The sequence below is a fragment of the Castor canadensis genome, chromosome 1 (genome assembly GCF_047511655.1).
Source record: "Castor canadensis chromosome 1, mCasCan1.hap1v2, whole genome shotgun sequence".
Lineage (NCBI taxonomy): Eukaryota > Metazoa > Chordata > Mammalia > Rodentia > Castoridae > Castor > Castor canadensis.
The window spans coordinates 139,027,810-139,170,074 of NC_133386.1; the positions used below are offsets into that span (position 1 = coordinate 139,027,810).

Here is a 142,265-nt window from a genome sequence, read left to right on the forward strand (position 1 = left end):
CCAATCCCCTGCCCACAGCTAGCTGTCTGGAAAAAGCATGGGTGTGGATGTATACACTCGTTTACAAGCTGTGTGGCATTGGTGGAGGCACTTAGGTCTCTGATTCTCAGTGTTTGCATGTGTACTTTGGAGATATTAATAGTAGCTGCCTGCTGTTGGGTTCTTGGAGGATTAAATGAGCTGGTGAATGTGAAGCACCTAGCACAGTACCTTGCTACATGTGTCTGAGGAAACATAATGCATTCCGAGTCCTTTCCAGGCCCAATATATTTTCATTCAACAAGCACTTATTGAACACCTACTGTGTGCAGAGGTGAACACATTGTGGGTGGGGACAGATGAGTAAGTGGTGTGAGGCAGGGCTGTTAGAGTGACTGAAGCATCAAAAGTGCCTACCTAGCAAGCATGAGACCCTGAGCTCAAACCCCAGTGCTGCAAAAAATAAACAAACAAAAAAAGTGGTGTGAGGGAAGGAGAGAGCCCTTCTGGAGATACTGGTCAGGAAGATTCCAGAAGACAGGCAGTAGGGGAAACTGAGGGAGAGGGACACAGGCAAAGCCATGTGACCTGCAGTGAGGGCCTGTTGTGACTGAAGCCTAGCACCTCTGGATGAGTTATGGCCATGTCCCTGTCAAATGGTCCTCTTGGGATCCTCCTCTACCAGAAGAAGGCACAATTCCTCCCTCTTAGCCACTTAATGACTTAAGTGACCCAGGCCCTGCTCTGGGACCGCCTCTCATTCACATAAGCACAGCCAGTGCAGACCTCTCAGTCACTCCTCCAGGAAGGAGCAATTATGTGCATGTGCTGTGCACATTAGGTGTGTGTGTGTGTCTGTGCACATGCATGCTCATGTGCAAGGGTCATGTCTACGCCTGCACCCAGCCAGCCAACTAGGGACTGGCCCAGGGAAGAGCATGGTCATCCCAGGCTGGCCTTGCCCTGGATGTCCCCTCTCCCACACCACTTTCAGCTTGTGGAAATTTCCACACTTTGCTCTGCCCTGGTTACAGCTCCTACTGCTGTATTTATCACCCTGGAGACACAGTGACAGGCGCACACATGCCACACACACGCCACACACACTCATGCTCAGCACACACGTGCCTGCACTTCCAGTTCTGCAAGTGCAACGTGCACACACACACACACACACACACACACACACACACAGCACATGGAGCAACACCCACACACAAAGAGCTCTCTAGGAAAATTGCTCCTCCTCCCTCTTGCTGCTGTTCCTCCGCCTCCTCCCACTACCCCTCCTCTTCCTCCCAACACTGCTCTGTCCGCCCACCACCACCCACCTCAAAACACTGAGACCAAAGAGATGGGCTGGCCAGTGCCACCTGCCTCTTGTCAGCTGAGAGGCACTTCCCCCTTGGTGACTATAGTGTGACCCCCCTTTTCCCTGTACTCTTTCCCTTCCCCCTTTCTGCCACTTTTCTGCACTCCTGTCTTCTCTCCACATAAGTCACTCTGAGTCCCCTCTTTGTTACTCTTTTGACTCTGAAGTGGAAATTGCTCTTCCTGCCTGCCCTCTCTCCTGAGACTTAGGCCAAGGGACAGCTGGGGTGTAGGGGGAACTGGAGGCCTGAATCTCCTCAGCTTCCATCACCTCAGTCCCCCCTCCAGGATGAGGGGAGGGTTGTGTGTCTGGCTCCATGGAGACCAGTGTCATAGCAACGAGTCCTGGTGGGCACAGACTTCTTCCTCCTCCAGGGTTGGGGGGCCCATAGGAGGAGCTGCCAGCACGCCTGGAGTTGGTGGGCCTTGTGCTGATGTCCAACACTGGCTACTACGTCCACTTCTGGCCCATGCCACTCCAGGATGCCTCACCTCGACCAACTCTGCACTACAGACTCCACTGTTACAAGGCACTCGTCCTAGGTGTGGAGGGCAGGGGCTTACTCGGGTGTGCAGCAACTCTGGCCAAGCTCCTGACTCAGACCTCACTTCTCTCTTCAGGTTTCCCACCTTCCACCCAGCAGTCACAGGGTCAGAGAGATCAGTCCAGTGGTCCTGCAAAGTCTCCGGCCAGGCCTTAGTATTGGCAATGGTAATGATGATGCACGTGACAATGCTGATAAACCATGAGAGAGCACCACCACCCACTGTGCTAAGGCTTTGCAGGTGTCATCTCACTTATGAGCAAGATGACCAGCAAGTGATCTAGCCAGGGCAGGCCGGGCCCTTCCCAGTTAGAATAGGCAGACCTAGGCTTGGAGTATGGTGCCTGCCCCAGTAGGTGCTCCTTTCTGAATAGAGGGCAAAATGTCTTCAATTCTTTCTGCTAGGGAGAGTTCATGAGAAGGATATGGTGTTAATCTGGGTTTGGCCTTAGGGTTTCTAGAAACCAGTGTTGGATTTCAAAGAAGCTAGAGATGGGGAAGACATTTGCAGCCCAGCAATGCAGAGGTGGCTTCCATTCCCCAGGTTCTTTTAGAATCATGTCTACTGCCCAGGCAGGGGCCTAGGGACAAGGAGAGGAGACTCCTGCCTCCCAGCCCAGCCTCCATTTGTCTCCCCACTTTGATGCAATCACGTTGCTGCTGCCTTCCTCCTGCCTTATGTAATCATTCAAATATAGCAGCTGCCTTCATCCCACTGAGTCACACCCCCTCTATTCCCCCTCAGGTGTGGGGAGTTAAGGGCGAAGAGGTAGCACAGGGCTGAGTAGGAGTCTCGCGGCCTCCTGGCAAGGAGGATCCTGGTGTGCAGGATGGAAGGTGGTGGTGAGGGAGCTAGAGCCCCACAGAGAGCGAAACCTCCAGAACATGAAGCCACTGACCCTGCTGAAACTCCACTTTCCTGAGGGTCCTTCCTTCCACAGCCTTCTCTTCTGGACCCCTGTCCCAGTTAGGGGAGATGAGAGAGGAAGGGGAGGAGTTGTTGAGGGTGAAGTGGCCAAGAGTCCCTGGTCCTAGGCCCAGCTCTGCCCGTTGTGTTATTTGAGACTTGGATACCCTTACCTGGGCTTCACAGTGAGGGATTTCACTCTCTTGGCTTTAGCCTCTTATGCTGCCTGGTTCATATCCCTGGAGATGATCAACCTTAGGCAGGAGGCACCCAAGTGTCGGGGCCAACAACATTCCAGGCTGACTTCCCTCTCCTTCCTTTCTCTGCCTGTCTGAATCTCCCATTCTCCCTGGGCCATGTCAACACGTCCCCATCTGTGAGGCAGGGTAGGGAAGAGGGGCCGTTGAATTCTGGGCTAGGGACGGAGCAGCCCTTTGCTGCCTCTCTCCTTACTTGACATCTGCTCCACTGCCCAGCAATAATGGCGGGGGAGTGGGGGGACTCACTGTCCCTATATGGGATCATCCTATCCCTCATAGCTCTCACTGATTTGGAACCTGAACCCTAGGTTCTGGGTCCCCCAAACCACCTTCTCGGAAGGTCCTGAAGAAGCCGCTCTACCTTCAATCTACTGTAGAGGCTGTGGTGGCATCTCATTTCTGTGTCAGCAAAGGCTTTGTCACCTGTGGTTTGATTGTGTCCATGCTTTGTGTAGGATTGCAGGGGACTGTGCCAAGCCCTTCTCAAAGACATGTTTTCCAGTCCTTGTCATCAGAGCCACAGGTGTCAGTTTCCTGGCTGAGAAGGCGGAGAAGCTCTGTGAGGTGACTGCCCCCACTCCTTCCTCCCCCTCCTCGGTTGCTGTGACCAAGACCCAGGTGTGGGCCCACCCTAACCCCAGTCAGAGGAAGTCATCCAGAGTGTTCAGGCCAGTCCTCCGTGAAATCCATGTTCCACCAATTATGAGCCTTTCCCTAGAGAGCTAAGGGCGCTTCACACTCTGCAGCTTCAGCCTGCCCCTGGGGGTGGGGAAACAGCTGCTACCACCTGTGTCCCCTATGTACACCTGCAGCCTCTTATTGAGGCTTGCTCCTATGTGACCCTGGGCTGAACGCTGATGTGCACCATCGTGTTTCCACCTTCATCTTCCTTCTGGCTCCTTCACCAGCATTTCTCCCTTGTACCTGTTAGCTGGGGCTGAGCTAAATAGGACTTTGACCTATCACTGAGGAAAGCAGGATCCAGTAGACAAAATGAGATGAACCTGAGTGGAGGTGATGGGACAGGCAGCAAGTCTGGGATAGGAGAGGTAGCCAAAGGCTGCTCAGCCCCTCAGCCCAGAGTCCTGTGGGTGATGGTTAGAATGTGTGCTGAGCTGGCCCAGGAAGCGGAGGGCAAGTCGGCCTGGGAGGATAACAGGCTGCACAAAGCCCATGGTTAGCATGTCCTTGGGGACCAGAGAATGCTCTTCCTGACGCAGAGAATGAAGAAACGCGTCAGGGACAGATCATGAGAGGTCTTAGATCCCAGGTGAGGAGCTTGACTTTGACCCTGAGGGCAGAGGGGAATTATAGGACCACATAGGTGTCTTAGGAAGCTGCCATCAGTCAGGTATAGGATGGATGTGGAAAAGAGGAGTTTAACTGAAGTAGAGGCTGGGCAACACCTAGGGGAAGGGGAGGAAGAAGAAGCTTGGGGGACAGAGAGAATGGATGGGTGTGAGAGAATCCATAGGCCTCCAGGGGTCGACTTGACACAGAAGGTAGAGGCAAGGGAAGAGACCCAGCGACTGTGCAGCTTACAGCCGAGGGATTAGAAATCTGGCCCAGGCAAAAGTCGTGTTGGATTCTGAACATCTGAGTGTCAGGGACCAGTGGCAGGTTGCCAGAGAAGGAGGCGTACTGGACTGGACTGGCACTCCAGAGGGTGCTGGGAAACAGCGGTATTGGTGTGTTGGTGGAAGGCTCCCTGCCCAGTGGGGTGAGGTGGAAAACGAGGGGAGGCAGGGCCTTGGCTACCGTGAGGAGCATCTGTATTGAGGGGCCGAAGATAGATGCACCACAATGGGAGATAGAGGGGGGCCCATCTGGAAGGTGGGAGGGAAGCAGTCTCCCGTGGGGGACAGGGGCGGGCACTGAGAAGTCACCTTCTGCAAAGAGGAGGTAGCTAGAGCCTATGGAGGCTGCAGTCCTCTCAAGACGATGGGGCAGCATGGAGACTGGTTACAGAACTGCACCCTCATCAGTTTGGGCAGCCGCCGTGCTTCCCCTTGAGAGTCCTGCCTCCTCCCATTCCCTTTTACAGCACCCCAGCTGTTCAAAAACGGTGGGCCGGGGCCTGAGAACACATGGCCCTATGGTTCAGCACCCCGGAGAGCGACTGGTGGAGGGAGTGGTGGAGGAGCTGTGGACTATCTCCAGCTTTCTCCCCTTTCTGCACCACCCCAGCACTTGGGAATGGTACTTCCTTGGCCCTGTCAGTTTGGCTTCTTCCATGGGGGTGAGGGGCAACTATTTACCGTGAATTCCAAACCTTACAACACTTGTGACCACGTAGTTCAGGTGGAAAAGCTGAGCTGGAGTTCAGACAGGTGACGTAACTTACCTAGACACATGGCAGAGCTGGGATTGGAATCCCTGTCTGGCTGTAAGTCCTGAAGTTGCTGTTAAATCTTTTAAGTCCTGGACCTTGGTCTTCTTCCTGTAGCCCCTACACTGGGAAACTGGATTTGGTGTGGCATTGGGATGGGGAGGAGATCCTCTCTACCACCATATTCCCAGGAAGTTTCTGAAGAGGAAATCATCACTGTGGCTTCCAGGGTGGGAGGGAAGAGAGGGGATTTAGGGCCAGGTGAGGCCTCATGCACCTGCGCCCACCCACACTCCTCCTTTGAACTCTCCTGAGGCAGCTTCTAACTGCCAGGCTCCTTAGCTCCTGAGCAGGTTTTTGGGCTTTAGGAGCTGTGAAAGACCAAGACCGGCCATGGCTCAGAACCTCAGAGAACACCTTTCCAGCTGGCAAGATGGAGCAGCAGGGTCCCAGGAATAGGTGAGGCTGAGAAGCAAGATAAGAGTTCTGGTCTGCCTCTGCTGGTTTAAGACCAGTCTGGTCATGTTCCTTCAAGTGAGAACGCAGTTTGCCAGAGCTTTCAGAGATCTACAAGTCTATCTTTGGGGTCCCCAAAGGAAGCAAATGCTCCCTCATATCTTCTCCCCTGATACTTCCTAGGCTACAAGACAACTGCTTTCTGTAGCACTCTGCCTGTACCAGCTGGGTCACTCCTGTCCAGCCTCCCCCCACCCCCAAACACACACCATGCCCTTCAGCTTGGGTCAGGTTTCCGTTCAGTCTCGGGCATCTCTGCCTGGAGGCTAGCAGAGGGTAGCAGTCTCCCCACAACTCAGGGAGGTCACTGGTGAGGGTCACTGTAGCTCCTCCTCCCTGAAATATAACCCCTTACAGATACAGCTCAAATCCTCTTTTCCAGAAATCTTGCCAACCTTCTGATTGGGTTAGAAGACCCCAACTGTGCTTCACAGAATGTGTGCATCCCCCTGCCATTGTCCACAAGTCTGCCCTCCTCTGCCCCAGCCTGGGTGCTTCTCTAAGGGAAGGGACAGTCTGTTGGAGTTGACCAGTGGTGGGTGCTTGTAAATGAATGACTAAACTCATGGCAGAGTCAGGACTCCACCTCCATGTCCTTCCTTAAGGTGTGAAGCCTTTTCTCCTACATATAACAGGAACTCTGCTGAGACAACTCCCTACTTGTCCCATTACCTAAAAGGCTCCTATTCCATGGGGTTCAAGCTTGGTCCTGAGGAGTCTTCTCTGGGGCACAGGACAGAGGTGCAGTAGGCCTCTAGCATGTATATAGCCTGTGGCCAGTGAAGACCATTTGGGACAGTCTGTGGACTGTCCTACAACACACTAGGAGTCCTACAACTCCTAGTGGAAGTTCATGTTCAAGCATCAGCTCCTACAGTGTCCCAGGTAAGCAGAGCCACCAAGAGGTGGGCTTTGGGACAAGGTTCTGAGTCCAAAGGCCATCAGCAAAAGCCTCCTGAGTCTGCTGTGTCCAATCTCTGTGCTGACATGCTCCCTAGAATGTGGCACAGACCAGTGAGGAAGCCCAGGGGAATGGCAGATAGTTCTGCATGAGGAGGACACAGTGTGTCTCCCACCGTAAGGACCCTGTGAGGGGGCAGCAGAGGGCCTGGGCTTTGTTCACCTATCCTTTGACAACCCCATCCCTGCCCATGAGGATCGCAAGTCCTCCATTCTCATTTCTCTCTCTCTCTCTCTCTCTCTCTCTCTCTCTCTCTCTCTGTCTTTCAGTTTCACCTCTGATTGTTTTCTAGCTTTGTTTCTCTCTCTGTTTTCCCCTAAGCCTCTCTGATCTCTGTCTTTCCATCTTGATCTCTCAGAGGCTCTGATCCTTCTCTCCTCTCCATCTTCATGTGTTTCTCTCCTTTCCTGTCTCTGTTTATCTCTCAGTCTCTCCCTCTGTGTGTCTTTTTTTCCCTCCCTCCTTGTCACAGTCTCTCTACCCCTCCCTCCCTTCCTCCCTCCTCCTCTCCCTCTCTGTCTGGGCCTCTCTCTGTTCCTCCTCCCTCCTCCCTCCCCCTTCTGCATTATCAGACCTGCTCCAACCTCCTCCCAGAGCTAGCCAAGCAGCAGAGGCAGTGGCAGCAGGAGAGGCAAGAGGCGGAGCAGCCGGGGCAGCAGAGCCGGATTGGGGTGTTGTGTCCAGGCTGAGTGGGGGCAGGCTGTTGGTCTTAGTACCTGTGCCTGCTGGGAGTGCCCTGTCCAGAACTCCAGGCAGTGTGTGTGGTGGGGACAGGGCAAGGTACCACCTTAGTCTGGCTGGGGAGGCGGACGATGAGGAGTGATGGGGCAGGCATGCGGCCACTCCATCCTCTGCAGGAGCCAGCAGTACCCGGCAGCGCGACCGGCTGAGCCGTGAGTACTAGCAAGGGGCTGGGGTCTGGGTGAGCAGCCACTAGAGGCACCACAGACGGGGTCCTGGGAGTCCCTCCAAGGAGCTGGGGTTGGCATGGAGCTGAGCCACGTGGGAAGATCAATCCTGCTCCTGGGGATCTGGCTGCGGGACAGCAGCCTAGTGGGGTCCTCTGTGCAGGGTGGGGATGCCTGCATCCACCTAGAAAGTGATGAAGCTGGGGTCCCAGAGAATAGCTGCTGGCTGGGGGAGGGGTTGGTGATGAACCTGAACAATTCCTTCGGGGGCCGGGGGTGGGGGAGGAATTCTGCTGAGGAGTTCCAAGGAACTCTGGGGGCTGAGATGGTTCAGGACCCTGGAGAGGGACAGAGTCTCTGCTCATGAGGGGCGTGAGAGAGAAGAGAGAGAGGGAGGGAGGTGGAAGAAAGAGAGACTATGAATATGAATGAGTAAGAGTGGTCCTGGAGCAAGAGAGAGTCTGGGTAATCTTCCTCCATGGAATTGGGAATTAGGGTGCAGGGCTATTGCTTTGTTCAACTTTCCCCCAAATCATCTGTCCCAGGATAGGGTAGAGAGAGCCATGGTTGGAACGAAGCTCCTATGCTCCAGCCTCGTGTTTGCCCACATGAAGGGGCAGGGGTGCATGTGTAAGTATAGGGGGAGCTCAGTGGAGGAGCCCCTCTAAGGGCTGCTGAGGTGGCAGGCAGGTGATTGCGAGTGTATGTGTGTGCGTATGCATATGCTCCCGAGTCAGAAGAGGTGCAGGTCTATGCCAGGCTATGGGAGGGTGTGTGTATGAATGTGGGGAATAAGGTACATTTTGGGTATAGAAGGGCCTTTAGGATTCTGGGGTCCTTGGTTGTATGTGAAGCAGCCTTTCTGGGTTTGTGAACACCAGTGTGTGACTGTGGGAGTTTCTCTGCACATGTGTGAATGTGAGTGCAGGTTAGTGTGTGTGTGTGTGTGTGTGTGTGTGTGTGTGTGTGTTTGGTTGAGTTTGCATGCTAGCATGCATGTTAATGTGTGCGTTGTGTCTGTAAAATCGTGGCTCAGTATGTATGAGTTTTGATTCCATGTGCATTCATGTTTGCATGATATTTGTCAGTGTGTGAATAACAGTGTTGCTGAGGGTGTGTATGTGTGTAGGTGGATGTGTGTTAGCATAATTGTTCTGGTGTGGGTGTGTGATCATGGTGCTGCAGTGTGTACCTTGGTCTTTGTGTGGCTTGTGTGCATATGTGTATGGGTCTGTATGTATGTGTTCATCTGAGTGTGGGTGTTTCTTTCCCTTGGTGGTTAAGGACACAGCTGGGCCACTGTGGCCCATCAAGGCAGGGAGGGGGTGGCTGAATGACCACCTCTGTGAGCCCAGGACAATTCATTCTATACCCTGTGGAGAGATGCAGAAAAGAAATAGGCAATAATGGCTCTGCCCTCTGGGGCCTCCTAAGCTTTGTAGACACAAAATGGCTTGAGAATAATTAAGCAGTAAAGCTCAACATCAAGCTAACAGGTGGAGTGGGTGTGGGAACAGAATAAGCAAAGGCCCTGGGTTATGATTGGGCATGTGTCTGGAGCAGTGAGAGTGGTAGAAGTGGTCACAGGAGAAGGTAGAAGCTACATCTCTCAAGAGTTTGAGATCCAGGTCTCTTGGGTTTTGTCCAGAGGGCCTCAGGGAGCCTGGGAAGGTGTAATGCAGGGGAAGGACGTGATCTGATTTGGGGTTTAGAAATCTGGCTCATTGGCATTGTTGAGGTTGATCTGGAATAAAGAACTGGAGCCAGGAGTCCCGGTTGGAGTCCAGGTCAATGCAGAGAGCAGTGAATTCTGGGGCCAAGTGGGCCAAAGGGCAGATGAGGCCAGAATTTTCTGAGTGGAATCTTTGAGGACTCAGAAAGGCTGGATAGAAGAGGATGGAGAAGGGAATGTCACAGTAGCTCAGGTGTGGACTGGAGTGGGGATATGGTGGAGGGAGCTCTTAAGAATCCAGATGTCAGGACACATAAAACTCTTGGCAGGCTCAGGCAAGCTTGGTGTGGGCTCAGGAGGGACAGCCCCTGTGGACTTTCTAGCTAGGATGCACAGGGTCAGAGATGACAAAGTCCCTCTTGCTAGGCAAGGAAACAGGCAGGCTGTGGCTTGCCAGGCTCCCCTAGTTGAAGGCTGGGGCTGCACCTCTTCACTGACCCTCAGTGACCTTCTCTTTTGGGCCCTTCTCAGAAACCCTTGGTTGGCTGAGCTGGAATGGCTCACTGAGGGTTAATTGCCTTTACACTCTCTGCACCCCCTGAGCTCCCCTTGTCCACCAAGCAGCTCCTGCCACTCTTCCTGCTTCCCACTCAAGCCTCCTGTCCCCAGGGACTGCTGATGGCTTGGCTGGGATCTAGCCAAATGGTGGTGGTGGGGGGGAGTACTCCCCGCAGTCTCCCCCTCCAGTCTTAATGGACTGGGAGTCTCACCCTCAGCCATGCTGCTGTCAGGCCAGGCCTGTACTCCCCAGGCTTCTGCTGCTTAGTCCTATTGAATCTACCCACTCAGCATGCTCTGTTTGTGCATTCACTCACTCACTCACTCACTCATTTACTCAATAGGGACTCCCTGGTGTCTGCTTGGTGTTCCTGGGCTAGTCACTGGAAACACAGAGGACACTGATTGAGTCCCTGCTCTTGGACAGTGCCCAGCGTGATGAGGGAGGCAGAGGGGAACCTGATGGCCCACAGTGAACAGTGCTATGTAGAGGGAAGCTCCGGGAACCATGGGGCCCGCAATAAGCCAGGGCTTCCAAGGAAGAGGCACTTGACTGGTCCCTGAAGGACAGGTAGCAATTGCTCAAGTGGAGGAGCAGAGGGAATAGCTTGGAAAGGTAGAGTGATATGAACGAGTGCTGCATGTGTAAGGGACAGGAAGAGTTGAGTGGCAGGAGCCAACAGGAAGAGAAGACAGAAGGGGCCAGCTTTTACGGTATCCCCAATGTCAAGCTGAGGGGCTCGAACTTTTCCTCAGGAAATAATTGCTGTGGGAAGACTTTTACCTAGGATGCCTACCCTAGGAAGTCTTCCTTGGTTGCTCCCTCCCTCTGACCCCATGACCTTCCCTGAAGTCTCTGTCCTTGAGGGTCAAGAATCAAGAGCATGGCTCAAACTTGGCTTCCCCCTGCAATGTTTCCTGTATGTAAATCCCTTACCCAGCCAGCTAAGGAGGTCCTCATAGGCAGGAGCTGCCTTGTCTCTTGCTTCCTACTCTGCTCACAGAACAGGGCTGGGCCCCAGGGGCAGTGCAGCCTCCCAGTGGGAGAAGACATTAAAAACATCTGGATCACCTTCTAGCAGTTGCTTCCTCCTCTCTGCAGTGTGTCTTGGCTCTGTCCATCCCCCTCCTGTACACCCCTGGGGATGGGATGCTCAGCCCTTTTTTTCCTGGGCAGCCTGTCCCTTGTGGTGACTGTCTTTACCTTGAGCCTTCTCTGTAGGGCCTGGGTACTTCAGGCTACCTGACTTGGCTTTATGTCCTGTCTCCATCCTGGTTATAGCCTTCTCCTAGGCAGGGTCAGGCAGGTACATAATTATGATACAACACATCCTAGCCAGAGAGTGGGAGAAATGAGCAGCCTCTATTGCAACTACACATCATGAAGCTGAATGTGGGGGCAGGTCCTGACTTCTGCCCCCAAATAATAATAAAGAAGTAGGCAGGGCCCGAAAAGGAAGTGAAGTAGACAACAGGAAGAACTTCCTCCTAGTGCAGAAGGGTTGTGGAATCTCCTGGCTGCATGAGAGTGGACTGTGATGATGTCCTAGGACAGAGCGGGAATTGGAGGCAAAGATATCACCCATCCCTGACTGTCCTGTAGGTGAGTGAAAGTCAGCCAGGAGAGGGAGTTGGGGGAAGGGGGAGGGGTGAGAGAGGTGGCAGGTGTGACTGGCACTCATTCATTCATTCATGCACTCTTTCATTCAGCAGTGGGTGACTGAACTGCTGCCCAACCAAACATGGCAGCCTGGGAGGAGACAGACAGAGCCAATGACCATGTGTGGGGAAGCTGCCTTCCTTAACCTGTGCCAGCGTTGGGGGATGGCATTTAGAAGGAAGGACCAGTGGGGCTGGTGTTAGAAGGAAGAGTCACTTCAGGCCAAATTGAAGGACAGCTCTGGAAAGAGGGAGCACCAAGTGCAAAGGCCTGGAGGCAGAGCTACCATGGTTTTGCTTATGCCAGGGCTGGGAGAGTTCAGAGTGGCCTAAGTATGAAGCAGGAGGCTGGAGGGAAGCACTGAGATGGATCAGAAAGGAGCAGGGAGTTGAGGTTAGACTCTAGGCAGTACTTTCTGCCATGAAAATTTCCCTGGTAGCCTTGACATGTAGATATGCTTGTAAATTTGCAACATCTTGGTGTCTTTCAGTGCCCCTGACCTGGGCCTACCAAGGGGCTCCACTATGCTTGAGAATGAAGTGTTTAGTGAATAAGCAGAGATCCTAGAAATAAGGGAGAGGAAGCATTAGAAGAATGTGGGCCTTTTCCAAAAAGTGGCGTGCAAATGAATGCAAAGTAATATGCAAATAAGTCAGCTTGGGCTTAGCAGCTCTGGCTGGGAGAATGAGACATCACCCCCTTCCATGCTGGCCACCCACCTCCTCTGCCCCAGTCTGAGGGAGAGCTGGACTGACTTTGCTGCTGTGAGTACCCAGCTTGTGTGAGCTACAAGACTATGGCCTCTGGGATGGGAGCCATGGACTCTCTGTCAGCACCCCTGTCCTCTTGGGACATTGATATTTAGTAACAGGGATCTTTTCACACATTTATCTCCCATTGATCAGCTGCCCACTCCCTGGGAAAGGTCAGGTCTCCAGTGATGATCCACTTCTTGAAGTCCCTGAAGTCACCCTCTCACTGCTGTCCAAAAACAGGAAGCAACTGGGGCTTGGTACAACAAAGGGGATTTAAGTCAGATATCTGACAGGCCTTCCCATCTGGGGTTTCTGGGCTGTCATTCTTTGGATGGCTACTCTGGGTTCAGTAGAGGCTTTGAAGATAGAGTGACAGACAGGCATAGGTTATTCCATAGCTGTGCTGCCCCAGGCAAGTTGCTTGACTTCGCTTTGAACCTCATGCAAATAGTGCAGTGGAGATAATCATACTCCACTCACAATTGTCCTCACAGGATGGCTGTGAAGAATTTGAAGGTGTAGAATTTAGCACCCGGCATACAGCAGGTGCTAATAAAGGTTATCTCCTGCCATTATGAACCACCCACACCCATTTACACTTTTAGAAAGATTTGGTGGGGGCATGGATGGGAGAGACCATGGCTAGAAGCCCAAAGGCTGTCATCGTGTGGGAGAGATAGGAGGTCTGAAATGGAGTAGTAGTGATGGCGAGAGGCACAGATGCTCCGTGGGAGGGGCTGAGGTGTCTTGGGACATATGACCACCTTGCTAGGCTTCTCCTGTCTGGTCTGAGACCAATTCTCATACAGTATGATGGAAGAAAGAACTTGATGAGGAAGGGGTTAAACTGTGGCCATGGCCATGGCAGCCCGTGAGTCATTCTGGAAGTTGTAGTCTGGTGTGAAGATACTTTGCAGATATTTTGTCCTTTCAGATCCAGACCCTGCTGCTGAGGCTGGCTGGCAGCAGGCCCTGGTGGGGCCCAAAGGTGAAGCAGCCTAGACTCTTCTCCTCCCACCTCCCACCAGCTTGCTTTGTGTTGGGAGATATAGGTGAAGGCAGGGATAAAAGGATTAAGCTATAATTATGGCTCCTTGCACATCCACACAGAAGTTTACAGCTGCCTGAGCTGTGTTTTCACATCTATGATCTTGCTTAATCCTTACCAAAAACCCAAGAGGCTGCTGTTTTCTGGATGAAGGAACAGAGAAACTGAGAAGGGAATGACTTACCCATAGGAGTTCATCCTGGGATTGGTGGGGCCAGGCCTAGAACACAGGTCCCTCTGTCTCCAAAGCTCCTGCTCTTTCCATGGTTTATTGTTCCAGATGGCATACCTTGAAGACCAGGCAAGGTATGGACAGTTCAAGTTGTGGGCAAGGCCTCTCAGCAGAGGAACAGCAGAGCAAAGAACTTCTTGGGGGCCAGAAGGCAAGGGCTGGGCTGTGTGGGACATGAGCCTAAGAGGTGGACTAGCCAGGCCCAGAGACCCGAGTGTGGACTAGGTGCTTTGGCCCACCAGAATTCACCAAAATGTTTTGAGCAAGGGTTGGACCTGATCAATGTTGGGCTTTGGGAGGGTTGATCTTGCAGCTTGCGCTGAATGGATTGAAGTGGAGAAACCAAAGGCAGCCTGAAGCTTCTGAACTCCATCTTGGAGCACCTAATTTTGCTTCTCTTCCTCCTTTTCTCTTCATCTTCCTCCTTTCCGGAGGAAGAGCCTGAGTCTCTCCTCCTCAGGCTGGGGAGTAATGTTGGTGTACAGCAGAGCTGTGCTGTAAATGCCATATGTCGCCAGCAGGGGTTGCTGCATGGCGTCCACTCCTCCCTACATATTCCTTATGCCTGAAGGACCAGTAGGAAAGAAGTCTGCATGGAGAGCAGAGATGAAGGATAAGAGAGGGCCGTCCCATGCTCCCTACCTTCCTGGAGCCCGGGATTACAGAGCCCAACTGCACTTGGCATGGCAGGGAATGAAGGCTGAGGACAGGCTGGGCCCCACACAGCAAGGACAGATACACTAGAGGGATTAAGCCAAAGGACGAGAAATTTTCACTTCACATTTCTGGGACAGGCTACAATCTGGAAATAGATTTAGAATGACATTATATATATTAGGTCTAGGTTTCTATTAGGTCATGACCTTATTTGTTTGAGATTTGCTTAATACCTAGATGTGGGTGAGATGGATTGGTTTATTTGTGTCGTGTGTTGTATGTGTGTGTGTAGCTGAGTGTGAGCTTCCAGTTGTGTATGTGTGTATGCTAGTCTGAGAGGATGAGAATGCGTCTACTTTTGTATAAAAGTGTGGACATATGCAGATGTGTGAACATGTGTGTTCTTTTTCTTTTCCGTTTTTTTTTTAGGGGGCAGTACTGGGGTTTGAGCTCAGGGCTTTGTGCTTGCTAAGCAGGCACTCTACCACTTGAGCCACTCCACCAGCCTGTGGGTCCATTTTTACTCCTCATTATGGTAAATGGTTGTGTGTGTGGGAGTGTGGCTTGTGTGTGTGTTCCCATCTGTGTAGAGTGTTACATACATACATTCTCATAAAAGCACGTAGGTGTGTCTGCACACGGTGCTTGTGTTTGTGAGTGCATGCGTGAGAAGGTATAGAAAGGCTCACCTACCTGCTGCTGACCAGCGAGCCCACCCCAGTGCCTGGTCAATCATTTTCAATCCTGAGTCCCACCTGCCTAATGGTGGAGATGAGATGTGTGTGAACTTGGCCTGAAGAGGCTGTCATGCCCCTCATTCACAAGTGCGACTGAGCTTCTCTCTGGACTCTGGGACCCCTGCCAGTCAGTGAGGGCTCTGACTGGGGTGTCTTTGTGTTCAGGCTGAGGGTGGGCAGCCAAGGATGTAGGCAATTGGGTTGAGGAGTTGGACAAGGCTGAAAAGCATAGGTTCCATTCTCCCCAGAAACTCTTAATGGTCACACCTGCACCCTACTAAAAGAGTTTAGGGGACTCCCAGCCCAATCCTCTTATTGTATAGAAGCAACTACTGAAGCCCAGAGAGGGGTAATGATTAACCCAAAGTCACACAGCAAGATGGAGGTGTGAGGAGAGGCAGGGCTTGTGCAGAGAGAGGTGTGACTGGCCTGGGAGGCTTCCTTCCCTCAGCCTCTGGAGCAGCTGTGGTGCGCTGAGTAGATCTGTGCCACTGCTGCACCTGTGTGTCTCTACCCTTTCAGGCCTCAAGTGCTGCCTTTGAAACTTCTATCAGAGCTTCTCTGTGTCGACACTCCTCCGGGGGGCCTGTGAAGTCTGTCATCCCATAAACGTGGGGACTCCTTGAGCAGAGCCTTCTGGTGGGAGGGGCAAGGGTGAGGCTTCCTCTGGAAGCCTCAATTGCCTCATCTTTGAGCTGGTGCTTTTATTTTAGGTTTCTGTTGTTCTAACATTCAGGGCTTTCCCTACGAGCTCTCCTGGGGCTCTTGGTATTGAGACAGTGCTGGGGTTGCACGGGAGTCCTGGAGACCAGTTTGGCTCAGAGTGAGGAGGCTGGTTAGGAAGAAGAGGCTGGGCAGGCAGAGGAAGCCGGGCAGTATCAAGCACAGGGGGCCCCCTTGGGAAAGAGGGCAGAGCCTCCTGTTGGGGAGGGGGTGGGCAGTGTGAGCAGGTGTGGTCCTGCTTGCTTCAGGAGGCTATGAGCGAGGATCCACCCTGCTAGAGAGCTGGCTGCAAACTCTCTGAAGTAATCTTTAAGTCATGGCTGCTGTGGAGGGAGCATTGGCTCCTTGCTGGGGAGATTTGGGTCCCTGTATACTCCTGTGCTTGCCCTGGTAACCCAGCCAGTGGGAGGGTGGGAGGTTAGATTGCTTACCTGGAAGCAGGGAGATCCCCTTTCCTGGGGAACGGGATTGGAGGTAGGGATGTGCAGCGCCTTTCTGGATACCAGGATACTCATAATGGAGTTGGGGCAGGACAGGAAGGTACTGGGCCATTCTGAGGTGGCTTTCCCTGTGCACTGACAGAGAAGGAACAGAGTCAGACACGTATGTCCTGAGTCATGGGAAGCCGGAGGGTAGCAGGCCCAGTGTTTGGGGACTCAGACATGGGCTCTGGTTGGGACAGAGGGGAGGTTTCCTGGTGTCAGGGATGGGCAGGAATTGGGGTAGGAGAAGAGAAAAACAGAAGGACAGCACCATGCCAGAGAATTAGGAATTATCTTGAAGCTCCAAATGGGGTGGGATTGGGGGCCAGATGGAAGAAGTAACGTTCACAGAATGCCCTTTATGCTTTTAAATTACCTTGTTTAATTGCCTCAACAAGCTTTAAAGAGCTAGTCCCATTTTGTAGAGGGGAAACAAAACAAATGACACTCAATGGTTTAATTGAGGGCAGTTTGATGACTGAAGTGTTCATTACAGAGGTGGGGAAGGATTAGGGAACCCATAGCATCCAAGAGGCCTGAGGGGCAAGAAGAATGCCACTGATGAGAGCCAGGGCCCTGCAGAAGGGGCTGCCTTGCCAGAGTTGTAGCCACAGCTGCTGATTGTCAAATGGGGTGGGACAGTGATGCATAAATATCCTGAACTCTCTCACTTCTCGCTCTCTGTTAGCACTTTGGTCTTCATTAGCAGAACCCATTCAGGGGCAAGGGAACCCTGATGAAGCAGCCCCTGGAGGTCTGCCTCCAGGGCAAAAAACCCAGCAAGAAAGGGTGGAGATTGGATCTGGAAAAACAAATAAATAATGGAAAAATGAAGCCCAGAGAGGGTACAGAGGGTCTCCAAGGTCACACAGCTGTTTGGTTCCAGAATTAGTACCAAAGCCAGACCCTGCTTTTGATACTTACTGGGGCAACTGAATAATGTCTTTCTCTTTCTCAGGATTCAGTCAGTAGTGCCAAACCCCACCAGGCCACCTGCTCACTCATCTCAGCCATCTATGTTGATTGATACCCTGGTGTCCTCTGCCTTGTGCTTGTTGCTCTGGCCATGGGGGATGGAGCAGACAGTCCTTATACTCCTCTTTGTTAGAGACAGGCACACCCACAAGGGTGACTTGGACAGCTCACAAGGATGCTTCCTGAGAATGCTGGATCTTAGCCCTCCAGAAGGAAGGGGAGCTTTCAGAGGAGGAGAGGAAGGGTGTTCAGAGGAAAATCCAGGTAGAGTAGAGGAGTGGAGAACAGCCAGAAAGTGGAAGGTGGCAGGTTCAGGGCTCCTGGAGAAAGGCAATAGGGTCCGGCTCACATGGGAAAGCAGAGGAGGGACTCAGCAGGGTCAGGCTGAGGTTAGATTTAGGTTTAGGTGATTTAGGGACCAATGAGGATGTAGTGTGGAGACCCAAGAAAGCCATATGGAGTGGCTGAGAACATGCGAGTTGCATAGACAAGTCAGAGGGGCAGTGCTGGCTGGCCTCTGGTTTGCATGCCTGAGCTATGGCCCTCATTCTTCTGTCTGTCCACCAATTCAGGGGTGTGTGGCAGCTCTAGACGCTTCTCCAGGGACAGGCCCCTGCCTTATGTTGCCTGTAGTACACACTTTAGGAAGTACCTATAGTCACCCTCTCAGACCCTGACCTCAAGAGCAAAGCAAAGCTGGGCCACTACTGCTTTTGTTTTGCAGTACTGGGGATTGAACTCAGAGCCTTGAAGCTCTAGCACTTGAACCATACACCTAGTCCTTTTGCTTATAGTTTGTTTTTCTGATAGGGTCTCTCACTAACTTTGTTGGGGCCGGTCTCTAACTGCAATCTTCCTCTATCTACCTCCAGAGAAGATGGTATTGCAGGCATGAGCCACTGTACTCGGCTTCTGCCTCATTTCTTAATCCCACTATGACCTCTGCACTTCCAGATCCAGTACAAGTCCTCTCTGGAAGACTTTCCTCATGGCCTGTGGCCTCCATCCTTCTTGCTGTCCAGAAACCCAGCTTCTGGTCTTCCTGGGAGATAAGTCAGTGAGGCGGTTCCCTTGGGGTGCTGAGGGGGTTAGGGACTTTGACCCAGTCAGCTCATCCATGTGCCATATGATGGTGGGGACACTTGCAGCTTCCTCTGGGCCTTGAGCTCTGACTCATTATCAGTGATAATTAGCATCCCTGAGGAATCTTCCACCCCACTAAGCGCTTGCCCATTAGTAGGTGCTATTGTGGGCAGCTAGACCCCAGCTCCAGCACCCCCTGCTCAGCCTGCTTTGCCGCCCCAGCTGAGTCAAGGGCCTAAGTGTCCTGGCCACAAGCATGCAATACACCGAGACTCAGATGCTCTCCTGGCGTGGGGATGTGAATACCGGCACAGATATTCAGAGATAAACAAACTCCATGTGTGCAGAACTCCCTCCACAGCAAGTGGACGTGGACAGTGCGGTGTGCTCTGAGCAACAGAGAGGGGATGCATCTAAAAATTGACCTGGAACAAGAGAAACAGGACGACCTAAAACACCCATGCATGCAACACAGGTATACATCCCAGGTTTACATCCCAGGTATGATTCTGCGTATGTACAGTGTACCCCATTAAAGCACTTCACCTTGGTATAGACATACCAGCAACAACACAGCCAGGCTGAGCCACCTCTTCCAGGGACAATTCCTTAGGCATTGGTAGGAGCGTTTCCATACTCTCCAACCTTGGCACTCTTTCCTGCACCATGTTATCATTTGCTGTTTTCTAACCAGTCTTTGTCAAGCATGAAGATGAAGGATTTTTTTCCCTGCCTGCATATAGTGACATGGTGACTGTGGGTGTGAGTGGGCCATTGAGGCCAAGAAACTGGACAGAGACTTAATTTGGGGGAAGTGAGTCAAGAACAGCAGTGAGGAGTCCCAGCTGCTCAGGGCCTGAGAAAGCATTTTGGCACAGCCATACACCCTCTGCCTTGTTTTTTTGTATGTTTCATCCAGGCTTGCTGCCTGACCCAGTTCCCTCCTTCCCAAAGCTGGCCTTGCCTCTTGCCACCTCTCTGGGCTTACACACAATGCTCACTTCCCTTCCCCTCCATTTGGGTGTGCCCTGTTCCCCTTTCCTTCCTTTCCTTTTTCCTTTCCTCTTTCCTCTCCCCTCCCCTCCCCTCCCTTCCCCTTTCCTCCCCTCCCCTCCCCTCCCTCCTCCTCTCCTTCCTTCCTTCCCCTCTCTCTCTCTCTCTTCCTTTTTTAGACAGGGTCTGACTATGTAGCCCAGGCTAGCCTTGAACTCCCAATTCTCTTGCCTCCACCTTCCAAGACTATAGGTGTGTGCCACCATTCCCAGCTTCTACACCTATTTCTAAGCCCAATGAAATCATCATCAGTCAAGACCCGTGACCAGAGACCATGTCCTCCATATGTGGCTTCCTAACTTGTGCCATTTAGTATCTTCAAGGGAGGTGGTGGGGGGCAATTATGAACACAAACCTCGGCGATTGTCTCTTGGTTCCAGTCCTGGCTCCTTCATGTCTTAGCTGCAGGACTCATGTGTGTTCTGTATCTTTGTTCCCTTGCCTGTAAAGGGTGGATGAACATAGAGCCCGCCTCATTAGGGCTGCTACAAGAACTAAGTGAGACAAAGTGTGTAAGGTGCTTAGTGTGCCGTGGGCTCCATCTCCAGAGCCCCCTGGGGAAGGCTAATGAGATCAAGGAGGTGCAGGTGCATGCAGGAAATGTTGCGTGACACCTTGCTAATTGGCACCAGGTAAAACAAACATCTGCGTGTGAGCACCTACTGTGTGTACTCTTTACTTGCAACTCCCCTCCTCTGTCTCTGTGTGGCAGAGCTACACAGTCTACAGTCTACAGCTTTTTTGCAATGGGGGCCCAGAAGGTAGGGGTGTGGCTTCTTTTAAAAAATTTTTTATTTGTTTTATCGAAGTATGACTTACATATAACATCACCAATTTAGAGATGGGTTTTAATTTTTTTTTGTGGTACCAGAGATTGAACTCAGGCCCTTGCACTTGCTAGGCAGGTGGTCTACCACTCAAGCCACACCTCTAGCCCTAATGTGAGTTTTAATAGTCATGTAACCAACAGTACAATCAAGTAAAGAATTTTTATTCTCTTCCAAAATTCCTTGTGCCTTTGCAGTGACTTCCCTCTATGTGTGTGGGTAGGGGTGACTTTCTATAAGGCTGCCAGGGGTGCTGGCCTGGGCATATAGAGTGGGTGCCTCAGACATGCTAGCAGATACCGAGGAACTTCTCATCCTCTGTGGCTCTTGGGTCCTGTAGTCTGGCCAAGGCAATGAGGCGAGGCCAGGTCAGGGAAGGGATGCTCAGGTCTGGACTTAGGTGGCAAGCACTGGACATGAGGGCTGAACCAGTTGGAAGTGGTCTAGAGTGGTCCAGAAACCTAGATTGGGTGACAGGGAGGAGAGAATTGGCACTTCCACAGACCTGTCCCTCCTTGGACCAAGTGTGCCTGTGGCTTTGGTAGAAATGGACATATGTCAGTCCAGATGAGAGCAGGGGACTAACCAAGATGACTCTAATCCTCTCCCATCTTCCCCCCACCCAGGGGTCATAAGCCCCTCTCTGTGGATTAATAATTCCCTGAAAAGAAGAGGGGTACTTTTGTTCCCCTGTTCTAGAACCAAATATTAAAGCAATTATGTAACTAACAATAAATTACTTAAAGTAGTGACTCACTCAGCTTAATTAGAGCGCAAGCATGGAGGGCTTAAGGTATTTTTAGAGCATACACCTCGCTCCCTCCTGCCTGTGGGGCCTCTGTGCGAGGTGGGGGTGGAGAAAGGGCTGGAGCTCATGGAAGCACCCCAGGTGTCTGCAAGGAGATGAAAGCTGATCCTCCGCCCCACTGAGGCCTTAACAAAGAGAGGCCAAATCAGAACCAGCAGCAGGAGGGATCAGATCAGACTCAAGGACCACCTTCCAGTGGGCTTATTGAGAAATGGTGGGGACACTATATTACACTCTTGGAGGCAGAGGCTAGATCTGTGATTCCCTCCCCACCCAGGGACAGACTAAGAATGAGACTCAGCACGCAGGCGCCCCTGCGTTTGAGTGGTACCTTTGTTGGTCACTGGTTGTGTGGCCTTGGACAGGCCCCTTTATCACCTCAGGATGGGCGTAATTAAACCCACCTGCATACATAGGCTAGGGAATGAGTGGCTTAGTGTGTGAGAAGCAGACCCCAGTGCTAACTCTGCTAGACCCAGCCCCGTGAGGGGTTGTTACTACTGCATCCTCAGCTTCATTCATAGGACTGTGCATACGAGGTGACAGCAAATGCCTTGTTTCGTGACTGCACGCCAGTTTTGTTCCCATCCTTTTGCTCCAAGTAGGTTCCTTTTCCTGAGGTTTTGTAGGTATGTGTGTGTGTGTGTGTGTGTGTATGTGTGTGTTGGGGAGGAGGGTGCTTTATGGGTGAGAGCCTGGCCTCTCTTCTCTAGGGTAAACTGGTGAATTCTAGCAGGAAAAGGCCACTTTTAGGCACAGGCCAGGCTGGCAGTGTTCAGGACCATGGACAGCTCCTGCATGCAGGGATTGGAGTGGCTTTCTGGTCACCAGGATGGGAAGATCTGCCTGTTATGATCTCCACAATCTAGGGTGGGAAAAAGAGGACCGAACAGCCCAATGTGACAGGGGAGAACTGGAACGTCACCCACCATCTCCTGGAGTTCAGAGGATGTGGGGATAAGAGTGAGCAAGGCATCCTGAAGAGCTTCCTGGAGGAGGGGACAAGATTGGCTGGGAGGATTCAGACATCTGTAAAATAGAGTAATTCTGACCCTGCAGGTTTTCAGGAGAGATTAAATGAATGTTTTAGAGATGCCTGGCATATGTCTGCATAAGGAGCACAACATCTGGACTTACTTCCTCCCTCTTCCTTCTTCCCCTTCTCAGCGCCTGTGACATAAGGAGAGGCATCTCCCTGCACTGTTGAAGGGTTCTGGACCTGGGCACTCACTCACAGAGGCTGGGTAGGGGACTTCCCATCACTGCCTTCACTGACCTCTGTAGTTGGCCAGAGCTAGACAAACAGTAGATGCCCATGCAGACTGGGTCTGTGTGCCCCCTTATGGGAGAGCCTGAGAGGAGGACACAGCTAGACTAGAATAAAACTAGAGTTTTATTCCTGACCCTTTCTGAAGCCCCAAGACTTCTGTCCCCAGAAGCTGCTCTGATCAGCTCTGAGCAGCTTGCCTCACACCTCGCTGGCCTCCCAGGGCTCAAGCAATGAATTAGTGATGACAGCATCCAGCATCACTATGACGACCTGCGACCTGCGTGATGTTCTTAGCCTGTGTTGGTGCGGAGGCAGAGGCCAGAGACCCCTCTGACTCTGGGCCTTTGTACTGCTGTATGTGATGGGCTGGGGCCAGAGGAGGAACGGGGTAAGGGGGATTAAGCAGGAGCCAGGGCATGGGGCTCCATCTCTAGTGGAACAGAGTTGATGCAGATTGTGAGAGCCAAAGGGACCTTGGGGACAGTTGTCTCTTTTCTTCCCTCCTCTTTTCCCTCCCCTCTCTCCCTTCTTCTGCTTTCTCTGTGATATATTCCTATTTGAGGCCCAACTGGCCCTCACTGTAAGGAGCTATGTGAGGAAGGGTACAGTCACGTCCTGGTGTAGGCCTCAGAGAAGCTGTGTGGGAACCACTGAGGGCCTGCAGGAGGGCTAGGCTTAGCTCTGCCAGGGGCTGTGCAAGTGGCTTTTCAGAGGAGGTGGTTTTCTCGTGGAAAAATGAGGTCCAGAGGTGAAACAGCCTGGTTGGTGTGGGAGAGCAGCCTGACTTTAGGACATGTACCAGATAACATAAGGGGAGTTGAGGCTGGTAGAGGACAGTGAGGAGCCTGCAGTTTGGCCCACAGGCAAAAAGGAACTCTAAAGAGTTTTGTTGTTTGTTTGATTTTTAAGCAGAAGGGTTCATTTTTAGAGATGAGAAAACTGAGGCCCAAGGAGGGAAGAGCCAGCTCAAACTGGCTTCAGTTATTAGAGACAGAGACAGTAGACTCTGTTCAGGTCCTGTTAGGCCCCATCTAGGAGCTCTTGCCCCAGAGGTGCTGGCCAGGATTTTCCTATGTAACCACTACCTTCACACAGTGGGAAGGGCCCATGGGGACTGTGCTCCCAGTTTGCATGAAATTTGCATAGGCCAGAGCTGTGCTGAGGGCCTTTCCTCAGCACACTGTTCTTGGGTAGGGGTGGGAGAAGGGTCTGGATGTCAGGGGCTTGGCTAAGATCAGGAAGGGATTAGGATCAGAAATTGTCTCAAATTGGGTCTTCAGGCTTCCAACCCAGATCCTATGCTACATCTCCTTCTCCCCACAGCCCCAGGGTCTTTAGGCTGAGTTGGTCACTTGTAAGAGGTGAGGGTGTCTCTGAGGCCCTTCTGCTCTTCTCACTCTCTTTAGAGCTCTTCTTGTCCCAGGAACCTGATATTGGGCCTGCTGTGCTGAAATCTATCAGCAGAAAGAGTCCTTTAGCCCCATTGTTTTGAGGAAGAAACTGAGGTCCCAAGGTTAAAGTGACTCATTCAGGGTTACAACAGGTCAGTGGCTGGGCTGGGCATGGCTGCAGGGCCCTTGGCTTGTCGACACTTCTCCCATCTTGTGGCTTTTCCCCTGTCTCTTGCCCATCCGCTGTGCAGCATTGCTGGGCCTGCCAGCCTTGATGGATGGCCCTGCAGCTCAGCTCCCTCCCTTTCCTCTCCGGATGTTGGGCTGTTAGCCTCCTAATCACCAGTCCTGCCTGGTGGCCGCCAAGCCATTCATCTCACCACTACAGCCTTGCTCAGCACAGGTGGGTTTTTTTTTTTTGTTTGTTTGTTTTGTTTTGTTTTTGGGGGGGGGGAGGGAGGACACAGCAAGTCCTCTTCCTCTGAAGCTGAACTAAGAGTCCAGCTGCAGTCCCCACTTTAGGGAGTCTGGTGGTTAGGGAACAACCTGCACCCCCTTCCTAGAGTGTCAGAGATTCCTCCTGGACTTCCCGAGGGCACCTATTCATGAGCACACCCCCCCACACTCACGTAAAAACTTTTTTATATTCAAAAAATATTGTATGCCTAGCATTGTGCCAGGGTTCTGTGTGTATAAGCTCACTCATCTTATTATTTGGGAACTATTGTTAACCCCAGTGTACAGATAAGAAAACCAAGACCTTGCTGGGTGCCAGTGGCTCACGCCTGTAAACCTAGCTACTCAGGAGGCAGAGATCAGGAGGATCACAGTTCAAAGCCAGCCCAGGCAAATAGTTCCTGACACCCTATCTTGAAAAAGCCTATCACACATAAAAGGGCTGGTGGAGTGGCTTGAGGTGTAGGCCCTGAGTTCAAGCCCCAGTACTGCAAAAACAAAATAAAATAAAACAAAAACAAAAATCCGGAGGTTGAGTGATTTGCCCATCATACATTTCTAGGAAATGTAGGAGCTGGAGCTTGAATCCTGTCTGGCTCCCATCTTGTGTTCAGAACTCTTGCTCTACTGACTTGCCTGTATATGTCTACCATACAGCCCTTGCACCATTCATCCACCTGGATCAGGTTCCTGAGGAGTAAGGAGACTGCTGGGCTGTGGAGGGGATGAGGATCACTGCTCATTGTCTCACCACTGTCCTCAGACTCACTCTGCCTGTGACATTGGCTGGCTGGGGGGCTGCATGGAAGAGGTAGCCTCTAGGCAGTGGGAAGGGGAGGTTAGGAGGCAGATCAATATTCTCTTCAGCATCTCCTTCCAGGAACTGGGACCCAGGGGAGTGCTGTGCCATAGGTCGATTTTTTGGGCTGTGGTCCAGGCCCAGCTTACGGCATGTGGGGTGAAGCTGGTGTGCAGCAGCCTGCCTTCCCCTGCCCCCACTCCTGCCAGCCTCACATCTTCCCCCTGCTCCCTCCCCCCACCATGGACACTACAGATGCAGACACTCAAATTCCCATTTGTCCAGGCACCATTGGCACCTACTGCTGCCCAGCCCAGAGGCAGATTTCAGGTGGGTGCCATGGGAACCACCCTATGCTGGGGATGGTAGGGGTAGGGAGAGAAACCAGGGCCAGCAACATTGAGGAAGTAGGTCTAGCCAGAGAGCCCTCCATAGAGAATGTAATGAGATTCTGAATGTAAAGTGCTCCAGGCTGCAGAGCATATAGTAGGCGCTTACTTAGTCTTCATTTTCTTTGCCCAGGAATCTGGTGAGACAGAGGATGTGGGGACATGTGGGAACCTCTGAGGGTACTGAGCTTCCAAAGCTGCTGCTGGTGCCCTGGGCAGTGCTAATCCCAGGAACCATTAGCACAGGTGGGGGTGGAGAATAGCATCTGACAGTCTAGTCAAATGCTGTCACCAATCCTGACATGGGGAGATGGGATGTCTCATGCTAGGAGTAGTGGTGGGACCATGGCTGGAGACTTTCCCTAGATTACAACCATGACCTTCTTGGGAGGGGCCCTGAGCAGACCTGGGTCACCGCCTTCCTGGCTGCTTTCACCACGGCGTCTACCAGCCCCCTGTGCTTTCACCAGCCTCAAGAGACCTGGCTGCTGATAGTGGTTAAGGCAAATCACTTCCTTCTGGGGTTTCAGTCTTCTCATCCATACCCAAGGTATGGTGAGGATTAAATGAGATGTCACCTGCCACCACCCTATTATTTCCCTGACCCAGAGGGGCCAGGTTACCCTGCTTTCTCAGAGCCTGCCTTCCCTAGTCACAGCCCTGAGATAAAAAGCTGTGGTCATCTGTCCACCAGGCTGCCTGCTTCATCCTTGGTCCCTAGGACACAGGCCCTGCTGTTGAGGAAGAAGGAAGTAAACATCCAGGGATAGAGCTCTGCCCTTCATCAGGGGGTCCCATCTTAGGCTTGTTATCTTCATTCTGGGGACTCTAGAGCAGGACACATATCACTCTGTACTCAGGAGCCTCCATAAATAAGGAGCAGGCTGAGTCAGGTGGGGCTGGGGAGGAGCGTCCAGTGGGCTTCTCGAAGCCTGGCTTCTTGCTGTATCAAACACTACCACTCCATATGAATTTGGGCAAGTCCTGTCCTGTTGGGGATAAGAGGGACATGGGACCCCTGGCCAGTCTCTTGTTGAGTCTGTGTTCTGGGTGAGAGGCTAGAGTGGCGGGGTGGTGGTACAAGGCTGGTGATGCCCATGCTACTGATAGCCAGATAGAGGAGGAAGAGCCCAGGACTGGGGCCAGCTTAGGACTCTGGTGGCCTCAGTGCCTTTGTCCTTGTACTTCTGCTGTCATGCCCCCACTGCTGTCTGTTCTGCGTTCCAGTCCACGTTGGCCTTTCTGTGCCTAGTTTGCTCTTCCTTTATTACTGCTTCTATATTGCCTCACGTCTTAGCTTATCTCCTTCTGTCATGCATCCATCCATCTCTGTCATTCCCCTGTGATTCTCCCCCACTCTTTGGCATCCTCTCCATCCTGTTGTTGGGAGTGGGGCCTCTCTGGGAGTTGGTGCTTCAGGCACGTGTTTCTGGCTGTGTCTGTCTAGGTCTTGTCAGCTTCCACTTCCTGCACCTCTCTCTCCGATGGTGTCTCTGCCTTTTATCATGTCTGGACTTCATTTGTTTGTCACTGCATGTTTCTCTCTGCCCTTATCTCTGGGTCTCCTCTCTCAGGTCCCACCTGGTCTTCACCCCTTTGCCTCCCTCCTATCCTAGCAAGCCTCGCTGGGGCAACAGGTCCAGCTCTCCAGCCCAAGAGTTGATGTAGTCCACCCTCCCTCTCTCTTGCTGCCTGCCTCAAAAGCCCCTGACGATGCCCTCCGCCCCACACATGCCTTGTTGCTAGGCCTTGGGCTGGCAGCACCTGGCTTCCATAGCGACGGGTGCTTAGAAACAGAACACCACATTTCCCAGTCCCACTACAGGAGCCTTTACTGATCGAATGGCTTTGGATCAATCAGGAAGCGTGGCTAGGCTCCAGGCTGCCTCCAACTTGGGAGGCAAGAGGAGAGGGGACTGATACGTGCCTTGTAAAGCTTGAGGACCCCTGGGTGAGAGGGTGTGCTCCTCCTAAAACCCAGGAGAGAGCTGGGAGGGAGGCCCCCAGGCTCTTTTCCCAGGAGTTAGCAGAGGGGCCAGGTTCAGATTACTGTCCTATCATGTCTAGCCATGTGACTAGATAAATGACCTCAGTCCCAGGAGCTCAGTTTCATCAGCTGTAAAATGAGATGCATATCCTGAAGATGAAGGAACAGATCAGGTGGGCCTGAACTTAGAAGGTGGTCACCGATGACTGTTCCCCTCCCTCCCCCTCAATTGGTAGAGAGGAAGAGAAGGTTACCCAGGTGTGGCAAGTGGTGTAAGGAAATAGGGGATGCTGGATGCACCTCAACATGTAGGGTGTTGGGGAGGACCAGGGGCCATATCTGGAAGTGGTTCTGCCAGAGCAGCCCAGCTGAAGGCTCACGGAGGAGGGACTTCCTGGGCCAGGGGGTGGGGGGGTGGGATATTTCCAGGTGCAAATGGATTGGCTTGATTAATTCTTCAGAATTTGGAGCTCCTGGATGGGGAGACACATTCTCATACTCTCCCAGCATCCACCCTATGACTGGGCCCCAGGAGTGTGGCTGCTACTAGTTCTTCTTTCCTTCCAGGCTTTCCTACAGAAGCCACCCATGTCTTCATCCTGCATTCTGGGCCATCCTGGGTCCAGCAAAGGACTCATGCTGTCATGGAACGGATGAGAAAACAGAGAGTAGAGGCTCCCCTCTTGTCAGGCCTGTCAGGACTTCAGGGCACTAGGGATATCTGCATGGACTTTGGGGAAGCATGGGGGCCAGCAGGACCATGTCACTTGTGTAGCTAGGATGGGGTTAAACATCCCAGTGTCTAAACCATAAGCACTGGCCCTATCAGGGGACTCAGAGGCCTGCTGAGGAAAGAGGACAGCAAGCACTGCCCTTTTCTGAGCTGTCCTGTGTGCCTAGCTCTGTGCTAATCTTCACGGCCCTCATCTGTTTTTCACAATCTGTTCTTCTGAGGAAGGCCAGCTGAATCCCAGTTCAGAAGGAGGAAACAGGGTGGTGGGGGCTGGCACTTGTCTAATGTTACACAGCTGCAAAGTGTTGAGGTTGTACTGAGTCACCCACACTGGCCTGGCCCCTTTTCCTGCCATCCCTCGCACTTAGTTTCCTCTCTACCAATTAAAGGGGAAAGGAAGGGAATAGCCATTGGTGACCACCTTCTAGGTACAGGCCCATTTGGTCTATTCCTTCATCTTCACCACACCACTTGAGAAGGGTTATTCATTTTCATGGGCTTTTCCAACCCCTGACCTCAGCAGCCCCCACTTCAGGCATAGGCAAGGGCTTGCAGGGACCTTCCCCTTTCCTGGTATTCACAGAGACTCAGCCCACAAACCATCAGACTCTGAGGGGCACAGAGTCATGCATCCCAGGCAGTTAGGATGATAAAACATTAGGATCTTGGGTTTCCACATTCTGAAGACTCCGGACTCTCGAATTCATAGAATGAGAGAAGCACAGATTCTTTGAATAAAAAGGTGTAATAGAAGCTCTGGTTTTCCAACACGAGACTCTAGGAGTTCTTGGAGCTTTGAAACCACAGACCTCCCTGAATGATGGTTTCTGAGTTAGCAGGAGATTTTTCCATGTGTGGGGCCTTGCGTCCTTGTTTAGATTTCTTGTCTTCCTGTCTCTGATGGGCTCAGCTCTGAATAGCCCTGGGGTGTATGTGTATTGAGGGGGGATTAGGTTGGTGACTGCTTGCAGCCTGAGGCATTCCTGGAGCAGGGCCAGCCCAGGAATAGCTGGCGTGTGTGGAGGGAGCGGGGCTGGAGCTGTGCAGCCTGGTGGACTTCAGCTGTCTTGAAAGGTGCTGAGCAGAGCTCTGGGCAGCCGTCCTTGGCTGAGGACCAGCCTGTCCTGTTTATGGGCATCTCCATGTGCCACCCCTAGGGCAGGAGTCTGAGCTGCCCTGCCTGGTACTGCACACTGGAGAACAGGAGGTACCAGGGAGGGTAGAACCTGGGGATTGAAAAGGAAATAGGCCTTTATCTGGATTGGGCAAGAACATGGGGATAAGAGTGCCATGGAGCTCAAAGAGGGGTGAGGATCAGCAAAGGGGATGAGGAGACAAAGGCTCTGTGGAGACTTCCATGAAGGGCCTAGGGCCCTGTGAAGAGGAGTGGCTCAGTGGAGAATGCCCAAGGGATTCTCTGGGGGTGTCTGAACTGTGTCAGGCCCCTGACATTGTCATTGAGGTCAGGGCTTGTGAGCACATTGAACCCACTTGCTGACCTGGGGTAGTGAGAGCTGAGAGCTCTTCTTTCCATGTCTGCCCAAGACTCCAAAGGTTACTGGGATAGTTCTCGATGCTGAGATCTGCCCTACTCCTTCTCCTCGGCCCCCTTCTCTCTTCCCAGACAGGATGACGCTATGGGAGGAGTCTGTGTCAGGCAGGGCCATCCCACTTGGGAAGGAGCTGGCCAGGAAGAAGGTGAGCTCCCTGTGTCTGTGCAAGCAGGGGCTAGATGGACAGAGTGACTTCAGAAAGGGCTTCAGAATAGGGAGAGAAGGCAGTCTGGAGGCCTCTTTTCTGGGACATTCAGGCTTTGTGTGCTTGATCCAAGTGGCCCCACCTTCCAGACATCCATGGGCCTCAGAGAGGGGTCATTACACCCTGGGTTTTGCCATACCCTAGGCTCTGCTCTCTGTGCCCAGTCCCAGCTAGGCATGGACCATGAAGCTGCCTCAGACCCAGTCTCTAGGTCTAGTGGAGCTCTAGCAGAGCCAGTCTGATGGGAGACAAACGTAGCTGGGTAAGTCCCACAAAGGGAGGCTGACCAGCCTGGGAGGAAGGTTCTACCACTGATTCCCAAGGATGTTTTTGATTTTTGTGTTTTTTTTTTTTTCTTTTAGTGGCACTGGGGTTTGGACTCACTCAGTGTCTCATGTTTGCTAGGCAGGCACTCTACCACTTTAGCCACTCTCCCAGCCCAAGGGTGTTTTTGAGCAAGTCTAGGTGCAGCTTGGGCACAGGAGTGTGCAAAACAAAAACAAGTCCTGTCCCCTGGAAGTGATAACATAGTGGGGAGGCTGAGCACTTCCAGACTGCTGTGAATTGCTGGAGGTGTGGGGAGCATGGCTAGAAGGCAGCATGGGTACCATGGAGGGCAGCTTTGCCCAGGCTGAAGGCCTGGAGGAGTTTCAGGCCAGAAGCAGGTTGCCCACTCTGTCCTGTGGGCAGCAAGGTACTATGTGGGTACCTTGCCTATACCTAGGCAGAGCTAGATATAGGAGAGATGACTCCAGCAGGGGGGGCATCAGGAAGAACGAGGCACCAAACAGGTGTGCTCACCTGTGCTTGGGGTGTGTGCTGTGTAGAGGAGTGTGTGTGTGTGTGTGTGTGTGTGCAATTGTGTGAGACCTAGGGCAGTCTTGTGTGGAGGAATGGCCATAGGGTTTATGGGTGATGGGAAGCAGACAGTACAGCTTCAGGTATCCCAGTGACCTCAGCCCTGATGTGAGCTGGCAGGCTCTGGACTGGAATCTCATGGGTTCCCTTCCTCCCAGAAGGGTCGTGGAAGTGGCCATCTTCAAGTCAAATGTGTTTATGAATGACACAGGAATGGGTGAGACTCATGACTGACCTATCCATGTGCCCTCATTCCTGGGCTTCAGTTCACTCAGCTGTGCCCTTCCTGGTTCAGAGTTACTCTCTGCTCACCAGAGCCAAAATCCACACTGGTCGCAGCGTGTGTCCTTGGTCAGACCCTCTCTCCAGATCTGACCGGATCTGACTGGATCTGTTCACAGCTCGTGGACACACAGACTTGGGTTTACACTAGTAGCCATGGGCAGCACCTCTGTCCGGTGTGAACTTGAACAAATATACTTGCACAAACATTTACACATAAATGCATACACAAACCACACCTGGACACTTGTGCATACACACAACTGCGTAAGGCAGTATACACATACCTGTGTGTACACACACACACACACACACACACACACATACACACACACACACGCTCATTGCCTTCAGGTAGTGTGCTCTGCCCACATCCACTCCAGGCCTGAAGTGTGGAGCACAGTGTCCAGAGGGAGGAGCTCCTAGGACTGTTCCCATACAGAACCCTTAAAGATGATGCTGGGATATCTTTTAGTCCATGGCCTCCACCCTAGGCCACAGACAGACCAAGACATTCTCTCTCCTGAGGAGCCTCCCATGGTGGAATCTGGTCCTGGCTCTCAGTCTGTGATCTGGCATGCCTGGGCAGGCCGCCTGTACAGGAGGACTGCCTTCTTCCCAGGTGAGCCTGCCTGAGTCCTGCCTCCCTCTACCTGGGCTGCCTGAGCCCTCAAGAGAACTGGGTCAACCTTGTTGCTTTTGAGAAGTTTGAGGCTGGACAGGGTCAGAGCCTTGCCTTAAATCACCCGTGGAAGTGGTTGAACCTGGTCTTCTGCTGGATAGATGTAGGTGAAGCACAAGACAGGCTGACAGAAGCAGGACACAACACATGGTCACAGGGGAGGGGAGCAGATGTGGGCTCTATTGAGGGTCTGCCAGCACCAATCATAGGAGATGTCAAAATGGAAACCATTGTTTGACTTAGCCTCCCCTAGGCACCACAGCCTGGGCTGGCCCGTGGGGACATGGGGAAGGATCAGATGGTCCCTGGCTTCATGGACTGGGGATATGTGAGGAAGGGAGAAGGCAGTGTCCATAGAGGAGAGAACAACCTGGGTCCACGTTCTGGACTTGATCAGCAGGTGGTCTGCAACATCTGTCCCTCTCAGAGACTTTTTTTCTTTCTTTCTTTCTTTCTTTCTTTCTTTCTTTCTTTCTTTCTTTCTTTCTTTCTTTCTTTCTTTCTTTCTTTCTTTCCTTTCTTTCTTTCTTTCTTTCTTTCTTTTTCTTTCTTTCTTCTTTCTTTCCTTTCTTTCTTTCTTTCTTTCTTTCCTTCTCTCTCTCTTTCCTCTCTCCCTTCCTTCCTTCCTTCCTTCCTTCCTTCTTTTTCTTTCTCTCCCTTCCCCTCTCCTCCCTCCCTTCCTCCCCCTTCCCCTCTCTTTCCCCCTCCCTCCCTGCTTCTTCCCTCCCTCTCTCCCCCTCCCTTCTCCTCCCCTCCCTCCCTACCCCCACTTGGTTTTATGCTTGCAAAGCAGGTGCTCTACTGCTTGAGCACCTCCAGTCCATTTTGTTCTGGTTATTTTGGAGATAGGGTCTTGTGAACTATTTGCCTTGAACTACAGTCCTCCCAATCTCAGCCTCCCAAGTACTAGGATTATAGGTGTGAGCCTCCAGTGCCTGACAGAGCATCATTTTCTTATAACACAAGGCTGAATCAGGGACTCCCAGGAAGTGCTTGGTAAGCAGTGTGTCATTATTGTTAGAAAAAGGCAGGGCCAGTCCTTGGAGGGACCTGAGGTCAGGTGGGTCCAGTCTTGAGGCTGGTAAGTTCTCAGCTGAGCCACCCTTTCCTGAAATACCCAGGCTGGGGCAGGGGCCACTATAAGGGCCAAGTGCCCCTAAGGTAGGAAGACAGAAAGAGGTGACCAGAGGAGCTGGGTTTGGCATTCCTGAGCTGGACCTGGGAAGGACAACTGGGGTTGGACTTCCTGGTGTCAGAGGTAGGCAGAGGGTGTAGGAATGGTGGGCATAGGACCCTCAACAATTGTGTTATTAGGGACAAAATAGCTGAGAAAGTCCACTTTTCTTACCTGCCTTTCATCAAGCAGCAGGACATGAATTTAAGGCACAGATAGTAGCCAGACGGCTGGGGTCAGAATTTTGGTTCCACTGTTTACTAGCTGTGTGACTATGGGTAAGTTACTTAGTCTCTCTGTGCATCAGTATTCCTCATGTACAAAATGTGACTAATTATAGATCCTATCATTGCTGAAAAAATAAAATATGTGACATATAATAAGTGCTCAATAAATGTTAAAGCATCCCAGCCCCATATGGATACACTTGACCATCAGCGGCCAGACCTGACCCTTGCCTCTGTGGGATGGAGGTCAGCCAGGAATGAGAGGCATCTTGCCAGGGCTCTCATACTAGGCAGTAAATTAGAATTACCTGGGAACATTAAAAAGCTATCTGTGATGGGAATTCCAGGCATTAGCATTTTTAGATGCTTCCAGGTGATTCCAACATGAGCCAGGGTGAGAGAGCAGCACAGGACCACAGAATGTAGCGGTGGAGTTCGGGTAGGATCTGTCAGAATTGGAGGAGTCCTAGCCTTGGATAGGGCCCCTTTCTACCTGTGAAAACTTGGCAAGGCCCTTCACCCTGGAGGAGCCTTGCTTGCCCCTACTGGGAAGGGGCTGCTTGGGGGAATTTCAAGAGAAGATGTTTATGAACTGGCTCTGTCTCCTACTAAACACTAAAATAAATACATTTGCTTATTTATTGACTCTAGAGTGCTAACCTTTTACAAGTGGGGAAATTGAGGCCCAGAGAGATACATTGTCTGCTCAGAATCACATAGCAAGTCTATGATACAGTTAGGACTCAAACCCTCTGAGGAATGCTTGAATCTGAAAAATTGACCCAGAAAGAATCTCTGTTGAGGGAGACAGAACACGCGCATAGGACTCCAAGTAAGATTTAAGAAATAACTTCTCAAGAGGTGGGTGCTATGGAGGCCCTGCCTAGAGTTAGGAGCCCAAGAGATGGTGGCTGTGCCAGGCTGGGGCGGCTGGTCTAGCTGAGATGGTCTTCCCTAAAGAACAAAAGGCTCTGGCCAATGACTATCAGATACTCCCTGGGCACCTGTGTCCCACACAGGCTACCCAAAGCCCAGGACTGAGGCGGTGACACATGCTCAGGACTTACCAAGAGGTTTGTACACCTGGGCTCAGACAGTCCTTACAGTAGCCCTTGCATTGACCATATGTTTTTTCACAGGAGAAAACTGAAGCCAAAAAAACGGAATGGAGGGCTCTTTTTTTTGGGGGGGGGTAGGCAGGACCTTTACATATCTTAGCCTGTGGAATGTTCTCTACAATGTTAATAAATAGAATAAACTGCCCTATTTTGAAGATGCAGTGGCCCAGATCCTCTACCTCTCCCCAACTTCCCAGTGCTGACTCCCAGGAAGGGCACCAAAGGGCTACCCTGATGACAGAGGTAGTATTCAAGGAAGATCTCCTGGGAGAGGTGGACTCCAGTTGGTCCCTGAATGATAAGCAGGCTGAAAAATGCCAGAGGGCATTAAGGGTTGGGTAGCACCGGCAAAGGCTTGGAGGTAAAAATGAGGCAGTCACTGATCTAAGTAGAGAAGTATAAATGTAGGGAATGGTGGTGGTGGTGTGTGTGGGGGTCAGAGCTGGATTGACAGATTTGAGTTGTAGAAGGTCTAGCATGTCAGGCTAAACTCGAGTTTGGGCTTTATTGTATTGGCAGAAGGGAGCCACTGAAGGTGTTAAGAAGCATGTGCCTCAGAAAGAAAAGCTGGAGAATCCTGGTGTGGAAGGTCACCCCCTGAGCTAGTGGGATAGTCAGAACTCTGCTAAATCTATGCCAGGTTCCTGGACTGTGTCCAGGACTGGGCTCAGTGACTCAACATTGAGGAAATTGCTCCCCAGGGGAAAAGGGCCCAGATGAATCACCCCAGTTAGGCGGGGAGTCTGGGGGCTCATTAAGTCACCCTCAAGGGTTGGGGAGGTGGAAGTTGCAGAGAGTGGGGCAGGCAATACAAAGGGCAAGGTTCAGGTCAGATCTCACCTAGGTAGGGCTGACAGGGGACTCTGTTTGCCTTCCCTTTATTCTGGGTTTGAACTTCCTGGCAGTCCTGGGAAGAAGCTGGGAAAACTGAGGCCCAGAAAAGTCGGGAAGGGATCTGACTAAGGTCACTCAGTAAGTCGCTGGCAAAAGCTAGGCTAGATCCAAGCTCATGCTGCAGTCCAGACACATCCCACACCGCCACCGCTCTCATGGCAAGGGATGGTTAGGAATCCGGGGGTCTAGATAGAGAGCTGATTGATCCATACCCTACCAATCCCCACTCCATTCCACCAGCCCACTGCAACAGGGGCTCGGCTGCGTCGTGGCGATGGGACACCAGGGGGCGCAGGAGGGTCGCAGCTGCCGCAGATGCCAGAACACACAGGCCGCTCTGCAGAGAAATGCGCTCCCAGCGCGCGGGTCGCACCGCGGAACTGCGGACTGCTCGGCCCTGGGGCTTGCCCCCTCTGCAGCCTCCCGAGATGCTGATGCCTGCCTGCCTGCCTGTCCTGGGGGCTCAGTGTCCCCATCTCACACTTAGGAATACTGCACCGGTGTGTCTGTGCGCACGTGTCTGCCTCGCACATTTGCTACAGCCCCGGGGCTTGTCGTCTTGAAGCGACCTCTAAAATTCTCCCTGACTCTCCAGGGAGGGGAGCACGCCCAGGGCTCCTGTATAGTGTCCGAGGTCCCTTTCTCCAGTTCCCTTCTTTACATGCCCCCCCACCCCCACCTCCCCACACTGAGCTGGTCTCGGCCTCGGGGGCTCTGGCCAGGACCCAGGTCTTGAAGCGGTGGGTTGAAGATGTGGTCAGCCCGGGTGCGGGGGTCTGGGGAGCGACCCCTGCGAGACAGCGAGAGGAGTAGTATGGGACAAGGGGAGGGCAGCGAAGGCTGCGGCCGGCTCCAAGTGGGGATCCTGAGAGTGGACAGGCTGGAAGAGTCTAGGGAGGGGAGAAGCCAGCAAGGGAGGGGAGAGCCGGCGGGGGTCTTGTGGGTCGGAAGATCCGACAGCTGAGCGGTGCTGTCCCCTGCGGCGGGGAAGTGGGCGGGGCTGGGGCGGACGGGGGCGGGCAGGGGGCGGGCCGGGGCGGGGCTGGGGCGGACACTCCCGCGGACCCGGCGAAGCTGTCGCGGACGCGCTGACCGAGCGCAGCGGCCGGGCCGGCGGGGCAGGCGGGCGGGCGGCTGCGAGCATGGTCTTGGTGCTGCACCACATCCTCATCGCTGTTGTCCAATTCCTCAGGCGGGGCCAGCAGGTCTTCCTCAAGCCCGACGAGCCACCGCCACCGCCGCCACCGCCGCAGCCATGCGCCGACAGCCTGCAGGTAGGGGGGGCCCCCCTCATTCTGGGCACCGGGAGAACGGGGTGTCCAGGGATCGTCCAGCCAGGGCCAAGTCCTCTGCGGAGCATACAGTCGTCGGCTGTACGGTCCACCCTCCCCTGGACCCCTTGAACCCTACTGAGAGAGGGGACCTCTCCCCCAGTTCCGAACCCCACTCTTGTGCTGGGACTGCAGCCCAGACCCAGAGGGAGCCCTTGAACCTTCAGCTCACCACCCAAATGCCACCCTAGACTCTGAATCCCGTTTGCATCTCGAGGTCTATCCCCCAGCACTGAACTAATCCACAGGAGGGGGACCCCAGTTCCCACTGAGAGCTCTGTTCCAGCCCCCCAACTCCCTCCTCGCAGATCAATGGGAGTAATCCCAGCCCAAACCTCTGATCCTACACTATACATATCAGACTCCAGGCACACCCCACCCCCGACCTCCTGAACCCCACCTCAGAGTTTGGACCTCACCTCAAGACCCAGAACCTGCATTCCACAGCCTCAACTATGCCCCCACCCAGGTTCCCACTCAGTCATTTAGACTTCAGTCCTTAGCTCCCACCCTACCCAAGGGTCCAAACTCCTTTTCCCACCCAGGCCTCTTCCTCCTATGCAGGACTCTCACTGGCCTCTTCCCCAGTCTCTTCTTCCTGGTCTCCCCTCCTCTGTTTCTTTCTGGGTGTGGCAGCCCCACTTCATTCTCCACGTTTCTCCTTGGGTTTCTCTCCAACTGTTGGTCTCTCTCTCTCTCTCTCTCTCACTCTCTTTCTCTCTCTCTCTCTCCTTCTCGCTTTGGTTTGGCTCTGCCCTGTGTTGCCCACCACTCTCAGTCTATTCCTCTCTCCAATTTCTCTAGATCTCTATCTTTATTTTAGGGTCTCTCTCTGGTCATCCCTTCCCCTTTATATCTGCTTCTGCTTTGGGATGAGGAGGGGACAGACTCAGAGGACAAGACTGGTATTCCCAGGGCCTCTACCCCCTCCATGTTCTCAAGCATGGCATGGCATGGCATGGGCTCAGGTCCAAGGGCCTAGACATGGAGTGTGCTGCCCTGGGGTGGTACCTAGGATCTGAGGTGGGTGAGGATCACATGGTTGGGGCACTGGCATTTTTAACTTATACTCCCTCATCTCTGCTGTGACGGTCCTGACTGAGGCAGCTGAGGTGGGATGGGGGATGTCGGTCACCTGTGGTGGGAGCTGTCCAGGGCTGGGACATACATCCTATGTGTTTGTGTGAATATTTCTGAAAGTGTGTATCATGAGCTGTGTTGCATGTGTTGGATGCACCTTGTGTGTAATCATGTACATGGACCACATATCATGTCACCATGAGTGGGATAATTATTAGAGGGATTATGGTGGGTATGGAGATTGTGAGTCTGTGTTGTTAGCATGCTGTGTGTGGCCAGGGAGGCAGTGTTGTGGGTGTGTGACTGTTGTGTGTGTATGTGCTTGTGTGTGTTATTGCAGGATGGAGTTGTTACAGGGGCAGCTGCACGAGGAGGCTCGGATGTGTGGTTGTGTATGTTTTTGGTTGCTGTGTGTGGCCAGGAAGAGCCCTGATGGGGACCGATGGGTTTAATTGGGTGTCTGTCAAGAGGAGTTGGGGGTTTGTGTGTGTCTGAGTGTTTTTGTAGCCTACAATGGCTTCCAGGCACTGTGGAACATCCTGGGTTTGCATGGGGCTCTGTGTGTTGTTGTGGTGACTGTCTGTATGACTCTGGAAGGGTCCAGCTGATCAGGTGTTGGGGGTGAGTAGGAGAAGCAATGTGCCGGCAGGGTTGTCTGGGCTTTATATGCCCACAAACATGTGACATTAGGTGTGCATATTATTTATGCAGGGTGTGTCTGCATGTATCTCTATGACTGGGTGGTATGTGTGTTGAATTTAACTGAGTGCATGTGTCTGTGGTTAGGGAGGTGAGTGTGAGGTGTGTGAGGTGCAGGGTGGGAGACTGAGTGTGAGTGTGGTGTGCAGAGTGGGTGTGTGAGCTGTGTGACTTTTCAGTGTGAGGTGTGGATTCTGTGCTCTTTTCTTTCTCTGAGCTGTCTGTGTGTGATGAAGAGTATGTGAGGTGTGTTTAGTGAGCTAGGGGTGCATGCAGGGTGGAGCTGTAGAATGTACTGCAAGGGGTAAGGGAGTGTGCATAAGGTTTATGTGGTGTGAGGAATGAGGTGTATTTGTTTGCATGTGTGCAGAATACAGCAGGTGCTCCATAAATGTTTGTAGAGTGACGTGTTTGTGCAGGGAGAGTTTGGCCGCCATCCTGTCCTTGCTGAACTCCCAGTTAGGTTTCTACAGATGCCTTTGCCTGCCCCCCACCCAGGCTGCCCCTACCCTTTGCCCTTCATCCTCTTCACTTTGACCAAAGCCTTTGTCTTGGGTTTCCGGCTGAGCAGGCGCTGGACAGGCAGGCGGCAGGCGGCAGGCGATGTCGCAGTCCGGGAACCTTTGTTCTTTTCCTCTTAGCTTGTCCCGTTTGGGACCAGGGTTTGGAAGGGGGGTGGGGAGGATGCACGTGTCAGCAAGGTCACTGTGTTTACTACTACCTCCCTATAGTAGGGAGAGTCTGGGCACAGGCTCGAGGCCAGGTGGTGTCTCTGAAGGCACCATTCAGTGCTAGAGCAGCCTGGGCTGGGCTTGGAGTTAAGTCTGTCAACCACATGCTTTTAGTCCTGCGGTGGCCTAGTGCCCTTTCTGGCTCAAACCACTGCTTCAGGGATTCTGAACAGCCAAGCCCCCCCTTACCTCTTCTCCCCTCTCCTCTTCCTTTCTCTGTATCCCTGGGCTGGGGGACAACCAGGAAGATTTCAGTCTAGGTCTCCTTTTCTTGACCCCACATCTAATGGTAGAGAAATAGTCCCTTATCCTCACAAAGACCCTTACCGGCAAGGGGAGACCTGGTCACGTTCTTGGAGACCCTGTAGTGTCATGGGGAAGATCCCAGGCAGTAAAGGACCCAGATCATACCCTCCAGAGACAGCTCTGGGAAAAACCCTCCTGGGCAATCTCCCGACAATTATTTAAGATCATAAAAGTCCAGGACTCCTTGAGGGTGGAGGCACAGAGACAGTCAGAGTCGGTTAGCAGAGTGGCTGGGCCCATACTTCAGCAGCACCTTCTAGAAGGTTGTGGAAACAGAGTGAGCCTGAGCTAGGTCTTGGAGGGGATATAGGGTGGGTAGAGAAATAAGGCCTGGAGGAAGGTTCTGAACTGACTGGAAAAGGGACCTTGGAGCCATCAGTACTGGCTGGCTTGGGGCAACCATCCCTGGCCTTCAGCCTTTTCAAGCTGTCATGCCACCTTTTCTCATCCCACTGTCTTTGGCCAGAATCATTGTCATCACTGTTGCCTTCCTCCTCCTCCTCCTCCTTGAACATTCTTTCCAGCTTCTGAGGTCCTCTCACGAATGTCTCATTTAATTAGTTAGCTCATGCAAGGTCCAAGAGCATCTATGGAGACCAAGTTGGTGTCCTGGTGGTCCCTCCTTCTGTGTGGAGTCATGCTGTCAGCCCTGCAGCTCAGAGCAGCTGGCCCCTCCCTCTGCATTTCCCCCAGCCTGAACTGTACCTGGATCCATCATGTATGCATCCTGTTGGGGTCTGCCTCTGCAGAGGTTGGACCTGGGTCTCCCTGTCCCTATCCTCTGTGCCCTGAGCTGGGTTTGGCATAGCCATCAGATGTCCCGTGACTGTTCTGGAGGGTTGGTAGTCCAGCTGTCACCTAGAGAAACTGAGGCCCAGAGCAGGGAGGAGACTTAAGCCAGCATCTTCATCAGATACTCCTCTTACCACTCTTACGAGTGGTCTCTCGGGGTTGCCAGAGACCACTAGAGGTCAGGTTGCTGGTCCAGGTCACACAGCAAGGTGGCAGGGCAGTACATTGTCCAGCTCTTTTGGCTGCCAGACTGGGCTCTGGCCTCAGCACCATGCTGTTCCCTGGCTGGCCTCTGTGCTGCCTGTGGCGGGTAAATGATTATTAATGACCCCCCTGGCAAAGAGACAGGAAATGCTTCCCAGCCACAACTGGGGAGCTGCTCCCTGCCAGCCCCAGTCATGCATACCCGCCTTGGCCAGGGTGTCGCACTGATGTTATCTCCATTCCTCCTCAGCCTTCTTTGCTCTTCCTGTCCACCCACCTCCCTGACCTTGACCTCCCAGGGGTAAAGGACAAGAAGACAGAGTTTGCTTTTCCATATCATGTTCCTTATCATGTTCTCAACCTGACCCATCTAAACCTTCTTTCTTGTTCCATAGAAGTAGCCCCTCCTCCAGGAAGCCTTCCCTGGATGCCTGACCAGTCCTTCCAGTGACTGCTTCCATAGGCCCAGAAAGCCCTGAGTCTCCCTCACTATAAGCCCTGTTCTCAGTTCTGTGGCTTGCTTTGATGGCTCTAGGGCTGGTCTGTTCCCAATTGCTGCTTAGGACTGACCTGTGGAGTGGAGGATACCCCCAGTGCCTCCTCCAGGAGGCCTCCCATCAAGCCCAGGGGTTCTTGCCTTCTCTGAGCACTCTGCCCTGCCTATCCAAGTCACACACTGTGTACTGCCAGGCCTTCATAGGTGGACATTAGTGAGCACCTACTATGTGCCAACAGGGAGAATGGGTACAGATGAGCAAGATGCAGGCCTTAAAGTCTTCCATGTCTTCCCTGAAGTCTGAGCGACGCTGCATCGCCACGACAGGCAGCTCAGACCTAGGGGCAGGTCTAAAGTGATGAGGGAGCAGGGATGCTGGTAGTGTGTGGTGAGGGCAATAATGGAGACAAATTCAGGGACACAGTGGCCTGGCTAGGGACACTCATTCAGCCCAGAGTGGGAGGAAGGGCAAGTTGAGGAGCTTCCAGGAAGAACAAATCTAAGGGCTGAAGGATGAACCAGGAGCAAGTTCTGGACAGAGTGAAGGAGACACCGTGGCTCTGACTGCTTGTTGGGCTTGTCTGTGGCAGACAGAGGGAGGAAGACCTGCATTCACTGGTCCCACAGCTCCATGGGTGGAGTTGGATCCTGGAATGCTGAGGTGGCTGAGTTGGTAGGATTGGGGGGGTGGGGTGTGAAGCACTAAGTGACAAGGGATGCTGTTGGTAAGGCTGGCATGGGCCAAATTGTGCAGGACTTAACAAGCCATGTTAGGACCGTGGATGTTTTCCAGAGGAAACAGCATGAAGGAGTTGAGAGATGGGATGAGATGACCAGGCCTGTGTGTGAGGCAGCTACCTGGGCCATGGTGTGGAGAATGAGGCTGAGGTGGTGTCGTCCAGGTGAGGGGTGATGAGGCCTGGACAAGGAAAGCTTGAAGGATGGAGGGGAGGAGACAAGTGGTAATTGATGGAGGAGGGAGACAGCGGCAGAGGTGGAGGAAAAGGGAGGAGAATGTGCTGTTTGTGTGTCTGGGTAGGCTCTGTGAGCCTCTATGAGGTCAGAAGTGTGTGAGGGTGGAGGCCTGGACCTGTCCCTGTAAGGACTGAAAGGTCTCAAAGGAGCCCACCATCTCTGAGGCTAACCAGAGACCCAGAGACTTGGACCCTGTTTAGGACTGCTTTGTCCTCACCTATACCATTGAGAACTCAGGATTTACTCTGGGCAAAGGGTGTTCAGAACTCAAAAATTAAAACAAGCTGTGAAAAGTAATGCTTAATAAAATGCATATCCAAAAATGTACAAATGCATTCCAAAATGAGTAGAAATGTAAATTTATGAAAATGCTAAATGTGCACGATCCTGCTCATGTAAATTGTAAGCCTCAGCTGCTTCCCTGGACTTTGGATCCAGCTCCCTTAAAGCCACTCTCTGTGATGTGACAGCTCCCAGGGTCAGGGCCTTCCTGTCTGGGGAGTCTGCCCTCCCTTCAGCTGATGATTGGGAGGGGCAACAGGCATTTTGTTTTACCTGCCCCTCACCCTGAGGGAATTGGGAGTTGGCCCTATCCATGGTTGCCTGTATTTGGAGGCACACAGGAATAGGCAGTAGGGGAGGTGGGGAGAGGGGAGCTTGGGAAGGGAGCATACTGAAAGGGGAAGTGAGAGAGATGCAGAGCAACCTTGTCCAGCAGACAAAGCATTTCAGAATTTGAAAGTTGCCCATTTCCTAGAACATCAGCTTTGCTAAGGTCCAATTTTACAATCTTGGGGTTGGATACTGTTTGGCCCCTCACTGTCTGGTAATCTTGCACAAGACCATTTTCTCACCTGCAAAAGGAGGAAGTTGAGGGGTCAATAACTGTGTGAGCTGTAGATCTAGGGCTGTGTGATTTGAGAACTGTGATTGTCAGCTTGGGGCCTGCGCTGGGACAATGCTAGCTTTCCACGACTCTCAGCTCCAAGCTAGGGCTGGGTGGGTGCGTGGTTGTGTGATTGTGACATTCTGTGACTTTAAGATGCTGAGACTCTGGGAGCTGAAGATACAGACATTCTGTGCATCCAGGATTCTAGGATTTGATGATGTGATGATTCAATGATGCTAAATGGGGCTGTTGGGAAGAGCTGCAGCCACCTGCCTTGTTAATGTCAATGTCCAGTTATTAAAAACATAACAAGAAGCAATGGAGACAGATAGCTTTGGGTGACAGGCACACTCCCCTCAGAGGGAATGGAGGAGGGGGCACATTGGCATTAGAGGAGCTGGGAGACCCTTTCAGCCTGGTCACATAGGCTTCTCTCCTGTCACAACAGACTTGGTGCATGTGCATAAGAGAACTGCTATTTCCTAAACTGGCAGGGTCTGGGACTCGATCCCTTCACCCTGTCTCCATCCCCCAACTCTTTTGGATTATGGTGGGAAGGTGCACTCTTCCATTCCCCAAAGTTTCTGTGAAGAACTGTAGAGAGTGGAGGAAGAAGAGGCCTCTCACCCCTCTTCCCTGACAGCAGCCTGAGGGGAAAACAGGACGTGAGCATTTTCCTGGACATGGGTGTGGTGGTGCAGGAACCCCTGCCTGTGAGGGCCCAGGACCCAGGGTAGCCAGAGGGTCCCATCATCATGTCCTGTCAACCCTAGTCCTGCCCTGAGGGTCAGGGGGCCTGGAAGAGCTGAAGGGGCCCTGCCTGTGTTGCAAGCCCACAGCCCATCCTAGCTTAAGGCCAGCCCATTTGTCCTGTATCTTAGTGCCTCTTGGGTCATGAGTAGGGGAGGGGTCTGGACTCAAAGGGAGGATCATAGTCTTCTAGAGCCCATCCTAGCTGGGTCGGTAGAAGCCCAGCCCAACTTCATATATCTGAAGGTGTTCCTGGCCTGGTGGGCTCACAGAACAGAGTTAGCCCAGGTTCCATCGCACAGCAGGGGCTTCCTGGTTCCCCAGGTGTTCCTCATTTTCCCCTGCTTTCCCTTTCCCCTGGGACACCCTGGGAAGCAGGAGCTGAGGCAGGACCCAGGTTAGAGGGTAAAGGGCCTGTCTGTCACTCTGCATCTTCCCCCACAGGCCAGAAAGCAAGTGGGATGGGGCAGCTGCTCCCCGTCATCCACAAAGCTCTTGTATACCACCTCCTGTCTTGGCCAGAGGATAGGGTCCCCAGCAGGGAATGCTCCCCAGCTGCCCAGCTTGAGTGTGCTTCTTAGGGGCTCTCCCCTCTCAACTCTGCCACTCTTTCTCTTGCTGTCCCCTTCCTCCCTCTCTTCTCTGCTTGTCCTTGGCTCTCTCCCGATCCCTTTAAGTCTCCATCTCTGGCTCTCTTGATGTGTAAGCCTCTCTCCAAAGATAGACTGGGAGGGACTCAAGGAGCCCACCAAGTCTAGTGTTTTCCTTCTGGTGAAGGGTCTGGTTCAGAGATGGAAAGTCCTGTCCAAAGTTACACGTCGGCGAGCTCTGCTATACCCCTTCCACTCCTGGGTCAGATGCCCCCTGCCCTTGGCCTCAGGAGTTCAGGCTCTGAAGACTGACTATGCTAGGCCCAGTTTGGAGCAGAGGCCACAAGCACCTCCCAGAGTGTGGTGGGCTTCTTCTTTCCCCACAGACACATGCAAGCCCAGCACCAGTATACAGGAATCCCAGGTGAAGCTTGACTACACAGATAGGCGACCACTCTGGAGGGCCTGGCCTGCTTCCCTCCCTGTGAAGTATCACATGCCTCCTTTAGGAAGCCCCTCAGAACTGCTGCAGAATGGCCCTATCCCACTAGCTCCTTGGTGACAGCTGAGCTGCATGAGCCTATGTGAGCCTCCCTCAGTCTGGGGCTCCTCCCTCAGTGACTCCAGGAGGGGCTCAGTTTCCTGTGGCTGGGTGGGGAGAGCCCTGAGGTCCCCAGAGGACATGGGACAATGGGGAGGCAATGACAGATGAGGTGTTTCATCTTCCCCAAGGCAGGTTCCACCCTCCCGACTTCCCTGCCTGATGTGTGGGGCACAGCCCTTGCCTGGGGACTCCTTAGCACTAGGGTCCTGTCTGGCCCCCCAGTGCTGAGGTCAAAGAACCAGGAGTCCTGACACCCCCACAGCTGTTCTCTGACAGGACACCATGGAGCTCAGGTCCCTGGGGCTCCAGCAGCACACTGGTGGTCCATGCAGATTCCCAGTGCATCTGGGGGCAAGTGTGTGTGACCCGGGCTTCTCTGGCTGCTTTGGTGGGATAGGAGAGTGGTTAGCACTGGAGCTGGGATTGCCCCCCACTCTGTTTGCTTCTCCACACTTGAGGTTGTCTGGAAGGAACTAGAAGGTGGGTAGGGGGCAGGGGCGGGTTGCAGGGCTGAGTTGGGCACAGACTTCTCCAGCTGTGGTGGGAGGCCTGAGGGGCAGCAGGCATTCTACCTGCTAGCACTGCCTCCTCTGGTGGTGATGGTTGGGGAGGGAGGGCAGTGTCTGAGCAGAAAAGAACAATGAGTAGACCATGGGGACGAGGCTTACAATTTGTGGACAAAAAGGATGACCCTGGGGTCAGGCACTTATCTTGGCTTTCGTCATTTCCTCTGCCGGACACAGTGGGGTTGATGGGGTCATCGCACAGAGGGAAGCAACAGGCCAAAGCCAATGCATGCCAGGCCCTCCAGCAGTCAGCCACAGGGGTGACCTCATCACACCCTTGGCTACAATCAGTAGCCAAGTAGAGGTTGAGCCATATGGCCACAGTCACCCCGGGATATGACCACTCCTGCACCATCAACCAATGCACAGTCACCCTCGGTCACACTTAGACCCAGCTGCAGATGCAGTGAAGCAGGGAGACCCTGCAGGACACAGGGACATGTGAGACAATCAGACAGCCTGACAACCACTCACTCCATAAGCATCCACATACCAGGTGCAGCTGCTGTCACCCCTCTGGTCACTCAAGGAGAACCAGACATTCTCCTTGGGCAGAATGTCCAAGGAGCAGCTGTGGGCAGGTGTCCAGTGCTGGGTAAGAAGAAGGGGTTGCTAAGCAGGGCACTCAGAAGCCCCCTCCCCATGCCGGACTGTGCTCTCCCCCAGCTCGCTGAGTGCCTGAGGCTGTTTATTTCCTACCAAGGATGGGTGTCTCATCCCCCTCCCTATTCCCCTCCCTGTCCCCACCACACGCTTCCGAAGCTGCCAAATCAAATCAGCCCCTGCACCCGCGCCAGGCTGGCATGGCGGCCAGCAGCTGACGGGAACGAAGCCAGGCTCAGAATATCCCACCGCCTGTCCGATGCCTGGGATTGTTGGTGGGGGCAGGGAGGGGCAGAAGCTCGCAGCCGCCACTGGGCTGTGCCTATCAGAGTTCTGAAAGCAGCCTGGGTGGTGGGCTTCCAAAATCAAGTGAGCAGGACCCTGGCGTCTGCCAGGCCCTCACAGTATCTCACTGCCAGCACTCAAGGATTTGAGAAGTGGTGCTGGTGGGGTGTGGGTGGGGGTCCAACTGGAGACCAGAGGACTTGGTGCCAGACTGGGGTGGTGACTCACACATGAGACCACATTCATTTGGGATTGCCAGCACCCCTGGGCTAAGAGCCCCTTGGTTGTCTGGGCAAAGGCCTAGCCCACTGTGGAGGCTCAGTGACTATTCGAGGTGGACATTGCCAGACCGCATTTTACAGAGAGGCGAACTGAAGCTTAGCGAGGGCTGAGGGAAATGGAGAGGGTCTCAGAAGGGATAAAGATGTGGTGGTCTCCACTTTTTGGGAGCACTCTGCTCTCAGAGTCAAGAGAAAAAGAATATGCTAGAGCCAGAGAGAGGTGCTACGGGAAGCAGGGAACAAGAAGGGAGTCTGGGCAGAGAGCTGGGGGCTGCCGGGAGGGCAGGCTGGGGAGAAGGGGAGAAACCTGGCAGGCCTCAGTCCCTGGCCTTCTTGTCTCTACAGCCAGCCAGGACCCCCTTGCACAGAAGCCAGTGTCCCCAGGGAGTAGAAACGACCGACTGGAGGTGAGAGCTCAGCGGAGGGAGAAGTGGGTGGGCTTGGGAGGTGGGGGCGCAGCTGTGGTTCAGTCTGAATGCTGCCCTCACCTCTGGGAGGACTGGGAGGCTGGAGCTGCAGCCCGGCCCCACCCCTTCCAGCCTAGGGTCACCCCACAGCAAGACCACCTCCCTTCACTCTTTATACTCAGCTGTGTTTCCCTTCCCCCAAGGGCTCTGCCTCTCCTAACTCACCTGGGAGCCATTTCAGACTCTTCTCTTGTCCTTTCCACCCCTACCCACAATCCCCTGTGGGTTCCCTGCTCCATATGTTTCCTGAGCTCCTCTCCCATTCTCCATTCCTGCTGCCCCTTGAGTGCTGCACTGGTCAGCTCCCTGGACACTCTCTGGCTGCCAGCTCTCAGCTGTCCCCATCCTCCATGTGTCTGCCAGGAGGATCTTTCTAATACCAAAACCTGAACTTGTTCTCCTGCTGAAAAATTCTCCATGTTTCCTCCCTCCTGCCCCTCTGAAGCCTCAGCTTGGCCACAGTCCCCTTCATCCACTCCTGCCTCCCTGAACCCCTGCTGCTAACCTGTGCCTCCTAAATCCTTCTGGGCTCTGCTCTAGCCTCCCTCCTCCAGGCGTCCTCCCCAGCCCTCCATTACCTCTAGACCCAGCTGGCTCTCGCTCCCTCCTCTGAGCTCTCCCCCCTGCAGTCGAATGCTGGGGCATTCTGCTGTCTGTCGCTCACTGTGGGTGCCACAAGCACCCTGTTTTCTCCATCATGTGACTCCGTATGTCTAGCTGGTCCTTTCTGCCTTGTGTACTCCTTGAGCCTGGGGACTGTGCTCTTTTCATTTCTGAGGACCCACAGGGACTGATGGGATGGGTGCTAGCCCCAGGCCTGACCATGCCTTTGGTGTGTCTTGACGGAATCTTCTGTATTCAATGAGAAGGAAAAGTAAGGTGGGCTAAACATGTTGAAGATCGGCACAGTGTGTGTGTGTGTGTGTGTGTGTGTGTGTCCTGGCCCATGTGCTGAGAGGAGGAAGCTGCTTCTTGTGTCATCCCCTCTTGGTGCAAGGCGCTGAACACACACTCCCTGCCTAACTCTCACTACAACCTAGGATATAGTGCTGCTAGGATTCCACTTTTCCATTTGGGGAAGCTGAGGCCAAGAATGGGAGCTGGGAGTAGATCATGGAAGAGCCAGGAGTGAAATCCAGATGCCCTTGGGTGAGATGGGAAGAAAATGCCCACACAGGGTGAGGTGTGGGTGAGGGCTCAGCATGGGTTCCCTGCTGCTTCATGGGGCCAGGGCTGAGAATGTCAGTCCCAGTGGGACTGGGCCCTGCTGCTGAGAGCTGGCCAAGGAAGAAGGGAAGGGAGTGCTTAGAGAGTCATTATTAATTTATTTATTGCCATGGCATTCCCCATGGGGCGGGAGCTCCCCCCAGAGCTGGGACAGATGGTGTTCCTGGGAGCTTGTGGTGTCTCAGTAGCCTCGGCCACCTGCCAGGAAAGACTGTGTTTGTCACCTACCCAGGAAGCCATGAGGGGAGGGGATCTGGAGAAGCTGGGACCCTCCTTGGTGGTGGGGGCTGGGCACCCAAAGAAGGAGCCTGGCTCCAGACTCTTTGTTTATGCCTCTGCATGCAGACGCTGTGCCTGGGCCATTAGTCCTGCTGTCTGCAAGTTCAAATTCTGTCCCTTCCCCTTTCTGCTAACCTCATCCTCTCCACAAGGCCTCCCTGGAACAAACCCTTTGCTCCCATCCCTGGAGTCTTTCTCTGTCTTTCCTTTGTTTGGATCCTGCTACCTCTTTCAGCTGACCGAGGCCATGAGTGTCTCAGCTCTGTCCTATCCCACCCCCACCCCAGTCCCCAAAATGGTTAGTGTCTGCCTGGCCTCCTGGCAGGGCCTGCTTTGTATCTGGGTCTGTCAGCACCCCTACTCCGAGGGCCCAGGCCCATGCTAAGCTTTGCTGGGGAAGAGACAGGTTGCCTTGGGGACTCTCCAGCATAGAGAGCACCAGGACTAGAGAAAGTGGAGACCTGTAGATATTGCTCAGACTGTAGGGCAGCTGCAGGGAAAGAGAGAGAGGGATTGAGGAGCCTGCTGAAGACCCTCTCATCATATAGAGGCTGGGGAGGCGGATGGCATCATAGAGTGGGCAGATCATAGGTCAGATAAGGGTTCAAGTCCTTACTTTCCCACTTCCCAGGGTGGAAATTTGGGCCAGTGGCTTAGCTGGCCTGAGCCTCAGTCTCCTCATCTGCAAGGCAGGATAAGATCCTCCGTCATTACTGGACAGAATTGCTGTTACTTGGTGTTACCACACAGTGAGTATGTGTGAGGACCTGACCCAGGCCTGGTCCACAGCAGTGCCTTGGAGAGAGAGCTGCCCCCTCCTTTCTCCCCTCCAGCATGTGATCCTTGGAGCCAGGAATAGGTTTTACCCCCACGAGACAGGGTGTGCTGCAGGGCTGGGCCCAGGCTGGTGGAGGTTCTCTGGGTATGGCACGTTCTCCTGGCACTGGTTGGTTAGCAGCCAGGGGAACAGCACTGCCAGCACCCCTCCCCACCCAGCAAGCTTCAGTTCAGTACACTCTCCTGGGAATGCTCCCTGGCTCCTGGCCAACTGGAGGAGGGGTTTTTCTGGCTAAGTCTGGGATCTTCGCTCAGAATCCTGGGCCTCTGCATCATTGCTTTCTTTGGAAGTCAGAGCCAATACAGTTCAAGTTGGTGAGCTGAGCACACTGAGTCAATGCCTCTCAGAGACCATACTGGGTTTCAGGAACCGTAGCTGGGACCGGGGCTAGGGGAGATGCAGACGTGGACAAGGGCACAGGTATTCACTCTAGGATCCCAAAAGCATGGCCTAGAACTGGCTCGTTTATTCCTACCCTTGGGATAAGCAGAGATCACACCCCTTGGCATGACACTGCTCCCTTTGCCTTCTGGGTCCATCACAAACGCTCCTTGCTCCTGGACAGTCAGTGCTTTAAGATCACATGACCACGTTCACTCCCCAGCACACACCAGCTCCTCCGACCTCCCTGCCCTGGCTCACGCCGCCTCCGTAACAACTTTCCCTTTTTCCTCCACCTACTTTTTTTTTTTTTCCAAGACCTAGGTAAAATGTCACTTCCTCTGTGGAGTCCTCTCAGATGGCTTCTTCCACCTCAGGTCAGATAGTTTCTTCCTCCTCCTGGGCACTCACAGCAATAGGTGCATAATAAAGAATGAAGGAGAATGACTGTGAATAGGATTGAAGTTGTAAGAAGGGGGTTCAGCTGTGGCACTGGGGTATTCATGGTGACTTCCTGACTTGGAACTGTGAAGGATGGAGAGAGTCAAGGCCATCAACAGATGAGGCCAGAGCTCAGTTGGGCAGTCAGGTGGTCCACATGGTCAGTTCCTTACAGGACCTGCTAAGAACCAGCACAGGACTGGGAACAAGCAGACAGAGGAGTCTGGAACAAGGTCTCCCCCTGAGAGGGGGCTGCAGGAAGCTGGATCTGGATGAGAATCTGGCTCTAAAAACCTCTGCACAAGTCCTGGATGGAGGAAGGCTTGGTCTGACAGCCAGGGTAGAGGCTAAAGTCATTAATGGCGAGTGAGTGGTCCAGGCAGTGGGGGAGCAATAGTCAGGGGCTGGAGCCAGGAGTTGTGGAAGGTAGGTTTGTTGCAGGGATGGAGAAAGGCTTCTGGCTTGTGTGAGGGCAGGTGGGCAGTGGGGACAGCTCTGTGCACCAGTGGACACAGGTTCCTGGGCAGGGAGCTCTGGGATGAGGCTGGGTGGGTCACCGCAGGGGGCACTTTTCTGGTCTGGGTTTACTATTCTTAAGTGAATGCTCCTCTATGCCAGCTGTGCCTGCTTCCTCCTGGATTTTGCACATCAGTAGCAAGTGGCCTTGATGATGACCCGTGGCCCCTGAGGGAGCAGCTGCCAACAAGTTAGCCATAGCATCTGGCATCCATGGGGGCCCTGAGGCCCTGCCATCTGTCTGTGCCCACCTGTTGGGCTGCATAGGCCTGGGGCATGCAGGGACCTGGGGCCAGGGAGATGGTAGCAGTTGCTACTCTAGCCTGTCTGTCTTTCTGCCCATCTGTGTATGCACAACCCTGGCTGACTGAGGACAAGGCAGAGATGGCATCACAGATCCTGCCACCAGAGAAGCCTAGTCTGAAGTGGGGAGGCATGGAGCCCCAGGACTTACACTCAGAAGACAGGAGCTGAGACCTTGCTAGGCTGTAGGCAGGGCTAAGCCTAGGGAGATTAGTCACATCCAGAGTCTGGAGGGGAAGCTCAGAGAGACGTAAGGACTGTCTCAGGGGTGCACAGCAGGTCTGAGGCAGTGCCATGCCACGAGGTTCCTCAGCCAGCCCCTCCCCACTGCCATCCTGCCTGGCCCTTGGCTGTAAACACAGACAGAACAAGTTCCGTTTCCCGGGAAATATTTATCTCAGGCCGTGTGGGGATCGTGTGCACTGGCCTCATTGTGTCCTTCCTGCAGGCTGTCCAGGGGCAGGAGGGCAGGAGGCGAGGGGCCTCGGCCGATGTGGGGGGCAATCTGTAGGCCTAGGCAGGGCCAGGGAGGACGGGCGTGCCCTGAGTTCCCTGCTTGAATCCTGAATCTGCATGGTGCTGGCTGGTGGAGAGAGACCTGTTTTCTCCAAATTCTACAAGATGACTTCCCACTCTCTCCTGTTCCTGTCTTCATTCACCCTGTCAGCCCTGTCTCTTCTAGGTTCTGGTCCCCAAAACTTTGCTCCTGTTTGTCCCTCACCCCGATGCCTTTTCTTCCTTTTTTTTTTTGAACCATATTTCTCAGTTCTCAGAGGCTTCCTCTGAAGTGTTTTTCCTTGCTCTTTAACCCCCTAGCCTTTTGTTTTGTTTTTATTTTATTTTATTTTTTTGCATTGCTAGTGTTTGAACTTAGGGTCTCAAGCTTGCTAGGCCAAAGTTCTGCCAGCTAAGTCCCACCCCTAGCCCTAACCCTCTAGCCCTTTGTGCATGCACTATCTCCTCTGCTCCTCAGGCTTCCAGCAGTTCAGATAGAGCTCTACTGGTCTTGTCCAAAGTTGGTCAGACAGTGGAGGCAGTTTATTGCAGGCTGTCAAGAGTTCCCCTGGGGAAGCACAGGCCTGGACACCCTAGGAGTGGGGCAAGGCCCACAGATGACCCTCTCTGTCCATCCTGTGGGGTCAACACAAGCCCAGACACTTGAGGATGATGGAAAATCCCATGAGCACAGCCAGAATCTTTGGGGAGGCAGAAGAGCCCAGGATTCCTGCTGGCCAGCTCCTGGGCCTTGGGCTGTGTGTCCCACACTGGGCCAGACCTGACTGGGCCCTGACAACAGGAAATCCTTGGAGGAACAAGCAGTGGCTGAGGACTCTGAGCACAACAACAGGAAACAGGCTTGACACAGGGCAGCAACTCTGTGACTATGCCCCGGGGGGTGGTGAGTAGGAGGAGGGTGTTGTGGGACCTGAGTGATTCCTAGGGTGACACTGAGACATTGACTATGGGACAGTGGGTGTTCTACCAGGTATGTGACACTGAGCTTGTGACAGTTAATACCATATAGATAGAGTGTGGTGAGTAGGCAAGTCACTCTGATCTAAGTGTGAGATTGGGTGTGTCACCAAGTATGTGACACTGCAGATGACAATGGGTGCATGAAGGGTGTGATATCATGAGAATCGGATATATAAACATAAGCAATGACACTGTGTAATAACAGTCGTGGTCCTGAGTTTGTGGCTTGAGTTACATGGAATTTTTTTGGTGATACTGGGGATTGAACTCAGGGCATCACACTTGCTAGATAGGTGCTCTACTCCTTGAACCACATCCCCAGCCCTTTTTGCTTTAGTCATTGTTTCAGGTAGGGTCTCACTGTGATCTTCTTAATCTCTGCCTCCCGAGTAGCTGGAATTACAGGCATGAGTCACCATGACTTTTTAAATCAGCGCATATTAATTGTACATTGTGATATTTCCATACATGCATATAATGTACTTTGATCAAATCCATCCCTTTATTACTTTTTCTTATTCCCCCCCTTTAAAAAATAATTTAAACAGATTTCATTATTCTATTTCCATACATTTGTATAAAGTGCTTCAATCATATTCATCCTCCTTCACCATCTCCTTTCACCTCCCCTCCCTGTGGTTCCCCCTCAAACAGTCCCCCCATTTTACATTTGCTGACACTGAATTATGAGACCAAGTGTGTGCTCCAAGGATATGATATTATGGGGCTGAGTGTGCAAACAAGACTAGGACAGGGAGTGACCTCAAGTGTGTGGTGCTCATGACCCTGACCTTACCTGTGGGATTTTGTGTAATGGTTGTGACAATGTGAAATGTGGGCATGCAATGGTGTGTGTGTCACTGTTGAGGGAAGACATGAATGGGTTCAGGCAGGGAAGTAACAGGGTCCAACAGATAGTTTGAAAGATAGCTCTGGCTACCATGTTTAGGGAGGTGGGTTGTGGGTGCGGAGGGAGGTAGGCAAACCCATTGGCAGCTCCTGAGAAATAGACAAGCTTTGGAGCTATTTGGGAAGTAGAAAAGAAAACTCACTGATGACTGAGAAGATGAGTGAGAAGGAAAAACTGAGGATGATTCCAGGTGTTTGGTTTGAGAAACCAGGTGGTGGATGGCAGAGATGTTTCTGGGATGGGACAAGACTGGCTGAAAGTCAAGGTTAGTGGGGTGGAGGAGGACAAGGATGCAGTAAAGAAAGGCCTGTTTTGGACCTGTCAAGTCAAACACGCAGGTGGAGCTGTCCTTTGGGCAGCAGATGCCAGAGGGGCATATATTTGGAGTCAGTAGGTGTGAACAATTTGTTAAGTTGTGGACCTGGCTGAGATGACATAGGAAGAGAGCAAAGCAAGGGGAGGGAACTGAGGACTGAGCTTCCTTCACCCTTCTGCGCACTCTAAAGACCAAGCCTGGGCTGGGGGTGGTGGTGGGTGGAAGGGAAGGACCAGAGGTGAATGGTGCTGGGTGCTCTGCTAAGGCAGGAGATGGAAGGCTGTATCCATAGTCCATGTAGGTGTATCAGGTAGATAAGAGCCATTTCAGGGATAAGTGGGGCCAGAAACCAGACTGTTCTCATGGACAATGAGCAGAACACGAAGACATGAGCACAGACATCTGGTCTTTTGTAGATGTTGGGCTTGTGAGGCCTGCAGAGAAGGGGTGGGGTTGCTGGAAAGAGGGCGGGGTCAAGGGAAGTGAAATTTTTTTATTGTGGAATATTTTAAGCACACAATATCAAAGAGAATAATACAATAAACCACCATATACCTATCACCCAAATTCAACAGTTGTCAATATTTGATCACATTTACTTTACCTATTTCCTTTTCACCTTCCCCCCCCCCCATTTTTCTTTGCTTAGGTTTAAAAAATTATTTTTAAATTGTGGTAAAATATACATAGCATAAAATTTGCTATCCTAACAACCCCATCTAAGTGTACGTTTCAGCAGTGTTAAGTGCATTTGCATTGCTTTGTAACTAAGCTCTTTTCATCTCCCAAACAGAACCTCTACCTATTAACCCACCTCCTCCAGTCCCTGGCAACCACCACTCCACTTTGTGTCTCCAGGAGTCTGACTACTCTAGGTACCTCATATAGTTGGAATCACACAGCATTTGTCTTTTTCCAACTGGCTTTTATGTTCACTGAGCATAACGTCCTCAAGGTTCATCTGTGTCCTAGCATGTGACAGGTTTTCTTCCTTTATATGGCTAAATGATCTTCCATTATGTTTTTAATCTACCACTTTTGCTCAGCCATTCACCCATCAGTGGACATGTGCTTTGCTTTTCTGGTTTAGCTGTTGTGAAGATGCTCCTACAAACACAGGTGTACAGAAATCTCTTGAAGACCCTGTTTTTTTTTTTAGGGGGTGGTACTGAGGGGGGTGAGCTCAGGGCCTTGTGCTTTCTAGGCAAGTGCTCTACCACTTGAGCCACTCCACCAGCCCAATTATTTTGGGTATGTATTTACTAGTAGACTTGCTGGATCATATGGTAATTCCATCTTCAATTTTGTTTTTGTTTCTTTTCTTTCTTTTCTTTGAAATAGGGTCTTACTATATAGCCCAGGCTGGCCTTGAACCCTGCCACTTAGCTTCCTGAATGTTGAGGTTACAGGAGTGTGCCATCATGCCTGGTTTACATTTAAGTTTTTTGAGAAATGGCCAATGATGTTTTCCCTAGCACTTGCACCATTCTGTAGTCCCACCCACAATGTTCAAGGGTTTCAGTTTCTCCACACTTTTGCCAATACTTGGTTTCTGGGTTTCTTTGATGGTAGCCATCTCGCTGTGGTTTTGATTTGCATTTCCAAATGTTAGAGATGTGGAGCGTGTTTTCACAGGCTTGTTGGCCATTTGTATATCTTCTTGGGATAGATGTCTATGCAACTCCTTGGTTCATATTTTAAATTGGATTGTTTGCTTTGTGTTGTTGTTGAGTTGTAGGGATTATGTAAGGAATTCTATCCATAATTCTGTGTATTAACCTCTTATTACATACATGATTTGCAAATATTTTCTCTGATTCTATAGGTTGCTTTGCTGAAATATTTTAAAGCAAATCCCAGACATGATGTCGTTTTATCAAAGGTGGATTTTTTTTTTTTTTGAGACTGAGAGGTCCTGGATGATGCTGAAATGTGACAGTGTGACACAGAACCAGCATGGAACCTATATCTGATGCTGTGAGAGGGTGACACAGTAGCCTAGGGGAATATGGTGTGTGATACTGAGGATATAGGAAGCTGAATGAGGGTGATGAAGATGAATCACTGTGTGTGGCCCTGTGACACAACATGGGACACTGTGGCATGATTGTGTGTCACTGTGTATGCAGGACCTGCTGTGTGAATGTGACAGTGGTTATGTCCCTGTGTGCCACCTTGAGGTGATGAGTAGGACACAGAGTAGGACACTGCATGGGGATGAGAGGGACCAAGGGTGCTCTGTGAGTGGTGGGTGTACATGCAATCCTGTTGGGGTCATCTCAGCCTCAGATGCTGACCATCAGAGGGAGGACAGACATTGTAGGCTGGACAAGACAAACTACCAATGGGGAAAGAAATTATGACTGGGCCCAGCTGTGAGCTGGTGTGAGGCATCCCACCTTCTCTGTATACCCAGGAAAACTTGCGAGGAGCAGGGTGGGCATGCTCCAGTGGGATACTGATGAAGAAACAGGTCTGATTCATGTCATCCAGTCCTATCTAGACTCTGACTTTAGCATGTGATTTTATCTCCTGAGGTTCAGTTTCCTCAGGTTTCAAATGGGGCTATTGGGCAGGATTATGGGATTCTGCTTGTGATGAATGCAGTCGCTGGTGTTTGGTAAGGGCTCTGTGGTCTCCCAGGCTGCAGCCCCCTCAAGTCCTGGCACTCTAGGCTGACGAGTAGATCTCAGCAGCAGCCGAGGGAGCACCAAGAGGGCCTGTTGCATGGAGATGCCATCCTCTCATACGCTTAGCCCTCCTCTCTTGCCCTGCCCACTGTCTCTTCTGTTTCTCACTCAGTGTTGTCAGTGACACTCGCTCCTACAAACCCCCTCTTCTGGGCTCCTGCAGTCCTCACCTGCTGTCTTCCTTCAGTCCCAGCTCCTTTGGCCTCATTCAATTAGTCCAATGCAATTTGCTCAAGAAAAAGCCCTGTAATTTGGTTAATCACACCAGTAGGGGATCTGGATCTGTGGAGAGTGGGGAGGGGTAGGAAGTCCATACCAACAGTTGAGGACACAGGTCTCCATGTGCCAGACCCTTATCCACTCTCTCAGGCTCTTTTTAGGAGCCAAAAGAGTCCACAGCTTGGGTCTCCCCAAACTCAGCTACAGAAACCTTGAAACAGGACCTGGACTTGGTTGTTGTTTCTTTTTTGTTGTTGTTGTTTTTGCAGTCCTGGGGTTTGAACTCAGGGATTACACCTTGAGCCACCCCACCAGCCCTTTTTTGTGATGGTTTTTTTGAGACAGGGTCTCACGAGCTATTTGCCTGGGCTGGCTTTGAACTGTGATCCTTCTGATCTCTGCCTCCTGACTAGGTAAGATTACAGGCATAAGCTACTGGTGCCCAGCAACTTCCTGGGTTTTCTTTAATTTTTTTCTTTGGTGGTACTGGGATTTGAACTCAGGGCCTTACACTTGCTAGGCAGGCACTCTACCACTTGAGCCACTCACCAGTTCCTGGGTTTTCTTGTGTGGGTCCCTGTCCCACTCTACGTCTCCCACAGCGAGTGGGTTAGGGCCCCAGGGTAGGCTGTCTGATCCCTGCATCCCAGCTCCAGTCAGTTCCCCTTGTGGCTCCTATAGGTCTTCCCCCAGGCCTCAGGGAGGGTGGGCCACAGACTAGAGCCCCAGGGAAAGCTAAGAGGCAGTGGGCATCCCCAGAACCTCATGTGGAATGTGCCTACCCCGTTCCAGAGTCAGAGACCCTCTTGTCGCAGATTGCATACCCCAAGGTGGGATAGGAAGAAGGGGAGCTGCTATTTCTTGGTCACTTGCAAGAAACCATGTATGCTCTACTTTATCCAGGGCTCCCACAGAGGGAGAGTGACACTGAAATTGAGCCTACTCCTTCTTGCTCAGATTTGCTCCCCAGGACTGCATCTGCCCAGAGGGTTGGGGGTGGTCACTACTTTCTAACTTGTATAAAAGTGACCCTAGACCCCTGCTGGCAGCCAGCTTAACAAAGACTTTGATAGGTCACATTTAACCTTCTTGGTAGCTGTGGGGAAAGGAGCTATTTTGCAGATGACAAAACTGAGCCCAGGATAAAAGACTTGTTAAATGAGTGTGGTGTGCTCTGGTGCAGGGAAGTGGGCCCAGCTCTGGGGAGGTGATGGAGGAGGTGATGGGGTGCATGGGGAGGAGAATCAGAGCCTTCCAGGTACCAATACTCTCAGCCACAGATGCATTCGCTCATTCAGAGACAAGAACAGTCACCACCGTACTCACAGTCACTCCGACAGCCACATGCTTACCTCATATCCCAGGCTCATGGTGCTATCAGTGACTCACATCACACACGCATGGACATAGGCAGCAAAGCCCACCCACACATGCAGATGACCAGGTACAGACATGGACACAGGGAGTCACACACGTTTACACTCAGTCTTCCACAGAAGCCCAACCCCTGTGCTTTCCCACAGATGTCTTCCTAGTGACCCAAGGGACATATTCTGCCATGGTCACATGATGGCCCACAGAGACAAGCCATTGTGATGACAAGTGCTTAGGTCATCAGTAAAATGGGAGCTCCCCACAGAGTGAAAGAAAAAGTCAATTTTATGCATCTACCTAATGCAATGAGAAAAGTCACAGAAAAATTTTCTTTTTGGCACTACTGGAACTCAGGGCCTCATGCTTGCTAGGCAGGTGCTCTATTGCTTAAGCCACCGCACTCCCAGTCCTTTTTTCTTTTCTCTTTTTTTTTTTTTTTTAAAGATAGGGCTTTAAAGATAGGGCCAGAAGTGCTGGCCTGGACTGCAATCCTCCTATCTATACTTCCTGCATAGCTGGGATGACAGGTGTACCTCACCATCTCCAACTTTTAGTGGCTACAGCCTGAGTTGGCCTTGAACCTGATCCTCCAGATCCCTACCTCCCAAGTACCTAGGATTACAGGCTTGAGTCACTATGCTCAGTTTAACACAAAGGCTATTTTAATTCTAGTTTTCATTTCCAAGGCAAAACTTATTTTAAATTGCATCTAGGGGCTGAGGATCTGGGAGGAGGGCCTCATCTTTCAGAACTCTGGGTCCCAAAAGGATCTGTACAACAATCCTACAGAGCTCCCAGGTTCATGTTCACCCAGCCCTGACAGTGTTCACACATGTGTGCACACACGTGTCCTCGCACTGGCCCCCAGATCCTGGGGAAGTGAGGAGGGAGAGTAGGAGACTTTCCAGAGAATCTGGATGTTTGTTCTCTGGCTTCTGGGTCCTCCAAAGGCAAATAACTTTGGATGCCAGCCTGCCTGCCAGGGCAGGGCAGGGTGAGTATGTGAGGAGCCTGCCTCTGCTCCTGGAGCACCACTGGCTGGGATTCTGCTTACTGATCCAGGCTCATGAGCAGCTTCCCCTGGGCTTTGTAGGCCCATTATTGCCCCTCTATGGGGCTTGTTTCTCTCATCTGGAAAAATGGAGGTAGGGAGGAGGTGAGACTGTAATAGAGACACTCAAGGTCTAGGGTCCAGAAGAGAAAACAAGACTGGAGAGGGGCCATGGAGGGGGCCAAGAGGGTCCAGTTTTAGGGCAGGATGTGGGGCCCCAGACCCTACACGGTCTCTCTCTGCCAAATCTCTCCTCTGATGAAGGAGGGCCCTGGCCACAGCAGCCACATCTGTTTTGAGCCCCTGCAGCCGGGCCTCTGGCTCACTTTGTCTAGGTAGCAGGGGGGTGGGAGTCAGGGAGCAGGGCTGGGGGCTTTCAGGATGACCAGAGTAGGGCTGGACCTGGAAGGACAGGAGAAGAGAGTACTCCATGCTGCAGGAATAGGGAAGCAGAGACCCTAGTGGGGGTTGGATGGAATAAGCAGAGAGACAGGCAGAGGCCAGAGTGTGCAAAGCCTGAATGGAGGAAGGAGTCAAATGACAGTGGCCTCTGGTCCACGTGCCCCTCTGGAGGTATCCATCATGGCTTTACTAACAGCCCCAAACAGCCAGGGAGCACAGAGCTAAGAGGGGTGTGAGGAGTTGAAACAGTCATGGGAGGAAGGGATACATTCACATTTATACCTTAGCAAAGCACTGGCCCCTGCCCAGGGAGGAACAGAGTGGATGGGAGCTCAGAGGCAGGGGCATGCCTGAGATGAACCCTGCCCAGAAGATTCCTCACCCCAACCTCCAGCAAAGAAGGACTATTTTTAGGAACAATAAAAGAGCTCACACATTCCAGCAGGGAGAGAGAAGGGAGGGAAAGAGTCAGTGTTGAGAGGAGGGTGGCCCCTTTCCCCCCCAACTCTGGCTTTGCCTTCAAGGACTTCTCCTCAGGGGTTTCCCTGGCTGGCCCTGCCTCTCCAGTCTGTCTCCAGGTTCCCCTCCTGACTCTCATGTCTGTCCCTGTTTCTGAACTGGTCTCTATCTTTCTTTCTCATACTTCCATTTTCCTCCTCTCCTGGGATTTGAGGAACAGCTGGGATGGGCCAAGCTCTGAGAATGGAGCCAAATACAGTCACAGGACAATGCAGTGTAAGGCTGTGGGAGAGACGCACACCAGAGAAAAACAGCAAGAAAGCTGACATGGAGAGCCCAGAGAGGCCCGGAGAGAGCTGCAGCAGAGTCAGGGAGAGTCCCCAGGAAGGTATGGGGCAGCCAGCTGCTGCTCCTACTCTCTGCCCAGTCCCTTCCTCCCTTCCCTCTTGTTGGCCACACTAACCCTGTGTCAGGACAGTGACACTCGGCATTTACCTCCAAGTTTTGACCTGGTGTCTGGCACAGTGAGAGACAAGAGACCCAGACCCTAGCCTGGAGGAAGACACCAGCACCATCTGAGAGGGGCTCGGCCCATTCCCTGGGCAAGGCAGAGCATTAGAGGGGCCCAAAGGCAAACAGTGCTCAGAAGGGAGGTGGCCTAGTGTGGCCCAGATGGCTGGACTGAGGCATGAGACTCCTGTATCCAAGTGAATACCTACACATTCCTTTCCTGGCCTCCTCTGGCCTTTGTCTACCCCTACCAAGCTGGGGATTGGAAGCCATGACACCCAGCTGGGGCCTATAGACTCTGGTCCTGTGGAAATTCTCAGGAGGCCCTAAGGGGAGAACAAGTGACCACCTGGGTAGGAAGGTTTCTTGGAAAAAGTGATGTTACTCACTCACTTTTAGGGTAGAGCCTCTTCCTGATGTGCTGCTCAGACCCTTCCGCACTGGGACAGGATCCTGAAGCAGGTGGGGCCTCCTGGTCTACAGAGACATCTTGGAAAGGCTGCCGAAAGCTCTCAGCATGAGGTGCCCTCGTTCTCAGGCTCCTTCTTTAAGACTGTTCCCATGCCAGACTTGGAAAACTTTTAGAGGAGTCCCCGCCTCTGCTCACCGATGGCATATATTCCTCACAGCCCAACATTCTGGGCACTTGGGAGTTCACAGGTCAGCAAACATCTTCAGACTTCTGTGAGAGACTAGGTGATGCTGGGGACCTGGAGAGGAGCAGGCCCCAAGAGCTCCCAGTCAGGTAGGAAAGAATGAAGATACAGTGATGTACATAACATTGTGACGGAGAAACATGGGGCTAGGAGGGCCCCAAGTGGGAGGGCTGGATCCGCCTGGAGAGGGAATCATTCATTCATTCATTCATTCAATCTCTATCCAGTCATTCCTTTGGTCATCATTTCTGATACTGGCTCAGCTGGTCACTCAGCATCCCTCTCTCTCCTCCTTGTGCCACCATGCCTGCCTCTTGGAGTCTCTGGACTTCCTTTGTCTAACTCCTTACTCGCCACGTAGGCCATGTGAGGAAGTGAGGGATTAAGAAGTGTCACAGACACTCAAGGTCATGGATCCCAGAGATGGAGGCCAGGCAGCTCACCAGGACCCTTTCTTAGGATACAGGCTCCCTCTAGGGCCCTCCTTGCTGTACACCCTTGGGGACAAGGTGTTCACCCTCCTTGCTGCCCAGGCTTCTCTCCAGGCGTGACTCTGAGTCATGGTGTCCTTATACCTGCCTCCGTGTGACTGCCCTGCTGTGTCCAGTTCTGTCTTCATTGGCCCCAGGCCAGGAGACAGGAATTAGAGGGGGCAGAGGACCAAGATGACTGGCATGGAAGTGGTGCTTGGAAGACAGGCTGTGGTGCCATGTGAGCCGTAGGGATGGAGCCACTGTTTGTTCTACCATGTGACTGAGGGGAGGTGGCTGAAGGTGAGGTGGCAGAGGGAGAAGGCTTGGCATGATCTGATACCCCCATCTGATATCTACCATCTTCCTCACAGGGAGGCCCATCTCCTTGCTCCCCATACTCAGCTCTTGCCTCCCTCTTCTTCCCCAGCTGCTTGTTCCCTTATCTCCTCCTTCCCTGACTCTGGACCCCAGTCTGGGACTAAGTCAGGCCCTCAGAGAACTGGCACCCTGCCTTTCCTCCCCCAAAACTTACCCTTCTCATCATCCATCCCCCCAACCTACTTTTGATGGGTCTGAGTGGTCCTGGGACAATCAGCAGGAGCTAGAATAGAAACTGAGTCTGGCTTGGACGGGGTGAGAGACCCTGAAGGGGCTGGCCGTGAACACAGGAAGAGAGGAGTCAGTAACAGGGCCAAGCTCGCCTGGGAGGTGGGGACACCCATGGGAGGTGCCAGGACAGGCGCAGGTGTATTCTACAGTGCACGTGTCTCCAGTGTGGCTCAGAGGCTGGAGACGCGGCCCTGTTGGAGTAACAACTGAAGCCGGAGTCTGCAAAGGGTGGGCAGGAGGGAAAGGGGGCAAGAGGGGAAAGGGGAAGTGAGGAGGAGAGGGGAGGGAGGCAAGGCCTCTGGCAGGCCCTTCCTTTAGGGCTGGGCTCCTGAGCTGCACGTGGCCCCTTCCATGTGCCCTTGTCCCCTGTCACCACTGCCCCACCTCATTTTCCCTTCCTCACTCCCGTCTCTCCCTTCCATGGAGACCTTCCCTGTGAGTCTCCTTATGTGGGGGAATGGCGTAGTCTTGCCTTCAGAGCATGGGCTTCCCTCCCCTTGGGCCTTAGCTCCTTACCTGTAAAGTAGGCTGGCCAAACAGGCACCTCCCAGGGCTGTGGGGTGACCAAAGACAGTGCGTGTCCGTGGGTCTCATGTTGTGGTCCCCCAACGACCACTATCACCATCCCCCCAACACCAGCAGCAGCAGTATTTAGGAATGGGTTGGAAATGCAGGTTCTTGGATCTCATCCAAGACCAACTGGGTCAGCAATGCTGGGGGCGGGGCCTAGCACTCTATCTTAGCAGAACCTTCAGGTGGTTCTGGGGACATGCTATGTTTGAGAACCACTGCAGGACACCTATAGCAATAGCAGGTGCCTGGGAAGGTGCCTTCCCTTCCCCAAAGCGGGATTCAAACAGGATGTTGACATCTGAGCTAGTCTGAATGTGACCTGAGTGTCTCCTGCCTCCTCCTTCAGACTAGGTGTCCCAAGGGTTATCAAGCTTCCTTCCTTTTTCACCTGCCCCGATCCAGCTCAGCTTATTGAGAGGAGGCCTGGGGGTGCAAGATGTTAGCATGCACAGGCAGCTCTTCTTTGACTATTTCAAGCACCAGTGCGTGGTAGAGGCGGCTCCTTGGGCAGGTGGCAGGCGTAGGCGAGCAGGGAAGGAGGGGGAGGAGGAGCTGCCTTGTCCTGTTTCCTCATCTTCTGCCTGGTGGCTGGGAGAGCTGTGAGGGCTGTGAGGAGCCTTGGAGGAAGCTTGGGGTGCTGGGCTGAGGCTGGGGTCCTAGGCCTACCTAAAGCAGGCTTCCCTCATCTGAGCCCCCAGGAGGCCTCTTTTGAAGGAATTCTACTAATCTCCCTAACCAAGGAGTGATGCCTGCTAGTGGCAGGCATGTGCTGGGCACAGAGATAAGTTCTCCTTTGCCCTTGAAGGCTCCATTCTCTGGGAAGATTTAGAGACCGCTTGCCTGGCAAAATAGGAGACAGGAAGCAAAAGAAGCATAGGCAGTATCTACCCTGGCATCCGTAGTTTTCCCCACCATGTCCACCTTCCTGAGCTTTTCTCATACGGTGGGTGCCCATCTTGGGTTAGGTGTTTTCTCCCCAAGTTCTCAAGATTACTTAGTGGAGGTTTGGGGAGAAATGGGCAGAGAGACAGGAGCAGGCGGGGGCAGGGAGTATATAGGAGAGAGATGGAGAGTGTGGAGAGAAGCCATCAGGAAGAGCAAAGATGTGGAGGTGAAAAAGACTTTGAAACTCAAAGAGGCAAGATAGGAGAGTAGAGTGTAACAGAGATGGACGTTGGCTGAAGAATTATGGAGAAAGGCAGAGAGGTCCACTTGGGGAGATCAGGGAGCCTGGTCCAGAGATAAGGAAAGAGAAACAGATGCAGAGGAGCTCTAAAGTCCTGGGAGATCTTGAAGGACATTTCTTCTCTTTAGAGGAGGGGACACTAAGTTCCAGATGGAGAGGACAGCCCCACTCCCAAGCCACGCAGGGGACTCACAACAGCAGAGCTGGGTGAATCAGGGTGGACGGTCCCAGTAGGCAGCTTGAGTCTTTGGCGGTACTGACTCTTGAGTGTGATGTATTACCTTCTTGTAGGCCAGTTTGAGAGCACAGTGTGCTTCATTCCAGAGCAGGAGGCATGGGTCTAGAAGCCAGGTGGTAGGGAGAGAAATAGGAGAGTTTTTGGAGGTGGGAAAAGACATAGAGAATCCTGGAGATGATATGGGAGAGTAGCATGTGACAATGACTGTGATCCTCAAGAACACCCATCAGTCAGTCCCTGTGTGCTCCAAAGGGATAAAGCCAAGGTCTCTGGCTCTTAGACTTTATGGAAGAGTTAGGAGTAACTCAGTCCAGACCCTTGCCTTTCCTCCAAATTACTGCAGAAATACTGACCTAGCTCCAGGGTGAGCCCCAGTCCTGACTTAAGAGGAGCCTGATTGGTACAAGTACATAGGGAGAAAGTCTATAGTTTAGGAATGGCGCTGCCTGTCGTCCTGATGGCCCTACCTCAGGCCACAGAGCAGCAGGTAGGGAACTGGAGAGAGCAGGAAGGCTCTATGCATCCACCCACTCACTACCATCCACCACCCACTATCTACCCATTTTCCCACTCACTCACCCACCCACCCATCCATTACCTACCTACCCACCATCCACTATCCACCCATTCTCTCATTCACTCACCCATCTACCCATCCATCCATCCACTCACCCACCGTCCACCACCAGCTATCTACCCTTTTTCTCACTCACCCACCCACCGTCCACCACCCACCTATTCACTCCACCCCCATCCTCATTGAATTAAACCACAAAACCATAGAACTCTATGCAGCAGAGTGGAAAGACTCACTTTTACTAATGAGGAAATCAAGGCTCAGAAGAGGAAAGGGGTGTGTTTAAGGCCACGCAGAGCTTCTGTTGTTAATCTGGGACAGGACTGGAAACCGCTGCTGTTTTCTATACACCACAGATTCTCCCCTGGGGTCTGGGAAATTGCCTGGTTGTTATGCTGATATTTACACTGGTGTTTGTTCAAAAAAGCTTGGAGGGCAGGAAGTGTGACCTCCTCCACCCCACCCTGAGCCTAGACTCTGTGTGCACACATTCCTAAGTGCTTACTTGTGCATGTTGTGGATATGTAGTTGCATTTCTGTGTGTGTGTGCGTGTGTGTGTGTGTGTGTGTGAGGGAGTGTGCACATGAAGTATGGCAGAGGTGTGGATATAGCTGTATGTATGTGTGGGACTCGTGTGGATAGACATGTGAACAGCAATGCATTTTTCCTTTTTCTTCCTTTTAAGATTCTTGGGGGGCTGATGGAGGGGTTCCAGTGGTAGAGCACCTGCCTAGCAAGCATGAAGATGCACCACCACCAAAAAAAAAAAAAAAAGATTCTTTGGACTCTGCGCTTTGACTTGAGGCTGGCTCTCCCCTCCAGTTCAGCGATTGCCCCACTTCCCATTCACAGAGGCTCCCCACTGATTCTTTCCTCTCATTGCTGAGGCAACCACTCGGTCCCAAGAGCCTCAGCCTCATGGCTTTGAAATTTGAGCTCCTCCTTCCCCTGAGTTGATGCAGTGTAGGTGAGAGGTTGCTTTGAGATCTGGCAAAGGTTCTTGGGGCAGGTGGCATTTGAGTTGTGTAGGCTCCTTTGATCCTTCTGGGAAGGGCCAGATCTGAAGTGGCCCTTCCCAGCAGTGGTTCCTACACTCAACGACATCTGCAGTCCTGAGGCCAGCTGGGCAGGGCTTGGAGGTGGGCAGAAAGCAGGAGGTCGGACAGAGAGAAGGATGCCAGGCAGAGAACCTTGGGCTTCGCCAGCCACATCCACATCCAGTCCACTCTGCCAAGAATACAAAGCCCTTCCTTGCTGCTGCCTCAACTCTCCCCAAGTTTCCTTTCCTGCTCCCCCCACTGCCTTTATCCCACCCTTGGCCTAAAAAGTCACAGAAAAATGATCAATTAGAACAAAGGCCAGGCAAGCAACCACCAATTCCAGTAAAGGACAGTTCACAGCATTTCCCAATCAAAGCAAAGGGCAGGTTGAGGAGCCCATCAATCAGAAGAAAGGACACACTGTTCTCTAAGCACCCTCAGGGTGGGTTAGGTGCTGAGCAGGAGCTACGTGGGTCTGGAGATCCAGAGATTTAAGTTCTGGATTTGGCTCTGCTCTGACTGGCTGACTGACCACAGATAGATCACTACTTCTCTCTGAGCCTCAGTTTCCTCATCTGTCAAATGGGGAGACAGTTGTCTGAAGCCTGTGGCTTTGAAAAACCTTCCCTGTATCAAGCTCACTCCAGTGCCCTGGCTCCCTTCCCCAACTTCCCCAGTGCATACATGTTGGATGTCACTGAGGGCAGAACCTCTCAGAGATCATTTTGGCAACCCCCTACCTCCAGGCAGAAATAGATCCATCCTAGCACCACTGCGAGCAGCCCTGCCCTTGAGGCTCTAGCCTGGGGATCCTGGGTCTGGAAAGCTAATATGTTGAGATTATCTGGGGGCATCAGCTCTTTGTTCTCCATTGTTGACCTTGGAAAGCCACAGTAGCCTTGGGCATAATCTGTGTAGGCAGGGGCTACTAGGCCCTTGTCTGTGATCCCTGAGGAAGTAATTGTACCTGTTTTTGTGTACGTGTGTGCAAGCATCTGGAAGGGTCTGAAAGCAGGCTGGGTTTCTGTGAGGATGCAGGACTCTATGGAAAGATGGTGTCAAGGTAATGTGAATTTTACCTAGTGTCACAGGCCAAGGGATCCAATTTAGGGATTGTGTTGTTTGGAACCAGCAGCTTCCGATGTCCAAAGGGCAGATCTCTCTCTGTGACCAAGATGTATCTTCATCCTTGAGCAGTGGAAGAGATCAAAGGGAGGCTGGGACCCAGGAAAGCAATGCCCAGGACATTTAGAAAGAAAGTTGTTCCATCCTCCTGGGAACACAGGATGGCAGGGGGTTATAGCTAAGAAGACTCAAGAGTGAAATTTGGAGCTGAGGCCTGGACCCTACTCTTCAATTAGATTCCCTTCTGAAGCCTTTTGGAAAAGTGGGCATTTGGCTCATTCTTGCCTATCCTCAGGGATGGGGAGCCCACCCCCCTCACCCCCCTCAGCCCCCTCACCCCCCCACCACCCTGCCGCTTCTGCTTTCTCCGGGTGGCCTCTGCCTTTACAGCATAGATCTACTGGGAAGAAAGTAGATCCTTCATCCCACTGGCCTCACGCCAGCCTCCTGTGAAATCCTGTGTGTCCCCAAGCTGTCCATGGGGCCATGGAGTTCAGTCCCCCACCCTGGGGTGTCTGAGAATCTGGAATTGGGAGACTGATAAGTCTCCCTAGGTTATCCAGTCTTACTAACAGTAGGACTTGGTTTCCAACTTCCATCCTTTCATGGGTCACATCCTCTGGATGAGCCTTACCTTGTCTTTATCAGGGACACAAGAAACTGAGGATGGTTTAACCAGACTGTGGAAGTGGAGGAACCATCACGTTCCTTACTCAGATTAACAGATTGCCATGACTTGCTATTTCAGCATTTTTATTTTTCTCAGCTTTGCTTACATTATGGGCTCGTCTTGAACTGTGGTCCATTAAGACCCTCAACCTCATATCATTTTCACATGAATAGGGGCCAAGTCATACCTCCTTCATCCTGTAGTTAATTGTTTTGCTTTTTGAACACAGACTCTGCCATCCACAGGGAAGACATCAGAAAGGACTTCCAAGGGCTGGGGAGAGGGCACAGCTGAATAGATGGTGTGAGTCACAATCCTGCCTTGGCCCTGGATCCCCTGTTCCATTACCTTTGTCTTTGATCCCCATGACTCTGGCCAAGTTACTAGAGCGAGAAGCAGGGACCTTTATTGTCACTGTTCCGGCTCTCCAAGGACAAGGCCTGTTTCTGGGATGGGAAGGCTAAGAGGCAGTGAAGGCTGACTTCTTCTCCTCCTTTGGTGGCCAGAAGGGACCCAGCTGTGCTGCTCCCACCTTATGGGATTAGGCACCCCCTGAATTCTTGCTATTCTCGATCCAGCCCTGACTTGGCTGTGAGATGAGACTGGGTGAGCTGCTGCTCTCCAGGGAAAGCCATAAACCCAGCTGCAGTGAGTCTTCCACTGTGCCCACCCTCTGCTGGGTCCTCTTTCAGGTACCTTTAGCACTGAGCTCCATTTTATCTTCATGGTAGCCTGTGGGACAACAGTCACAGTTGCCCCCAATTTACAGATAGAAGACTAAAACTCAAACAAGACAAGATACACACTGATATTATGTAATGGAGCTAGGATTCAGATTTCTTTTTCTTGCTGTTTGCCAGAACTGTCCTGACCTAAAGGCCAAAAGACCTAGGGTATAGTCCAGGCCTGACCTCTAAACTCACTGTGAGTTTAGGGCGAAGTCCCCAGCCCTTCTCTGGGCCTCAGTTTCCTCATCTGTAATATGAGGGGGACTTGGAGATTTGTTTGATTTTGAGGTGTTAAGATCTGAGAGGGTTCAAACGTCTGAGCCTCAGGCTCAGGCCTGACCTGGACTTTGTGCTCACAGCCCACTGGGCACAGGGGGATGCCCCAGCCTGCTGGCAGAGCACGTCATGCCCTTCCCTCTCTTCCAGGATGCTTTGCTGAGCCTGGGTGCTGTCATCGATGTTGCAGGCCTGCGACAGGCTGCCAAGGATGCCCTCTCAGCTGTGCTCCCCAGAGTGGTAAGTGCCCACTGTGCCCAGCATGTTCCCCACCCCCCAACTTTTGTCTAGCTCTGTATGTGCTTCACACAAGCCCAAGAAAGGAAGAAGGAGGTGGAGGGTCTGGGGTTTTTCTGAGAGAGCTTTCCAGAAGAATAGGACTAAGACTAAGTACCAGAGAATGAATTGCCTAGGCATTCACAGTCTCTGAGCCAAAGGGGACTTAAGGTTAATTGAAAAAAGTGTCTCAGACAATGGAAGGAATTCACCTGGCATAATAGTTAGGAGAAGGTGGAGTTAGATAGATTTGGGAATATGTGCTGCAGGAGGGGTTGTGGGTGGCCACAAAGAAGAACTTTCTGGATGCCAGGTCTTAGAGATGCTAGAGGACTCAGTCTTCATTGATGGATTTACATTGGGTTAAAGTGTCCTGCCTGGAGACAGGAGGCTGGACAAAACAACCTTTAGCAAGCTTTAAGATTCTCTGTATCTCATTTCTGACTTGTAGGTTTAGGGCAGGTAGAGGGTGGTAACTATGGTTACTTGGGCCCCAAGTTCCTTGCTGGGGGAATTGTGTCCCTCTTCAGTTGCCCAGGTCGCTCCCCAACCTGGCTTCAATGACCACTGTTCATCTCAGAGGCAGGATGGTGGATAAACCAACTTTGGAGGTCCAAAGCAGCAGGGCCTCTGTGTGGCAGAACAAGGGAAGTAGGAGCCTTTTGGAGTGTGGAGAATGGGGCTGGCTTCAGCATAAGGGACATGGAAGACTTCCTGGAGGAGGAGATGCCTAAACTGAGTACTGACAGCCTTGAATGTCCTTTCCCCTACTCTAAGCACCAGCCAAGGGCAGCCTCTGCTCCAGGAAGCATAGCCAACTCAGGATGCGACTTTCCTGCCCCACCAGAGCCCATTGTCCCTGAATCTGTGTGATGGATGAACTACTGGAGGCCCAGAGAGGGAGGGTACTTCCCCAAGGTCACACAGCATGACAGGGACAAATGGGACCTGGCACCTAAACACCCCCATTCCCTCTCCTTGGCTCTGCCTTCCCAAAACCTCCCAGAAGTTCAGTGCCCAGGAGGAGGGCTAATGACTGAGCTTTATTGAGCGTGAAATTGGTAGGAAGTGGGTGGTGTGTCGGCGCCCAAAAATAAATCCTTCGGGACAGGGATGTAACTGAAGCAACATCTGGCCTGGGGTGGAGGCACATCTGGGAAGTGAGGGTGGAGAAGCTGCAAGTCTGTGTCCACAGGCTGGCCCTGAGTACACTGAGGCTGCTCTGGGGAGTCAGGAGGAGGAGATGAGAGGCTGGGTGCCCAGCATGGATGTCCTGCACCAGGCTGATAGCAGCCCAACACTGGGGTTGGGATGACAAGTATGGTGCAGATGACCAGGTTCCTGGGACAGTGGGATGTTACCCTGGTCATCCCAAGAGGCCTGTTGTGAATTGGAGGAGCCCTGACTGGGAGAGCCCCAACTTCACTGCAGCCAGGGAGGTGAGGGAGGTGGGAGCCGGGGGAGGAGGGTCTCCCTCCACCCAGCGGGGAGCTGCTAGCACCTGGCTTCCTCATCAGCGCCCATTGTGGCAGGCAGCCCCAAATGCAGATGGTGCTGATGTGTCTGAAATTCTTCTCCAATAAACTCAGCTAATTTTAACCCAAAGGGCTGAGAGGGAGGGGGTGGGAGACGTGGGCATCCGGAAGTGAAGTGAGACTCTGTCCCCTTCCACACCCACGGGCTCCCTGCCCCTCTTTCTGCAGGGGAGGACCAACTTTCTGTGCCCCTTGGGCTCTGGACTTGGTGGGCCAAATCCCTCCAAACCCTCCTGGCTGCTGAACGGTATGATAGGAAGGAGGCTGGATATAGCTGAGGAGTGTTGGCTTCCTCCTTTTGGATTCTTTATCCTTGAGCTCTGCCTAAACCCTCATCCCAGAAGGATGGGCTTTGCCTGGAGTCTGGGGTCTGTCTGACTCCCTTTGGGTGCTGTCATTCCTATCTCAGGCCACCATGGAACCTGGCTCAGTGTCTCCAGAGGTAGTGCTAGGACATCTCCTGGCAGGAGGGCTGGGCACAGTCAGAGAAGGACCCCACTCTTACCAAGGGGGCTTTCAACAGCTGACACCATGTCACCTTCTTCAGGAACCCTTACCCTCAGCAGAGAGGAGTTCTCCCTCCAGCCTCCCACAGAGAAAGCAGCAGCATTCCCTGGCCAGTGATGTGGCCAGTGGTGTGGAATAGGTATTGGCCGGGGACCCCTTAAGGGTCACGGTTTCTGCTTTTGGATCAGTGGAAGCAACTGCTTCTGCCAATACACGGCCTGCAACTGAGGCAGAGACCGCTCTGCTCTTGGGACAAAGAACTGTAGAGTTGAGGTCTTGACAAGCTTTGAGCAAGAGCTCGGATCTCACCCTGGGGAGTGATCAGTCCAAAATACACAACTGTCTGCCTCACTGCCTGCCCCACCCCAGCTCTGTTTCTAGGGCCCTTCCTGCTCAGCCCTGCTCACCCTGAGCCAATCCCTCACTCCTTCACCCCACTGTCAGTTCCAAAATGTTCCATGGTTCTTTATACCTCTGGAGCCAGCTACAGACCTGCTGCTTGGCCCAAAAGCCAGTTATGGGCCCCATCTACTCTCCCAGTACATCTGGTTACAGCTTGAAGGTTATTTCTTCCAGGAAGTCCTCTAGGGTTCCCATAGAGGATGGGTGCAGTGCTTGCTCTGTGCTTCTCTCCTGACTTACAGGTGTGTGTGTTCCCGAAGGTAGTAGGGAAGCTTTCTGGGCCTTCTAAACTCTGCCTCTGGTATGGCTAAAGTGAATGCTCAGGTATTATTTGCTGAATGGGGAGGCTGGAGTCAGGCAGGGAGTAGCCAAGTGTTGGGGTGATTTGTCTGCACCATAGCCCATCAAACTCTTTTCCAAGCATCTTGGATTTGAGAGATGGATAAGGAAACTTCGTAGATTGACAAATCACTGCCTGCCCAGAACCCCTTGGAAACATGCCAGAGCTCTGCTCCCAGGGGACTGTGACTTTGCCATACGTACAGACCCCTGTGTACATGATGGGACTAAGAGCCTCTCCACGGGCTCTCACGAGTGCCTTTTATCCTAGGAGGCTGTGTACACCTACCTGCTGGATGGGGAGTCCCGGCTGGTGTGTGAGGACCCTGTGCATGAGCTGCTGCAGGATGGGAAAGTCCGGTAAGCCATTCTCTGCACCCCCTCTGCCCTCTTGCATGGCCAAAGATGCTCAGGCTGAGGCAGCTTCCAAGGGCATCTGGTCTGACCCACCCCTTTCATCCTGGACCCCTTTCATCCATCCTCCCTCCCGGGGTGGCTCCTTGACTGGGTTACTGACCTCAGCATACAAGGGAGAAGCAATGTCTCCTCTTGTGTTGGGCAGTAGATGGGAACAGGGAAAGTGCCACCTGCTGGGTTTGTCCTCATAGAATTCTAGGGTGCTGTGGCTCTTAGAGTGGAGTCTCAAGGCTGGGGCCACAGTGTCTATCCGTTTGAGTTGCAGCAGGCCACGAGCGCTACCTGCGAGGCCAGGTTCAGGATCACAGTATGCAGGGTGGGCAGGAGTGCATAGTGCCAGTTTCCTGTATCTGAGAACAGGAGATCACATGCAGCATTCTACTGATGTTTCTGGAACCCCCCTGCCTGGGTTCAAATCCCAGCTCCCTATTTACTAGTTGTGTAAACTTAGGCAAATTTTACAACTTCTCTGTGTCCCAGTTTTTGTTGTTGTTGTTGTTTGTGACATGGTGGTAGCAGTAGTAGTTTAGGGTTGTTGATGTAACTCCAATACATGTGGAGCATTTAAAGCATCTGGGTGCATAAGCCTCATTTGGTATGATCATTATAATACAGTATTAGAAGCAGGCCCTCGGTTCCCTATGGAACCCCCGATTCAGTCTCCTCATTTTTCCAGATGGACAAACATCAGGAGACATGTCCAAGGTCCCATACTGGAGGTGAGGCCTTGCCAGGCCTGGGAGATGGGTCTCCTTGTTCAGGGGACAGTGAGAGCAAGGGGAACCTGTCAGATGAGAAAGCACTGCAGGGCAGGAGAGCCGGTGGTGAGGAGACAGGCCCTGCTCTGGAGGACTCCCCTTTCTGCTCGAAGAACTGAACAAAGAACCTAGGGAGCGCTGCGTTGGAGGGGTGGGGACAGAGTTGGACCAGTGGGGCTGTTCCCAGGAGGCAGCTCTCCTCCACTACAGGGAGGGCTTTCCAACAGCTCTGCGGTCCAGGGATGAGGTCTTTTCTGTAGCATCCTTGGCTGCTGAGCCACTCACCAGTCACAGAGACTATGGGAGGGATTCTGTCTGAAGACACTGGACTCCTTGGGTCCCTCCTGGGTTCTAGGACAGTCATCTGTCCCTGGCTCTCACACATGGAAACAGTTGGCTCCTGTCCAGCAGCCCTGCATCTTCCCACTTCGTATCCTGACACTGAGTTCTGTGGGGGAAGGAGGAGTGACAATCTCCCTTTCAGCTTCTCCTGGCAAGTTCTCCACTCAAGGACTGTGTGAACAAAGCCTCGACTATCCCCTCTGGCCAACTTGTCCCATCTGAAACCAATGGGATAGAGCTGGAAGGTCTTTGGAATCTTAAGGGAAAACAATGCTGTAATGTCTCCTTTGCTCCTCTGAGCCAGCCCCTCCCACCCCTACTTCTAAAGAACTTTAATATGAGCTCACATTTCCAGGAAGTCTCTAAGCAGCCTGAAAAGGCCTTCCTAGGAAGATGCAAGATGGCAGGTTCATGAGTCCTGCTGGCCTTCAGGCCCCTTCAGACCCTCCACACCCTTCCAGGGTGTCTGCTGTCTGGGGAATGGGTGGGGTCTGCAGTGCAGGCAGTTTGAGAGGCTCAGATCATCTGCATGAGTGGCCCATTCAGCATCCTCCCCACAACCCTGGAAAGCCTTTGGAAAAGGTTAAAAAAAACCAATTAAAAGTGAATGTTCAAATGCAATTAGCTTAGAGCTCATGGGAGACGGGAGGCAAGTGCGCGCTAGGAGACAGGGGTGAGAGACTCCAGGGGAGGAGGAGGCAAGAGGGTGAAGGCAGACGCATCCTAGAAACATAGACATCAGTGTTCATTCTGGCCTGCAGGGCCTGGAAGTGGAGGTTCAGGACAAGAATTCTTTTTGGGAATCTCTGCTCTTCTTGTACACACCTGCGCCTAGTGTCTGGGGTCTGGTGAGCCTGCCTCTACCATTAGGGCTGAAAGTCTCCAGGGCTGACTGGGCCCTGCTCTCAAGCATTCCCAGGAGGATTGGGGCTTGAGACCTTGATATGTGCAACACAGAAGAACACTGGATCCTAGCCCAGCCTCATCCTTGCCTTGCTGTGCCCCACCCTGCAAGGCCTGCCTATTGCACTGCCCAGCATACAGTAGAAGCTCAGTATTGCTAGGTGTCCTCCACTGCCAAGCCCAGCCAGTGGTCACTTGGGTGATGTCGAGAAAATGATTTTCTCTCTGACCTTGGTCTCTGTTTTTGTGAAATGGGTGGAATTGGATACAGGGTTCTTCCAGTGGTGACCCTGTGGCTCTGGTCCATCAAGAGGTGGAGGCTCCTGCTTTCAAGCTGAGGTGTGCATGGTGGGGGTGTGAGGTTGCTCCTCCAGGAAACACAGACTGCTGGCAGGGCTGGCAAACAGCAGCAGGTGTGAGGTGGAGGCTGGATCATAAAGACAGATAAAGCCTGAGGAGAAGGGGTAGGGAATGGACTAAGGGTGGTGGGGGAGAGGCAGTCTGTAGGCTTGCAGATGCCCTATTTCATCCTCCAAACATGGTTTGGCTTTCCTCCCTTCTGATGTTTGCTCCCCTGTAAAATCTTTCCCTGCTCCATCTGTGCCTCCACCAGCCCCATTTTACTCACCTTTGTGGCCCACCCAAGACGCTCTTCCAGAAGTCTGTTCTACAGTTCCCTGGTACTAAGAAAGATCTACTTTTCAGAAAGGAGGACTGGCCATAGTGGACTTCCTAAGGACAGAAGAGCCCTGGGCCAGGAGGCGAGAGACCTGGGATCCTGGACAACATGGCTGCCATCACAACTCCACACTATCTCTCTAGGGCTCCATCTATCCTTCTGTGAAATGATAAGGGTGGACATTCTGACGTTGAGGGCTGATTTAGTCCTGAATTCCAGGGGCTATAAGAAGGCCTGAGGGCTGGAGAAGAGAGAATCCTGTAAGACTTCTCTAGATCTCTCAGCCTCAGTCCCCAACCTGCCATCTCCCACTTCTTATTGTGTCTTCGGCCATCCTAAAGCCTCTGATCCCTGCTGCTGACTGCAGGAACTCTGGGCCTTTCAGTTGGACTGGGCTCAGTCTCCACCAGCTCAGGCCTCCTCTACCACTTGGGGGTCCCCGGACCCAGCCTTGAGAACTTTCTTCCTCAAGGCAGACCTGGTCTCCTTTCCATGCAGAATCTGCCTGTCCCTGTAGTTCATCTTGGAGGACACAGGGACTCATTTGTTCCCATCTCCAGATTCTAGGGGAAGGTAAGGAAGAAAAGGGTCCAGGTCCTAGCCTGCATCATGATTTATCTTCAAAATAGAGAAGAAAGATCAGAGCGCAATGAGAGTGGCAGGGCTCAGTGTGGTCTGGGGATTAGTGGAGCTCAGTGAGAGTTGAGGCTCAGTGAGGGGGCAAGTAGGTGGGGTATCAGAAAGGAGAGGGGGCTTTACCCTAGAATAGGACCACAGAAGGCTGTGGGGCTTCCAGGAGGTAGGAGGGGGCCTGGGTACTCTGCTTATTCCAGGCTGTTGACCTTACCAACAGAGAGCTTTTTTCTCTGTTCTTTTTCCATTAAACAAATAGTTGTTAAAGGAACAGAACTGTCATAAAATCCACACCCATTCTTTCTCCACTCTGTGCCCATCTGTCTTTACCTTCAGTGGGGCAGGCTGTGACCACCCTGGCACAAGGATTAAGTTATTGGCCTACAGCCTAGACAGCTGGCCCTGGAGTGTGGAGTCCTGTACCCCTTCCCCTCCCCCACACCCCTCAGTCCTCAGCATCAGTTAGAAGATGGGGTAGGTGGGGAAAGGAAGGAGGAAGATGCTCACGAGGAGGTAGGGAGGGGTTCTGAGGGAAGGGGAGAGCTGTCAGGGTCTGACAGCTTCCACATGGTGATAGTCCTAACCTCATCTCCCTCCACTGCTTTCTGTGGGTACCCGTGGAGCCTTCAGGAAGGCAGCCATTCTGGGAAGGGTGTGCTTGAGGAAAGGGACTCATGGGGGGGGCGCGGAGTGAAGGGACATTATCTGGTAGGTACCTGCTTGAGGGGTGGGGGCTATGGCAAGGCCAGGGAGGACCAGCTGCAGAGCAAGATGCCAAGCCTCCTGAGAGTTGAGGATTTTTGAAGGCGCCAGTGCTTGGGGGCTTTCTGGGCCCAGTCAAGGTTGATCTGCCCCACCCCACTCCTCTCTTGTCCAGGGCCACTAAGACAGTGATGTCCTCACTGAAACTAGATTTCTAGTGTCAGATTCTCCCTGTCTTGTGAGAGTTCTACCTAGGTAACTAGCATGACTGGTCTGAAATCAAATCTGATATTACCTCCCTCTGCTCAGTCCCTCCCAGGACTCCAACTATCCCCAGGATCAAGCCCTGTCCTTAGGGCCCTGGCACCTGTCTAGCCTCGTACTCTGCTGTCCACCTGCTGCGGTTAGACCTTCCGGCAGACACAGCGTTTTCTCCTCTGAGTCTTTGTATATGCAGTTCCCTCTGCCTGCTCATCCTCGCCTGTCTGTCTAGATGACCTCTGTGTGTCCTTCAGACTGTACCCGGGCACCTCCTGCAGGAACTCTTCTCTGACCCCACTCTTGCCCTTCCCTAAGTGGGCTGGGGCCAGCTCTTCCTCTCTTTGTCAGAGCCCTGTCTTCCGTAAGTGTGGGTCTGCATGACACTAGGCTGCTGCACTCAGGCATGGGTCCCGCTGCTCTTCTAAACTGACTCACAAGAGCCTGAGGAATGACAGGTTTTGTGTGGAATATTCTTGTGAGGATTTTAGTTTCAAAAATGTCCTCTAATAAGAAGATGGTTTGAGACCCAGGCAGGAGTCTGGAGGCTCAGGGAAATGCTATGGCAGGGCTCAGGGGAGAGGTGTCTCCATTGGAGCTTGGCAGTGACTTGGGAAGAAAGAGCAGGGGACAGTTGTAAGCAACACATCGGAAATGACTCACTGGTTGGGGGAGGTGAGGAAAGGAGGCAGCTAAGACAGTTTTCCAACCAGCCGAAGACACAGTGGATGGTGATGTTGCTTTCAGAGGGTGGGGGTGAGGGTGGAGATGGGAGATGATAAGTTCAGGCTGTGATACCTTTAGGACACCTCCGACACTCAGGGGATGCCTCCAACTGGTTTTTGGGTATCTGGAGCTGGAGCTTACAAATGAGGGCCAGGGAATTATGAAGCCATAAGCACAGAGAAGGGCTTTTTTTTTTTTTTTTTTTTGCAGAAAAGACAGGCTAGGGACAGATTCCTTCATCAGGGCCCCAGGATAGAGAGGACAAGGCAGCCTCAAGTCTAGATTGAGGACTGGACTAGTTGATGTCATGGGGTGAGGCTGTAGGGCGGGGTCCAGCGCCACCTTGTGGCTTCTTGATAAGCAGATGTCTGAGGCCTACTAGCTTGGTGGGGTTTGACTGAGGGTCCCAACTATCTCCAAGAAACCCCAGGCTACAGTTTAGTCAACAAGGTGACTCCTTTTGCCCTGCTGCCACCCTAGGTCTCTGTTACTTCCTGGGGTAACTTCAGGCACTCGGGGCAGCCCAGAACTGAAGCCCAGACTCTGGGAGCTTTTACAGGTCCTGAGTGTGAGAGTTGGAAGGTGAGAAATATCACTGGTTCTTATAGATTCTGAGCTGGTCAAAGAGGCCAGGAGGGAATGAGTCTGGTTCATAGTACTGCTGTGTGACCTTGAATGAGATGCTTGACCTCTCTGGTCCTTGATTTCTCCAATGGCTGTGACCTCTTGACCTGGTGGCTTGCAGCTTCTCTTTTTCTCATCTGACCTGTTCTGGATTTCCATCAGTACCGCAAGTGCACAGGCCAGGCAGTTCCTATCAATACAATTATGTGGAGGCAGCATGAGAGAGGAGGAACCTACAACAGTTAATCATTGGGGACTGATATTTGGTGAAAAATTGTACCCTTAATTAAGCAGGAAGAGCTAGAGACCTGGGTAAAGGGTGGTATATGTGGAGGGACAGAGGAAAATTCATTCTTCCCTTAGCCAACATCCCCTGCCTTAGTTTTCTTCCCCGAACTCTGGGCACCCTTGCCAGCTCCCTGCTACAAGTTCACATCCCACAGGTCTTTAGGATTATTCAAGGATAGTGTTAAGCCTAGCTCTGGTGCCAACTGCCTAGAGTCAAAGCCTTGCTCTACCACTTATTAGCCATGTGACTTTGGACAGGTACTTTTAGCTTCTTCATTTGAAATTGGAGGCTGAGAGGTGAGGTCACTTGTCCCTGGTCAAGTAACACCAGGTACAGTGTTTGACCTGACAGTCTGGGTTCCAGCTCCAGCCCTGCTGTGGCTTTCTCTGTTCTCCCTGTGGCCTCGGGTTCTGAACTGTACTCTGCACGTGAGCCTTTCTGGTATCTACCAGCCAGAGGCACCAGAGGCCAGACCTTGGCTTCCCTCCCCTCTACACAGGGACAAGGAACCTGACTCTTTATTTTTGACTGTGAGGCAGGTCAACTTGTCCAAATCCTTTTATATGCGCAAGGTCCAGCCTGCTCTAGCTGAGTTCCACTCCTTTTGATCCAGTGGCTGAGAGGTGGGTCATGTCCTCTTTCAGGGAGGCCGTGATCTCCCGAAAGCGGCTGAGCTGCAATGGGCTGGCCCCCTCGGACGTGCCAGGGAAGCCCTTGGCCAGGCTGTTGGCTCCACTGGCTCCTGACACCCAAGGTAAGGGCTGGGAGCTGGGCAGGGGCAGGGGGGGCTAAGATTCTGGTCCCAGTCATGTCTGTTTTCTACGCATCTTCATCTCTATCTCCTCCTCTCTCTTGCTCTATGTCTCCAGCCATCCCTCCATTTAATTCTTTCTTATGTGCTACTAACCTCTCTGAGCCTCAATTTCCTGACTATAAATTGGGTACTTACCTTGAAGGCGCATTACAAGGAACAAATGAGATGATGCATGTTAAGGCCTGGCACCTACGAGGGCTTAGTGACCAATGGCTATGATTACCACGTGCTTGTGCCTGTTGTCCAATGGGGCTGTAGTTGTTGTCATGCTCTCTGTCACTGTCTCTGTTTCCCTTTCTCTTGCTCTCCATGCCCCCTGTCCGCCATGTCTCTCTCTGCCTCGTGTCTCAGTCTCTCTAGGTCTCTGTCCTCTGTCTCGATGTGGAAAGTGCACAAGACTGGGAGTCAGGAGACCTGACTTGCTGTGTGATCTTGGGCAAGTCACTTCCCCTTTCTGGACCTCAGTTTCCCGATCTGTAGAATAGGGGTGCTCAGCCTTACCTGCCTCCCTCCCTCCCAGGGCTGCTGGGAGGACCACAAGAAAGTTATTAAGTGAGGGGGTTTCCTTCTATGCACGGGTTGTTGCTATGGTTGTTTTTGTCACTGGCTCAGGACTCTCTCTGTCTCACTGGGCCTCTGTTCTCTCTGTGTCTCTGTCCTGGCCTCTCTTTGTCTATGTCCTTGTCCTCTCCCTCCCTGGGTCCCTGCTCAGTATTTGAGCCTCACTGGCCCCGCAGGACCACCTCATTGCCCTCTCCCCCTCAGTGCTGGTCATCCCGCTGGTGGACAAGGAGGCCGGGACTGTGGAAGCTGTCATCTTGGTAAGGATGGAGGGAACGGTGGATGGAGTGTGTGTGTGTGTTTTTGTGTGTGTGTGTGAACAGCAATCTGCAATGGAGTTGGAGTGGAAATGGGGGTTTGAGAAGAGCCTAAGGCATCTCCCACAGCCCAGCCCTGGGTCCCACCCTCAATGGGCAGGAGGAAGCGCTGGCCCACTTCAGCAAGAGCTGCAAAGCTGGACCTTTGGTAATCCTGGCTGTGCTTCCTCTTTTGGGATCCCCTCACCGGTTGTGAGTTGTATCCAAGAGGGCAGGAACACACTGAGAGACACTCAGTGGGGACCTGAGGACATGAGGCGCTGATTGAGAGAGAGACATTGTGGGAGACCATCAGGAGTGGCTGCAGCTAGGACGCTTCAGGAGAGAGGAGGCGCAGGGGGTGGGCTGGGCTGCGTGGGAAGGCATGGGCCCCAGCCAGACCCACGCTGAGGCTGGGTGCAAGCCAGGCAGTTAGGGCCCTCCTGGAGCCACAACCCAGAGGGAAGGAAAGGGGCCTCCATGGGAAGTGGGGGGATGCTCTGCTGAGAGAGGGGAGCTGACCGGGGACACCCAGTTGGGGCTCCAAGGGGCTGCCTCTCCCAGGACCCCTGCTCCTCTGCCTGGTCTGTGGGGTGGCAGAGCCTTGCAGGCGCAGACTCTGCGGTTCTTCCAGTTTCTTCCCCCATATGGAGATGGGGTTCAAAATCCTGTCCTGTCCTAGGAAAGAAAGGGTTAGCGCCCAAATCGCCATTACTGGGGAGTCTGCTTCCGCGGAGGCGGCGCCACCCGGGACAATAAATTAGCCGGCCAGGGTACGCCGGGGACTCCTTCCGAGCTCATTAAAATGGAATTAAAGGTTTCCTAGGCGCCTGACCTTTCCTGAGCTGCTAGCTGGGGAGGGCGCTGGGAGTGGGGGGTCGCCTCCAGGGGAGGGAAGGGGGATGCTTGGCTTGATTTCCTGACTCTGCGCCCCGTCTGCCTGACTGAGGGAGCTCCTCCCGCAAGCTGCTCCCACCCCCAGCTTCTGCTCCCGCAGAGAACAGATCTGCTGTAGGCAGAGTTCTCAGTGGGCCGCTTCCCCCTCTCTTTTGCGTCCATCTGTGCCGGAGCTGGTGGGCTTGTGGAGGATCAAGGCCAGGCAGCACGCAGAGGTGGGGGCTGGGAGCCAGGGGCTCCATCCCACCTTCTCTGTTGAGGAAACAGTGTCTGGGGGTGCCAGGCCCAGGGAAACTCGTTCCAGGCTGTGAGGACTGGGTGGGAAGGGAAGCACCTCCCGCACAGCGAAGGAAGATGGTTCATCTTGTGGACAGGAGGATGGTTGATTGCCATGACTGCTGTTCACATTGGCTGGTGTTGGGCTAGGAATCCTTGCTTCAGCCTAATGGAGGGAGAAGAAGCCTTGTGTGTCATCAGGAGGCTCATGAGGTCAGATCACTTCCCTTTAGCTCACAAAGCTGCCCCAGGCTGGGTGCTGGGCAGTTTCTATCTTCTAGGAGCTTTCAGTTTAGGGGAAGGCAGAGATACCTTTGGTCCATCACAGGCTGCCAGCAGCTGGTGGCAGAGGCTGGAGCGTCAAGGCCTTACAGTAGAGGGAGCGTTTGCGTGGGGCCATATGCAGAGAAGAAGGAAAAGGGTATTCCAGGCAGTGAGAGCAGCATGAACAAAAACAGGTGTGGGGTGGGGAAGTGTGTCATCTTGGTGAAGCAGAAGTGTGGGGTGCACACTACTGAGGAAAATGCTACCGGGGGTCTTGGTTGCCAGAAGTTCCTGACAGTGAAGAACTTGTGAAGGGTCTCTGGATTATCTACCTCCCATCTCTCCTCCAAGTCTGCGCCTTCCCACTCAGGAAGAAATGCACTCTTCCAGGATATCCTTCACCCCAAAACTCACACATGTGACAGATGCTCCCATCCCAGAGGCAGCACAGACAGCCCTGGAGCTCCCAGCTGCTACATAATCCTGAGGGCAAGAGGGTGCCTTCCAAAAGATGTTCCTAGTCACCAGGTCCTTTCTTAACAAACCCCATTTCCCTCTTTGTGTCTTGGTATTCATCAATTTGTCCATCCATCCATCCATCCATTTGAAGAACTTTTTCTTCAGTACCTGTTAGATGCCAAGCACTGTGTGGTAGACTCTGGGGACACAGAAGTGATTGAGACAGACCAGCAGGCCCTGCTTTCAGATCATATAGTCTGGAAGGCAGGAAACAAATAGCAAAAATAAGGATGGAATTGAAAATGATGGCAAGCTGTAGCAAGGAAACCAGGGAGCCCTGCAAGGAGTGGTGGGGCCTGATGGAGACAGACAACAGAGGGTTTTCTGTGGAATATGCCATCCAGGTGCAGGGCTGTGTGGCTGAGTTCTGGGCCTTTGCAGCTCAGCTCAAGGCACTTTGATTACAGATTCTTTCTGTGGAAAGTCTCTGGCTCTGTTATTCAATTCTGGGATAAAAAAGTCCCTTTGAGGAGTGGGTGGCCTTTGGTCTTTGGCATTTGATGCTTGATTTGTATTCGCTTTTTCTCCTAGCTGTGCTGACTAGCTCCTTGCATGGAGATGGAGTGTTCATGCCATGAACCACATCAAACTTGGGGAGGGTGGGGCCTGGTGGCTGGGCCAGGCTTTTCGTTCTCTCTAAGCCCTAGTGCCGACTGCTGAGTGTTCCCACTGGGCTCTGGCACACACTCTCATTAACAAGGGCCACATGTGAGTGTGTTGGAGTGATTGAATGGTTTTGCGTGGGGGCGTCAAGCATGTGCATGGTTCTTAAGTATATGAACTCAAGTTTCTTGTGTACTGGCATGAACATGCATGTAGGGATGGTGTGGTCACCTTAAGTGTGGATGTGTGAACGTCTTTGAGTCTGGGGCACACACTGCTTCATGTGTGTGCCCCAGTGAGAGAGGGAGCATGAGTGTGTGCACATGGAGGCACCTCAGATTCTTCAGGAGAGTATTTTGTGTGTTTGTGCATGTGCTGGGTGGGTAGGATGATATAGTCCCCAAGTTGTGATAGGCTGGGGGGGTACCATGGTCCCTTCCTTTCCATTAGCATTTGTTTTCAGTTCTGGACCTGGGATCAGGCTTTTGGGAAGCCCAGCACCTGGTTGCTCTGTAGCCCTAGAGAGTTTCTAACCTTCCCTTTTCCGGAGAAATGGGCCCAGGTAGAAGGAACAAGAAGGGTCTTTCCTTCATGTATTACTGGTAAAATGCCACCATATTTGTGTAAGTCATATGCAAGTGAATTCTGTCTCAGATTCCTTCAACCCCCATACTGTGTGAGTCTCAGTATGTGTGAGCCTCATCCAGAGTTTAAGCTTCAACAACATCCTTGGCTACCCAGCTCTCTTCCAGGCCTCCCTGCCTCCCATCTTGCTCCTTCTAATATACCCTTCATCCCATAGACTATGGCCCTCGGCTGTTAAAGTCTGCCATGGCTCCCTCGTACTTTAATGCTAAAGCCCAGTTTCTTAGCCTGATGCTGAAGACACTCCCCTTTGTGGCCCATAGGCCTTATCCCTGCCCAGGACTTCATTTACCCCCACACTTCCCACCTGGCATTACCAGGACAGCCTCCTCTTGCGTGATCCTTGTCTCTCCAGCTGTGCTTGTTCTGCGCATGCCTCAGTGCCAGTGCAGGAGGTCTCCCTCTAGGCCCCACAGCCCAGGCTGTCTCCTCCTCTCCATCTGTTCCTGGCAGGGGATTCGGTTGCTGAGGCCAGGAGGGAGGATGATGGAGGGCCCCCCAGTGCAGGCACTGTGGGGAGCCCCACAGGTGGTGAGCAGCTCTGAGTAGGTGAGGAAGCTGGTGACGCAGGTGGGGAGCCTGGCTGGTGGACTTGAAGTGAGTCCCTAGACTGCTTTCCTTCCCTCTCCTCCCCATTTTCCTCCTCAAGCACCCAAGCAGGGTGGAAGGGAGGAATAGATTCCACAGAGTTTGGAAGATGGCTGAGGTGACTGGTGACTGGCACAGGGAACTTGGAGAGGGACAGAATTATGGGTGTGGAAGTGAGAGTGACTCTGGAGAGGAAAGGATAGGTAGAGAAGGGGAGGGAGTGGGTGGAGCTGTTCTAACTCTGCCACTTTCTGCTTTGCGACCTTGGGCAAATCTCTCAGCCTTTCTGAGAGATTAGCAGAAAGGCTAATTTGCAAGGTGGAAGCGTGCATTACACAGTGGTGAGAATCACATGTAAGGCAGAGCACCCCATCGATTTCATTCATTCATCCATCCATCCTCCACAAGTCCCACTCATGCATTATGCTGCACTCCTTCCTTTATCCCAGACTTAGGGGCAGCTCAAATCCTAACTCAGAAAGGATGGAGCTGGGGGGGCTGAGGTGAATTCTACTTATTCTATAATCAGGGTCTGAAGGGCCCCATGGATGGGAGATGGAGAGGGGCCTAAGGTCCCCCTCCCTGACATTGAACACCTGGACAGTGATTGTACCATGGGACAGTGCTGATGGAAAGTGGTGAGACAGAGACAGAAAAGTACCCTTCTGGATCTACCTTCGAAGGCTTCTTGCAGGAGAGGATTTTCCTGGAGCTACCTGCATGGTCAGAAGGATGGGCTTATGGAGGCCCACAGACTGGAGTGTGTATGTGTTGGTGGAGACCAGTACATGCTGGATGAGGGGAGAGCACTCTGGCAGAGACAGGCTGCAGAGGTCGTAGCTGGTTCCCTTCTCTGTCCCTCCAGGTGCACTGTGGCCAGCTGAGTGAAAGGGAGGAGTGGAGCCTACAGGCGGTGGAGAAGCACGTGAGTGGGGTAGAGATGGGAGTTGCTGAAGGCCCTTATCACAGCATGTGGGAGGACGACCTGGCCAGGGAGTTTGGACAGACCTGGGTTCCAATTCCAGCTCTACCACCCTTGAGCTTTGGGACCTTGAGTAAAACACTTAAGCTCTCTGAGCCTTAGTTTCACATCTAACATGGGAATAGTTAGGACTAACTGGGGAAGGATACGGAAACTCATTTTGCCTGAGATTTTAGGATCTTGTAACTTTAACAAGGACTGAGGATTCCCCACCTATGCTAGATCTGAAATATCCGACCCTGTTCTGCCTTGGAAGAATTTTGGGGGGGAAGAGGTAGAAACAGACCCCATGCTTGTCTACGGACTGAGGAACTCCAGAGGGTGGAGCGCCTAGGGCTGAGTCGTTTGGGGCCGGGAGGGGCCGATGGGCACTGCGGGCAGGGGAAATGGCTGGAGCGAACGCTATGCGTCCCGCGGTAGTGACGAGCACCGAGAAGGTGGGACATAGACACATTGACCAACTCTGTCCACCCCAGACCCTGGTGGCCCTGCGGAGGGTGCACGCCCTGCAGCAGCGCGGGTCCGGCGCGGCCCCCGGAGCCACCCTGAACCCCCCGGCGGGGCTGGCAGAAGAGCAGAAGGACAGGGCAGAGTACACTGACCAGGACCGAAAGATCCTGCAACTGTGCGGTGAGGGCCGCAGCGCGGAGCAGGGTCCAAGCTGGAGGGGCGGGGCGGGGCATAAGGGGGTGGGGCGCTGCAGGGGGCGGAGCCGGACTAGAATTTGGAAGGGATGGCTGTGGACTGAGCGATCAGGTGGGGACCCCTGGCGGAGACTTGCGGGGAAATAAAGGACTGAGCCGTACTTTAAGGGACCTGACCACTAGGTGATGCGGAGTCTCTCTGACCGGCACTCCGCTCTTGCAGGGGAACTCTACGACCTGGATGCTACTTCCCTGCAGCTCAAAGTCCTTCAATACGTGAGTCCCTGAGCCTCACTTCTTGCTCCATCTCCAGGGACCAGCGTCCCCTTGAGTCCTCCATCTCAGTTCAGTTGGCAACATTCGTCCCCTTCCCTTTCCTGTATACACAAGCCTCAATAGCCTCAGAAAGGAAAGAGGGTGAGGGCGGCACCAGATCCACAGTTAGCCCCTTGCTCTGTCTTTTTCCTTCTCAGCTGCAGCAGGAGACCCAGGCATCCCGCTGCTGTCTCTTGCTAGTATCCGAAGACAACCTGCAGCTTTCCTGCAAGGTGAGGGCCCTAGACCCACTATGGGGCTGGGCGAGGGACCCATGTTTGCCTTTCTACTAACCTTCCCCACCATTCTGGTCCCCCAGGTCATCGGAGATAAAGTGCTTGGGGAAGAGATCAGCTTTCCTGTGAGTTCCTCAGTCTGTTCCCTGCGTTGGAATCTGCAGGAATTATTAAAGCCTGCTAGGCATTCTTGGGATTTGTCGGGAGGGACTGAGGTCCTTTAGAATCTCTGGGATTAATATGGATCTTGAGATCTACTTAGAAATGTTACAAGAAATTACAGTATTTGCGATCAGACTCCATTAGGAGACATCTCTTAGCTACAGAATCTTTGCTTGGGACCATCCTACTCCTATTGAGAATATTTTTAGATAAGAAACTATTGCAATCAATGAGAATCTTTGGAGTCTGCCTCTCTCTCTCTCCTAGTTAGGGAAGACACTAGAGTCCTCTCCAGATGATTCTGCCAGAGCTCCCCAATTCTCTGCTCAGTATTGACTCCATCCACTATTTGGACTGCCTGAAGAATTTGTTGAAACTTCTAGACTTGGAGGGTGAGGATGGGTTGAGAGCCCCTGGTGTGGGGAGAGCTGGGCCCTGACTCAACCTTTCCTCACTCCCCAGTTGACCATGGGACGCCTGGGCCAGGTGGTGGAAGACAAGAAGTCCATCCAGCTGAAGGACCTCACTTCCGTAAGCCATGGCTTGACTGAGCCAGAGGGTGACAGGGAATAAACAGAGAGACAAGACCAAGGGGCTTTGTAGCATCCCATTCACATGTCATAGCCTATTGTGAAGGGTGGTGGAGGGCTGGGAAGGAAGCACACTCCTTCTTCTTTCCCTGCCCCAACTCATTCCCCCTTGCCTTCTCTTTGTAGGAAGATGTGCAACAGTTGCAAAACATGTTGGGTTGTGAGCTGCAGGCCATGCTCTGTGTCCCTGTCATCAGCCGGGCCACTGACCAGGTGGTGGCCTTGGCCTGCGCCTTCAACAAACTTGGAGGAGACTTGTGAGTTTGGGTGGATTAATGTTGATCCTGGGCTTAAAGGTGGGATAGGGTTCCACTAAGGTAACAGTAGGAAGGGGACTAGGCAGGGGGTGCTACCCCAGCAACAAGCAGTGGCTGAACAGTTTGTCAGTGCAAGACTGTAGGGTTAAAAGGGGGGGGGGGCAACAGACGCTTGCAGCTGCTACTGACTGTCTATCACTCATTTTGGCTTATTTAAAGCCATGTTGAGGTCCAATCCTAGTTCCCCTTCTCTTTGCCACTGCCCCTCTCTGAGGCTAGAGAGGCACTGGGGAAGGGTAGACGTCCTGCTTTGGCCTGTCAAGTCTAGTCTGAGGGAGGGGACCCAGCCTTGGTCTGGGTAAATCAACAGTCAGAGGAGGGAGATGTGACTCTGATTCAAGAAGCAATAGCCTGTGAATACAATGGTGCACATCTATGGACACAGCTCCTGGGGAGGCTGAGGTGGGAGGATTACCTGAGCCTATGAGTTCCAGGCCAGCTTAGACAATACAGTGAGACCCTGTCTCAAAATAAAAATTAAAAAGCAATAGCTTAAGGAGGAAACCCTGTTTTGGTTTGAGGAGTGAGTAGCGCCCTCCCCTCAGGGAGCCCTGTCTGAGGGAGGAGGTGGGCAGTGGAGCAGTCCCAGTGTGGAGAGTTATGGTTGCTCGTGGATATTTCTGTGAGCTTCCTGGCTTCATGGAAGTAAGAAAAAAAGGGGAGAGAAGCCCATCTTCTCTGCCCTCTTCCGTGACCCCTAATCCCTCCTCCAGGTTCACAGACCAGGATGAGCATGTGGTCCAGCACTGCTTCCACTACACAGGCACGGTGCTCACCAGCACCCTAGCCTTCCAGAAGGAGCAGAAGCTCAAGTGTGAGTGCCAGGTGAGTGTCCTGCCTTGAGGCTCTCCTGGGGACCAGCTCACCCAGCTTTCAGCCCCAGAAAGTCATCCAGAAAGGAAATACCTGTGTCGTTCTGAGTCAATGGCAGCCCTGCCCTTGACAGCCAGGTAACCTAGTGACCTGGAAGTCTGTTAAGAAGGTTTGCTTGTTTGTTTTTGTGGACGTGGGGTTTGAACTCAGGACTTTGCGCTTGCTAGGCTGGGGCTATACCACTTGAGCCACACCTCCAGTCCAAAGGAGAGAGGTCATAGTTCCCCAGGCCCTGAGTCCTGGGCTGCAGGCACTGTATGTGATTGCCCTCTACTGATCAAAATGGGCATTACAGCAAACATCTGGGTAGCATTACTTATCTTTGCTGGGGCTGTTCCTCTACTCTTTCACTTAGTAGCCAAACGACATAATTAGACATGGTCAACTTCAAGCCAGTTCCAGGAGCCACACCAGGAGGAATGAGAAGACACTGGGGCCATTGGAGGCAGTGGGATTGTTAGGGTGGTCCCTAACCCAAATCCCCTACCATCTCCATTTTCTACATTCCAGGCCCTTCTCCAAGTGGCAAAGAACCTCTTCACTCACCTGGGTGAGTTCACTGTTCTCCTCCACAGCAGTTATTTGGGAAGGAGAGGTGGGAAGGCTTGGCCTGGCACTCCAGTATGGTCTCACCCTGTGCTTTTCTTTCCAGATGATGTCTCTGTCCTGCTCCAGGAGATCATCACAGAGGCCAGAAACCTCAGCAATGCAGAGATGTAAGTGAATCTACACATGGATGGGGTGACAGAGGCTCATCACCTTCTTTCCTTTGCCCTTTCTCCTCTCCCTGCTTTCTTGTGGACATCACTTTTTTTTTTCAAACAGTACTGGAGTTTGAACTCAGGGCTTCACACTTGCTAAGCAGGTACTCTGTTGCTTGAACCACACTTCTAGCCCTTTTTTGCTCTGGTTATTTTTGGAGCTATGGCCTTGATCTTTGCTTAAGCCAGCCTGGACCTTTGTACTTGTGGGTTACTGGGATGACAGGCACATGTCACCACACACCCAGCTTTTTTTTGTTGAGATGAAGTCTTGTGAACTTTTTTTTTTTTTTTTTTTTTTTTTGCCCAGGCTGGCCTGGAACCATGATCCTCCAGATCTCAGCCTCCCAAGTAGCTAGGATTACAGGAAGGAGACACCAGTGCCCAGCCGAGGCATTGCCTTTTGACTGATCCTTTATTTCGTGCCCATCTCCTCCCTCTGTTAGGTGCCAAGGACAGCAGGGACAGAGCTAGCTTTGTTTGTCACAGGTTCCCAGCTTGTCGCAGGTTCCTAGCCAGTGCCAGTGCCTAGCACATAGTAAGGGTTCCAAAAGAAAAATGAGTGGAGGAATGCCTGGAGTTGCCAGTCCTGAGGGTATTCCTGCTGGGCCTTGGAAATCCATCCCCCAAGTCACAAGACGAGGGTTTGGTCGGGAAAGGATGTCAGGGCCCTGTGGATCAACCCTCTGTTTCCACAGCTGCTCCGTGTTCCTGCTGGATCAGAACGAACTGGTGGCCAAGGTTTTCGACGGTGGCGTGGTGGACGATGAGGTGAGCGAATGTGGAAGCAGCTGGTGGCCTTGGAGGTTGCCAGGAGTCCGCAGGGGGCTCTGGGAAGCAGGCCTGACGTTTGATGGTCTCTTCTGCAGCAGGCCACTGACTTCATCCTTCCACTCCATCTTTGCCCCTGCAGAGTTACGAGATCCGCATCCCCGCTGACCAGGGCATCGCGGGCCACGTGGCAACCACTGGCCAGATCCTGAACATCCCTGACGCCTACGCCCACCCGCTTTTTTACCGCGGCGTGGACGACAGCACTGGTTTCCGCACGCGCAACATCCTCTGCTTCCCGATCAAGAACGAGAACCAGGGTGCGGGCCGGGCCAGCGGCCGCCGGGGGCGGGGCCTGGAGGGGCGGGGCCATGAGAGGGTGGAGCTTCGCACCTCTCCGTCCCTTAGCGTCCCAGAGCCTAAGGGATTAGGGTTTCCCTGTGGAAATCCGGGAGGGCAGGCCTCTCCACAGGCTGTTGCTAGCTCGGCTCCCTTTCGCAGAGGTCATCGGTGTTGCCGAGCTGGTGAACAAGATCAATGGGCCGTGGTTCAGCAAGTTCGATGAAGATCTGGCCACCGCCTTCTCTATCTACTGTGGCATCAGCATCGCGCATGTGAGGGGGCGGGAAAGGAGCCGGGCCAATGGGGGACCTCCCTTCTGCTCCCCCCACCGGCTCTCCTTGCTGTGTCCAGACTCTGGCCTGGAATTCAAGAGCCCTGAGGCTGGGGTGCTGTGCCGCCTTCAGTGCATGCTGGCCACCCTGGGCTCAGTTTTCGTCTGAAAATTGGGGGTCACTATTTCTTGCTTTGTCTGCATAGCCCCTGAGGCCATGAAAAAACCCTGATGGCAAAAATCTCTCCCCCTCTTCTCTGGAAGCAACCTCAACCCAGTCCCATAGTCAGCTTCCTTTTGGCAAACGTTGGTCATACCATGCAGGCCTAGATTCCTGACCTTAACCCTCCTTGCTGCTCTTTCCCTGCCGTGAGCCTTGGCATCCATCACCGAAGTCTGAGTCAGGATCCAGAGCAGTGCAATGTGCCTCAAATGTTAAGAGGATGGGGGAGCCCCCAATGAAAGTGGAGGGTGGGGCTTGTGTTTTGGATTACAGCTCAGAGGCTCAGACTGGGACCCCAATGGGACAGGAATCAGGAACCAGGGCTTCTTTCTGATCCCTTTGTACCAGTTGTAGGCATTTGGAGGATTTCACTGCCACCTTGCTCCAACCCATCTTTTACTCTCTCCTCTCAGTCTCTGCTATACAAAAAAGTGAACGAGGCCCAGTATCGCAGCCACCTGGCTAATGAGATGATGATGTATCACATGAAGGTGAGGCTTGCTTAGAGTGTTCTTTTCAGGGTCCCAAGGCTACCTGCAGGATTCTTCCCTGCTTCCCAGAATCCTCAGCTGCCAAGGTCCAGGTTGTTCTTCTCTAAGGATGTGAAGACAGGCCCGGAGCAACACCTGGCCTCAGGCTTGCTTAGGGTCAGCCTCCCCACCCTTCTTATGGTCCTCTCTTCTAAACCATTTCTCAGTTCATTCCGAGACTGGAAGAAGCTGGCATGACTCCCCCAGGGAAGAACTTGGTTTAGCCAAGTACTCCCCATGCTGGGAATTACAGAGGGCTGGGAAGCCCACCCAGAGCTTGCCCTCACTGCTTTCCTGGATATGGTGGTCACACAGCCTTGGGAAGTCCTAACTGCTGATAGTCCATCCTTTCCCAGCCCCTCAAGATCTATCCCAAACCTTAGATCGGAGTATATGATAATCCATGTTCATTTAGACATTTCTTCTCATTGGGGTCCAAACCAAACCAAAGAGTCCCAGACTTTGTGAATAGGCTCCAAACTATATAGTAGGAAGGATTGAGGTTAGACCCTGGGAAGAGACAAACTGCCAGAGTTAGTGTCTATGAAAGGCCACCATGGTTTGCGTGTCAGAAAGGGATGTTCCCTATCTTTGCTGTTATAGATTAAAAGTGGCCGTAGGCAGGAGGGTACAGTAGGAGCTACAGGACTGTGAGGGGAGAGGGGGATCTGCCCTGTGGCAGTCTGTGGAATAGAGGCCCGACTGTGGTGCCTCTGGATGAGGGGTCCTCTACCTGCTGTGGGAATTTGAGGGTGAGGACACTAGCTAGGGAGGAAGCCATCTTCTAATGCCCTGGCTGTCCCCTCTAGGTCTCTGATGATGAATATACCAAACTTCTCCACGACGGGATCCAGCCAGTGGCTGCCATTGACTCCAACTTTGCCAGTTTCACTTATACCCCTCGCTCTCTGCCTGAAGATGACACTTCCATGGTGAGTGGCTGGGGAGGTGGAGGGTATAAGCCAGAGTTTTACATTAGATGTGCATAAGACCTTCCTGGTAAGGCAGAGTCATCAAGGAAGGCTGTGGGAGCTCTTTCAGGGCTGAAGTGGGCATGTGGTTTGCCATCATGGCGCTGTGGGGCTTTCCAGGGACCAGGGGCTGGACTGAATGGTCACTAAGAGCTGTTCTGGATCCATGATGCCTCAGGCATGTGGCCTTGGGTTTGCAGCCCCTGTTTTTCTTAGATTTTATGTGAACTTGGCTCCCAAAAGTTCTTAGATACTGCAGATTTCTAAAAATTCACAGCTCTGATAATGCTTGGTTCAATCATTTTATGATCCTCTGGTTTAGATGTAAAGTTTTAAGACTTCAAAATTTTGAGAATGGGGCTTTGAGAAGGGCTAAGGTGAGACCCCCGTCTTGATTCTGATGACCCTCTCTGATTGTTCCCTTCCATCCTCTCCAGGCCATCCTCAGCATGCTGCAGGACATGAATTTCATCAATAACTACAAAATTGACTGCCCGACTCTGGCCCGGTGTGTGTGCCTAGCCTTCCCCTTGACAGAGACAGCTCTAGTCTCTGCCTCCCACTTTCTCTTTCCCATCCATTGCCCCCAGCAATCTTGGAAGGTGTCTTTCTGAGAATGACTGGGGGAGGCCCTGTAGGTGGGGAGAATCAACAAATGAGAGGCAATTCCTAAACACTGGCATCATGAATAAAGGCAAGCCGGGCTTGGTCATGCACATCTGTAATCCCAACACTCGGGAGATGGAGGCAGGAGAATCATGAACTCTGGGTCACCCTCAGCTACATAGCAGAACCCTGTCTTAAAAAGGGAGGAAGAGGAGGAGGAGGAGAAGGAGACGCAGTTCACATCTGTAATCCTAGCTACTCTGGAGGCAGAGATCAGGAGAATTGTGGGTCTAGGCCAGCCCTGGCAAATAGTTTGTGAGACCCTATCTCTTGGTGCCTAGCAAGCATGAGGTCCTGAGTTTAAACCCTAAACCCCAGTACTGCCAAAAAAAAAAAAAAAAAAAAAGAAAAGAAAAAGAAAAAAGAATGTCAGGGCAGAGCTTGAAGGGCTTCTCAGAGGAAGAGAGGCTGAGGACCCTCTCTTTTCCCCCAGGTTCTGCTTGATGGTGAAGAAAGGCTACCGGGATCCACCTTACCACAACTGGATGCATGCCTTTTCTGTCTCCCACTTCTGCTACCTGCTCTATAAGAACTTGGAGCTAACCAACTACCTCGAGTGAGTGACTGCCCACTTTGGCAGCAGCTGGGGTCCCCTCCCTGGGACAGGGAAGCAGGTCCTGTGTGGCAGGCCCTTTACCTGCACTACAGATCTGGTCCTCTTAGCCCAGGGAGGAAGGCAGTTTAGCCCCACTTTCCAGGAGGGACATGCTCACATTATTCACAGTCAGTGAATAATGGGCCTGATTCCACCTGGGGCCACTATACTCCAAACCATTGCTTCTTTCCACCAAGGACACCTGGGTGTCCAGACCATCTATGTAGGTGGCTCTTGGACATCTTATTAGCCATCTCTCCTCTCAGGATGGAGAGGAGGGGAACCAGGGAGCCAGCTGTGGTTGACCTCCTCCTCCTTTCTACATCTTAACCAGGGACATCGAGATCTTTGCCTTGTTTATTTCCTGTATGTGTCATGACCTGGACCACAGAGGCACAAACAACTCCTTCCAAGTGGCCTCGGTGAGATCCTGCCCCCCTCACAGTGGGGATCCTCCCCCTGGGTATCTAGGAGTCTCACCCCTTCACAGCCTGAGGAGAGATGGGGGTGGGTGAGACCAGGGGCAGTTGGGGATGGGGAAGCAGCAGGGCCAAGCCTCCATCAGTAGTGGGCACTTGGATCTGGATGTGAGGAGTGACAGAAGTTTTCCTTCACTTTTCTAGAAATCTGTGCTGGCTGCACTCTACAGCTCTGAGGGCTCTGTCATGGAGGTATTGCTATCCTGTCCAGCCCTTGTCCTCCTCACCCTTATAAGGCAATGACTTGCAAAGTTAGACTGTGACCCAGCTCCCATGTTCCCAAGCTATGCTCTCCAGACAGGTGGTGAGAGCTGCCACCTGCAGGACATGTGAGGCTCATTTTCCTGGAGCAGACCTGATGGGTGGGCAGTAGGGGTGTGAGTGAGCTGGGTTTAAAAAAGGAGGGACCAAGGACATATTGCACCCCTACTCCCTCAAACCTGGATTGGCTCTACTCCTCTCACTTCTGGAGCCCAGAGCTGGAGCTGACAAGTGGGTGGGCATGTCCAGCAGGAAGCCATGATACCCCTCACTGGCTCACTCCAGGACAATCAACAACAGATTCTGGACCTTAGACTGTGGGGGCTGGATCCTCCCATCCCACAGGGGGCCCTTTGGACCAGAGACATGGTCTGAGACATCTTAGAGTTTCCTGCACTTGGCATTGGTCTTTGGTTGGCTCCAAGTGGGAGCCAAATCTCCAAGGTCACCTTGCCCCAGGCTGCCTCCCATAGCACCCTTCCAGAGACTGCTCTTGTTTGCATACCCCTAGAGATGCATGTATGCTCACTCTCTCTCAGGAGGCCATGGCAGTCCTGGTTCTGCCCTCTGTACCCTGGGATGAGCCTGCTCCTCCTCCGAGTGACAGCCCTTCACTGCTGGGAGACAGAGTCTTGCCTTTGCTTCATCACCACCTCCCCTGTTAGCAAACAAATGTTTTCTGCATGAATTAGTGTCTAGGACTTCAAGGGATCATTTCAAAAATTTTCCCAGCCTGTGAGGCTCTCAGAGCTTACCTTATTGGGTCCCTCCATGTGACAGCTGAGGAATCAGGCATAGAGCTGGTCAGCAATTTGCCCTGGGTCACAGAGGGTTTAAACAGCTTAGAAAGGGAACCAGGACATCTGCTTCCCATTTCTGCCGCTTTACCTCTCTTGAGGGCCAGGGTTCGGCTGAGCCCTCCTGCCCTTCTTGGGGTCAGTGGTGAGGGGAGCCCATCTGCCTCAGTGGGGACCCCCATTCTTCTCCCACAGAGGCACCACTTTGCTCAGGCCATTGCCATCCTCAACACCCATGGCTGTAACATCTTTGACCACTTCTCCCGGAAGGTGATACGGGTGGGACCTGGGATGAGGGTGGGAGCTGACTGAGACAGGAGCTGAAGGGCTCCTCAGGGCGAATGGGTGGGGCGAATGGGTGGGGCTAATTGGGGGCGGTGAATAGGGGGGTAAATGGGAGGGCGGGTCCAGCAGGAGGCCCTGACGCCCCTCCCCCGGCCTGCCCCAGGACTATCAGCGCATGCTGGACCTGATGCGGGATATCATCTTGGCCACAGACCTGGCCCATCACCTCCGGATCTTCAAGGACCTCCAGAAGATGGCTGAAGGTGCTCACCGTTATTCCTGGGGATGGATGGGGGGGCCCGGGGTGGGGATCTCTTTGGGGAGCATCTCCAGGGGTTCAGACCTATCCCCTCCCGGCGTCAACCCTTACCTGGTTGTGTTACCCCTCCAGGCAGATCCAACACTGGCCCCTTGGCTCCTATCAGGAGTGCCTAGTTCCCAGGCCCACTTTGGGGTGGGTCCTGGGAGCCTTGATCAGAGGGGACAAGGAGACTTGACCCATCCTTGACCCTGTCGTCTTGCAACAGTGGGTTATGACCGAACCAACAAGCAGCACCACAGGCTCCTCCTCTGCCTTCTGATGACCTCCTGTGACCTCTCTGACCAGACCAAGGGCTGGAAGACGACCAGAAAAATCGCAGTAAGTGCTCCCTTCCCCAGGAAGGCACAGGTTCCAGACTCTGCCCAACCCTTGGGGCCCCTGACTCTGGACACCCTCTGTGTGTTGAGCTCATCTTGGCTGAATTTGGGGAGATGGAAACCTAGACCATCTCAGGTGGCAGATGAAGAGACTCAGAGAGGGGCACAGGCTTACCTAGGATCACACAGCAAGTCAGTGGCTAGTGAAAGGTAGGCCAGAACCCGACTACTTCACTTCATCAAGGGTCCTGGTGGGACTGAGTCACCGGGCCTTTGTTTGCTGTCATGGGAATGGGTTTGGATGGGTGGATCCCACCTGCAGGATGTGATGAGAGTATTGCCTTCCAGGAGCTGATCTACAAAGAATTCTTCTCGCAGGGAGATTTGGTATGTGTGGTGTGATCTCAGGATGCCCGGGTTGGAGCCTGTGGTTGGGAGGGCTTGGGTTCACCTGACTTGCCTGGTACCTGGTGGAGGAACAAGAGGGCAGGCCTGACAACCTGATGCCTGTAGGAGAAGGCCATGGGCAACCGACCAATGGAGATGATGGACCGGGAGAAGGCCTACATCCCCGAGCTACAGATCAGCTTCATGGAGCACATTGCAATGCCCATCTACAAGTAAGGTCATGGCATGGCTGGGGACTGCACACAGAGAGGGTGGGGTAGCGCAGGGCCGGATGCAAACATCACAGTGAACACAGGTGCTGAGTTTATCATGGCCCAGCTCCACTGGATCCACAGCTGTGTCCCATTTTGCCCCCTCATGGGGACCTTCAGTTCATACTTTGGTCCTTATCATGCGTTCCTCTGTGCCTGTCCCATGACTCACAGGCTTGTGGACGTCCTACCTGTGGTGCAGTCCACATCTTTCTTGCTGTCTCTGTTCTGATTTTTGACCTCTAACCCCCCAGGGTGTTGCAGGACCTGTTCCCCAAGGCAGCAGAGCTGTACGAGCGTGTGGCCTCTAACCGTGAGCACTGGACCAAGGTGTCCCACAAGTTCACCATCCGTGGTCTCCCAAGCAACAACTCGTTGGACTTCCTGGATGAGGAGTATGAGGTGCCCCAGTTGGATGGCACCAGAGCCCCTGTCAATGGCTGCTGCAGCCTTGATGCTGAGTGATCCCTTCCCAGGACTCTCCCTATCCGGCTCTCCTCCCACAACCTACCACCAGTCTGACCTGATGCACTGGGAACCAGAGCCATGGGTCCTGCTTCTAGACCAGGACGTCCTGTGTGATTGGGCACATGCTGCCCTTCCTGGACCTCACCTTTGTTGTCTATAGAACAGAAGCAAGACTTCCAGCCTTGCAAGACTTTGCCATTTATCCTTCAAGAGCATAGGGGTGACCAATGAGTAGTGGGCCCCGCTCTGCCTCTCTGACCACACCCAAGCCACTCTTTCTCTGAGCAGTCCACATGGTTCCTTCTGTGCCCCATTCCTGACCCTGCTTCCCCTGGGGGAACCCCATTTCCTGGGGTCTCCAGGATCTTCATGCAAGGGGAAAGGTGGGACATCTGTGTGAGCAGAGAGTGGGAAAACAGCCACCCATTCTGCTGGAGGACTAGAAACAGCCGGGGGTGGAGGTGGCCCTGAGGACCACTGCTATGCCTCTGGTGGGATTGGGATCTGAAGATACAGGGGTCCCAGGAGGACAGGGACCCACCAGCCAGGTAGCTCAGTGTTCTGGGGAGAGGGGGCCCAGGCAGAAAGCAGATCAGATGCTGAGCAGGAAGGATCCCCACACCGGGAGACAAGCCCAGGTGTGCCAGCAAAGCTTCCAATGCTGTGTGACCCTGGGCAATTTCCTTCCTTCTCTGGGCAAGACAGGAGGGTAAGAACATCTGTTCTGTAAGATCCCTTTGAGATAAAAGTTTCCATGCTCCATGGAGTCCCAGCAGAGGCTGTGGAGTGTCTCTGTCACACCCTAGAGCACAGAGCCCAACCCTGAGTCCCTCCGTGTCCCCTGAGTGTACTCCTTGGCCTGAGCCCCTCTTCCATTCCTGCCACCAGAGAGGGACCTGGCCTCACCCTGGCCAGGCCTCTCTCCTCTTCAAGGCCATATCCACCTGTGCCCAGGGCTTGGGAGACCCTCCCTAGGGCCGGGCCTCTTGGGTCAGCCCGGCTGCTGGCTTCTCTCTTGTTTCGTCCGTGTGTGTTGTGGGCAGGGAAGGGGCCACCTGCCTTACCTACTCTGAGTTGCCTTTAGAGAGATGCGTTTTTCTAGGACTCTGTGCACCTGTTGTATGTGGTCCCGTGGGCTGACTGCTTTGTATATGAGAATAAATCTATTTCTTTCTACCAGCACTCCCCCAGGGGGCTGTCTGTAGACTCTGTGCTTGGGATGAGGGGAACAGAACTGGGAGAGGCAAATATCCTCTGGAGATCCCTGGCTACTGGAGCCCCCACTCCTTATGCCTAGCCCCTTTTCTGGGGGGCTTCATACACCCTGGGATGGCTCTATGCTACATGGTGATGGCTAGCCGTGGGAGGCAGATGAAAAGGCCCAGACATGGAGCAGTGAGGGGAAGCATTGGTTGGTAGAGACTATGAACTGCAAAGGCAGACCTGAGAGGTTGAAGCAGTCAGGTAGGCTTCCTGGAGGAGGGAGCTTGGAGCTCCTTCTATACCTGCTGTGTGATAGTCTGCTCATATGGTCAGGGCTTGGGCCTCTGAGCCTCTCCTTAGCTTCAGGGATAACGTGTATCCCTATAAGTCCTGTATCCCAGTTTTTTTTTTTTTTTGACTCTTGTTGAAGGGGTACCCCTAGGACTGCCTCTACATTAGATCCAGACCTGGGTTGCACCAGTTTGCCTGGCCAGGTGAGCTTTTGCCTTTGCACAGAGTGGCAGGCTCCAGGTTGGGGCCATGAGGAGGCTCTGATTGGCAAAGTCTCCAGGCCCTGCCCACCAGTTGCCCAATCTTGTCCTATATCTCCCTGACCAGCTGATCTGTAAAGGGGCTGAACACCACGGTCTCCTTTCCTGGGGGGAGGGCAGCCTGGGAGGAGATGGACAGGCCATCCTGTGACCAGAGCAATGCCTGACGGATGCCAGCCTCTCCTTTGGAACCACAAATTCCATCAACTGCATCTGTTCACAGCTCGTCAGGTTTGGAATACGGTCTCTGTGCTGAATGGTTCCAGCTTTCCTTTAGGACACGGGTTCCAAGCTTGTCCCCTTCTCAGGCCTTCTATGGGCTTCCCTAGGCTGTCTCTGTCTTTCATAGCACAGGATCCAGGCCTGGCCAGGGGGCTCCCTGGAAGGAGTAGGTGTCACTTCTTTGTCTAGGAGTCGCAGGAGATGGTTGTTCTAATGGTGCCAGGATGACATAGGGGTGGCACTGTGGACTGACATAGCTGCTGTTCTGCACTTGCCACCAACCTCGTATGTGCGTATGTCCCTCCTCTGTAAGCGTTTGCAGAAAGGGAAACACACCCTGCGTATAAACCCTAGGGGCTTGCTGCCCCCTTAACCCTCCAGCTGTCATTCCTTGATGCCTGTGTTGTGACACACCCTCCTTATCACCAAATTAAGTGATCAACCCACATACAATTTTCTCGGGCATTGAGGACCCTGAGCTGAGGCTTCAGAGTTAACTTCGCCCTTGCCCCACTGTCTACACTTTGGTGGAGGAGGAGACAGATCCAACTCAGACATGGGCCATGACAAGTTCCCTGGATGCCTGACCATGGGGGTCCAGGCAGAATCACCACCCTGAGAACCACAGAAGAAAGATGAGCTGGTAAGAGGATACAGGTACTCATGGGAGAAGAAACTGCTCAGATGAAGGTGCAGAGAAGGAGTGTGTGTGTGTGTGTGTGTGTGAGAGAGAGAGAGAATTGAGAGAGAGGCAGAGAGAAAGAGTATTGGGGGACAGGGAGGAAGAAGTTGCTTGTGGCTTGCAGTGCAGACCATGGTCACCAGGTGGCACCAACTCCTCAGAATCCTCACCCCTCACCTCTCCAGAGGTCAGAGAAGGGTTCACCAGATGTGCTGTGGTGCTAACTTCACTCCAGTGCAGCCATCTATAGCTCGCTCATACTCACACACACACAGCGGCACTCCTGTCCCGACACTCGCACACACGGCCTCACATATTCATTCTGTCTTTACACACACACTCTAAAACCTACACTGTATACAGACTCCACAGGGAAAATAAGCCTGTTCTCTGAATAGGACTGAGGTCCATCAGTTCTACCTGCATAAGACCTTGTGTCTCCTGGGGGTTTCTGCCTGCTAAGTGGTCTCCTGAGACAGTCCCCTAGGAAAGGCAGGGCTAGCCTTGTAGTCAAAGGTGGGCAGAATTGATGCCCCAGTCCTATTGTGTGCATGAAATAAACCCAAGAGAGCATTGCAAGCCTTGGTCATACTCGTGAGGTGGGAGAGGCAGAGCAGGATCAAGAGGAGCCTCTGGCTCAGGGGTGTCTTTAAGTTCTGGGGGGAGATCAGGTGGGAGAGGAGGTGAGGTCCTTGCAGACAGACCAAGAGAGCAGGCTGGGAGGTAGGGAGGGGCAGGGGCTGTGCTCACTCTCCTTAAGACAGAGCTGAGTAGGGTTTGGGGTGAGGGTGGGGTCTTGGGTATGGGGGGGAAGTAAGCCAAGGAGAGCATGAGGTGGCCAAGTGGGGTGGGAGTAAGCTGAGAGAGCTTGGTGAAAGATGCTGTTTTCACAGCCTCACTGCAGCCTCCTGGGAGGGGGTGCAGGTCCAGGAAGGTGGCAGGGTGAGAGGTCTGCTCTGGGGCGGAGCTGGGGCCTCATGCTGAGAAGGCAGCCATTGCCACTGAGACCAGGCTCTGGGCAGCACCTGGGGAGAGAAGGGAAGGGGTGTGGGGAGGATCAAGGATGTCAGGGGAGGCTTCTTCTGACAGAAGTTCACACTTCTGGGTTCTCTCCTGAAACACAGAGCAAGAGCTGTCACCACACACTGGCACCCACGCTCCTCAGCTCACTTCACAATCCCTTCAGGGCTTTTCCTTCTCTCCCAGCAGGATAAGCACTAGGATTTCTCACTGAACTTAGTTTTCCTGTCCATAAACTGGAATGAGGAGCCCAATAGGAAGCCTTCAGGATACAAGAAAGTGTTGGGAGGGAGGCTGTCCCATTCTGGGGAAATGTATGTGAGTGAAATCTGGGTAGAGCCAGCACAGTCAGTCTGTTCTGAAGGGAATACCAAGATGAGTGTGTACAGCAAGCAGAGTTGTGCATCAAAGTTGGAGGTTGGCAGGTCAGGTGTGAGAACAGACCAGGTGATGACTTCCTGCCAACATGGCTGCCCCTCTCAATCTCTACATCATCTCTGGAGAAACTATAGAACTAAGGGGGATATATGGGGTTCTGGAAATGGGTGGAAGAGGTAGGGGAGGCAGTGTGTGGGGGTGGGGAGAGATAAAAGTGAGAAGCTGGGTTGGAAGAGAGAATCACTGCCTGCCCCCCACAGCTCTGCACATCCAGGGAGATGCCTCCTCCTGGTGCTGCTTCCCTTCTGAAGGGACCCAGTCAGGGGAGGTACACAGCATCCCACAGAAGCTTTGTGGTGCCTGGAGCCCCATCCCTCACCTTAAAGTCAGGACCCCAATGTAGATCAAGGCTTGCCTTCAGCTCTTCTGCAGGACTTACTTCCTAATTCTGAATCACAGTGCCCCCAGTGGAAACTGGCAAACAGACTAAACAAGTACACTGCTAAAAAACAGATGGTAAAGTAGACAACACACACAAATCTGAGGCAGGTTTGCTGGAAGAGATGGGCTCTAGCTTTAGGTTTATGTGAGGTAAGGGAGGGTGATAGTAACATGAGGTAAGAACAAGAAATTTTTTTTCCCCAGTGCTACTGAAGTTTGAACTTAGGGCCTTGTTCTTTCTAGGCAAGTGCTCTACCACTTGAGCTACATCTCCAGCCCAAATAAACCATTTTTAAAAGAACCAAGCAGAAATACCAAATATGAAAAAAACAGTTGGAGCAAAGAAAGCAATAGATGAGATGAACAGGGTAGATTCTGCTGGAGAGAAAACTGTCAATCAGCTCAACAAACTTTTGACAAAGGCAGTAGGAAAGGGACCAAGAAATAGAAACTGGCCAGACATGTTCATCCTAGATACTTGGGAGGCTGAGATGCGGAAGATCTTGGTTTGATGCCACCCTGGGCAAAAAGTTCTTGACACTCCATCTCAACCAATGGCTGGGTGCTATAGCATGTGCCTGTCATCCCAGCAACATTGGGAGGCACAAATAGGAGGATCACAGTCCAGGCTGGTCCCAGCATAAAGCGAGACCTTATCTCAAAAATAACCAACACAAAAAGGGCTGTGGAGTGGCTCAAGTGGCAGAGTGCCTGCATAGCAAGTGTGATACCTTGAGTTCAAACTCCAATACTGCCAAAAAATAAAAGCCAAGCACAGGTGGCTCATGCCTGTAATCCTAGCTACTCAGGAGGCAGAGATCAGGAGGATCACAGTTTGAAGCCAGCTTAGGCAAATAGTTCATAAGACCCTATCCTGAAAAAAAACCATCACAGAAAGGGACTGGTGGAGTGGTCAAGGTGTAGGCCCTGAGCTCAAGCCCCAGTACTGAAAAAAGAAAGAAAAAAGAAAGAACAATTGTAACATCAGGCCTGCTGGGACAAACTTGTAATCCCAGCACTTGGGAGACTGAGGCAGGAAGATTGTGAGTTTGATGCTAGCCTGGGCTACACAGCAAGGCCCTGTCTTTTAAAAAAAGAAGTGAAATAGAAAGTATAAGAAGAAATATAACAATTGTGGAGGACAGAAGTAGAAATGCCAGCATTCACATAAGCATCCTAGAAGAGAAGGAAAAAAATAGGAGGAAATATTCTAGAAAGAGTCAATATAGAAACTAAAAGACCTAAGATTAAAAGGGATCAGAGAGTGTCCGTTAAGAGAGAAAGAAAAACTTACAACCAGATGTATTATTTCATAAATAATAAAATTATTATTAATAATTCCAAAAACTTGCAGAGAAAATGAATCAGACTGTCAGCAGAATTCTCAACAGCATTCATTACCGGTTGAAATGCAAAATGATACAGTGAAAGAATATATGTACAAGATCCATGCTTCCTGAGCTAGTGCATCCATTGCTGCTGTCATCACCCGTGGACATCAGATTCTAGCTTCTTCAGTCTTTCATCCTGGATTCACATCAACTCTTCAGGGAGATCCCAGGCCTTCAGCCTCAGGCTGGGGCTGTATCAATTGGTTCTACTTGCTCTAAGGCTCCTTGGACTGAGCAGCTACCAGGTTCTGTGGTTCTCTAGCATGCAGATGGTTATTGTTGCTCAATCCAGCCTCCAATCATATAAGTCAATCCAATAAATCCCTGTGTGTGTGTGTGTGTGTGTGTGTGTCTGTTCCTGCAGAGAACACTGACTAATACAAATTTTTTTTACCAGCAGAGGGGCTGTTGCCTTTGGAACTGGTTTGTGGGAGGAATTTGGAAACATTTGGAGCTGCAGGCAAGAGAAAACCTAGAATGCTGTAAGCAGAGCTTAGTGGGTGATTCTGGTGGGAACTCAGAAGATGAGAATGCTGATAGGAAACACTGTGCTCATGAAGTTTCAGATAGGAACAAGGACTCTATTGGGAATAGAAATTAGAAGATATGTATGCAACACTGTGGCAAAAATTTTGTCTATATTTTGTTGGTGCCCTAAGACTTTGTGTGAGGCTGAGTTTAAAGACTAGGGATGGGGTGTGGCTCAAGTGTTAGAGCACCTGCCTAGCAAGTACGAGTTCAAACCCCAGTACCTCAAAAAAAAAATTAATGGTGACAGACTAATTAATCTGGCAGAGGGAATTTCAATGCATCCCTGCATTCAGGTTGCATAGGTATTGCTGGCTGCTTTTTACCAGATTTACAGTGAGAATTGGGAGCAAAAAGTAGAGTAGAAAGACTTGAAAAACTTGTAGTCTGGTCAGGAAAGCCTATATAAATTTGAGGCTAAGGAAGGTGGCTAATCCTAGAGAGATTAGTACCCTTACAAAGAAGGCAATCCTCCATATTGTCTAGGTGCAAAATACTATAAATTCTTGCTAGAGAACCTAAAATTTGAATAGTATGTGTTAAATGAATGCAACTATAGTTAAAAACTCTCTCCTCAATACACTCTTCCATATAGCTTTACAAATGAGTCCACTCACTTTTAAAAGAATTATTTTTTTAATTCATATAAATCATTCTAGAAAAAAGTAAAGCTGCCTGATCATTTTATAAAACTATTCTCCTCTTAATTTCTAAATGAGGTAACAATAATGTAAAAAATGATAATGCAAGATTAGCTCAGTTTCACCTATGAACTGAGATGCAGAACTCCTATATAAAATACTAGCTAATCAGATGCAAAGAGTATTTTTAAATGCATCATAATGGAATGGAGAATTTTCCCAAGAGATATAAGAGTTATCTCACCTCAGAAAACCTATCAGTATAAATCCCCATCTATATATTTATTGAGAAAAATCGTGACTATATCGATTGGTGTGGAAAAAGTATTTGGTACCTAATTGTTAATAGTCAATATCTATTTGTGATTAAAAAATTTAACAAATTGAGATGAGATGGGAAATTAACTTGCAAAAGGTAATATTCCACAAATCTTCAGCAAACACGTTAGTCAATATATTCCCTTTATGAACAAAAATAAAGCAGGAAAGCCACTAATAGCACTGTTGTTTAACTCAGTGCTAAAAGTCCTGGTTAATTCTCTAATGAGAAGAAAAGGGATAAGAAATATATATTTTGGAAGAAACAGAAGAGACATTTTCATAGGTGATATAATCATGTAACTAGAAAACAAACAGAATCAGTAGACAAACTGTTAGGAATAAGAGTTTATTGATGTTGCTGGAATAAGATAAAAATAATTTCTCTACAACAGCAAGAATAAATAAGGACATATAACTTAAAAATAAGGGTGAGGGATACAGCTCAGTCGTAGAGTGATTGCATAACATGCATGAGCCCCTGGGTTCCCTCCCTAACACTTTAATAAGAAAAAAATATATGCTACTCATAATAGCAATAATAACTATAAAGTTGCTTAGAAATTAACTTAGGGAAGATACACATGATATCTTCAGGACAAAATCTAGAACTCTAATAGGAAACATAGGAGAGCACCATGTTCTGGGTGGGAGGACTTAATATTATCAAAAATTGATTCTCCCCAAACTTATCTCGATACTTAATACAATCCCTGAATCCATCACTCAGGGAATTGAGCCACTCAAAACAAACTTCTTAAAAATATCTATAGAAAAAGAAAAGTCTGTCAATAGCAAAACAAGTTTGCAAAGGGAAAGTTAAGAGGGATATAATTTTTAAAGTGATATTGGTACAAGATAGACTACTTGGACAATGGGGTAGAATAGAGTGGTCAGAGAGGAAAATACACGTAACTAGAACTTCTCAAAATGTCACAATAAAAGTGGGACCACAATCTAGGGGAAAGCATAGATTGCTGGGAGAGCTCACTTAGGATAGGGAGAAAGATTGGATCCTACTTAACAGTATTTGCCAGGTGGATTATAGACTAACTGCGAAAGGTAAAAGTATAAAGTCAACAAAAAAATGTAGAATAGCTCTGCATGCATGCAGGACAAGCCATAGAAAAACAATTTGTAAATTCAATTGCACTGAAATCACAGCTACCTGTTCAGTGACATACATCATAGGTAAAGTTAATAGAGAGCTGATAGAATGAGAGAAGTTATTTGCAATGTTTAAAACTGACAAGGTGTTAATATCTGGAATACATGAGAAATTCTTACAAATCATTGAGAAGATGGAAACCACACTAGAAAAAAGGGAGAAAGCACTGGAATAAGCTATTTATACAAAAGGAAATACAAAAGATTTGGAAAAGCTGCTCAAACTCATTGGTTACTAGAGAAACAGAAATAGAAACAACAGCCACTTGATATCAATTAGACTGGCAGGAGAGAGATGGTCAACCGTTGGCTGGGAGGTGGGATATTGAGCTTTGACACCGTCCATGGGAGTGTGGACTGATGTGGTCCTTCTAGATGTCAACCTGGCAGCAGTTATTCAAATTAAGTATACATATGCCCTATGACTCGCAGTGCCTCTCTTGAGTATATTTCTATGTAGTCCAGAGAAATCCTGGGCTATAGGAATGAAGACCTTGATTGAATATACAGCATGGTGATGGGCAAAATGGGTGTACACCATGGAGTACTATTACTAGGTAGGAAGAATGTATAGGTTTACATATAGCAACATGAATCCTACAAACATATGCCTGAGTGAAAAAAGGAGAAAGAGGGCAAGAAGATCTATCATAGAGAATAATTTACATAAATTTCAATCTAGGTATTCAGAATTACAACATTCATTTCATAAGAATGCCCATGAATAAAAGTCTAGACATGAAGCATGTGATTACTTTGTGGGGAGAAAGGGGAATAGCAGGGAAGAATGGGTACAAAAAGGAGTAAGTAACATGAGAGTTGGGGCTTGAGTGGACCACTGGAGGGTCAATGCTGTGAACTGAGGCACAGGATTAGCTCCACTGCACCTGAGGTTCAAGGAACAAAAGTCATCCACCCATGAGGTGTGCCTATTCCAGTCAGCCATCCCTGAGTTCCTTAATTGGTTGTGTTTGAGAACATGTCTGTTTCTGAGACAGAGTTTCAGAGAGTATCTACCTGATTGTTGGCTTGTAGAAAAACTCAATAAATGCTTACTGAGTGAATCAAGGAAGAAGTGGATGGACAGGCAACTGAATAACAAAGGAGAAATAGGAAATGACTGAAGCAGTGAATGAGTGGGTGAATGAATAAGTGGGCCACTGAATGGATGAGTGACAGAATGACTGAGTGAGTGAAGACAGAGGTAATGGATGAATGGATTGGGTGAGTGGATACGTGGGTGAGTGAGCAGGTGAATGAATTAATGGGATAGGTCCACTTGGCCCAGGCCAACTTGGAGTAGCTGCAGATATGCTTGTTGCTCTGAAGGGTTACTAGATTGCCTGCCTGCCTCCTTGCAGGAGAAGATGGCAGCCACAAAGCCATCTTTGTGGTTAGGAAGAATGACAGGGCCTAGAAGGAGGCTCCAAAGCAGGACTAGAAGAAGAATGCACCATTTCCAAACCTAAGGACTGCTCTGGGCCCAGACAGCTGGGTGTGGGTGTGAACTGTCCCTGTTGGGCAGAGGCCCTCATCCTGCCAAGCTCAAAGTGAAGACTGTGCACACCTGAAAATAGTCTCTCTCCAGGGGCCCTGCAGCATCCCCTCTTCCCCTTGGGCATCTGGTCACGCAGAGCTCCTGAGAGCCACCACCTACCCATAAGGCTTGGTTCAGCTCTCAGTTCAGGGTTTTAGGTTGATGGGGACCTGGATGAGGCTCAGAAGCTGGGTGGGGATGGAGTGTTGGGGAATAGAAGGGGAAAGGCAGGACAGGGGAGAGGCAGCATGAGTGCTCCCAGCCCTCCTGGGCCTTCTCCCAGGACTCTTGCCACCCTTGTAGGTATCATCAAAGGTGTCTGGAGCCAGGGTCATGATGGTGAAGCCTCAAGTTCAAGGCAGGAAGGAGGGAGTGGCCCGAGCTGAGCTGAGCTGTATCCTAAGCTTATTCAGGGCACTTTCCTGGGTTTATCTCATTACTAGCGCTCCCCTTATATATATAGAAATTGAAACAGCTGCTCAGAGAGGTCATGTAAGTTACCTAGAGCCACCCAGCCAGTAGCTGGTGGAGCCTAGATCCAAACTCCAAAGCTGTGAGTCTATCACCAGTTCCTACCCTGAAACAACTCCTGAGGCCTGGTTGAGTGTCTGGTCCTCAGGTTGGGAGGACATGCTGAGGGCAGGGTTGATCTGTGGCAGCTGCAACCAGGTAAGGACAGGTAGGATCCACAGAAACTGCCAGAGGCTTCCTCACTTATTCTTGGTGTTGGCTGGAAAAAAAGGACAATCTCTTTAATGGGAGACTTCCCCAAGGAGGAACAGGGAAACAGAAGCTCAGAGATCGAATCTGAAAAATAAAACAAAAAAGGGCTGGATGTATGGCTCAAGTGACAGAGCTCTTGCCTAGTAAGTGGATGGCTCTAAGTTCAAACTCCAGTACCACCACCACCACCACCACCACCACCAAAAAAAAAAAAAAAAAAAAAGAAAGATAGAAAAGAAAAAGAATCCCCTGACTGATGTGATTCTCTTGAAGTATGGCTATCTGTCTCCTCCAAAACAACTGAGATCCTTGAGGGGGAGAATCAGTCTTGCTTGTATTGAATTGTAATCACCCACATAGAACATAAGACAGTATGCACTCAGCAAAAAAAAGAAAAAAAATCACCAAATGCTTAAATGAAATTTTAGCCAGTATTATTAAAAATCCAATCTGAGCGATCATATCTATTACAGAGCCTGGGTGGGCCCGGGTCCCTTTAGGAGTATCTTGGTGGTGATTGTGGCCATGCAAGAGTCACCTCATTCAGTGGAAGGTAATAGCCTGCTTAGTAAAGCCATGCCTGCATGACAAACAGTCAGCCTCCAATCCAAGGAAATCATGTTCATAGTGGAGTTGCGCTTGTGTGACCAGCCCTGACTATTAATCAAAACAAACTAGCTTCCAGGATGCCAGCAGGCTCCAGAGTGAGTAATGATTTCACCATGAGCAATGCATGTAGAAGTCAGACAGAGAAAACAAGCCAAATTTATATTATATTTCCATCAAATCAATTTTAAAATGTCACCAATGGAAAATTCTTCCTTAAGAAAACTGCCCCTAAACATCTGTTATCATCTACCTCTTCATGTGGTCTGTGATTCCTTGTCCCTGAATCTTCCTAGTGTTCAAAACACAGGACCCCAATATTGTGTTCTCTTATTCTCAGAGTAGTTTTCCAGGACATTCTTCTAAGTTGCTGGAGGTACTTCCCATGGGCCCTCCTTTGGCAAGAGAATGCAGTGGTGAAGGGGAAAGGACTCTGGCACCACACAGACCTGGTTCAAGTGCCCTGCTCTGCTATGTCCTTGCTCAATTTGTGTCTCAGTTTCCTTATTCCCATTTCTATAAAATGGGAATAATAATAATAAACCTCCTGGAGGCTGTGGTGAGGATTAAGTGAGAAAAAGCATGAGAGACTTGACCCACTGTCATTGCTACCGCTTTCTGAATCACAGGGCTTTGTAAAGATGTAAAAATGGGAGAGCAAAGTTTACAGGTCAGAAGGGAAATTCTAGGAAGAAGGCTTTGGCCTCAGACTCAGAAAGGGCAAAAAAGCTTTGAGTTCAAACTAGAGGAATCTTTTGGTTGGTGGGTGTTGTAGGTTGAATTGTGTCCCTCCAAATCATGTATTCAAGTCCTAACCTCCAGTTCCTATGAATGTGATCTTATGTGGAAATAGGGGCTTTGCAGATGTGGTCAGATTAAGATAAGATCATACTGGATTAGGGTGAACCCTGAACCCAATGACAAAGAAGAGGGTCGCAGAGACCCACAAGATGGCCAGGTAGAGACAAGTAGAGATGGGAGTGATGTTGCCACAAGCAGCTATGGTTTGGATGTGTCCCCTAAAGACCATGTGTTAAAACTTCCCTCCCAATACAACAGTGCTGAGAAGTGGGACCTTTAGGAGATGCTTAGGTTTCCAGGTGAATTAATTGTCATTATTGAGGGAGTTGGCAATTACTGCATGAATGTTGTGACAGAAGCAAGTTTGTGCAGAGTGTGGTGATACAGAGCTATCATCCTAACACTCAGAGCCAGGGGCAGAAGAATCTCCCCATCAAGGCCGTCCTGTGATATATAATGAGACCCTGTCTCAAAAAACAATACAGAACAAAGGAAAGAAGATGTGGTCCCCTCTTGCTCTCATGCTCTCTTGTCCTTCTGCCTTTTGTCATGGCATGATGCAGCACAAAGTCCCTCACAAGATGCCAGTCCCTTGACCTTGGTCCTCCCAGCCTCCAGAGTGTCAAGTTAAAGAATTTTTGTTCATTATAAATTACAAACTTCAGGTACTCTGTTACAGCAGCACAAAGCAGACTAAGATACAAGTCTTGGAAAGCCAAGGATGTCTGACAGTCACTGAAAGCAAGGAAAGATCTCCTTGTGAATGTTAGGGAGAGGAAGGCCCTCCCAACACTGTGACCTCAGACATTCAGTCTCCAGAATGTGAGACAATGAAGTCACCCATTTTATTACAGCATCCCTCGCAAATTAACACAGTGGGTGTAGAAGGGCGGGGGTCCCTCAGGTCACAGGCATAGATGGACAGGAAGGAGAACCATCATTTCATTTTCCAACTGGGGTGTCTTTGGCCCAGAGGGCAAAAAAATTCATTCACCGAAGGCCATCTACACACAATGCCTGGCCCTCTCATCTCATGGTGCAGCAATGATTTCTGCTCCAGACCCTCTTACATGAGGCCAAATCTTCCCTCAGCCTTTCCCCCTCTCCTGCCCTGCTTGCCTCATTCCCTTACAGATGGCTTCTCACAAGCACACCTATCTCCATCAACAGCAGTCATCTGTCACTCAGAGAGTGGTCACTAGCCACTGCAGGGGTGGAGGGGGACTGGCGTTGGCAGTGACAGTACAGAAGAATGAAGGCTGGGGTCCTTCCCTGTGGGAGCTCACAGAACACATACAACAGTAATTAGTTAACTAGTGAATGAACTAATTAGTTCAACCTATATTTATTGAAAGTATAGTCCATGCTCTTTCTGGCTAGGCATTGGAGAAGTTCAGAGTTAATTAAAAAATATGCTTTCATGCCTGGCACTCCGCCAAGCTTACAGAGTATCATCTGTTAACGCACAACTGGACTGTGGTGATTGCAAGAGCCTATTTTGATTGACTCCAGTCTAATTACCTAGAATACTGGCTCATTTGTAAAGACTTATCAGATGTAGTGTATCCTCTCTGTGTATTTGTTTGCACTATGGCATTTGTACAAACAGGACAAGTTACCTGGAATAAGGACTACTTGTGAAGTCACAGAGAAACATAAATTCGACTTGCAATTTCAACTTGATGTTTTATCAGTAGGACTGACTGATCTGCTGTATTTTAATCTGGGTTGTAATGAGAAATGAGATCAAATAGGATGTAAGGCTTTCTCGTATGTTTGAGTTCTTACAGAGTACAGAAAAAAAGGACTAACTATTCAGACATCTTCAGGATTTCTAACTTTGTATATATTATCATTATCCACTGGAATGCATGTGTGTGCTACTCTATCCTGATGTTTAAAAATCCTGATGGCCATTAGGCTAGAAAATATGCATATTGCCTTTACTGGTCTACTCTACCAGTGGTAAAACAGCACTTTCTGTGAGGGACTCTGGGTATGTCTTGGTGGTGGCTGGTTTCTTTATTGAGCATTAAATTCACTATTATTATTGGTAACACTGGTTTTATGGCTTCTAATATGAAGGTAGTCAGAGCAGAATTTTAAACAAGAAATGATGCTACTGAGCAAAATGTAATTTTTAAATGTTTGTTGTGTCTCACTATACAGCCCAGGCTGGTCTCAAACTCATTATCCTCCTGCCTCAGCCTCCTGAGGGCTGGAATTACAGACATATGCACATGCCCAGCTAGTGAATAATGTTTTAATCTAACTAACTTTGGATACTTGTTTTGCGACAGGTCTCTCTATGTAGCTGAAGATGGCCTTGAACTCACTATTCTCCTGCCTCAGCTTCTGGAGTGATGGGATTACCGGTATGCTCTACCATGATTGGCTAATATATGAGTTTTTTTGAAATATAAGCAAAGAAAGAAGAGAGTTATTAAGTGGTTCAACTACCTGTGAACCAACAAAAAAACAGTTGATGAGAAAGAAGTCTTTTTAGAAGAAGCATCTACTTGGTAAGCTATGAGCAGAAATTGCTATCAATGTTCCTTTAAACACATTAACAAAAGTGCTCATTTTTGCTGACTGTGAAGTGGTTTAATGATGGAGATGGGGCCCAAGTCTATGATCCTGGAGATTACATTTGAAAGGCAGGGGATACTGGATGACAGATGTACATCATCAGAAAAGGCAAACTTGCTGGGGTAGCAAATAATGGGTTTGAGTGAGGGCAGCTACTTTGGAGAGATCAGCATTCTTAGCGTTAAAGGCAGAAAAACTGGCCGTCAAAAAAAGGTCAATATTAAAAGTATTGCTCTGCTTATTAAAGATGACTTCGTGGAAGCTGTGCTGGAAGAGCAAGGGAAGCAGATCTCGGGAGAGATGGTCTACTGGATGTAAATTCTGCACATATAGATACAGGTCTAGAGGAGAAGGTCCTTCCAATGGAGGTTCAGTAGACCTCCTGCAGACAAGGCTTGTCCAGATCCTGTGTAAGTAACAGTCAGTGCAGCAGACACCAAAGCACAGATTAACCAGGGCTCTGAAATTGCTAATTGCCACCGAATGTTTAGCTCCTGAAGGATTGATCTGGAGTAGAAGGTAGCCCACAATCTCTACATGGGACTGATAAGCTGGTCACTGGCAAGCATTCTTTGATCATGTGACTAAAGGCAACTGCAGTTTGGAAGAAGACTCAGCCAGGAACATTTTCCATGAGAAAAATATGCTTTTATGTATGGCACAAAGCCCATATGCTCTGTGAAGTACTATATAAAGAATCACTGTATGTGGGCGCTGGTGGCTCACACCTGTAATCCTAGCTACTGGGAGGCAGAGATCAGGAGGATCATGGTTCAAGGCCAGCCCTGCAAATAGTTCGGGAGACCCCCCATCTCCAAAATAACCAGAGCAAAATGGACTGGAGGTGTGGCTCAAGCAGTAGAGCTCCTGCACTTTGCAAGTGCAAAGCCCTGAGTTCAAACTCCAGTTCTCCCTGCCCCCCCCAAAAAGAATCATTGTAGTCAGATGTGGTAGTTCATGCCTATAATCCCAGCACTCAGGAAGCTGAATCAGGAGGCTCGTGAGTTCAAGGTCAGCCTGTGCTACATAGCCAGACCCTATTTGAAGAAACAAACAAACAAACAAATCACATTAATAACAAGAAAAAAGAATCATTGTATCTTGGAACTTTTTATAATGGGTAATATGCCAAGATAGAGACTGATTAACATGTCGCCATCTGTGTCTTCTGATTTTTTTCACCCACTCTCCTTTTATGCAATAATCTTTATAAAACTGATCAAGAATCTCTCATGTTCATGCAATTTGCATTGTTGAGAAACAAAATGACTTCAGAATGATTGGGAAGTAACGTGAACATCATATTTTAACAGATTAGAATTCAATAAAACAAAACTTTATATTTGTATGTATATGAAAGAGACATGCTGTCAGATACAGCTGACTTTGACACCTGGTTCTATTACTAACTGTCTGTATGACCTTGGGTAAATCACTTAACTTCTTTAGGTCTCAGGAACATCTGTAAAACGGAATTTACATCTCTCTTCCTTAAGATGTTTTACAGATGTGTGACATAACACATGTAATACCTTTAATGCTTTTAAACACACAGCTTTGAACATGGTAAGATGCTATTTGGGTTGGCTGAGGGGCTCAAGTGTGAGGCCCTGAGTTCAAATCCCATTACCACCAAGAAAAAAAAAGATGCTGTTATTGGTCCTTCATGTAAGTCGTGTCATTTTATCTAATCTTCACAACAACAGCTTGAGGAGAGAATGATTATATTTCATTTATGCTGATTGCATACTCAACAGCCTTTTCCTCTCTTCCTCATTATAGGAAAGTAGGTTTGAGTGTTCATGGTTCCGTATTCAGGAAAGCTCACCTCCTCTCTAGCCTCTAGGGTGTAAATCCTGATTAGTCTAACCCAATCCTGATTACTACTACTACTCTCTGTGGAATGACTGGTTTAAGCAGTCACATGGTCCACTCCTCCCAGTTACCACTGTGTCCAAGCTTGCCAGGACTGTCCTGGTTTAGTACTAACTGTGCTGTGGCCCTGGAACCCCTCAGTCCTGGGCAAACTGGTAGCCACCCTACTAGCTATTGAGACCTGAGAAGACGTCTATAGGTATGTGTGTGTGTGTGAGGGGCATCTGGAAAACCTTTCAAATCCATCCTAGTCATCTTCTGAAGCCTGTTCAAGCCCCCGTCCTCCAGGAAACGCATTTCCCGTTTGCACAACCCTCTGAGGTGTAACCTCTGCCTGCTGCTCCTATGCTCTTTCATTAGGTCACCTCCCACCCAACTATGAGCACCTGAAGAGAAGCTGTGTCTCTTGCTTCCAAGTCTTCTCCACAGCAGCGGGAGCTGAGAGGATCCAACTAAGCAGCCTCCTTGTATCTGTACACAGAGAGATTTATCTTAATTCAGGTTCCAGCATAACCTCTACTTGGCAGTTAGTTACTGCAGTCCTGTGTTTTCTGACTCAGTTGGGAATGCTTTCTGCCACGAGTGACCCAACAAGCAGTGACTTCAACAATCAGGACACTTAATTATCTCATGTTAGGAGAGGTGTGGAGGCGGGCCATCAAGATGTCATCCAAGGCTCAGACTCATGTGGCTTTCTGCTCTGCGTATCCTCACTGTGTTGGCTCATTGCCTCATGGTACAAGATGGCTGAGGAAGAGCCCAACATGGTGACACATACTTGTAATCCCAGGAAAGAGGAGGATCATAAGTTTGAGAGCTAAATAGTGAGACTCTGTTTCAATAAAAAAGTTGAGGAAGTTTCAGGCTTTGTAGCTGTATTCTAGGCAGACAGATGAGAGAAAGGGGAAGGTAGCCCAAGTGTCCTTTTGATCAAAAAAGCAGAAAAGCAAAAGTTTTTCCAGAAGCAATTAACAAACTCTGCTTTACCTTGTTGGCCATACTTTGTCTTGTGGCTATACCTAAACACAAGAGAGTGGGAAACCAAACATTTAGGTTTTCTGGCCTCTATACTCAAAGGGAACAAAGGTGGTCTTGAATGACAGAATGTGTGTTGTGTTAATCCAGCAGTAGTGACTATTAGACACTCTATACAAGGGAGAGATTAAAAAATGGAAAGACTTGCCTTTAACTCCAACTGGCTATTCTGAAATTTCCCATCTCACATAGGAGATGGAACCAGGTTAGAATTATTTGTTCCCAAGGAGACACAAGATGGCTACAGATACAAAGGGCATAGTCCACGTCCTTCTGGACCCCACAGTCTGGTGGCCAGGAGTGAAGGGCTGACAAAGGTGGGGCAAGCATCTCAAGGCTGTGTGCTATGATGGGGTGAACACAGAAAAGTGTGGAAAGAGGAGAAGCTCACTCTTTGGTGGGAGTGGCAGAGAAGACTGCTCGGAAGGAGTAACATATGAGATTGAAATAGCAGTTAAAAGTATGTAGAAGGGAGCCGGGTGCTGGTGGTTCATGCCTGTAATCCTGGCTACTCAGGAGACAGATCAGGAGGATTGCGATTTGAAGCCAGCTAAGGCAATAGTTCACGGGACCCTGTCTTCAAAAACCCTTCACAAAAATAGGGCTGGTGGAGTAGCTCAAGGTGAAGGCCTTGAGTTCAAGCCCCAGGACTGCAAAAAAATAAAAGTATGTAGAAGGGGCTGGAAAGGTACATAGAAGAAGGTGTATGAGCAATTGTGTGATGATAGAAAGAGAGCATGGGGAGTATCAGAAAGTTCCATCTTTCCCAGGTGTGGTGGTGCATGCCTGTAATTCCAGCATTTGTGAGGCTAAGGCAAGAGAATTGTGAGTTTGAGGCCAGCTCTATATACTGAGACAGTGTCTCAAAAGAAAAGAGAAGGAAGGAAGGAGGGAAGGAAAGCTCCACTTTGCTAGAGTGCAGGGTACCTGAAGGAGAGAGATGAGGCTGGCAGGGCCAGACCACCACAAGCGTGATGTGTGCTGGGAAAGGCTCAGGTCCCCAGCTTGGGTGCTGGTGTACGTGGTGATGTCATTTTCTAAGATAGGAATCACTGAATACAGTTTAGAAACATTGAGTTTGGGGGCCTCAAGATGTTATTACTTTATGATTTTCTGGGGCAGCCTCATCCACTCCCTTGCCTAAGTTACCACTGTTGGACTCCTAAATCTGCATTCCTTGCTAAGTTCTCTCTTCTGTATGCCCAACCTTTACATCTAATGCAGCTTTTACTACATGGCAACCATGCCATGTTTACTACATGGCAAACAGTAGCTTAAAACTAAAATCATTTATTTAGTTCCTGATTCTACAGGTTGCAAATTTGGGCTCAAAAAATTAATGTCAGCTATAAAGGATGTCCCCATTATATTCCGCACTTAATTTGTGTCTGCAAAGACCATTTGGATTATGTTGGATAATGTAGTAACCCCATGATCCAAGGGGGTGGCCTGAAGGGCAGCTCTTACGCCAGATGAAGAATTGGATAAGATCAGCTCTGCCTCAGGCTCTTGGCTTTATCTCTGTTTTTTAATTCACATTGGTAAGGAGAAGCAAGAGCAGTTCACACAGCTGAGAAGAGTAGTAGTATTTGCTCAGAGTTGTGCCCTAAGATCTTGATAACTTTCCTGCTCTCTGTCACAATATATTCTGCCAAGGCCTTGATGATCTTGGCTTTCTGCAGAAGACTACTCTGGTCCATTGCATTGATGACATCATGGCAACTGGACCTGGTAGACAGGAATATGGAATTATTCTGAATGTCCTAATAAGACACACATGTGACAGAGGGTGGGAGAAAAGCCCAGAGGGATAGAGGACTCTCTTTGCCTAAGGACCAGGCTGCAGGGTAAGCTACTTGGCCACTCTGCTGGTGTTAGAGGCATCCATGGAGATCAGGATGCTGAGTGGGGTGTCTAGTAAGCCCCGATAGGAGATGCATGGCACAGACCTCCAGCTAAGCTATGTCTTCTGCATCAGAGAACTAACTATGCATTCGGAGTGGTTTCTGATGTGCTGCTGGGCCCTTGCAGAGACTGAGCGTGGGGCGGACACTAAATAATTATGAGACTGGAGCTGCCTATCACGAGCTGGGTATTGCTACAGCCATGAAGTCATGATAAGGTTGGGCAGGCCCAGTAGCAATCTATCACATAATGGAAATGGCACATCCAGACCTGAGGCATAAATGAGTCACACAAGCAGTGACTCAGAGCCCCTTCTGTGTAATCTCTTGCACTGATGCCTCTCCTAGAGCTCATGCTTTTGGTCTTCCCTATGACCAAAGAATGGAGGGAGAGGATATCTAGGCCAGGCTCATTTATGAGTGAGCTCCCCTATAGGTTGATGCTAGTGGAAAATAAACTGTGGTTATACTATAGCACCAGGCAGGATAGAAGGGAAACCTCCCTACTGGGAAAACAGCAGGACATTTGGTTGTAAGGTTCTCATGAAGTGAGAAGTGACATAAGCTAGAGATGGGCTTCTATGCATGAGCAGTGGTTAAAAGGCTTGAAAGACACCTGGTTGGAAGACAGGGGAAGAGGTATATGAATGAATGAACTGTGTGTTCACTGAGTGACCATGTTCAATGGCAAGCATCCACCTTGGAGGAAGTGCTCAATGGCTTGGTGGACGGAAGGACTTTTCTGTGGAAGTCAGCCAGCCCCTGTCCCTAGCCACTCTAGTGCTTGAGCAATAGGCCCATGAGTCACAGTGGCCGGAATGTAGGCTATGCACTGGCCCAACAGCATAGCACACACCTACCAAGGCCAATATAATTAGCCAATGTGCCAACAACAGAGTCCCCATGCAGCTTCATCCCTGGAGAAAAAGCAAATGAGCTGACTACATCAGACCCCTTCTAACCTGGCTTCCTGGATCAGAATCTTACCTCATACTGCCTTAGCCTAGGGACTCATTTTATGGTGAAGAAGGTGTGACATTCTGGCAGGATCCACTGGTCCTACTATAGAATGTCACCTGGAATTACTGGGCCTGAAAGGCTAGACTTGGAATGACACTTTGTGGGGGTCAAGGTGCTGTCCCACTGTCCTGGAGGATGTGTGATATGTACTGAACCAATGGCTCCATTAGTTAGAATACAGAGGTCCAGGAACCAAAAGGTCAAAGGACTAATTACTCTTACCATTAAGTCCAGCAACCCACTTGCAGAAGCATTGCTTTGTTTTCCTACAAATTTAGGCTCTGATGCATGGAGAGGTCCTCGTTCTCAGAAGAGGGGAGTTCTTCCACTAAGGGACATAGAAGGGTCCTGCTTGATCTGAGTACTGTCTCTTTGTGGATGCTTTTGTATCTCTAGGCCAGTCATTCAGAGGCAATGATGGATTTACTCTGCTGGCTGGGGATAAGCAACTCTGATTTTCATAAGGAAGTTGCTGACATTTCCTAAGGGCAGAAAGGAGAAAGTGGGCACCTGGTGCTTCTATGCTCTTAATGACAAGAAGGGGCCATTGCGGCATCCATGGCCTGACAAGGGCAAGGCAACCAGGGGTTGAAGGGCAAGCAGTGAAAGACTGATCCTGGTTCCGGGGATGCAGCTCAGTGGTAGAGTGTTTGCCTAGTGTAAGCAAGGCCCTTAGCACAATAAAAAGTAATAAATACAATTAAAAATAAAGAAAAGAGTTATGTTCACCCATCAGATGAGCACATATTCCATGGCTGGGCACTGATTTGTCTTGGCGAGTCTGTGAGGGAAACACATGCTTCCTCATTGCTGGGGGAAGTGGAAAATGATGCACTCCCTGTGGAAGGGGAAAATGGCAACAGTTAGCAAAATTACAAATGTATTGACCCATTTGTAGGAATCTATCCCAAATACACACTGCCAAAAACCCAGAGTGACTTGGCACAAGGCTGCTCCTTGCACACTGTGTTTGCAGAAGACCTGGAGGAATGTCACCGAGGGCTGCACTTCTCTGTGGCAGCCCTAGGGAAGGGCTTGGAATCTGGACAAATGCTGGGTGATTAATTTGTTTCTCATTAATGTGTACTGAGTGTCTGCAATGGGCTTAGTGGTTTATGCATGTCACTCCATTTAAACTCTCTAGTTTGTATCAGCAATCTGTAACACAGAAACGCCAAGAATATATTGTGAAAACATAACCCAAAATGGCAACAATTCTTTTTATGCAACGCCTTATACCATTACTTTTCAGAATTTAAAAGATATTTTGTCAAAATTATGTAGGCACAGGGTTAAAAAAGGAAAAAAAAAAAAAAGCAACAAGCAGTAGAGAAGAGAATATATCACAAGTCCCCATATCTACCCCTCCTGCCTGCAGTCTAGTCTCCAAGGGCAACCAGCCCCTTTGAACAGTTCTGGTTTTATGTCTTGGAGGGCTACTTTACCATCTTTAAATAATGTGTTTTTGTGACTGTGGATTTATCACATTTAGATATTATGTATTGGCTTCCAGCTATAGGTTAGATTAGGATCTCTTCAAAGGCAAAAACTACCTCTTGTTTCTCTTTTGAGAGTCAGGACCTGACCTTGGAACTGGCAGGAAGTGAATGTTAAATAAATATTTGTTGAATAAAGGAATAACCTGAGTGGTTAAAGCAGGGAGGTTTTTGAGGCAGAAAGAAAAACAGGAGCAAAAGGATAAAGACCTCTTCTTCCTAACAGAACCATGATTGAATCCAGGGAAGCTGTGTCTGGCTAAAATCACTTGCTCCCACACTCCTTTGTAACAGATAGGGACCAGAAGACCCTGTCCCAGCCAAAGAGATATAAGTGAAAGTTTGCGGGTGGAGCCCCAGGAAAAGACTTTCAAAGGAAATCCGAGGCAGTTGGGATATCATTTGGTCCTCTGCATTCTTTCTTATTGGAACAAGGATGTGGTTTCTGGAGATTACTTAGCAGCCATCTTGCAATCACATTCTAAAGATAGAAAAATAGAGCACTAGAGGAACTGAGTTTCTGAAGACATTATTCAATTCTACAGTAGCACTGGACTGCATATCTCTAGATATTATGTTAGCTGAGATTGATAGTGCTTTTATTTGTTTAAGATAATATAAACAAACTTTCTATTGCTTTCTGTATGCCTTCTTAACTGATAGAAGATGGAGATGGAAAAAGAATGGGCAAAAGTTGATGGCTGTTCATGGTAGAAGGAGGACTCATTAGGCTATTCTCTCTACTATCTACTTTTGTTTACTTCTAAAATTTTCCATAATAAAAAATTTCTTCCATAATAAAAAGTTTAAACAGATGTTTCATTATACTTGTCGATTTTTGTTTATTTCTAAAATTTTCCATAATAAAAGGTTTAAAAGAACTATGGAAATAAATAATACACATAAATTATCCTTGCAAATGTAATTTCCAAAAAGAAGTTTTGCAAGACATAACTGTTGGGGACCAGGCATGAACTCTGGACTGGGAGATAATGAAGTTTGTACAACCTGTCCATGGTATGAGTTTGCACAGCCTCTTCTACCACAATTTCCCCAGTACCTGGTGTCTTGACTTTTGTTCTCACATCTCCTTGAAGAATACAACCTGCTGTGTCTGCATACCAGCCCCCTGATGCAAAACTAGATAAAGTACCAGAACTGTTAGGAGACTCCCTGATGCCAGATTAATCAGTACCTTAAATAAGGTGTCCTGTGTGCCTTGATGATTCCAGAACTGATGTGTAGTAATTAAGCTTCATTAGCCTTAGGAAAATTAGCCCACCAAACCTCATTCCTTTCACGTTGCATCAAGAATTGTTAAAGCTTGATTTTTACCTGGGGTTTTTCCCTGTACTGACCTAATAAAATAAACACTCTGGCTTAGGTAGGCCTTCACGTTTCCCATCAGCAACGTGCAGCCCTCCCGTCCCCAGCTTTTCTGTTTTCTGTCTTTATGTCTGTGTGTGTCTTATTTCTCATTCCCTGCCGCCCTTAGTCAGGTTCACGCGGCATACCACACAGGTTGCGGGGACATAACCAGGTTGTTGATATGTCTCGAGATAGTAAGGCTTGTTAATCTCTAAAACATCTTCAACTTGGGTGGTTGTCTCACTTAACAATGTTTTACACTGGTGATGACATTTAAATTGATGCCTCAGTTTTTGGGAGAGGTACAAATGCCTGCAAGCTTCCTCTTTTTAGCCAGGTCATTGGCATGGCATGGATCATCCAACTCCTTTGCTGGATTTCTTATTTAAAACAAAGAATTTGAGGGCTTTATCTCATTTAAATTAATAAGCTAATTGGAAAAGGGATCCCTTTGTTAAGCTCAAATATGACCCAACCAAAGGCCAGTAAGCTCAACCTTCATTCATGGGACACTTCCCACTCTGTCTGTCCAATTCTGACTGCAGCCATTGCTAGGACAACCAGGTTTGCAAAAGTGGAACCACAGGGCTGCCCTCTTTCTACCTGGGGCTTCTCTGAAGCTGGTGGAAGTTCTCAGGCACTCATGCACATGAGCCCTGAATGTGGGAGGAATTAATATCCCAAGAGGCAACACTCGACTAAAAAGGATGGGAAGCATTGGACCAATCTCCTCACTTCCATCCTGCCCCTGAATAATTTGGAGGTGCACTCTGCTGTGAGATCACACCATGTCAGGAGCCCAGTCTTGCCCTGGCTTTTCCTCTTTCTCTGGGTCCAGCAACCCAGTTCCTGCAGTGAACAACTCATCCCAGTTTTAGCACTGAAAGTCTCACATCTTAAGAAACCCCTCAGTCCCCAGCAAACAGGGTCAGTTGGTCACCCCAGCAGTCCCTCACTCTTGCATTCTGAAATCATGTCCCAAATAAGTCCCCTTAAGGCAACTCCTTGTCTTTTTGAAAGGGAACCCAGGCAGTGTGTCAGATAATCCATTTGCGCCTCAACAGAGCACCTGCCTGTCCTGAGCTCTGTTTCTAACCAGCTCAAAACAAGGGTGTCACGAGTAGGTGGCTATGATCATCTGCACAGCATGGGGAGATGAAAAACCGCAGGTGCTGCTTCTTGTTGTCATGGATAACTATTTTAGGGCTTTGCCAGTGATTCTCGGTGTGAGTCCAGAGTGCACAGGTAGAGTCTTATCTGTGAGCCCACCAGTAGTCTCAGCAGACTGAAAGAAGTTTATGCCTCTGTCTTTTGGGATGAATACTTAGTTTTGGATTAAAATTTTATCTGATTTGAAGCTCTAGTGTTTTCTTTCTGTTTGAATTAACGTGCAGCTAAGTCAATTTTTCCTAGAGGCTCCAGGAGGCAAAACGTTGGACCAGTGATGTTTTTCACCAAAAACAGGGAACTCACACCCCCTAGAGGATATATGTGTATGTGTGCTGATTCTCTGAAGTTCTTTGTGACTATTTTTCTAAATGTATGCAAGATCTCTTTCTTTTCCTGGGTGTGGGGGGGCGGGGAAATGCTACAGCTTAATCTTCAGATTGTCCAATAATGTAATGATTTCTGTTCTTTGAGTGAGAAATTGTCGCCCTGTAAAAGCCCAGCTCCACTGGGCTTGAATTGGTATGAACTGAAGGATTGGGAGTGAGAAATCCAAGGAGATTCTGGAATAACCTATTATGGTTATTTCACCTAGCTTGTTTCTGGAAGACTGGTCTGGATATATCATGGATGATAAAGAAATGGGTTTGAAGACTGGTGGAGTGGCTCAAGTCATAACAGTGTCTGCCTAGCAAGTATGAAGCCTTGAGTTCAACCCCCGTGCTGCCAAAAAAAAAAAAAAAAAAAATGGCTTGGTACCAAAGATACTTTAGAATTAATTAGGCTTCCTTTGTAGGTTTGTAGAAAATACTTCTATAATGTCTGTCAACTTCTGTGGATTTTCTATTTTTATTGGTTTCAAGAGATCACTGAGAGATTATATAATTCTAAGATAAAGGGACTCAATGTAATTTATGCTAATATACTTCAATAGATTCAAGAAATTAGTCTTCAAAAAGATGATTCATTTTACCAGTTCTCTACTTAGAAAAAGTAACTTTCAAGTGCAAAAAGATGAAGCTACTAAATTGAGTGAAAACCTTTGAGTAAAAAGGTAAATTTCACATTCTTATAAGAAGAAAACAAAATATTGTATGTGTAAATAACCTTGAAAAATAAACTATGTTGTTAATACAAATTTAAACACTATTCTTGCTTTCAAATGTAAGCCCTCCAAAATGTTTTTGGATAGAGAAGGGAAAAAAATCTAGTGTTGATTTAATGACATCAAGGTTCCTGCTGAGTTAAAAAATAAATATGCAGATCAGGCCCAGTATATGCAAATTCACATCAGGTGAAAATTGGTAGTTATAAAGATATTTAGAAATCCTTCAGTACTACCTTCTAATCAAGGGCTGAAGAATTCTATTGCAGTTGTCTCTCACTGACTGTGGGGGATGGGCTCCAGGGTCCATCTTGGACATCAAAATTCACAGATGCTCAAGTCCCTCACATAAAATGACACAGCATTTGCATATAACCTGTGCACATCCTCCTGTGTACTTTAAATCATCTCTAGATGGCTTAGAATACCTAATGTAATGCAACCATTATAAAAATAGCTGTTATTCTGCATTGCTTAGGGGATGGTGACAAGAAAACAAAGTCTATGTGTGTGAAATACAGAGACAATTTCTCCACCCCATATTTTCTTTTGTGTGTATATGCCTCCCTGACATGCTTTCCTTCTCCTCTTTTCTTCTTTTCTTTTTTTCCAGATATTTTCAATCTGCTGTTAGCTGAATCCACAAATGTGGAACCCACAGATACATGGGGTCAACTGTACTCGGTAAAATAAGTATTCGGAAGCCCTTGAGCCAGGCTGCCAAGTGGCCTGTGTGCTTCCTCGCAGCCTGTGGATTGTGGGATTTCTTTTGCTGCTCTGGTAATGAAACCTCCACCCCGCCTTTATAAATTACTATGTACGAAGAGATTCAGCACAGCCTTCCTTTGTTCTCCTGCTGGGAACTTCCACGTTCCCTCCTTTCCTCTGCAGAGTTCTCTTTTTCTAAAGCAATTTGGCCTTTGTTTAATTCTTTGGAGAATCTATGGGTAGATGACAGTATGTACACACAACACTGACGGTGCTCAAAGGGGCTTTTCCTTTATTTTATCTAGATGACCCAGCTCTTTCACAAGTCAAGGAAAACAAGGTGAAGTTCAGATGCACATTGAACCTGGGTGTTCAGAAAGGTCAGGGTTAAATGCTTATCGCAGCCCCTGGTGGCTGAACATGGATACTGAAGACTGAAATTTCAAGTGCAAACCCTGGGCCTGTACATCCTGGAGTTGCTCCTAAGTATGCAAATCCCTGGACAAGGGCTGGGTGCTTCACTCTCCTGCTTCAAAAGAACACCAGGATCTTCTGTTCTGTCTATGAAAATGGCTGTGTGAGTGGAAGTTGTTTCTGCACACAATCCCTGCACACAACCACTTCAGCAAGTACATCCCTGAATGTTTCTCATTTTATCATTTTCTAATGAAATATTTGGAACAAGTGAATTGTTTCAATTCTAAGAGAGAAATGTCGGCTTCTGCTGAGCTGGCATCTGGTATTTTAATTAACTCAGCTTTCCCTATGGCACAGACATAGAACTTTGGCTGCCCGGCTCTGTGGGAGGCCTACCTGGAGTGACTGTTGCTTTGACCCAAGCCACTCTTGTTCCCAGCTTTGGGCACTACTGCCCCCTGCATGTTGGCTTTGTTGGGCCAAGAATCTTACCAGAATCCTAAGTCCGTGTGCCCTGAGAATGCCCGGGCTGAGGACAAGGAGCGTGTTGCAGCGTGTTACATACTTCCTGTAATCCTTCCCAGTTGAGGGATTCATTTAAAGCATGTGTAATGGAAGCCCTCACAGCAAGCGTGGCCTGGGAGGAGCAGATTTGCTTTGAAATTAGCTGCTGTTTTGCTCTGCTGTGTTTTGGAGCTTTGGGAGGAAAGGGAAAGGCAGAGAGAGGAAACCATCAATTCTTGCCTGTGTACAGCCTTCATCAGATGGAGCTCTGCCTTAATCATTCCCCAGGAATTTTGCACCCATGTGTCTTTATCATTTGGGGCTTAATAGGCAGAATTCTCAACAAAATAGATATAAAATGGAAAAATAAACACAAAGAAATTAAACGCTAGTACATGAGAGTTTAATATTGTCAGGACAAACATTTTGATAAAATTGCAACATGAATTTTAGTTAAAAGATTTTACCACAGTGGGAAATAAAAATGTAAGTGGGTTATTTTAGCTCCTGAAAGACTTTGAACTTAATTTTTTAATTCTTAAAAAAATTAAATGCAGTGAAATGTCTGAATTTCCTGATTACTGTTACTTGCACTAGTGTGTAAGAGTATATAAATGTAAGCTTGAGCCTTCAACTAGTTGAATTATTTTAAAGAATAAGTATTTTATAAACTGGTTCTTGTATTACTGGCTCTTATGTAATATTGCAAATTATGACATTTACCATTATTTCACTTAAAGTAGACAATGTTTTGTTACCATATTTCTCTTAGAAGCCCTTAAAATCAGCAATGATTGGTGTTTAACATTAGCTTAGTATATTTTCTAAAATCTATAAATGGTTATGAGTTGTAAACAATGAAATTTTGAGTTCATAAGTTATTACTATTTATCTAGAGGCTTTAAAAAATTAAAATCCAAAAAAAAAATAAAGTATGTGGAAATCACACAGTCTTCTAGCAGGTTTTTGACCTATGCAGTTTTTTTTCTACGTATAAAACCATTTGGTGTTTGAACCCTTCAAATTAAGAGGGTAAAATTGATGTAGCACAAATGTTGCTTTGTAAGATGCTTGTGAATATCCATTGCATTTTTAATTTAAGCATATTGCTTGGTACTATCACAGGTGAGTGTGAATTTAATATGGACAGGGACTTGCAATCAGACAATGTATTTGGGAAGTGACCTTAAGCAGAAGAGCAGGACCAGGAGGATGGAACAGGGAAGGAGTGAAGTCAACACAAAGTTTACCACAGCCTGGACCACTGCCACTGGGCACAGCAATGGCTGTCTGAAACGAGTCTCAGATCTACCTGCCCGGGGAGCAAAGGGAGACACTTTTACCCTTTGACTCCTGTCCTTCACTGGGGAGAGTTGCCCCATGGAATTTGCATAGTATGAATGTAAAGTGGGTTCTCCCAGGCACTGTGGGTCTGTGTGTTAGAGATGTCTAGAGGCAGGAAGCAGGAAGCAGTGCCCACCTGTGAGGAGGTGCTTCTACAGGAACCCGTGAGGAGCTTTCACTGCTCTTGGCTCTGGAATGGCAGGTGAAGCTGACAGAACGTATCTGATCGATGACCTCTTGTGTGCTGAACACAAGGTAATTGACACAAGGTAAATTAATATATTATTAAGACAGGGTTTTACTAGATAACTCAGGCTGGCCTCAAATTTTCCATCCTTCCAAGTGCTGGGATTACAGGTGTGCTCCAACATAACTGACTCATATACCCATTAAGGCATATTAAAGCAATTTTTTAAAAAGGTCTGTGGCAATCCCGTGTGTCACAACATGAAGTAGTAAAAGGTCTATATTGTCTACTCGGGTAAAAAAATCATGCTACCTCCCTGAATCTGTACTCTCGCTTCTCAAAAGTTGGTTTGTACCCAGGCACAGTGGTTCACACCTTAATTCCAGCTACTCAGGAGGCAGAGATCAGGGGATCAAGGTTAAAGGCAAGCCCAGGCAAAAAGTGCAACCCCATCTCAATCAATGGCTGGGGGTGGTGTCACCTGAGTTATATGGGAATCATAAAGTGTGAATAGGTGGATCACAGTCCAGCGTGACCAAGGCAAAAATGTGAGACCCTATCCCAAAAATAACTAAAGCAAAAAATAGCTCAAGTGGCTCAAGTGGGAGAGCTACCTGCTTGTCAACCATAAGACCCAGAGTTCAAACCTCAGTATCACCAAAAAAAACGGGGGGGGGGGGCTGTTTGCATTTGTATCAGTTCTCACTACGTTTTCGAGTACTTCCTGACTGAAGTTGTTAAAAAAAAAAATGGAATGGTTGTTTTCTCACTAGTTGCTATAGATGAAATGTTTGTGTGTCCCCAGATTCTTATATTGAAATTATAACTCCCAGTGTGGTGGTATTAGACAGTCAGGCATTGGTAGGGATTAGGTTAGGAGGGCAGAGCAGTCATGAGTGGGGTTAGGGCTGTCACAAAAAGGACTCCAGAGCCTCCCTTGCCCCTTCTGTCTCGTGGGATGCAGCAGAATGGACGCCTATGAGCCAGTGATAGGCCCTCACCAGAAACCTAACCTAGTGGCACCTTGATCTTGGACATTCCAGCCTCCAGAACTGAGGAATAAATTCCTGTCGTGTATAAACTGCCTGGTTCATGGTATGTTCTTATAGCAGCCAGAATGGACTCTGATACCAGTGAAGGACTAACGTTTCTTGTGGTGCTTCTGTTACCTTCTATCATGGCTATCATAATATCTGTTACTAAGTGGTAGCTACTTCCTGTTCTCAGGCACTTTTATCTCATTGATAACCAATCAGCATCTTTCAGCATCTCTTTCAGATATTCTCCTGATCCAAAATTAGGCCTTATATTCCGAACCTTTGGAGACTGACCAGGGTGTCTTTTCATCCAGATTATCTTTGGTGCTCCTGGAAGGGCTGGCCAAAGTTTTCTGCCTCACCTTGTGGATGTAACTCATAGTTTTGCACCTCAAACACAAAGGACATCCAGGAAAGATTACCATGAGTGGAAAAGTTCTCAGACTTTTACAATGTTATTGTAAAACTAATTGCTTTTCAAGCCTACAGTGTGGGAAAACCTAACAAGACAAAGAAAGCAATTCAATCCTCCCTCTAGCTAGGAGGATAAATTTATACACATTATTTCACCTGCTTTTATACAAGCAGCGTGTTGGCTGCATCAATACATTTTAATAAGTGGGTACACTTTTCAAACATCACAAGTGCAAGTGTTGATTCAATGAAGGTAAAGAGTTCTGAGAGTTTTCTAAAGCTTTATTTCTTGCATTTTTATTAGCATATATTAAATGTACAAAGGGGTCTTGCTATGATATTTCCATACATGCATATACTGTGCTTTGGTAAATTCACTCTGTTACTCTTTCTTATCCCCCTCTCCCTTCTCTTTTTGGTGGTACTTAGATTTGAACTGAGGACCTTGTGCTTGATAGGCAAGTGCTCTACCACTTGAGCCACCCCTCCAGTCCTTTTTGCCTAAAAGCAAAATCATTACATTACAAAATTACATTACATTACATTACAAAATCGTTACATTCAGATAGGCTCTTGCTTTTTTCAAGAAGACAGTCTGGGGTCGGCCTCAGCCTTTGATCCTCCTACCTAGGCCTCCAGAATAGCCGAGATGACAGGTGTGTATCATCATATCTGGAATGTTTTGTTGAGTTGGAGTCTCACTAACTTTTTGCCCTGAGCCATGATTCTCTCAATCTCTACCTCTGGAGTAGCTGAGATTACAGACATGAGGTCAGCATCTGGCTCTAGAGGTTTATTTTTAAGCTTAGATTAGACTTGTCTATTATTAGCTGTCAAACCCTATTGATTCATGAATGCCTTATGGCTTACATTATTTGGAATGACAGAAGATAATGAAAGGTCAAAATGGAATTCTAAAAAAGACGGATCAGTTAAGAGTTTGTGCAGAAACTGGACTAGATTGACCAGGTACCTATCCCGTAGCTCTTATGAGTCTGACATCTGCAAATAAAGCACAGGACTCTTTCCACATGATTCACCTGGAGGAGGCTTATGTTATTTCTGGTTCTCCCCATGTCTCTGGTAAAGCATTTGTAGACCAGAGGATATTGTGATCATCATTTCAAAGCACTAACAATGTACATCAAAGCATTTTGTCCTAGGTGTAACCTACCAAATGACCACCAGAGACGAAGCAATGGTAAAAGCTATTGTCTGTGATTGCATGTTTATCAAAGGAAGACGTTGCCTGAATTTTGATGGAAGGAACTTCTCAAGTCATACCAACTATTAAAATGGCTGACAGATTGCATTAATTAGAGTTCTCCAGTGTTATGGGAGTTGGCTCACACTATTTTGGAGGCCAAGAAGCCCCACAAAGTGCAATCTATAAGCTAGAGTCCCAGGAGAGCTGATGGTGAAATTCAGTCTGAGTCCAAAGGCTTAAGAATCATGGGAGCTGATGGTATAACCCAGTCTAAAGCCAAAGGCCTGAAAATCAGGGGAGGGGGCCCAAAAGGGATAGGGAACCAGGAGCTCCAATGTCCTAGGACAGAAGTAGATGGATGTCCCAGGTCAAGGAGAGACAAAAAGTTCATCCTTGATGTCTACTCATAGTGGTGAGGGTGGATCTTTACTCATCTACTGATTCAAATGTTAATCTCTTCCAGAAACACCCTCATGAAATAATGCTTTGTCAGCTATCTGGGCATCCCCTAGGCCAGTCAAGTTGATACATCAAGTCAATCATCACATGGGTCCATGGCTTTCAGTATTGGAGCCTGTGTTCTCAATGTAAGAAAGTGTACCCCAGCCATTTCACAGCTTGTTTTTGTGAATCTCTGTTTTTATCTTAAACATAGGGATTAACATGTGGTCCAGAGAGGTCTGAAAGTTTTCAGGCAACTCCTGGCAGTTTTACAGAGTAGCTGACTAGCTTCTACTATTACTGGGCTGAGTGGTTTAAGAAGACACTAGTCTACTAGATTCCTGAGTTCTTGTGTCACCTGAACAGAGACACAAACTGCAAAACAGTAGCAAAACTTTATTGAAAGAAAAGAGTAAGGAAAAACACTCCCAGAGAAGCAGTGGACCCCAGCCAGGTGGTGCAGAAGCCTTGATTTCTTTGTTTAAGCCCAATTTACAAGTTGTAAAGAGGGAAAAATCTGGGCAGTACTTATGGAGGGGCTAGAGTGGCTGGCAGGGTGGTTACTTAACACAGCCTTGTCATCTAACAGAGGGTATTCTGCATATGTTCTTATGCTAATTTTTGGGCCTTTAATTGTATATATGAGATGTGACAATATTCGCAAGGTCCTAAGTAAGATGACTTGGACTGGGAGGTCAAGTTGGGGGGAGGTCTTTTTTGTCAAGCAAGTCAGACCCAAAGGCACCTCTTTGGATGCTATCTTGCAAAGATATTTACAACCAACTTCCAGGGTATTTACAACTTTAAGAGGTGCTGTAGAGGTGGCTCAGGGCTGTGCTGGGGATGCCTGTTTGTTAGCCTGTCTCACTACTACCCTTCCCTGCTGATCTGTGGAATATCTATATGGAAAAATAATGAAATTTGACTTCCCCTCCGGTTATACTCCAGCAGCAATTCTAGGAGGTTAGTGATCTATATATGACAAGACAATAAGGCTTTTAAAAGATAACAACAGATAAATTATTGAGTTGAGGTAGAGAAAATTTTCTTAAACAGAACACAGTAAACATCAACCTTAACAGAAAATGTGTTAGACTTTCATCACTGACAAAATACTTGAGAAAACAACTTAAAAGGAGGAAAGATTTTGGCACACAGTTTCTATCCGTGGTTGACTGGTTGCATTGCTTTTGACTTGAAGCCAGGCAGAATGTTATGGTGGTGGGAGTATAGTTGAACAAAGACACTCATTTACCCATGGTGGCCAGAAAGCAAAGAGGAATAGGGAGAGTACAACATACATCCTTCTAGAGCACACCTCCAGTGACCTGCTTATTCCAACTAGGCCCCACCCACAATATTTCCACCACCTCCCAATAATGCTATCACAATCAAGTCAATGAATTAACCCACTGATGACATCAGAGCTCTCCTGATGCAATCACTTCTCAACAGCCACACCTGTGAACACTGCTGCATTGGGAACCAAGACTTCAATGCATGAGCCTTTCTGGAGGACACTTCATATTAACACGATGATACCCAACATAGCATTTCCCAACACCCACAAAGCTGCTTTTATCCATGAGGAATTCCCAGTCTGCCGTGGTTGAATGACTGGTCCATTAGGTCCAGTTGTCTGGAAAGGACACTGTCAAGAACGTCTACACAATTCTGTTGTTCTTCTGGAAGCTCAGTACCTGTAGATACTAGGGCGTCTGAGTTTAAAGCTGATGTTGTTTGAGGAATCGCAATCAGGTCATCTGATTGTTATCTAATGTGGCAGTCACTAGTATTTGTCTTTTTGTTCCAACAAGGTTAAGACTTGATGTGGTATATACATAGTAATTGTCTGTCAAAGTATAAATTTCTCAGCTTCCTTTAATACATCACAAATGGCTCTACTGCCCAGAGACAAGGAAGCCATCCCTGGCCATGTAACCTCGTTGCCTTGAGAAATAATCTACAGTTTGGAGAACTTCTCCTAGTAGTTGAATAGTAACTCCTAGCACAATTCCTTGATGCTCATGTACATACAATTTAAATGGCTTTTTAAAAATTGGGCAATCCTAAAGCAGGAGGGAACATTAATCAGTCCTTAAGAATTTCAGTGATAGTTTGACATTGTATTGTTAAGGACTCAATATCTGTTCCAATACAGCCTCATAGAGGGCTTTGCTACAAGTCGCAAATTAGGCATCCATAGTCTGTAATAACCCTGCTAACTCCAGGAGTCCTTGCACCTGTTGCGAGTTCTGGGGCCCTGAATGCTGGCCATGGCCTTTTTTTTCTGGTCAGTCACTAAGCTTTATTGATCTTGCTGTAATTGGAACCCCTGGTAAATAAGTTATTCCTTGCAAGTTTGTGCTTTAGAGGATGACTTTCATCAAGGTACTTGGTGGTCTCTAGGCAAAGTTCATACATCAAAGTGCCATTCAACAAGTCATGTACATAACATAGCAGAATTCTTTGGTGTAATTGCAACATTTTCCAATCACTAGCCAATATTTCCCCAAGGAAGGTGGGTGAGTTTTTAAATCCCTGGGGAAGTACACCCTAACAATATTGAAAACTGTGTTTTTGTTTTGTTTTTTAAATCAGGAATCTGTCCTTTTAAAGGCAAGAACTAATTGTGACTTGCTTTTAATGAAATGAAAAAGAAGGCTGCTTTAGATAAAGGACTGTGATACATCTACATTCTGCCCATACTCTTTATAGAAGAGTATAAAAATTAGGCACTGTGGGACAAATATCCTAGATAATTTTTATTAATACCTGTAAGTCTCTTGACCAAAATGTCATTCGTCTGATCTGGAATGTGCTTTCTTATTGGCAGAATAAGTTTTATAAGGTGACTGGCAGGGCTAGATCAACTTGCACTTTAAACATTTCTGAAGTGTGGGTTGGATTTCCTCAAGTGACTCCCACCACAAAGAACATTGTTTTAAGTGGGGAGTTGCTGCATCTGCTTTCAAAAGAACCTTAAAAGACAGGCATTTTTAGCCTTGACTGGAGTCCCATTGTCACATACCACTTGGTTCTCAAGTCGATAGATTTCAGGGGGTATTGGCTCACCTTTCCTTTGCTTCTGGATCAGCATTGGCTGGAGGTGAAATACCTGATCATGTGAACTTACCTGCATTTGTCGTTTGCATTTCTACCCTGGAAAAGTATCTTGAACATTAGTTTGCATAGAAAGTCTCTGCTTAACAATGGAACTGAAAAGTCTGGAACAAAGATGTTACATGTGGGTGTCGAAGTGTTGCGTGCTGGTGTCATGGGTCCTTGCCTTCACAGGCCAGAGAACTGGCTCGTGAGGCAGCTGAACGATGAGCCAAAGCTGGTACATGAAGCAGGATTTATTAGAGAGAAAGAAAAGGCTACAGCTAGAAAAGAGTAGTGGAGCCCAGAAATTGGTAGCTCCCTGCTCAGTAAAGGCTGGGGTTTTTAATGGACGTTTTAACTCTGGGTTGGTGGGGGGCAGTGGGGGGTGGTTCTCACTGGCCGTGGATTTCTTGGGCTTTCTTAGGTGAACTGGTATAGTTAGCACCTTTATTGGGGGAAGGGAACAATCTTGAGAGCGCTTTGCTCATCAGCCCTGTGGCAGATCTACCAGGCTCTGTATCTCTTCTTTAGGATGCAGGAATACAGGCCTTCATCTCCTCGGGATGCAGGAATGCTATTGCTCTCTGAGGGGATGGGATACTCACTCATCTGCCTTAAGTCTCCAGACCCAGCAAGTCCCCGCTCTGAGACAAGTACCCAAGTGCTGTTGGGGAGAGGGGCGATGACTTATCTAGCTGATTCGTGCTGTCAATGGGGTGGGGGGGGTGGATAAAGGAGGTGGTAATTGTCTCAGGGGTTGACCTGTGTAGTCTCCAGGGGCCGCGATAGAACGGGATGGAGGGCTTATGCATAGGCAGAGGTGAGTGTTCCTTGACTAAAAGCTGGAGTTTGATCCGTTGGTCCTGTTGAGATATGAATCTGGAGAGAGCATTTATTATACAAGACCCAAATAGGAATATTAGGAGGAGCATAAAAAGTTGTCTGGCAAGGGCTGCATATCTAGGGATCTAGATCCTGCAAAAGCGTGTAACTCCCAAGAAAGCTCCAAGCTGCTTTATGGTCTGGGGGAGTGGGAAATGGAGGATTGGGTCAATTTGCTCATGACTCAGGGAGTGAGTCTGTCCCTTTAAGACCACAACTAGGTAGGTGACCTGTGGGAGGCATAATTGAGCTTTCTCCTTAGAGACTTTGTATCCCCCGGAGGTCAGAAAGTTTTAAAAAGGACTCAGCCGCCCTGGAGATGAGGGGCTCAGTGGCTCTGCACAGAAGTAAGTCATCAACACATTGAAGAAGGGTAGCCTCTGGGTAATGCCAATCTAATAAGTCTCTGGTTAGGGCCTGTCCAAAAAGATGAGGCTGTCTCTAAACCCCTGTGGAAAAACTGACCAGGTTAGTTGTTATGAAGTGTTTGTGGGATCTTCAAAGGCAAACAGAGGCTGACTGTGGGTTAAATGTAACACTTTTGGATAAAAGAGAGCTTTAGCTAATCACTTTACATAAACTGACACGTTTAACTTTGTAAATGTTTGTACCATATTTAGGTGAAGTACAGACACAGAACACAGTAATAAGGTGGTCATTTAAGACACAGGAGCAAATACGTAAATGAACTCTGATTTAGTAGTACTTAAAGCTTGACAAGATCAACAGAAAACAAATAATTTCTTTGATAAAATCTTCCCCCTATAACAGTTTTCTGCAGCTGTTACTCAAAACAGAACAATATTAAGATAGCCTTGTTATTTTAGGGATATAGAGAATTAGATTTTAGTTTGACATTACTATAAAAAAAAATCTTTTAGGCAACCCTTAGAATATAGTCAACTTTAACTTTATCAGACACCGAAGGTTTTATTATACACTTTCAAGACTTACTCAGAACTTTTATATAACATACTGAATCCTCTGATGGTTTGTCCTTATCCCTCCTCTCCATATTTGGAGCAATCTTTAGGACAAACCCTTCTTTACAAAATCCTTTCTCATCTAAAAACATTTTTTATCGTCTTTAACCTTCCCCCAAAAAATATACTCAATACCTATCTATATCCATTCTACTTGTTCACTTTGTAGCTTGTATTTTAAAATAACTTCCACAAGAATTTTAAATTTAAATTTAAATAAAATTGTTTTTCCAATTAGCCTTATTTTTATTATATATACCCATAAAGAAAGGCAATTTTAAATTGTTTTTATACAATAAGTAACCTACAAAGACACCATTTGTTAACAGATCTAATTATAAAGGAATTGAATGTAAATTACTTATGACAAAATGAAACAGACTAAGGTTACTGTCCATAAAATAATGCCTGTAATTTAGTTAGACATGATTGACATAACCTTAAAAAACTGTTTTTTTCTTAAAAGTAGCAGCAGAAGGGGTGGGGGAGAGAAGAGAACAGAAGCCTTGTATTTTTTTACATTAATTCTATACTAGGAATCATCCTAAAGATGTTTTAATGTGTGCATATGTAAAAAAGTTTTAAATTAGGCATGCCATAAATGTCAATTTAAACACACATACATTCAAGAGCTCAAGAACACGTAAAAATTAACTAAGTGGCCACAAGTACATTGATTCGTTATTTTTTTTTTTTTTAATTTTTAGGAGCAGATTGAGAAGTGTCCCATTCTGTTCTCTTAGTACTCATTTTGGGTGGATTGATAGCTGAAGTAAGAGTCAATTTTAGGAATAGTGTTTGAGTCAGTCTCAGTTTTTAATAAGACTGTTACTATAGCTATTAGATTTTTGTCTCTAATAAATTAATCGTATCATAGACATACACAACTTACGCAATGAAACACAAAACAATTACATTAATTTCAAGTGCACTCTTGGACATTGAAAACTTTAGATTTAGGAATGCAAAAGAAAGCATCCTTTAAATCTAGTACAGAGTAATACTGGGCTTTTGAGGGTATTTGAGCCCATAGAGTACAGGGATTGGGAACAATTGGGTGGAGGGGACTGACGCTTCATTAATGAACCAGAGGTCTTGAACCAATCTCCATTTGTTTGGCCCCTTGCGGATAGCAAGAATAGGTGTATCGTAGGGGCTGGAGTAACTAATTAGTAGCCCTTGTTTTTTTCCAGGAATTTATGATAAGTAAGAGGCCTCATCCTCCCTCAGGCTTGAGGGGATATTGTTTTTGGGTGTGGAAACTGTGAAGGATCTTTGAGCTCTCTTTGAATAGGGAGGGCTGTCTTGGCTCACCTTACAGTCATCCCATCAATCCACACTGTGGGATCTACTTGTTCCTGAAGGAGGGAGCAGCAGAGATAGCTGCCTTGGGGGAGTAGAATTTGAGCCTTTAGTTGAGATAGTAAATCCCCTCCCATCAGGGGCACTGGAGTTTCAGGAACTATGAGAAAAGAGTGACAGAAGAGGAGGTCTCCCCAAGAGCAGACCAGAGGCAGGGTAAAACTGCTCTAGGGGCTGGCCAGAAATGCCCTAAATGATAACCTTGTTACTGGACTGGGAACCAGGAGAGAATGGTAAGACAGAGAAACGGGCTCCACTGTCTAAGAGGAAGATGACCTTTCACTTCTCGACTATTATGGCTACCCAGGGCTCCTCAACATTGATGCTAAGAAGTGCAGCCTGGACAGGAGGTCCCAGAACCCATCAATCCATAGGAGGTGGCACCCCACCTTCCATCTGGAGATGGGGGCACTTAGACCTCCAGTGGTTACCTTTGCAGAGAGGGCAGGGTCCCAGTTGGTGGCAGGGCTGTCTCCCGGGCTGTCCCCCTTTTGGGCATTCTCTGCAGAAGTGCCCTTCCTGTCCACAATAGTAGCAAGTTTGGGATGTAGGCCCCAGTCAGGTGGGGCCCTCTCTGAGAGCAGCAATGAGGTCATGATGTCTCTTATCTTTTTTCTCCTGTTAGTGAGGTCCCAGTTATAGTATACAGACATGGCTAACTGTATTAGTTGGGCCAGTGATTTTTCCCCTTCAGCCACAGACTTTTGGAGTTTTCCATGGATATCTGGGGCTGATTGTGTTAGAAATTTATCTTTGAGGAGAACCTCTCCCACCTGTGACTCTGGGTCTACTGTGGTATGCTTTCTGATAGCATCCTTAAGATGCTATAGAAACATAAGGGGGTTTTCTTCAGGGCCTTGTACTACAGTCACCTGGGAGTAGTTTAGAGGTTTGACTTTGGCCCTTTTTAGCCCTTCCACTATGAGATGGTTGAAGTGGCATCTATGCCACTCATCTTCCTCACCATTTTGATTCCAGTGTGGATCTGCCAAGAGCACTGCCTGTGCCCCTGTGGGTATAGGCACATTTATTTCCTCATTTTCAGGTGCCATGGGTATTGGGGCTTGTTGTAAATGGTAATCATTTCCAACTTGAGCCGCCTGGGCCAGAACCCATTGCTTTTCTAATGAGGAAAGAATTTGGTCCAGTAGAAGCATGATATCCTTCCATGCCAATTCAAAGGTTTGGCTCACAGAGATAAAGGCTTGGATGTATTGGTCTGGGGCATCAGTATAGCTGCCAAGATCTTTTGTAATCTCCCTTAGATCTGATAACTGGAAGGGGACATAGACTTGCCCTCTTCCTACCATTGCCTGTTGAAGGGGGAAGCACCCATTAGGAGGTTCTGAATATTGGGGTGGCTTAGAAGGTAGGGCAGAGGGTGGAGTAGTGGAGGTGGGGGACTTGTCATTGATAAGGGACTTTTCTGGTCCTCCTTCCCCATGTTTATCCTGTGACTTACAAAGAATGGCCAGCGTTTGAGTATCTAAAGCAATTATGGAGCCATTCTGGGTGGTCTTGGAGATGAAGGAAAAGTTGTATGTAGGGTACCTCAATCCACTTTTTTTCCCCTTTTAAAGAAAAGGTCTAATTGGAATATGGTATTGTAATTTAAGGAACACTGTGAAGTCTACTTCTGGTCATCTACAGGATACTAGGCCAAGCCTCAGTACAAAGAAAGATGAGGGGTTTTTTTGAGGTTAGGGCCAAGGTCTTTCCAATGTTTCAGTAGATGGGCCAGCGGGGACCTCTTGGATACTGCCTCTTGAAAGGGGCAGTTCCCAACTAGAAAGACAACAACAACAAACAGGGTCAGTTCACTTCTTGTCAGCATACTGACTGGGAATGACCTTACTAACAAGACCAGGCATTCCTGGTCTTGACTTTCCCCACCATCTGTGACCAGGATTGAGGAAAGTGAACTGGTCAGATTAGCCCACCTGACTGATGTAGTGAGAAAAGCTGTAGGATCCTGCCTTTTAGCTAACAGCAAGCAGCCTCTTTAATAAAGGCTACCTTTTTAACAAAGGAATGCCTTGTCTGTAAAGTTAGACAAGGGCATTCAGAGGGCATCCCCAGGCAATAACAGTACCACAAGGGACGACTAGTGCTAATATTTGGAGGGAAAAATTTTTATGCTGAGGCCAAAAGTATAGGAGATTTTAAATGAGAAGTTTAGAGACCACAGTAATGCTTATTTTGCTGTTTCTGGGACTATAACCTTTAGATAACAATTAGTTTACAAGGGCTGGGTTGGTCAGGCCCACGGTGTAAGGTGGGGCTGGGAACCAGGTTTGAGCAAAGTGCTGCTGCCCTGTCCCATGCCTGTGATGAGCAACCCCATCCTGTGGCCCATTACCCCTTACAACTCCCTGTGCATGCATGCCTGAGCACTTTTATTTTTCCTTTTATCCCTTGTAGGAGGAGTGATGGCGAGTCACAGTCACCACCTTGTGTGGTTGGTGCCTTTGGATGTATGTTGGGCCCTCTCTACAGATTCTCTTAGCTATGGCAGGCATAGTGCCCAGGGGCTGGCATCCGTGTGCACAAGTGTGCCTGTTTGTTTTCCCTCCTCCCCTTTGGGGGCAGAGTTAGGGTGTGAGTGTGGTGGCTGCAGTTTTTTGCAAGTGCCTCTGCCTTCACTGGCACCCAGTAGCTGATTTAAAGTTGCTTTGGACCAAGGGGTCTGACAAATTAGTTATGGGAGTAACTTAAGAAAGTCATAAGGTACCATGCTACAAGTTTTTCATGGGAGGCCAGGGTCCCAGTAAGACCAGGGAGGGTAAGGCAGACAGAGATAAAGGACACGTGGCGAGAGCAGGGAGGGAGCAGAAAAGGTGTCCTGACATCTGGACATTCTAACAATTGGGCCTGATACTTAAGCAGCCTGTTGTCTGATAACCATAGTCCTCCTTTAGCTGCTAGACGCCCTCCTAGGTCATGTGGGGTATATATGGTTAAGAGCCCCCTAATAATTAATTTTTGGGCCTCCAGGATCAAGAGGCAGGTTGCTGCCAGGGCCCTTAGGCACTGAGGCCACCCTTTAGACACATTGTCTAGTTCTTTGCTTACATACCCCACTGGCTGTGGAGTTGGCCCTCAGAGTTGTGTCAGTACCCCTAGTCTGCCACCCCTTTTTCATAGACATATAGTTGGAAACAGTCTTAGTTAGGCAAGCTCAATGCTGGGGCAGTTTGGAGTGACAGTTTGAGGGCCTGAAAAGCTTTTGTGTTTTCAGGGTCCAATTCTAAAAGAGATTGAGAGCCTCGCTGAGCATCTTTTAGGAGCTGTCATTTGCCTTAGGTCTCCAGACCCAACAAATCCTCCACCCCCAAGACAAGTACTACCACCCCAACCCCTGCCCCCCATTACCCTATTGTCAGCACGAATCAGCTAGATGAGTCATCTCCCCTCTCCCCAACAGCAGTTGGGTGTTTGTCTCAAGGGGGAATTTGTTGGGTCTGGAGACCCAAGGCAGTTGAGTGAGTATCTCATCCCCTCCTGAAGAGCCATATCATTCCTGCATCCTGAGAAAGTGTTGTAAGCCTGCATTCCTGCACCCCAAAGAGGAGATGCAGGATAGATCAGCCATAAGGCTGATGAGCAAAATGCTCTCAAAGTTGTTCCCCTCCCCCAATAAAGGTGCAAACCAAACCAGTTCACCTAAGAAAGCCCACGAATTCACGGCCAATAAGAAAACCCACCTAACTCACAGCTGGGATATTCATAAAAGCCCCAGCTTTCACCCGAGCAGTGAGTTACTGGTTTCCAGGCTCTGCTGCAATTCTCTTGCTGTAGCCTTTCCTTTCTCTCTAATAAATCCCACTTTATATATACTGGTTTGGCTCATCATTTAGCTGCCTCATGAGCCAGTTCCCTGGCCTGTGAAGGCAAGGACCCTCAACTCCGGCCCACAGCACTTTGACACTGGCATGTAACACAGAGAACACTGTGAGCTAGGCATAGGTAGGTCACCTAGGCTTCATTCTGTGGCTGTAGGATGCTCTTGGGGTTTTCCTGATACTCCTATAATAGGCATGGTCTAATTAGAATTTTTTGTCAAAGTGGTCATTAAATATTTGGTACCTGTATCAATCAGAAAGCTTATGGGTTTGTTCCCCATTGTCAGTTATATCCAGGGCTTCCATTGGGAAATAATGATTGAGCCAAAAGGGTCATAGAAGCCCTTGGGCCTCTTCAGTCTTCAACAAAGTCATCAATTTCAACCATCTGATGCTTCTACTCTTTATTCATTTTTTTAATGCCATGTGATGGATTAAACCCATGGCCTTGTACATGTGAGGCAGGTGCTCTACCACTGTCCTACATCCCCAGCCTGAGTCAGTGCATATTATTTGAGAGTTTTGGAGTAATTTTGCTTCCAATGCCCATTCTTGTTACAGTATGTGCATTGATCCTTCCTTAAGAGTTTCTTCCCCTTTGGGTAGAAACTCTTCTACCCAAACTTCTTCTCCCAATTCTAGGTTTCCAGCCCTGGATGTTTTGGATGAAGATAGTGGTATATTTGACCTTTTTAATTTCCCAGTCATTATAGACCTTGTAGACTAGGTCAATTAAGTGATCCCACAACCTCCTTCAACTTCCTGTAATCTTCACCCAATGTCAGGCACTTTGCTGGATGAAAGTCATATTGACCATGTATACATTTTGGAGTGCTTCTGGCTCTAAGTTAGTATTTTGTCCGTAAGTTTGATATATTCTTTCTAGCCAGGCTGTGGGGTCTTTTATCACCCTTTGTTGTGATGTGGGGTATTTAGTCACCCCTGTTGTAATTTTTATATTTAAGCTTTTTGGTTTGGGTACCTCATGTGGAGCCCTTCCAAGTCCATTCAGGAGCCCCATGAACAGGTAGAGAGGTGGGCCCTTAGGAAAACAACTGACTCTAAGTCAGGGGCCCCTGCTGCTCATTCACTCCAGAGACCTCTTACAGGACCAGGTTGAAAGGACCTGTATTGGAGGCTTCCTTGATACAAGAGGGACACCTGCAAATCACAGAATTTCTTGCTTTCTCCCAAAAGGGCAAAATTTCTCTCTTCTCTTTCTGTGGGAGAGTCTTTCACAGGGAAAGTCAACATATTCACTTGACTGTATCCTTAAATACTGGAAGTGCTTTGATCTCACTAATCTAAAGAAGATGACTAACTCATGGGCAATAATACCTGTCTCTCAGTGGGGGATAGTTTTATTTCTGTAAGAGATTGCCATTTTGAGCCTGTATGTTGTGTTTAACTTGTCTTTGTGTTCCATTTAAAAGATCTTTTGGAGAGACCATGTGATCACAGGAAATGTTGCCATCATGATAAAGCCACCATATGTCCAGAGCCATCTTGCCACTCCCTAGGGATAGGAAACTCATGGGTGATGCCATCTTAGTCTCTAGAAAAATTTATAACTAACTTGTGGCTAAAATTCTCTAAGTTAATATAGTTTTAATACAATGATCTGTTAAGGATAAGACAAAGAATAGAGTACTTGTGTTAAATATCTGTTATGAATTATTCAAGAATCTGGCTGAGTAACCTAATAAAAATAATGACAAAACGATTTGACTGCAATCTAAATTAATGTGATTGTTTTGTGTGTCATTGCGTGTGTTTTCTGTGTATGTCTTAGTCTGTCTCCTATCAGTTGTGGCACTTAATTTTTACCGGTTTGAGCTCATACCTGCGTCCTTAAATTGACTTTTTTTTGGCATGCTTAGGTCAAAACATCTCTGTGCGTATGTAGATGTCTTTAGGATGGTTATTAAGCTACTTTTATAAAGTTAATGTGTAAAACTGTTATTTGGAAGGTTATCTAAAGTTCTAATCCCAATCAGGCCTAACTATCCTCTGCCTTAGTACTAACAAGAATTTATAGCCAATTATCTCAAATTTGTTTCATTCTATCGTAAGCGTAACTTACATTTAACTCTTTTATAATTTGGTGTATTAACCCATGTGTTCTTATAGTCTGCTATTGTAAAAAAGATAATTTAATTTACATTTCTTCCTGAAAAGAAGGAGTATTCCTGAGTATTCTTTTAAGGAATAAGGTTGCTAAGAGTTTCGTTAAAAACAATGTTATTTAAATTCCGGTTTTTACAAAGGTTGTTTCAAGATACAAATTAATATCTTAAAACTTGTAAGTTTATACATGTGTGATTGGGTTGGCTATAGTTTAAAGTTTGCCTAGAGAGTTTTCTGAGGTTAAAATTTAAGGTACTAATATGTATTTAAGATGGGTTTCTGTTTTATCAAAACAACTGCCAGGGATTTTTGGTACTAAAGGCTAATGCAAAATTTTACCTAAACCTAACAAATGTTCACTCTCCAGATAGGGTGATGAAACCTTAAGTTTTTATTGCAGTCCACTAAAATGTGATTAATTCTAATATACTGGGTTTGCAAGTCATTAACTGTCAACGATGGAGCCTGTTGTTCCTGGGCTCCATGGGCTGCATGCAGGTCAATGACAACTGTGCTGTGTGTCCAAGCTGTTCCCTTAGTTAAGTCAGCAGTCTAGGATGTGATTTCTTATCGGTATCCAAGCCATGACTCTCAGTCATTGGGTTTTCTAACTTTATGCTTGCCTCTTATCTCTATGTCTGCATCTAATCATATGAGACATTATTCTTGTTGGCTTATTATTATCTTTTTAGAAAATGTACTTGTTCCTTCAGTCTTCTCAGTTTACAAGCTGACTACAACCCCATGGCCTGATGTGTGCACCTGCTGTTGGCTCTTCCCTCACAGCCAAAATCCTGAGCTTTCTGCCCACATCTCACTGCAGCAAGAAAAGGACACAGGTCTTAGGGAAAACTGACCATGGGCTGTGGGTTTGTATCAACCAAGCTAACCTTGGTGTGATTTGAATTTGATAGTTAATTCTGTACTGGCTACAAAGCTCATATTAAGATGTTTCCTTTTTAACTCACCAGATTGTCTTCCTTTACCTTGTTATCTTTTCATTTTACATGTTGGTTCTAGTATCAGACTCTTTGCCCAGTGTATGATAGTTCTGATGTCTTATTGTTTATTGGTAAACAATTTTTAAAGTTTTTTTTAAAAAAACAAAACTCATCAAACTCAACAAGTTCTCTTCATAGCTCATTTAAAATTATTTACTGTTCTTTGCATCCTGCCTAAATTAGTCTCTTGCCAGATGCAAAAATCCTAAGGTATATTCTAATAACAATGAGAAAAGTAAATTTGAACTAGGTAAAACTTCTTTTAAATGATTCTAATATTGCTAGTGTCTTGTATGTGCATTTAAATGTTATAAAATCATTTATAGAGTTAAAATTATACACATGTAAACAGATATAGTTCTCTTATCTAAGGTACATTCTACCTAATAAGATCTTTGACATTTCTGCTCATTATGACAAATGCTGAAAGTTTACCATTTAAGCCTAACATCTATTTTTCAGATAAACATTGGTTTATCTGACACTGGCTAGATAATCATTGTTTTATATATATATATATATATAGACATACATATATATATATATATGTATGTATAATATGCAATTGAGCATTAAAACAGGGGCTATTTGGGATTACTGATACTGCCTTCCTCTAATCATTAAAAAATTTAGGGTTTTTAATTGTCAGTACTGTACTAACCATAACGACAACCACCACTTGTTACTTTACCTAACCAAAATTCAGAGTTTAAGCTGTAATGCTACTACTGGCTCTGTTGTATGTTAGTGTCTTTGTGTTCTTCAAGTATATAAGCCTTCTGAAATAGAGTTATAAAAAGTCACTGTACAAACCTAGTGTCTTAACTTCTTTTACAAGTTTGTATATATATTTCCAGTTGTAATAAGATTTAGTAGTATTATATGTTAATTGCTGAGCTGTTAACCGTAGTTACTTTAAGTTTGGTCATTACAGTTCTAATCCCACTGGGACATTTACAGACAAGCTCATGGAAAATGACTCTGACAAG

The 142,265-nt window shown here is 49.6% G+C and overlaps 1 protein-coding gene and 1 pseudogene across 2 annotated transcripts; both read left to right on the forward strand.

Annotated features, from left to right (window-relative positions):
* The first annotated feature begins 7,449 nt into the window (after positions 1-7,449).
* On the forward strand, positions 7,450-97,126 carry Pde2a (phosphodiesterase 2A). Of its 2 annotated transcripts, XM_074083806.1 has the most exons (32): positions 7,450-7,761; positions 36,257-36,338; positions 46,592-46,653; positions 68,408-68,497; positions 71,588-71,676; positions 78,292-78,401; positions 79,227-79,282; positions 83,976-84,035; positions 84,569-84,722; positions 84,960-85,012; positions 85,210-85,284; positions 85,371-85,412; positions 85,912-85,980; positions 86,166-86,296; positions 87,070-87,181; positions 87,740-87,779; positions 87,882-87,945; positions 88,689-88,761; positions 88,904-89,081; positions 89,263-89,375; positions 90,011-90,088; positions 90,937-91,059; positions 91,536-91,606; positions 92,198-92,320; positions 92,694-92,781; positions 92,983-93,030; positions 94,092-94,166; positions 94,345-94,444; positions 94,709-94,821; positions 95,169-95,207; positions 95,334-95,440; positions 95,734-97,126. In XM_074083806.1, exons 2-32 carry the CDS (start codon positions 36,320-36,322, stop codon positions 95,942-95,944), a joined length of 2,766 nt encoding a protein of 921 aa, XP_073939907.1. In that variant the 5' UTR covers positions 7,450-7,761; positions 36,257-36,319; the 3' UTR covers positions 95,945-97,126. The 2 variants fall into 2 exon arrangements, with proteins under 2 accessions (XP_073939907.1, XP_020019502.2); XM_020163913.2 differs by lacking the exon at positions 46,592-46,653.
* Positions 97,127-110,519: 13,393 nt separating this feature from the next.
* Positions 110,520-111,268, forward strand: LOC109686547 (cyclic nucleotide-gated channel alpha-1-like; annotated as a pseudogene).
* Positions 111,269-142,265: the final 30,997 nt, after the last annotated feature.

Excerpts from the sequence above, each read along its gene's own strand:
- Pde2a (XM_020163913.2), top strand. The coding sequence starts at position 7,691 with ATGGGGCAGGCATGCGGCCACTCCATCCTCTGCAGGAGCCAGCAGTAC. Across the intron at positions 78,402-79,226 it reads ACTGGCTCCTGACACCCAAG|TGCTGGTCATCCCGCTGGTG; the intron begins GTAAGGGCTGGG and ends TCTCCCCCTCAG. Across the intron at positions 84,036-84,568 it reads TACAGGCGGTGGAGAAGCAC|ACCCTGGTGGCCCTGCGGAG; the intron begins GTGAGTGGGGTA and ends TGTCCACCCCAG.